This window comes from Hemiscyllium ocellatum, chromosome 17 (assembly GCF_020745735.1).
Source record: "Hemiscyllium ocellatum isolate sHemOce1 chromosome 17, sHemOce1.pat.X.cur, whole genome shotgun sequence".
NCBI classification, from domain to species: domain Eukaryota; kingdom Metazoa; phylum Chordata; class Chondrichthyes; order Orectolobiformes; family Hemiscylliidae; genus Hemiscyllium; species Hemiscyllium ocellatum.
The window spans coordinates 72,094,290-72,238,468 of record NC_083417.1 but is presented as its reverse complement, the minus strand read 5'-3'; the positions used below and the strand labels follow the sequence as shown (position 1 = coordinate 72,238,468).

The 144,179-nt window shown below is 41.2% G+C and overlaps 1 protein-coding gene across 1 annotated transcript; it reads left to right on the top strand.

Moving 5' to 3' along the window:
• Positions 1-22,851: 22,851 nt before the first annotated feature.
• Positions 22,852-129,203, top strand: LOC132823604 (uncharacterized). Its single transcript, XM_060837522.1, has 8 exons — positions 22,852-22,952; positions 72,044-72,251; positions 109,949-110,066; positions 121,475-121,795; positions 125,485-125,766; positions 127,388-127,501; positions 128,165-128,275; positions 128,930-129,203. Exons 1-8 carry the CDS (start codon positions 22,852-22,854, stop codon positions 129,010-129,012), a joined length of 1,338 nt encoding a protein of 445 aa, XP_060693505.1. The 3' UTR covers positions 129,013-129,203.
• Positions 129,204-144,179: the final 14,976 nt, after the last annotated feature.

Below are 144,179 nucleotides of genomic sequence, written 5' to 3'. Positions count from 1 at the left end.
TTATGGACTTCATCACCTCAGGGAAAAGACCTTGTTTATCCTACCCATGTGCCTCATGATTTTATAAACCTCTATAAGGTCATCGTTCAGCCTCCGACTCTCCAGGGAAAATAACCCCAATCTGTTCAGCCTCTACCTATCGTTCAGACCCTCCAGCCTTGTCACCATCCTTGTCAATCTTTTCTGAACCCTTTGAAGTTTCACAACATTCTTCAGATGGAGGGAGACCAGATTTGCGCACAATATTCCAAAATTCACCTAACTAATGTCCTGTTACAGCCGCAACATGACATCTCAACTCCCTATTCTTGATCCTCTAACCAATAAATAAAAGCATTCCCAAATGCCTTCTTCACTATCCTATCTATCTGTGAATCTATTTTCAAGGAATTATGAACCTGCGCTCTAAGGTCTCTTTGTTCAGCACCATTCCCCAGGACATTACCATTAAGTGCCTAAGTCCTGATTTGATCTGCTTTTCCAAAATGCAACAGCTCACACTGATCTAAATTAAATTCCATCTGCCAATCCTCAGCACATTGGCCCAACTGATCAAGATCCTGTTGTACTGTGAGGTAACCTTCTTCGCTGTCCACTACGCCTTCAATTTTGGTGTCATTGGCAAACTTACTGATGTTCACATCCAAATCATTTGTATAAATGAGAAAAGGTAGTGGACCCAACACTAATCCTTGTGGCGCATCACTGGTCACAGGATGTCATTATGTATTTTATCTTGACTTGTTCGAGCACCTAATTTATAGGTATGATTGTTCTCACTCCTGCAATGTTCTCTAGATCTATGAGTTGAACCAGAAGTTAGTGCTTGTCTGATGGTGTTGGTTAGAGATTAAACTATATGTCTGTCGAGCAGTTTGAGTTGTAATTTATAAATTGGTCTTGTTCTTACTTATTTTGCACAGCTCCTCCCAAAGGCTCAACTTTGACTTGCCAGTTCTTTTGTGCCTTTGTCCAATTAAGCAATATTTTGAGTATTCAAGCCACTGAGTTATTTGGTGTAATTAAACTACCCATTCTGCTTTTCTTTCTTCCTTTCACCTTTAGTTTGTCTTGGTCCATTGAGTCACCATGTTATTCCTGTGCAAGTATGGTGGAATGTCAAGGATGTCTGTGAAACCTGCACCACAAGGTCAAAACAAAAGAAGGCACCAACTAAAAACAAACAGTTACCAAGAAGGAAAGGGAAGTCAAATAATTCCACAGAGGTTAGTACCCCATCACAAAGTCGCCATTTGTTCACATGACAAGTTTAGGTGCAACTTTTCCTTCATTTACATGTTCCAGCAGTCCCAGTAGACATCACAATGATCCATTTCCCGAAGCTCTCCGTCATACACCAGCTCTTTAGGCCAAATGTTTAAGTGTAATATGTTCCTACTCCTAAACTCACTGGCACATGGCACAGGAAGGAATCTGAGATTGCAACTTTATGGAACCTGCTTTTCAGTTTCCAACCTAAAGTCCCATCTCCCTTTACAGGATCTCAACTCTCTTTCTGCTTACATCGTTCATCCCAAAATGGACCACAACCTCTGGCTACTCAGCTTCCCCTTTCAGAACATCCTGCACCCACTGATGAAGGGATGATTTGATCTCTAATTTCTTTCATAGACTCCCTACAGTGCAGAAACTGACCAATTGCTGCATCAAGTCCATACTGACCTTCCGAAGAGCATCCCATACAGACCAATTCCAATACGCTATCCCTGTAAACCTGAATTTCCCACGGCTAATCTAACTAACCTACACAACATTGTGTGAGGAATCCGGAGCACCCAGAGGAAACCCATGCAGACTCAAGGAGAATATGCAAACTCCACACAGGCAATCGTTTCATCAAAAGGTGAATTGAACACAGTACTCTGGTGTCATGAGGCAGCAATGCTAACCACTGAGCCACTGTGCTGCCCCAAGTTGAAGATATTTTCTGTACCTTCAACAGTCAGGCAACTAGAGGTTGAAAACCTACACAGACACCTGGAGCTGAGAAGCTGCACAACCACAGTGATGAAATAGCTGATGTAAAAAGAGGAATGAAGTCCTGGGAGCAAAATGTAGGGGATAGGATATAAATTTGAAAATTAGGTTATCAAATGAGGTGATAGCAGATTACTGCCAATGCCATGATTATTGAGATCAGAAATAGGAGAAATGACCAGGTGATTACTTGGCTGGAGGGATCATATAGGAGGTAAATGTTTTTGATTCCTGGGCATGATATAATTAAGATTGTGAACGTAAGTTTGCCAGGTGGTGAAGCCTATGAACTGATTACCCATGGTATTCAATCTTTAGGTAGGCCAGACAAAAAGGGCAATCTAACATGGAGATATCATCAGTTGAAATGCAATCTGCAAAGAACATTGGCACCAAATGAGTACAGCAAGGCTTCTACAATAATCGAATCTGAAAATAATCAACATAAATTCACTTCAGCATTGATACTGCGTATTTCTATAGAGTGTGCAAAAACATTTTTGTAACTAATGAATACTGAGAGGACGTTTGCCTTTACCGCAGAGACCAGAACTATTGGACACAGATTGAACATAAACAATCTTCAATCTATCATGATTAATTATTCTTTTTTTTCCCCTTTGTGCTGAATATGTGGAATGCTTTTGCCCAAAAGGATGCAGACGTAGAGACAATGAATATTTCTGAAATAAGAGGTAGATACATTATTTTAATAACAAGGTGTGAAAAGGGTAGTGAAGATAGGCTGGAAAGCCGAGTTCAGACCATAATCAGATTATGGCATAGAGGAATGTGCTCAAGTGACTGCATAGTCCAGATCTGCTGCTCACTGTGTGTATGTTAGTAATGAAACAAGGGCACATATTACTTTATCGTGAAAAGGATATATACAATTTTAACAAATAAAGACCTAAGCAAAGGTTTATGAATCTGCGCAGACTCTCACTAAGGTTATGGGTGAAGAGAAGAATTATTATTTACAGGAATAACATGGCATGGCATATGAGCTGCAGCAAAAAGCATTCAGTCTAATGCTCCATTGAAGCTCATGTATTATTTCTTCTTCTGAATCTGTCACCTAGTTTTTTTAAACTAATATCAATCTATCATGGTGAACTTCTACTTGACCCTCCTGAAATATGTTGAACTCGGGGAGGTGGTGTCATGATCAGGCCTACATATGGCTCCAATCCACTTTAATATAATTGGCTCCTAACTGCAATCTGGACAGTAGGTCCTGGCCTGACATTTGTATGATCTTCTCCATAAGTAGAAATATTCTGTTTGGGTTCACTCAATAAGGATTTCCATAATTTATAAACATCACTGACAGAGTACCCAAATGTCTTTTTATAAACGTTTGCTGTGTTAGGCAATGAGTCTATTGCTTTTAAGGAGATCAACATATTTCTGCCCTTGACCATGTACTTGTTCTCCATAAGCTGGTGTTTTTATTTGATGTATTCTAATGCTTATCTGCACCTATTAAAATTCCACAAATCTTATAAAATCAATGTTTACTGATACATGATACTGGGAAATAAAACAAGAATTATTGTGATTATCAAAAAATGTTAAACAGTTAACACACAAGCAGAGGTCATTTGGGGAAACCATTCTGCCAGGCTGAATATTTTGCATATATTCCCTCGAACATATGCTGTGCTTTTCACTGGAATCATAATTCGTTCCACCTCCATTGTGTCCTCTTCATAACTTTATGAAAATGTTTGCAATACCGGTTTAATTGGCACATGAATATTAGTTCAGCTTGAAGCCGCCTCCTTTTATATGAAAACAAATACTCTCCTTCTTCTGTCCTAAATGTCTATCTTGTTAGCTTGAATCCAGTGGCTACTTTCAGTTGCTTTGGTCTGTCCTTGAATAGAAGAAGTCCTCTGTCCAATTTTTGTTTGCCCTGCCAGTATGATTCAAAATCCTAAGCATATCAATCAAGTCAGCAATTAACCATCTCAATTCACAGATTACAATTGCATGTGTTATATTAAAACACAACACGTGAACATCATAACACAATATCATTCATTAAGGTCAGGATTTATCTAATTGTTGCTTTAATTCCACATTGCACTCTGAGCGCTGACTTTAATAGACAATATAATTATAAATGTCTAACTCAGCAGTAACTATTTTCAGTGACTAAGCATCCACTGCTCTGAGAGAACTCCAATTATCCACAATCATTGAAGAGAAACAAAAAGTATCTCCTCATCGCAACCTTCAATGGAGACAAGGTATCTTCACATTGTGCCTCCAATTGTAGATTGCACCATGAGCGAAAGTGTTCATCATCAACCGTATCAAAGATACTCAGAAACATTTGGTTCAATAAGAACATTACTTTTTTTTCCCCAAAATCTAATAAATAGATTAGATTAGATTACTTACAGTGTGGAAACAGGCCCTTCAGCCCAACAAGTCCACACCGACCCGCCACCCACCCATGCCCCTACATTTACCCCTTACCTAACACTACGGGCAATTTAGCATGGCCAATTCACCTGACCCGCACATCTTTGGACTGTGAGAGGAAACCCACGCAGACATGGGGAGAACGTGCAAACTCCACACAGTCAGTCGCCTGAGGTGGGAATTGAACCCAGATCTCAGGCGCTGTGAGGCAGCACTGCTAACCACTGTGCCACCGTGCCGCCCACCAAATAATAGGGCAACTTCTTCATCCAACTTATCAATTGAATCAACTGGCACACAAACCTTTCAAATCCAAGTAAGTCTCTTGTTCAAAAAGGATATTGAAATTGTATGCTGGATGATAGATGTGGTCTTACAATGGCCTTATACAATTGTGGCAAGCCTCCTATATTTATAGCTTCATCTTATCCAGTAGAAATCAGCATGTCACTTGCCTTTGTAATTAGCTGTTATTGCATGCTAACGTCTTGAAAGGGAAGGAATATAAACTTTTATGTGATTAATATGCAAAGATATTCAGAAGTATCTGTACCACTGGATTCGTCCTTTTACTTCAGTTTACAAATTCTGTTGACATTTCCTCACCACAGAAAATCATATTTTCATAACTTAAAAACTAAACATTAATTGGTAGCTAACTCTCTTAATTTATCTATTTCCCTCCGCAGACTGTTCTATTCCACTGACAATCTAACTACCTATATATTCTCAGAAAATTGGGTTATGATGCATTTGGTCACGACATATAGGTAAGTAATATGGGTGATAAATAGATAACAATCTATTTCTGATCTCTACTGACATTATTTGCTTTGAAGGACTTATATCTGCAGGGAATCCAACTAGTTTTATAACTTTGTGACTTTCCTGTAGTGGATTGTACAACTGATCGTCTGGCTTGAGTAATTTAAAGTGTACTTTAAATTCAATAACATTATGGGCCTAGAATTGAATGTAGGCAAGACAATGTAGGACTCTGATAGTTTCCACAAAGAGATTAAGGAATATCATGTTGCTTAATGCATGCAGAAGGCTGTCTGATCGAAGCCAGTGAAATGTGTCATAAACAAACCAGTACTCTGCTACTTACAGATTGTCAAATAAAAAATATTGTGATGAAATGTTGATGTGTGGAGTCCTGTAGATAAGCCAGTCAATTATGCACACTTACATTTAACCTCCAGTGCTATAAGCTCTTATCTTGTGCCTAAATCTTTTCTGTGATACTGCACAGATGCCATTTCAGACTTCCAGGCATCCCACATTTATTCATTGTTGTTGATCCACTTAATCATTACATGAAAAAAAAGCTCTCATAACTTTATCCAGTGCTCCTTTCCTTTCACAAACTCATGTTAACACTGCCTAATTATAAATTTATAAACACTGCCTAGTATAACTTTCTAAATGTCCGGCTCCAACCTTATTCCTACTCGATTTGGAAGTTCACCCATCTACCATTTCAGACAACCTGATTTATAAGTTTTTTCACTTGCTTCTCTCCTTCTCCAGAGCCATATTTTCTTGCATTTTGCTCATTCATTTGGCATATTCCACTGTCCATGTTGGAAGTTTCCAACCAATGCATCCATTATCTCTGCATCCAATCAATTGAACAAGGATGTTGGTAATTTGGCCTTTTAAAAAAAAGTTTCCCTAATAGTTATTATCTAATGATTGAGATTGCTTTAAATTCTTATTTTATTTGTTACCGTCCATTTGTGCATCATTCAGAGTAGCTTGCATAATTGAAATGCAGTCTCTTGAGTTGTTACTCGATAAGCTCCTTGGATGGCTGTAAACTATCTCTTGACAATTTTTTTTTCTAAGCAGTACAGCTATCTTCAGTGTCCTGGAAAATATGTGCACCTCAATGCATATAAAGGCAACATTCAGATATTATCTCAACTTGATTTGTTGGACTTGTTCAACAAAATACAATTCTTGTACGCCATCCACTACTAAATTGTTTATCCATCAAAATATTTCAATAACTGTCAATCTCATTTAAGTGTGCTGTTTTGCATAAAGGATTTTTTTTTCTAAGTAATGGTGCAAGAAAATATGATGAATATCATTACTAATTGGACAATAAATTAAAAGAGTTAATGAAAATAGGATTGTTATGTGTATTGCTGAGAAATATGAAACTTGCCACAGTCATATTTAATTTCATACGTAACTTGGAAAAGAGCTGTTTTGAACCAATGGAAGGACCAAGGGAAGGCACATTAATTACATTGGATTCAAAGGTTTTTGTTTCAGCACATTTGGACACAACAGCATGTTCAATACAAGTAGAAAGGAAAGGCTATTAAAGACAAGCAATAGCTTGAAAGGTTGTAACGCCTAAAAATATTCAGTTGCCTCACCAATAACTTTATTTCTATCATAAGCTCATAATTGGGAATATTTTCCAGTGATTTCACAATGTTCAGCACCATTCACAACTCCTCAGATGCTGAAGCAATTGTCCAAATGCAACAAGACCTGGACTATATTCATGCATTGACTGACAAATGTGATGAAGATGTGGGCGTACTGTACCATTCAGAGAATTAAAAGTTTGCAGAACTAACTGACAGCACCAAGTGTTCTGAATAAGATACATGTAACATGTGGTCCAGCAACCAGGGTAGCTGGTTGTCAGGAGACAAAAACAAATATGAATTTGGCCGATCAGCTTAAATTACATCCCCCCCCAAAAAAAAACTCCAATCATGTTTGAATTTTGTACGTTGACAATATTAAAAGCCAATTACACAATCCAATACTTTGGGGGCATAAGACTGAGAAATACTGAACAGTTGGGAGAGAACTAACCGGAAGACCAACTCGTCACAACTCTCTGAGAGGTAAATACCTAGAGAAAAAGTTTGCACAGAGAAAAACATCAACACCGACCTGGAGAGCAACTCTACAGAGGAAGATTCGACTGCTGGATGGTTTTGAAGTTTGAATTTTTCAGTAAACCTTAATCAGGGGTTTTATCGGACTCGTATTATAGAAGAGAAAGTTAAAGATTGGTTAGAGGAAGGAGTTGTAAATAATTGTTCGTTAATCATTCTCAGTTATACTTTAAGAAATAAAGTTGTTAATTTTTACTTTGAACAGTTCTTAATCTCTCGAATTTTCACAATTATTGCATGGGATAAATCTTTTCTGTGCTGCTGGTTTAAATTAAGCAGGAGGATTTAACCCGTGTTGTAACATTCCTACTGCACAAATGACAAGCTATGAATATCTTCAAGAAGCGACAATCTAAAAACTAGCTATTGAAATTCAGTGGCATTACCATCATTGACAGTCCCAATGTCAATGTCTTCAGAGTTACGACTGATCAGAAACTGAACTGGGCTAGCCATATAAATAGTGGTGACAAGTTCAGATCAGAGGCTAGGGATACTGCAGTGTGTAACTCAGGTCCTGATTCTCCAAAGCCTTTCCACCAATTACAAGGTACACACCAGGAGTGTGATGGAATATTCTCCATTTGCCTGAATCAGTGCAGCTCCAACAGCTTGACACCAACCAGGACAAAACAGCCTACTTGATTAACACTGTATCCACCCTGTCTACCACTAGCACTCAGTAACAAAAAAGTGTGTATCATGTACAAGATACAATGTTGAAATTCATCAAAGTTGTTTAGATAGCAACTTCAATATCCACCATCTTTCCATCTGGAAGGAAAAGGGCAGCAGATGCATGGGAAAACGCTACCCCTTCAAGCCATGAACTGTTCTGACTTGCAAAATATGCTACCGTTCCTTTGCTGTAACTGGGATTCCTTCCCAAACAGTATTGTTGGTCCACCTGCAGTAGTTCAAGCTCACTACCACACTCTCATAGTCAACCAGGGCCAGGTCATAAGCGGTGGTTCAGTGACGATGTCCATGCTCTAGGAGAGAATTAAAATAAAACATCATATAATGTGAATTGTCTTATTAGATTCAATTTAACAAAAATATTGTACCAATTTGGAAGTTATAAATTACATACCAAAGTGTTTACAATTATTTTTGGATGTGGCTTCCATGTTCAACTCTTCTGAGAACATTTTCACTGATCATACCAACTTGCGATGTATATGTTAAGACTGAACTTTGCAAAGTCATTCCTGTAACACGAGTAGTTTCCACACTATGACATTTCATAAAATAACACGTAAAATAACACCATTAGACTTCGTGTAAGGCTTGTTCTGCTGTCAGGATTCTTTCATTTCTTGAAAGTATGGTCTGCTGTGCAAAGATAATGTCACTGCTGAAGAGTCTTGAACCTTTCTATAACTTTCTTCTGTTACATTTAAGCACTGCTAAATGAAATAATTTCAATGTAACAATGCCCATTGCATAAGATTTCATTTAGTAACAAATGTTTTTTCAGGAAAAAAACTAAAGCAACCTTTCAAAAATGATGGTCAACGTCAACTGTATTTTCAATCATGTTTTTTTCATGTAATTACACCCATATTTTGTTTCCAATTCTCAAAATTGAATGACAAATGGATCGAAATATTTATTTCCCACACACACAAACAAAACCAAAAATTTCTAGAAGAACTCAGCATGTCTGGCAGCAACTGTGGAGAGAAATCAGAATTAATGGTTTGGATCAAATGACCTTTCCTTGGAACGTCAGAAATAATTATTTTTCAGCTCTGTTCATGAAAAAATAAAATGTTAACAGACTAAATATCATTGGTAGCATTAATATTAAATTACCCATTCTGTGAAACAGCTCGTGCCTACAACCCATCTGCAGAATATCTTTCAATATTTATCATATTGATGACGCACATTTTTCCCATTTTTTACAAGTGCCATATAACAGTATGAGTTTTTCATGAAAGTGAGTGCACTATTTTGAATTCTTCAGGCAAATATCTCACATTAGGCAACTTACACAACCAGAATCCCATTATGGATTGATGAGAACATTTTCACACAAGTTGATAGGTTACCTAGCATTGATAATTTCTATTAGTTTATGACATACGACTTGAATGTAAGAACAACACAGAACAGAAGCAATAAGTGAAATTACTTCGTGCTCAATAAAAAATGAGATCATTACATCATCTTTATTTCCTCTTTTCTCATGTTCCTTTCCGAACCAAATACCTATCGAATGTAAGTGAGGGTAAAATAGCTCCTTCACACCTCACTGTGAAACATCTGTGAGCCTTTTCGTTACTATGATATGAGTGAATTAAAATAAGGCTTGGTATTGTTAATTTCAATAGTATCAGATACTACCAGCTCACTTAACTCTAGCTGAAATGAAGGAAACCAAATTGAACATAGGAACTTAAAGGCCCATGATACCCAAAGATGTCAATATCACTCCAGTTTGGTGAAGGATGATTGCACAGGTGGTGAAGTGGTGTGAATAGAAGTCACTCAGAACATGAAACTCCCAAGGGCTGTCTTGGGTGCGTGGGCAGCCTGTGTGATCGTGCCAAAAATACACAGCCAACCAGAAAATGATGTGTTTTTAAAAATTGCTGTGCAGCTCCTCATCCAATCACAGCCTGCTTCCTCCTAACATTTTCTTCTGGTGGTACAGCATAGTGTGTATAAGCAGCCGGTCTGGAAAAGAAACGTGCTCTGGTTAGATTGGTAACAAACCTGTGCAAATGAATGACTTCTCTTTTGTTTCAATCCGGTACATTAAATAGGATGCAGCTCCTGAATCGATACAAGATACTGGTGTAGTCCGGGGATTTCATGAGTCACAGTCAGGCAGCAAGAGAGCATGCTGGGCTGCACCCAGATTCCTCAACATTCTACCACTCCAAGCATTGATTGGAGCCTGGAATGTGGAATCAAAGTGCAATAAAGTCTTGAAAACAAACCTTCAATTCTGGAGAGACTGCCAGACTGGAGTGAAGCAACGAGGAACAGAAAAGAGTGAGATTTAGTGCATATAAGGAACGAAACGAAGTGTCAGAAGGAGAGTGTCTGTGTGTGTGCGTGTACATGCATGCGCACATCTGGGTGTGTGTTTGCAAGAGGGACAGAAGCATGTTGAGGAGGATAATGTATGAAGGAGAGAGATGGATACAGAGATAATGGATTAATAATGTCACTCACCTAATAAATTTGACAATAAATTAAACAAGTAATTAAAGAGATTATGATTAGAATCATCAGCACAATTTGTCCATTCTAGGAATAGAATTGTATAAATATACCAATAAAAACAAAATATCTGCTTCATTGGCCATCATAATCATCATAATTATAAATATTTTGTGTAAAAGTCGAAAAAAAATATACACATGAATTCTGGATGAAAACCGAAATCTTAATACCAGAGCAAGAAACTGCCTTTTATTTCCAGAGAAGGGAGAGTTTTATTTTAGGAATAGCCTGAAGAGATTTTTATTATGATAGCATAAATGAATATAGACCTGTAACAGCGCATACAGCACAGGTGTTCCCACATCTTCCTCAAGAACCCAGATATCGTTAAACATCACCCCGACATTTACAATGGTTTTATCACGTATTTGAAAATTTGACCAAAGTCGAGTTAAAAAGGGATAGCTTCCCCGGAAAAACATAATTAGCTAATCTTCTTTGGAAATTCACTCTGGCCAGGAAATGAAATTCTAAATGTGCGAAAATCAAATTCCAAGAGACAAATCAAACCAATGATCAGAAATCAGTTTATTTAAATGAACCTTTCCTGGTAGATATTAGTAGAGAAAGTCCTTCAAAACGAAAAAAAATAAACATGCATAATAAAAAGGGCATAGATAACACTTTAAAATCACCAAAAATATCCAAAATGCAGACTTAAATCAAAACATTCCCAAATGACGAGTTCCAGGGAACAAAAAACAAAGATTACATAAGACCACATGCAAATGCCAATGAACAGAAAGTATGTTCATAACAAGCAACAAAGAGTTAATACTTCGCAGCCTCTCTCTCTCTCTCTCTCACTCTCTTTTGGTTTCCTTAGCCTAATCAAAGAATTCAAAATTCCTTCCAATTGTTTTATGTGATCATAATTAAAAGTGCCATCATGGAGAAGTGACTTCTCAGTTTATTCGGTCCGTCTCACCCATTTTTTTGGAAGAAGTCATAGTTTTGTACTCAGCTTCCCATCCAATTAAAGTTGTATCTGACACACACACAATCACAATCGTTCAATGATTCAAACAGGGCTTCTTTTAAAATGTAAAATAAAATTTAACAAGTTGCCCAATTCACACAAAAGATTTAACAAAATGTCCAATTTATCTGAGGGGCCTTCAAACACGACAAATCATTTTCCTGATCAGGTGTTAACATGCACATAGTCTTTAAGGGAGAACCCTTTCCAACTATATCGAGAGATTGTCCCATTGTACCTTATGACTCTGTGCTCTACAAAAAAAATCAGCCGACCCTGTCCTCCTTTGTCAATAATCTCATAATTTTCAACTGACCATATTAACGCAATGGTGTGCTTAATATCTCATTATTTCCACGGGCCTATTAAAATGACGGAGTGAGAAATTTACTGAACCTATCCTCTTTTTTCTAATATCTCATAATTTCCACAGGTCATATCTGAAGGAGTCAGCTCTCTACACCGAATACAGAAATGTCAACATCAACCGCAGCAAACAAAACAGAAAAAAAATTGCAATTTACATAGGCCATATACAGAGAAAAGAAGCTCAAATGTTCACAAGTCTTATTTAAAATAAGTAAAAAGAAATTGTCACGGACCAGATTAAAAATAAAAGTGAAAATGTCACGGACCAGATTTTAAAAAATAAAAACAGGATAAACATAAAGCTGAAGAAAACCCGACCTTAAATCTGAGTGGTAAAGTTCTATTCCTTCAAGGCACTAGTCCCACTAGGCCAGAGACAAATTATATGTAAGGACCCAAGGGGCAGTCAAATGGGTTAAAAATAACCTAAGGTACCCCAAACCGCAACATTGAGTGTGAATCAAACAATCTACTGACGAATCAGCCTAGAGACCTTGTCTATAATAGAAAGCGAGTCATGGCACCTTATGTAAAATTATAAATTCTCGGATCACTTGTAGGTTACAAAATAGCACTCTTTTATTATTATCAAAATGGCTGAGAGATCAATAGACAATGAATCTAGATTAACAATCAGAGATGACCTAGAATATGTTAGTAAATGATCTCTGAAACATAGTAAAACACAGCACCATTTTGCACACTTAGCATGTTCTATTATCTTATTTTTTTTCTTCTAATTTACACCATATAATGTTGCTTTAATAATTAGGTTCTCATTAGATAGTTAATAAACTTGGTATTGTCAAACAAAGCCGTTGACGTTTTCTGTTATTTACAGATATGTATGGGAATGATATAAGAAACAAAGCTATTAATTCTATCAGAGTTCTTTCACACATGTTAAACAAACTGACTATTCAAGTCTTTGCTCGTCAGAAGTTAGGGAACTGTCTGATCCTGGTTGTTGCATCATGGCTTCATAGCAACTTGTTATGGCAATTGTCTGGGAACAGAACAACTGAATCTTTGTCAGGATGCATTCATTCTCATAGTCACCTCTCATAGCCTTTTATAAAAGTAAATTTTATTGTTGAATTATTGTAAAAATGGAGGATCTTTTTAGCTGTTACTTCTTTCATACTGCATCACCATGACTCTAGGACTCTATAAGATCACCATCTTGAAGTTTACTGTTGACCAGAAAATTAATTGAACTAGCCAAATAATTACAACAGATTCAAGACCAGATTAAAAGCTTTGAATATTTCAATAAGAAACCCACAGAAACAAGAAATTGGAAACAGGAGTTGGCAATTTGGGCCATTGGGGCATACTTCGCCATTCAATATGATTATGGCTGATCATTATCTCAGTATCCTGTTTTCATTTTATACCTCATAACTTTTGATCCCTTCAGCTCAATGAAATATATCTAACTCCTTCTTGAAAATATTCAATGATTTAGCCTCTACCATTCTCTGTGGCAAAGAATTCCACAGGCTTACCATTCTCACGGTGAAGAAATTTCGCTTCATCTCAGTCCGAAATGGCCTACCCCCTTATCCTTACTCTGCGATCCTTGATTCTGGACACCTCAGTTATCAGGAACACTCATCCTGAGTTCATTCTGTCTTGGAGGAAGTGAAGACTGCAGATGCTGAAGATCAGAGCTGGAAAATGCGTTGCTGGAAAAGCGCAGCAGGTCAGACAGCATTCAAGGATCAGGAGAATTGATGTTTCGGGCATAAGCCCTTCTTCCTAAAGAAGGGCTTATGCCCAAAACATCGATTCTCCTGTTCCTTGGATGCAGCCTGACCTGCTTCGCTTTTCCAGCAACTCGTTTTTCAGCTTCATTCTGTCTTGTCCTGTCAAAATTTTATAAATTGCTGTGAAATTCCAACTCTACCAACCCCATTTTTCTAGCTACAGTGTTATTAGTCCTTACTGATTCAGTCTCACTTCGGACATCACTGCTGACAACCCAAGAATCAGTCTGGCCAACCTCAATTGCAGTCCCTTCATTGCCAGAACATTCTTCCTCAGACAAAGAAGCTAAAACCGTATACAATGCTCTAGGAGTGGTCTCACAAAGGCTCCATACATTTTTTTGTCACTCATGGGGCATGGGCATTGCTGGCTGGCCAGTTATTATTTGCTATCCCTACATTGCCTTAGGAAGATTTCTGTGAATTGCCTACTTGTACCACTACAATCCAGTAGTGTAGGTAGACCCATGACACCATTAAGTAGGGAATTCCAGGATTTTGATCCAGTGACACTGAAAGAATAGTGATATATTTCGAAGTCAGGATGCTGACATGCTTGATGGAAATCTTGCAGGCGCTGATGTTCCCATGCAGCTGCTGTTTTTGTCCTTCTCAATGGAAGTGGTCATGGATTTAGAATGTGCTGTCTAAAGGTCTTTGATAAATTTCTGCAGTGCATCTTGTGGATAGTATGCACTACAGTTTGTAGCCAGACATTCCTGCTCTTATACTTGAATCCTTTCACTATAAAGACCAACATACCATTTACCTTTCTCACTGTTTGCTGTATCTATGTGCTTATTTTCAGTGACTGGCGTACAAGGACACCTAGGAACCACTGTACGTTCTCTTTTCCCAAATTATTGGCATGCAGATAATAATCTGCATCCTGTTTTAACTAACAAAGTGATCAACGTCACATTTATCCACAATATGCTTCATCTGCTATGCATTTGCTCACTCACTCAAATTGACCAAATTACACTGAAGCATCTCTGTGTCCTATTCTCAATTCATCCCTCCACTGACCTTTGTGTTATTTGCAAACTCAAAGATGCTGCACTTGGTTCCTTCCTTTAAATTGTGAATATGTATTTTAAATAGCACAGCTAGCACTGCTTCCTGTGATACCTCAAAGTCTCTTTCTGCCATTTGGAAAGAGACCTGTTTAACACCCCTCTTTGTTTCCTCTCTGACTCACTTCCTATCGCACAGAATCTGTCCACTGTCTAAAAGTCATCAGTTTAATAGAATAGTTCCCACTTGCCTGGATGAGTGCATTTCCAACGACACTCAAGAAGCTTGACACGATCTAGGACAAAGCTGTCGACTTGAAAGACACAACATTTGTAAACATTTATTCCCTCCACCACAGTTGCTCAGCAGCAACAAGGTGCAATCTACAAGGTGCTGTGCAGAAATTCACCAATGCTCCTTCTACATTACCTTCCAAACTCAACTGCTGTCTAGAAGGTTGGGCAGCACATACATGGGAACACCACCACATGCAATGTTCCCTCCAAAGTATACACCATCCTGACTTGAATATATAAGGCTGTTTCTTCAGTGTCACTGACTCAAAATCTTGTCATTCACTCCCTAATGGCAATGTGGGATGGTAAATGTTCAAAACGGCTGCTGAGCACCTCATCAAATTTATATCCTCATGCAAGATTCCTGTTGCCTAAAAAGGAATCTTAAAATCTTTATCCCAAGTATTCTTCCTTGTGTGACAGACAAAAGGCAGGGAACTGACTCACGATTTAATTAAACAAACCCTTCTTTATTTAATCCATTAAGTGCAATACTCAATATAAAACATACATTCATTACAACATTTACTTTTCACTTCATCTAACATAACTTCAACCTTAATTCACTTCATTTAGCTTCACTTTATCTTACTTTACTTCATTTACATTTAACTTAACTCTAACCCTAACTGGATAAGTTTGGCTTGAATCAAATACTATCCCAATTTGAGTGAAGTGGGAAACTTTGCTGTCTGGGAATGTGTTGTATCATTGTGTTTTTGTCTTCTCTGCAGGACATTTCAGGGCCTATCCTTCTCAAATGGTGATCTTGAAGGCTACTCCTGAGAAAAATCCTTTGTTCTGCTCACCTATCTTAAAAATGTGCTCCTTATCCAGAAACCTGCCGAACACTCAGCCAGTGACTTGAACAAATCCTGGTCTCATTGTTCGATACCAACCAATGGACTTTACTGGCAAACAATTCCTAAACGTTTGCACCATGTCATAAACAGCCACATAGCATGGTCCGTATAGGATAATAGTGATGCTAGTATGTCTACAGACTCCATTTCACTTGGCTTATTTGGACAACACGAAAATAGTATCGCATAACATGTCCTGACTGCAATTTTAACTGAGGTCGGAACTTATACTATCTTAACCAAAAAATCTCAGGATGCTTCATTGTAGCTTTTAATTTCTGCTGCTGGCTATCTGACTACATTCTTCTCACACATTCTGTCACTTTCATTCTGTCCCTAATTCGCACTCTCCCTAGTTGTCACACTGCATCTCATCTTCACCTTCACGCATACTCCCGAACTCAGTTACCATCCCCATATGGCTCCTTTAGATTAGCATCTGGTCTGCTCAGTCTGTTGCATGCTCCATTTCGTAAGAAAAATGTCAGGAAAAAATGTTTTTATTCATTATGTAGAATGATTGGGATGATCAGATTTTATTTTAGTATGATTCATTGAACTGATTGATTCCTTTGTTTGGAACTTGCCCTCTGAAATTTACGTTTTGTTTTGTGCTCAGTTCAATCGTTTTGAAACTTGCTCACTAGGCCACCGACTGAGAGAAACATCGAAATGTGCCCCACATGTGAAATGGTTGAAAAACGCTCCTTGCAACACTTGCCTTGAGAACTGTAATTTTTGCTTTCTGTGGCCTATAAAGATAACACCAAAACAAATGCCCCATATGAAACTGATGATGCCGCTCTTTTAATAAGGTGATGGCGTCCTTGGCATTTTCTTTTCAGAGAGGTCATAAAAGACACAGACTCCGAAAAGTCTAAGTTTGAAAGCATTTAGGGTCAGTTTGCCTTTAGCTAACAGATGCTGCCTCAGCCAACAGGCTTTCAAGATTGAAAAAAGCACTTGTACAAAGACAGGAGTATGGCCAGTTCTCCAGGCTCAACGTTTCTCTGGTTTAGTCTGCTTATTCATTGTCAGGCAATTGTAAAGCTGCTGGACACAAAGAAGCAGGTCCATGCTCATCTTCACTCTCTGACTTCTCTTCTATAAGATCCTGTGTTTGATTTTACCTTTTGTGCCAAGGGGTGTTTATGTGATTGTTGCAAGTATTTGGAACAATATTATTAAGTTGGAATAATCTACTGGGCTTTCAGAAATGTGAAGTTATTCTCTATTCTGTTCTCTTTTGTTTGTGTTTCATTCAGTAATCTTGTAAATAAGTTCTCTTTTGTTTAAAACTAAATGGCTTTACGAGCTGCCTCCCTCCTGGAATATCCATGTCATACCTGCTTGAAACAACTGGCAAAGTTAGGTTCTGAACTACTTTCTTGAAATGTTTTGAGGGGGTCTGATCTGGTCCATAAAAGACTAGGGGCTCTTGGAATTTGTCCTGTAGTTCCAAAGTGGGATTTGGGTTGTTGGACTCGAAGGAAGCGAGTGGTTTGTGTCAGTGTGTCTGGTTCTAGATGTTGAATTCGGTTAGTTTTGAACAGTGCTTGGGAGAGCAATGGTTGTTTCAGTCGCCAAAAGTTTTCTGGACGTGGAAGAAGTGACAAGAGGAGTGTCTCAAAAGGTGATTAACGTCAAGCTGCTGGAATTAGCAGACAATCTGGAGCTGGAACTGCATCATTTCATGAGGAAAGAGATAATTACAGCAATAATTCAGCGTTTACATTCGCTGGAAATGTCTTCAGAATCTTTAGGGGTGGCTAAACTTCAATTGGAAATGAAATAGCTTGAGTTTAAGGCAAAAGACAAGTAAAGAGAAACTGAAATGACTCCGCGTAAATTATGATTAAAAACAGAAAAGAGAGAAAAGGAGGGCGAGGAAAAGAAGAAAAAGAGGGAATTTGAATTTCAAAAATTGGCACTTATACAGGAGTTCAAAACTTCACTTCCTGAAGTAGTGAGAACTCATGTGGAAGAGCAGAGAGACAAAATGGCAAGATTAGCAGCTGTAATGGCTAATGTCTTATGAGTTGGCCCATAAATCAAAGTTTGGTTTCCAGAACCAATTACAATACAAGAGGGATAGTAATTGGGGAAAAGAGAAATCCTCACGTGGAAAGGGAAAAGGAGATATCGCTGAAGGTCATAAGGATAATAATCTACCAAAGATTAAAAAGGAAACAGTTGAAGGGGAAGGAAATGTTAAAAAAAAATCTCTGGTGTTTTCACTGCAATAACGTAGCCACATTCAATCACTGGGAAGTTAGATGTAGGAAAAGCGGATAAGCCAGTGAATTTTGTTAGAGTGGCAATGGAAAGGACAGTAGAGGCTAGAAAGCTGCACTAGAATATACAACCTGATCAGAGGTTGGTTAAGGAGGAACTGCCAGATCTTCTTAAACCATATACCTGTGAAGGTAAAGCTTACTCGCATAGGCCATGAGCAACAGGTAGAGAGGTTACAATATGAAGAGGTACAGGATCCCCTCATCTGTAATGTTGAAAGATGAGGAGATATGTACCTCTAAAGGACTGTTGCCAGAAAAGGTACTAGTAATGGGGATTCATGGTGAGATGTAAAGTGTTCAGTGCAGAAGTCAAGGTAGGAGTACTGGAAAAGTTCTCAGCTCCAGAAATACAATTTGTTCTTGTTAATGATATAGCTGGTTTGCAGATGAAGTGCCGCCTACTGTGGTTGAAAAGCCGGTGAAAACTCAGACAACTGAATGAGTGCAGGATACGTATCCTGGGATTTTTCCTGACTGTGTGGTAATGAGGTCACAAAGTCACCATTTGAAATAGGAGCGATCAAAGAGTACAGAAAAAGAACGTTGAATTGGAATTAGCAGAGATCCTGTTTGATCAAATGATTAATACAAACCAGGAGAAAATAGATGACACTGCAGACATCTTTTCCTTGGATACATTAACTGAGTTACAGCAGAAAGATTAAAATTTAAAGCAATTATATCAGAAGGTATACATAGAAAAATAACTTGAATATATCCCTGAATGTTATTATCTTAAAAATGATGTCTTATGGAGGAAGTGGGAGCCATCACATATTCAGGCAGGTGACGAATGGGCAGATGTTCATCATGGTTCACTACTTCTCATAAATTATAAGAATGATTTGGATGTGAACATAAAAGGTATAATTAGCAAGTTTGCGGATGACACCAAAATTGGAGGTCTCGTGGACAGCGAAGAAGGTCACCTCAGATTGCAATGGGATCTTGATCAGATGGACCAATAGGCTAGTAAGTGGTAAATGGAGTTTAATTCAGATAAATGCGAGGTACTGCATTTTGAGAATGGGATATGGGCCTGGTGTGGGCAGGTGGGACTAGGTTGGGTTGGGATATCTGGTCAGCATGGACAAGTTCGACCGAAGGGTCTGTTTCTATGCTGTGCATCTCTATATGACTCCTTGGCTCTTAGTCAATTTGCCAGTGTGTTATAGAAAGGAGGTATTGCGAGTGGCACATGAGCTACCACTAGGGCTCATTCAGGAATGAGGGAAATTCAAGTTAAAAAATTTTACTGGTCTGAACTACACAAGCATGTCATTGAATTTTGCCAGATATGTCATTCCCTGATTGATGAAAGATCTGCCTATGTCAGCCTTGAACACACTTAATGACTCAAGTGACACACCCCTCTGGGAGAAAGATTTCCACAGTTTCCCTACCTCCATTGGACAAAAAGTTGCCATCTCATAATCTCTGTCCGAACTGGGAGTTCACTCTTACTGACATTATTCCCTCTGGTCTTCAACTATTGAAAAGGGGGAAAGCAACCTTTCTGCATTTATCCAGTCAAACCCGCTGAAAGTCTTATATATTTCAATAAGGTCTCAACTAATTCTGCTAAACTCTGATGAATACAATGCCAACCTACTCAGTATCTCCTCATATGAAAATCATGTCATATCAATCTAGTGACCTTCTCTGGACAGCTTCCACTGCCAGCACATATTTCCTTTGATAAGGGATCAAAACGGGTCACAGGATTGCTAACATAGTCTGACTAGTGCCTCATACAGTGTTAGTAAGACATCCCGACTTACTGTCTATTTTAATAATTCATTAAAAGACTAATATTCAATTTTTCTTCCCCATAAATTGTTGTATTTAGATGCTAGCTTTGTGTGATTCATGTACAGGGATCCCAACTCCTTCCATGCTTCTGCTTTCTGCATTTTTCGGTTTTTCAGTTTTCCTCCCTCTTATTAAAAAATTTATCATGAAATATTTAGTGCAGCATATGTTTTCCTTGGACTGTGTTTCAGTAATCACCGCTTGCTGATTTTTTTTTTCATTTCTAGTAATTTGATTAAACGCTGTATCTTTCTGAAAGTTTTGAACTGGGCATTTGTTTTCATTTACTGCTGTTTTTCCCCGTTTTGAGGTTTGCCGTTATTGTCCAAGGATTATTCATACAGCCTCTGCCTTCTGAAAACTCAGGTCATTACATTATTGCTCTACACTACCATATGTAGTCATAAAATACCTGAGTTCGCACACCACACTGATATCGATTTTGTCATCATTGTCTGTTATCCAGTTGGCAAGGAGAGTGTGTTCAACCAGCCCCATGTGTATAGGAGTACGGGAGGAGCGGTGATGTTTCTGTTGCTGGTTATAATCACTGAGAGCCACTGTCAGCGAAAGAAATGCAAAGATAAAATAAAAGTCGGGGTTTCAGTGTGTTACAGAGCAGAAGTCCGGTTGGTATGAAGAAATAGAACAATTGAGCAAAAGTAACACAGAGAGTTCCAATTTTGGGGAAATAATACATTTGCATTCTGCCCTTTCCTTCTTTTTGCTTCAGAGCGTTATTGCATTGGACTGCCTGCTTCGTTGTATTCAGCTTAAACTCCAATCGCTTTTACAGTTTGTTCAACGTGATTACCAATGACCCTGGACCCTAGACTTGAGCTAGTAGTTACTTTCTCCCCAAGGGGCTCCTTGGCCTCAAACTGGCGTTGTTCATTGGAAGCTATTTGTGAGAGTATTAAATGTATAGGCATACTGGAGAAGGTTTTGCTCCGCAGGTGATGTTCAGCATTTTTAGGGCTGCAGCATCTCTGATTCTCATCGACACAAACACGAACTTTAAGTGAATTGCTAGTTTTTTTTAAAAAATGACTTAATATGACATATGCAGAGGAACAATAAAACTATTCATTTCTAGGAATGAGGAGAAGTGTGGAAAATTCCGTGAACAGTAAAGAGATGGTAAGTTGGTGTCATTCACTTAAATAGGTTACATTTATAGGTATGTTCATCTCTCCTGTGCAGATAGTTTAAAACAAAATATCCGGGAAACCACATTCTTTCTTCAAAATGCCTGCAATTCCCTTGCGCCCGCAAGGATGACAGGTTGATACGATTATTTAGGGATTAACATGCAGTAGTGAAATATATGTAATCAAAGAGTAGCACACAAAACAGTACTTTTCTCTGTATCTCAGTACCTGTGACAACAATAAATCAAACCCAAATTTTTGAAACAGAGCGTCATGGTTGTAATAGGTTAAAAAAGTCAACACAGAAATTGCATAATTAAATCATTACTTTTTAACTTCACTTTGATTGCATATATTTCACTTCTGTATATTAATCCCTGAACAATCGTTTCGATCTGTCAGCCTTACGGGCACAAGGGAATTGCAGGCATTTTGAAGAAACAATGGGGTTTCATTTCTGTTTTTTTTTAAAACAAATCTGCACCGGAGAGATGAACGTACACGTGTCAGACTTCGGTTTTATCATCAGACGGTTATCCGGCTGATCCTGCTATCGATTTTGTGAATATGGACGGGCTTTTTATTGATGAGTATGTGTTCAGCCTCAATGGACGAGATTTTCCCGCGTGAAATGACATTTGCTGTGATCTCATATAAATAATAGCCACTCGTTGATGTATCAATGCAGTCCAAAAGTCACATCTCATTCATTTTATTGAACCCTGAATATCAGTCAAACTGAAAAGCACTGTGAAAGAATACGCTATTACTGGAGTCTGTAAAATAAAATTGCTCTTCTCTGACAAGTTACGACATGTTTTGTGTTAATCCGTCAAAGGTTTCCATGCAATTACTCATTCGGCTTTTATATAAACTCGAGAATGAAAAATTCATTGGTGTTTCAGTTCATGGATGATGACTGGGTGCGTTATGCTGCTTTAAACATGAAGGGTTTCCAAATATCTACAAGTTTTACAGATGGAAAAAAATTACAAAGTGATATAAATCTGACTAACATTCAGTGCTTGGCGTAAGAATTGCGTGAAGTTAGCTAATTGGAGACGAGTTAGCCTAATGTCGTCATTCAAAAAAAAGTGAGGCAATTCCTAATTTTCAGCAATATCGGTAGCAGTCACCATGGTTTCTAACGTCCACTTCAAAATCTCGAGCACTTTTTGCAAATCGGTTCGAATGTGTTTAGTGTTATACGGAGTTCTGCTAAGACCAGACTTTCATTGCAGTAAGCAAGTAAAACTTCGCAAGGTCATGTCCGACTGAGAACGTGGAATGCAGCAACTGAATAAACACCGAGAGAACTGTGAATGCTGTAAAGCAGAAATAAAGCCAGAATTTACTGGAAAAGTTCAGCATGTCAGGCAGCATCTGTGGAGAGAAATAGGAGTTAACATTTCGGGTCGAGTAACCCTTCCTCAGAATGCAGCAACTAAAATTAATTCGATATTTTTCTGGTAAAATAAAGAAGCAAATATGGCACCGTAGAGCGCAGGCAAAGGTACAGCGCACACCAATCATTAGTTCAACAGTGGAACAGGCTTGAGGGGCAAATGTTCTTGGTTCCTGTGCTCGTGGTTGGCATTTTAAATTAGTTATTTTTTCCTTTCTTTTTCAAAATAATGCGATATGGTACACGGACAAAAGCAATGAACTCACAGTATTCCCATTCCTTAACTTCATCGATGGAGCAATCGGACGCTGATGATGAATTAACGTCCGTCAGTCTTGATTTGAACGGCACCAGCAAAGTAAGAAACCCGAAAGTAAACACCGAGGACATAGAGTATGCCGAGCTAAAAGCAACAGCACCAAACAGAACTGAGAACGTCTGTAGAGAAACCAGCGTCTCAGAATGTTGCTCATCTTATAGGGAGCATTATAGCAATGTGCATTGATTTCATTTTTCTCCAGTGTAATGCGTCCAGGTCTTAAGAACCTCGAGTCTACTGTGATGTTCTTTTCCTGTTACTTCGCAAAGAGCTGCTAACCAATTGTTCATATTCAATCGCAAGTTAGGATGCCTGTCGGTTTGTGAAAATGTTTATTAATTCATAAACAATGCTTTTGCTCAATTCCATGGAATGCTAATTTCTGCTGCGTTTCTGTTTCAGGGCGATGATAATGATAATGGGAGAGTTGCATTTTAGTTCATTTTCCTTACCTAAACTAAAAAACGTTTTGTTCTTACCCATTGTAATTTCTCTGCTTCTTTATCCCAGGTGTCAATATCCCCTTGTTCTGGGATTTCAAATCGACGTATCTATTATGTTAAGACTTTTTTTCTTAATGAACTGCTGATGATAATGAAGTCATGATGAGGTACCAACCATTTGGAGCTGGTGAGTCTTTTACCTTAAATCATCTCTTGCAAAGAACTATATTGCACTTTTGTAAATTGAACTACCCCTTATTGAGGAATAGTTGTAGGAAAACTGTTAGCTCTGTCTGCATACTGTGTCAGAAAATTCTCCAGAACACAATCGACAATAACTGATCCATCTAAAGTACTTGAACTATCGGATTCCCAGTCAATATTTGGGAAGTTGACATCCCCAAAACAACTACCCTGTCATTCTCACTCCAACCGAGATTCATCTTTTATCTCCTTTCATTTAAATCACTGGATCTGCTCAGAGGCTTATAGAAAACATCCAACAGGGTGACCTCTCCTTTCCTGTTTCCTATCTCAGCCCATACTACCTTAGTTGATGAGTGTTCAAGCATCCTTTCTGCAGCTGTAATACTGTCCTTGACTAACAATGCCACCTGGCTGAGATAAAAGTTGGGTGGGGGGAGTTTGAGGGAGGGGCTCTGGGAATACTATAGGTGGAAGGAGGTGAAGATGAGGGTGATAGGCCGGAGAAGAGGTGGGGGCGGAGAAGTCGGGAAGAAGATTGCAGGTCAAGAGGGTGGTGCTGAATCCGGGGGTTGGGACTGAGATAAGGTAGGGGAAATGAAGAAGCTGGAGAAATCTACATTCTTGTGTGGTTGGAGGGTTACTAGGCGGAAGGTGTGGCACATTTCCTCCAGGTGGCGTGTGGCCAGGATCTGGCAATGGAGGAGGCCAAGGACCTGCACGTCCTTGGCAGAGTGGGAGTGTCACGATGGACATCCAGTCCCTATACACTTCCATCTGCCATCAAGAAAGTCTCTAAGCCCTCCGCTTCTGGCCCTCCCGCTGAGGCAACCAGTACCCTTCCACTGACACCCTCCTTCGACTGACTGAACTGGTCCTCACTCTTAACAACTTCTCCTTCTAATCCTCCCACTTCCTCCAAACCAAAGGAGTAGCCATGGACACCTACATGGGCCCCAGCTATGCCTGCCTCTTCGTCAGATATGTGGAACAGTCCATCTTCACAGCTACGCTGGCACCATCCCCCACCCTTTCCTCTACTACATTGATGATTGTATAGGTGCTACCTCGTGCTCCCATGAGGTGGCTGAACAGTTCATCCACTTTACTAACACCTTCCACCCCGACCTCAAATTTGCCTGGAACGTCTGAGACACCACCCTCCCCTTCCTAGACCTCTCTATTTTTATCTTGGTCCACCGACTCAACGCAGACATTTACTACAAACCGACCGACTCCCTCATATTACACCTCCTGTCACCATGGCCCCTGTAAAAACGCCATCCCATATTCTCAATTCCTTCCCCTTCACCACATCTGTTCCCAGAAGGACCAATTCCACTACTGAACAGCCCAAATGGCCGCCTTCTCCAAAGACTGCAATTTCCCCTCTGATGTGGTTGACAATGCTCTGCACCGCATCTCCTCCACTTCCCGCACCTCCGCCCTAGAACTCCGTCCCTCCAATCACCACCAGGACAGAACCTAACTGGTCCTCACCTACCACCCCATCTAACTCCAGATACATCGTATCATCCTCCATCATTTCCGTTACTTCCAAACAGACCCCACCACCAGGGATATATTTCCCTCCCCAGCCCAATCAGTGTTCCGCAGAGACCACTCCCTCCGTGACTCCCTCGTCAGGTCCACACCTCCACCAAGCCAACCTTCACTCCCAGCACTTCCCCTGCAACCTCCCCCGTCACCGCCCTCCAAACCCAATGAATCCCTCTATATCCGTCGCAAATTCACCTGCACCTCCACACACATCATTTACTGTATCCGCTGCACCTGATGTGGTCTCCTCTACACTGGACAGACAGGCCGCCTACTTGCGGAATGTTTCTGGGAACACCTCTGGGGCACCCGCACCAACCAACCCACCTCCCCCCCTCCCCCCCACCCCCGGGGCTGAACACTTTGACTCCCCCTCCCACTCCACCAAGGACATGCAGATCCTTGGCCTCTTCCATCGTCAGACCCTGGCCACATGACACCTGGAGGAAGAGAGCCTCATCTTCTGCTGAGGAACCCTCCAACCACACGGTATGAATGCAGATTTCTCCAGCTTCCTCATTTCCCTTCCCCCACCCTTATGTCAGTCCCAACCCCCGGATTCAGCACCGCCATCTTGACCTGCAATCTTCTTCCCGACCTCTCCGCCCCGACTCCCTCTCCGGCCTATCACCCTCACCATCACCTCCTTCCACCTATCGTATTCCCAGTGCCCCTCCACCAAGTTCCCCCTCCCATCACCACCTTTTATCTTAGCCCACTTGGCACACCAGCCTCATTCCTGAAGAAGGGCTTATGCCCGAAACATCGATTCTCCTCCTCCTCCTCGGATGCTGCCTGGCCTGCTGCGCTTTTTCAGCACCACACTTGTCAACTCTGGGCTCAAGCATCTGCAGTCTTCACTTTCTCCTAACGATGCCACACCCCCAGCCTTTGTTCTAACCATCTTCTCAGTTCTTAATGAACATCTAAATCCCAGAACCTGCAACAGTATTCCTGTCCCTGCTCTATCCATGTCTTTGAAATGGCCACGACATCAAAATGCCACGTACACACCCATGCTTCAAGATCAGATACCTTATTCTGTATGCCCCTGTTGTTGAAATGGACACACTTCAAACCAACATTTTACGTGTCGGTGCCCTCCTGCAACCCTGAAAACTTATTGTGCATCTCCCTACACTCAACCTCCTGTATACTCGAACTACAGTTTAGGTTCCAACCCCCTGCTGAATGAGTTTAAACACATCCAAAGAGCATTAGCAAATTCCCCCACCACCACCACCCCCCTCAAGTCCCAGGATATTGGTACTCCTCTGGTTCAGGTGAAGACCATATTGTTTGTAGAAGTCCCACCTACACCAGAAAGAGCCCCCATTATCCAGGAATCCAAAACCTCTCTCCTGCACCATCTCTGCAGCCATGTTTTCAACCTTCTCTCTCCCTCATCATTGCCTTGCTAGCATGTGGCACAGGCTACAAACCAATGATAATTTCATGAATGATAACATGTACCCTGTTCATTAATTTCATTACCAGTTCAGGCAAGTGTTTAGCTGGAAGTTCCAATCAGGTAAGGAGAGATTTGGAAAATGTCAACTATTTCCGAAATGTCTGGAATTTTAGACAGATAGATTTAGTTTTACCTTGCTTTGACTCTATATTCACAGAAAAATGCAGCATTTCTGCAGAAATGCTCTTTTGAGAATTCACATGGTTTATTTAGTTCCTCAAAAAAATCTTGTGATTTGGTTTTGTAAAGATAAAAGTTTTGCAAATATTTGTCCTTGCAATTTAGAACCATGGGGCAGACCTGCACTGATTATTTCATCATCAAGCTGAGGCATGTTACGAAATTGACAATGCTGTGATGCTTTTGCTTCAATGTAAGTTACAATAATCATAACTTTCTTTGATGTCTCACTGAAAACAGTAGATTTGGCACAGAGATTCATCTGATGCAAAAGACAATGAAAGGAAATCAAAATACATTCTTTTTGAAGTGACGCAATAAATTCGTCACATTTTCCTCTCATTGAAGGTGCACCATCTGGGCATTCACTTATTAAATTATAGAAATTCAGTTTCACGTCATGGCATTTTCCTTTGGAGACAGTGAAGGTATCAATTCCTTATATCATCACTGTAAGTGTACCCAAAGCCACAAACTGCTCGTGGCAATGAAAATCGCAGTTAAAACACGAATTAAGTATAACACCTACACTGAGTCAGTAATGTCAGTACGTTCATCCGAAGAACATCTTTTTCCCTTCCTACCCCATTAGTTCCAATGTGCACAACACTTCCTCTGCACATTGGTCCCTCTTCCCTTTGACAATATTCTACACTCCCTCCAGAATGTCCTTGATCCTGTCACCAGGGAGGCAACACTTTATTCTGATTTCTCGCTGCCGGCTGCAGACTCGTCTTGTCTGTGCCTCTAACCAGAGAATCCCCTGTCACAATCAATCGCTTGGAACCTGATGTGTCCCCCATTACATTAGACATAGTTTCGGTATCGAAACTTGGCTATTCATGCAACATTCCCCAGAGAGTCCATCAGCCCTTATGTTTTGCAAAAGAGCCCCTATGTTTTTTGAGATGGGGATGGCCACAGGAGACTCCTGCACTACCAGCCTCCCTCTCCTACCTTTCCTGGAGGTAACCCATCTACCTGACCATATCTGTGGTTTTTCTTCCTGCCAATAACTGTTGCTTATCCATATTAATCTTATTAAAATTGAAACATCGTACAAGTTCAACAATGCATTATTTTATGATTTCCACATCGCTAAGTGGATTACTCTTTCTTCCAAGTATATATGCTACTTTATAAGTTACTTCAGTGATGTCAGTCCCTTGCACAAACATAGTTTTAAATACTTGCTGCTGCTTCTTTGCCTTTCATTTTCTTAAGTGCAGCAAATATTGTCCATCCCCTAATTGCCCAGATGGCAGATAAGAGTCAACCACATTGCTCTGGGTCTGGAGTCACACATAGGCTCAGACCTGGTAACGATTGCTGTTTCCTTCCCTCATGCTCATATGTGAGGTAGATGAGCTTTTCCAACAATCAGCAACAGTTCATATTTAAAAATGAACTCATAATTCCAGATTTCTATGATCTTTTAATGGTGGCCAATCTATGTATCAGTTATTCCAAATATAGAGCATATAACAATACAGCACAGTCTAGGCACTTCTGACCTCGATGTTGCGTCAGCGTGTGGAACCGATCTGAAACTTATCTAGGTTTAGATTAGAGTGTTACTGGAAAATACAGAATGTCAGGCAGCATCTGAGGAGCTGGAAAATCGACGTTTCGGGCAAAAGCCCTTCATTAGGACTGAGGGACTTATCTATCCAACACAATTTCATTATCATCCATATGGATGTAGGCTTGCTTGCTGAGCTGAAAGCTTCATTTCTAGACGTTTCATTACCTTACGAGGTAACAACTTCAGTGGACCTCAGGCAAAGAAATGCTGAAATCTCCTGCTTTCTATTTATATGTTTGGGTTTCTTTGGGTTGGTGATGTCATTTCCTTTGGTGATGTTCCTTCCTGTGGTGAAATCACTTCCGGTTCCATTTCTCAGGGGGTGGTAGATGAAGTCTAACTCGATGTATTTGTTGATAGAGTCCTGATTGAAATGCCATGCTTCTAGGAATTCTCGTGCATGTCTTTGTTTGGCTTGTCCTAGGATGCATGTACTGTCCTAGACGAAGTGGTGTCCTTCCTCATCCATATGTGAGGATACTAGTGAGAGAGGGTCATATCTTTTTGTTACTAGTTGGTGTTCATGTATCCTGGTGGATGGTTTTCTGCCTGTTTGTCCAATGTATTCTTTGGCACAATCCTTGCACAGTATTTTGTAAATAACTTTAGTTTTGCTCATTGTCTGTGTGGGGTCTTTCAAGTTCATTAGCTCCTGCTTTATTGTGTTGGTGGGTTTGTGGACTACCATGATGCCAAGTGTTCTGAATAGTCTGGCAAACATTTCTGAGATGTATTCGATGTCAGGGAGAGTGGCTAGGGTTTCTGGACGTGTTTTCTATGCTTGTTAGGGTTTGTTGCTGGGAATTCGGCGGACTGTGTTCATTGGGAACCCATTCTTTTTCAACACACGGTATAGGTGATTTTTCTCTGCTTCGCGTAGTTCCCTTGTGCTGCAGTGTGTGTTGGCTCATTGAACTAATGTTCTCATGTAGCTTCGTTTGTGGGTGTTTGGATGATTGCTTCTGTAGTTCAATATTTGGTCTGTATGTGTTCTTTTTCACTAGACACTGGCTTGAAGTTCCGCAATGGCTGTTCGCTCCACTGTGGCATCTAGGAATGGCAGTTTATTGTTGTTTTCCTCCTTTTTAGTTAATTTTATGCCAGTAAGAGTATTATAGATGGTCTTGAAGGTTTATGCTAACTTGTTTTGTTTAGTGATGGCAAAGGAGTCACCATGTAGCAGACCCAGAGTTTCAGTTGGATGATTGGCAGAGCTGTTTGCTCAAGTATATACATTACTGGCTCTGTTAAGAACCCTAAGAACCATTGCACTCCAACCATAACACTATCAACAAACACATCCAGTTAGCCCCCATCTACCACCCCGTGAGAAAAGGAATAGGACGTGACTTCACCACAGGAAACACCATCACCAAAGGAAATGACATCACCAACCCAAAGAAACCCAAACATGTAAAGAGAAAGCAGGAAGTTTCAGCATTGCTTCACACGAGGTCCACTGAAGATGTCACCTAGTAAGGTAATGAAACGTCTGGAAATGAACCTTTCAGCTCAGCTGTCAAACCTCCATCCAAAACCTCAACCTGAGCTACAAATCTTCTCAAAACTTGCTATCATCCATATTAGTGTCCATGTACATAGATCCCTGAAAGTTATCACCCAAGTTTATATGGTTGTTAAGAAGACATATTGTGTATTAGCCTTTATCAGTAGTGGGATTGAGTTTCAGAGCCATGAGGTCATGCTGCAGCTGTACAAAACTCTGGTGTTGCTGCACTTGGAATATTGCACACAGTGCTGGTCACTGCATTATGGAAAAGATGTGGGAGCTTTGGAAAGGGTGCAGAGGAGATTTACTAGGATATTGCCTGGTATGAAGGGAAGATCTTATGAGGAAAGGCTGAGAGACGTGAGGTTGTTTGGTTCCAGAGAAGAAGTTTGATAGGTGACTTAATTGAGACATATAAGATAATCAGACGGTTAGATAGGGTGGCCAATGAGAGCCTTTTTCCTCAGATGATGATGGCTAGCATGAGGGAACATAGCATTACGTTGAAGGGTGATAGATCTGGGATAGATGTCAGAAGTACTTTTTTTTACTCAGAGAATAAGAGGAGCATTGAACCCACTGCCTGCAATAGTAGTAGACTCACCAAACTTAAAAGCATTTAAATGGTCATTGGATAAACACTTTAATCCCACCAGTTTCATTAACGACATTTATTTACAGATACTGAGTTCTTTAAATTCTCCTGCTACATTCCGCAAAATATTGGTATACACATTTGGCTTCATGCATCAGTTTGTCTTCACATGCTGAAGCTCATACAGTCAGCTTGAATGGTTATCATCAGCAGAATCTCATGCTTTCCCACCTTCTACTCAATTGGTTTGTCCTCCATTTGTTGAGATCTACACATTGAACAAGTGTTGCAGTTCATCCACACACATTTCATGACTGCCAACGCCAATTTATTGTTGTCCCTTGCGGTCGCATTCCCTGTTTATTGTATCAGCTCATACCTCAAACCATCATAGTTTCCTTCATTTCAATTCATGACCCTTGTCTCAGAATCAACTTCACACTCTCCATCTAGTGAACATTTCTATCATATAATATCAGATTATGACCATGTTTCCCAAAGTGGCCTTGTTAAATTGCAAAACAATTTATATTTCCCCCAAACTTTGAATAATTGTGTTGCATTGGAAATTTTCCAATGTTCCAGAATCCCGGCATTTTTGGCAGCTTACTACAGATGCATCTATTACCTTTTTATCGATTTGACGATGCAGCACATAGTATCCAGCAGCCTTATTGGTCAGTCACCAGCAATGGCAACACTAAGCTCCAGTGACAGGTTTCCCACATAGGCCTCACTCAGTAATGTGGAGTACCCAAGCATCACCCGTGGCAAGAATGCATCACTATTCGACAGCCCTCAGATTGACATGTCTCACTTCTCTGCTTTGGCACTGCGTAGTTACTGGAACATTCAAGCACCAGTAAATATATCAATCAATTACCAGAAATACAACCATCCAATGATCATGATCAGCACAATCTCTGGTCATTTATCAAGCGCCTGGCAGAAACAGGAGTGTTGCCGAACAAAGAAACCTTGAAGTTGAGGGTCATAGTTCCTTGAAAGCCGTTTTCAGGTAGATAGGGTGGTGAAGGAAGTGTTTATTATGCTTGCCTTTATGAGTCAGTGCCTTTACTAGTCAGTAGGGGTCGGGGGGTCATGTTACACCTGTACGTTTGGAATAATGAGTTCAGTTCTGGTCTCCATGCCATAATAAGGATGTTGTTAAACCTGTAAGCAGTCAGAAAAAGGTTCCATGGATGTTGGTAATGTTAGAGAATTTGAGCCCTTGGAACAATTTCAATGTCTCGTGGCTCTTTTTTCCTCGAGCGTCTGAAGATGGTGGGGTGATCTTATAGAGTTTTGTAAAATTATGAGGGGCATGGAGAGGGTAAATAGACCAGGTCTTTTCCACTGGGTCGGGGAGTTTAAAGCTAGAGCACATAGGTTTAAGGTGAGAAGAGAAAGATTTAAAAGGGACCGAAGGGGCAATAATTTCATGCAGAGGGTTGTCTGAGTATGTAAAAATGCCAGAGAAAATGCTGGAGGCATCTACAATTATGACATTTCAAAGCCAATTGGATGCATACATGAAAAGGAAGAGTTTTGAGGTTATTGGGCCAAATGCTGGCACCTGGGAAGAGATTAATTTAGACTATCTGGTCGGCATGGACGAGTTGGACTGGAGAATTTAGTTCCATATTGTACATCTCCATGATTCCATGAATCTACATCTACTGACCATCATTTCAAACAGTCACTATCACAGACATAATTTAGTTATCCTAAGACTTTGACATGAAAGAGATGAATCCACCCATTCATTGGAATTAGCATTATTCATTCACAAGCAATAACATTCTGTGATTATCTGTAGAAATCATCAATCTTTATTCTCCGTCGCAATTCCCAGTACCTTCTGAAAATGGTGGAGGAGTAGCATCTGCAAGAAGGAGAGATATCCATGAATGACCACCCGCAGTATCCAGCCTAAATAATCGGTCACTCGCAGATGAAACAGTCACAATAACATAACCGAAAAGCACATGACTATCAATAGTAATCACTGGTCAGTACCTCAATACCTAGTCTGCAATAATAACCAACTAATCACCAGCATCATGGCTTCAACAATATCCGAAGCTCATGCACATCAGAAAATATTTAATTAGCAGCCCAGCCATCCTCCAGAGATTGAAACAGTTTTCGGTCATCAGATATCACCAAGTAACACAATCACAGGGTCAGCAGCGCCATCTATCATCGCTACCAGACAATGCATTGCAGAATTAGGACACCATTTGAACAAACGAATCAGCACCAGTCATCCATTGGGCATCAATGAGAGATAATTCAACACCGGATTTAACAGATGGGGATTACCATTTGAATAGCAAATATTTTAAAAAGTGTTGATGTTCCATGATATAAATTCTACCAGTTTGATTGAAGACCCGAAGGCCTAACTAATTCAAAGCTCTCTGTCCAGTAGCTTTAACTTCAGCTCTTTAAATAAAGACACAAACAACTCAAAGTGTTTCTTTGAATGGTTGGAATAGTCTAGCTCAAGCAACACCGAGACAGGAGCCATAGGGTCTTCATTGTGCCCGCAAGAGCGTACCCATAAGCTTAAAATCTAATTTGCAAATATTTAAGAACTGCATTTATACGGAATCATGCAGCAGTAATGGCAGAAGTGCTTTTGAGCAACACTGAACTGGCTTTAACTTCCTTTCAACGTTCTCAAATCTAGGGCAAGGTTATAATCTTGATCATTTACCACTTCCGCTATAATGCATAGGGTCACATGGCAGTGTGCTAAATTTCCGGCGACTGTCAAATCTTTCCATTCTCGCAAGCATCAGTACCTTTCAGTAAGAAGTGTGACCTCATTCTTTGCACATAATATCCGCATTTGCTGTACTCTGGTACCTGTCAGCGGTGGGTATTATTTGCTCATGTAGGTATATATTTATAGAGATGTGTTTGTGCACCTGCCTGTTAAACAGGAACGGAAATGATGTAAATGTAACCTCCGTTCATTGCTTATTGTCACTTTCCGTGGTTTTGTTGTGTTTAATATGCATTGTTTCTTTCTTTCTAACATATCTTGTCATTATTAATTCTGCCCATAATCTCCATTTTGCTTTATTTCTGTCAGCTACTGTAGTGAACGGTCTGACAGTGCATCAGCTCCCGATCGTGTGACTGCACTGAAAGGTGCTAATATGTCCATGAATTGCTCGGTGACACTTTTCCTTCCCGGTGCAAAGGCAGACTTCTCTTGGGGGAGGAACGGTCAAGACACCAGTTTGGCGTCGGCCAAAGATAAAATGATAATGTCACACAGACAAGAAGTCTCCGAGTTTCACCTGTTACTCAGCGGGTTGTGAGTTCATGGAATGCCCTGCCAGTAGCAATGGTGGACTCTCCCTCTTTATGGTCATTTAAGCGGGCATTGGATAAGCATATGGAGGTTATTGGACTAGTGTAGGTTAAGTTGGCTTCTGTCGGTGCAACATCGACGGCCGAAGGGCCTGTACTGCGCTGTATTTTTCTATGTTCTAATGTGAGTTTTGAAGATTCCTGCATGTTTTACTGCAGAGTTACTGAAACGGGATGAAAGATTTCCAATGGTAGTGGGACTAAGCTTATTGTTCATGGTGGGTGACACTGTGGAAACAATGGCACACTTAATTCATATCAGCGAATAGCAGCTACTGAGAACCATAGAGTCATAGAGTCACAGAGTCATAGAATTGTGCAGCGTGAAACTTACGCTTCGATCCAACACATCCATGCCGTCTGGATATGTTAAACAAATCTAGTCCCATTTGCTAGAATTTGGTCCATATCCATGTAAACCCTATCTACTCATATACCCGTCCAGATGCCTTTTAAATGTCGTAATTATTCCAGCTTCCATCACTTCCCCTGGCAGCTCATTCCATACACGCACCATACTCTGAGTTAAAAAGATACCCCTTAGGTCTCTTTTGCTTCTTTCCCCTCTCAACTTAAACCTATGCAGTCTAGATTTGGACTCCCTTTCGATGGAAAAGACATTGGCTCTTTGCCCTATCCATGTTGCTCATGATGTTATAAGTACTATAAGGTCATCCCTCAGCTTCCGCACTCCACAGTCTATTTAGCCTGTCCCTACATCTCAAACCCTCTAATATTAGCATCATCCTCGTAATTTTTGTCTGAACATAGAACATAGAAAAATACAGTGCAGTACAGGCCCTTCGGCCCTCAATGTTGCGCCGACCGAATCCTACCTAACCTACACTAGCCCAATAACTTCCAAATGCCTATCCAATGCCCGCTTAAATGACCATAAAGAGGGAGAGTTCACCACTGCTACTGGCAGGGCATTCCATGAACTCACAACCCGCTGTGTAAAGAATCTACCCCTAACATCTGTCCTATACCTTCCACCCCTTAATTTAAAGCTGTGTCCCCTTGTAACAGCTGACTCCATTAGCGATAAAAGGTTCTCAGTGTCTACCCTATCTAAACCCCTAATCATCTTGTACACCTCTATCAAATCTCCCCTAAACCTTCTCTTCTCCAATGAGAACAGCCCCAAGTGCCTCAGTCTTTCCTCATACGATTTTCCTACCATACCAGGCAACATCCTGGTAAACCTCCTCTGCACTCGTTCCAATGCCTCCATATCCTTCCTATAGTATGGCGACCAAAACTGCACACAATACTCCAGATGAGGCCGCACCAGAGTCTTATACAACTGCAACATGACCTCAGGACTCCGGAACTCAATTCCTCTGCCAATAAAGCCCAGTACACCATATGCCTTCCTCACAGCACTATTTACCTGGGTGGCAACTTTCAGAGATCTGTGTACATGGACACCAAGATCCCTCTGCTCATCCACACTACCAAGTAGCCCACCATTAGCCCAGTCATCCATCTTCTTGTTACTCCTACCTAAAAATCCATGCCAATGGCTCTGCTATCTCCTCCTTAGCTTCCCAGAGGATCCTAGGATAAATGCCATCAGGCCCAGGAGACTTATCTATTTTCATCCTTTCCAGTATTCACAAAACCTCTTCCCTACATACTTTAATGCCATCCATTCTAATCACTTGTGACTCAATATTCACACCAGTAACAATGTCCTGTTCCTGAGTGAATACTGACGAAAAGTATTGATTTAGTGTCTCTCCAATCTCCTCCGCCTCGACGCACAACTTAACACTACTATCCTTGACTGGACCGATACCTACCCTAGTCATCCTTTTATTCCTGACTTACCTATAGAAAGCCTTTGGATTTTCCCTAATCCTACCAGCTAAGGACTTTTCATGTCCCCTTCTCGCTGCTCTTAGCTCTCTCTTTAGGTCTGAACCCCTACACGTTTCACAACATCCTTCCTACAGCAGGGAGATCAGAAATGAATGCAGTATTCCAAAAGTGGTCTATCCAATGCCCTGTTTAACCATCTCCTATACTCAATGCACTGACCATAAAGGCCGTCCAAACACCGTCCTCAGTATCCTGTCTTCCTGTGACTCCATTTTCAAGGAACGAACAACCTGCACTGCATGGTCTCTTTGTTCAGCAGCATTCTGCCCTGATTTGCCTTTCCAAAATGCAGCATTTCACATTTACCTAAGATTTACCGATAGGATGTTTTCTTCCAATTCTGCTTTGTGTGCTTATTTTCACATGATTTACAGCGTCTCTTGCCTACACAGAACCACTCCATTTACCACATTATTGACATCCAAACACTAGACATGAATCAATCATTGGTCTCCTATGGACTATCATTATGTTACATATCCATTTTTTTTACAAACAGTGCCATTCGCACCGAAAGCGTTAAGTGTTTATCTCTCCTTTTCTTTAAATTGATGTTTGCTCCAATCTCGCACCTTCTCGCCCTCCCACAGCTACCTAGATTATACCTCCTCCCACGCTGCCTCAGTAAAAACGCCAGCCCATATTCCCAATTCCTTAGTTTATGCCGTATCTGCTCCCAAGGGGACCAATTCCAATACCCAAACAACCCAGATGGTCTCCGTCTTCAAAGACCACAATTTCCCCTCAGACGCGATTGACGATGGTCCCCACTGCATCTCCTCCACTTCCCACTCCTCTGCCCTTGAACCCCGCCCTTCCAATCGTCACCAGGACAGAACCCAACTGGTCCTCACCGACCACACCCTTCGTCATTTCTGCCCCCTCCAAACAGACCATCGTTTATGGTCAGGCAGGATGGAGGAGTATAATTATTCTTTTCAAACAGGATCTCTACGAAATAATTTTAGTTGTGTATGTCAACAGTACTAAGTAATTATTTTATGTAAGAGTTTAAGCATGGTCAGACCACTCGGTCAGAGTGTGTAGGTAGATATAGACAGGAGGCTTGCGAAGTTGGTGACTGAGAGAATTTAAAGGGTTAATTTGGAAGGTCAATCTTGCCCTAAAATCGTGTGTATACTAAATTACGAAGTAGTCTTAAAGTTAAACATCACATACTGAAAGTATGCTCCACATGGGAGAAACTCGTTTTAATGCTTTCAGTTGTATTTTTCTTACCAACAGTTTTGATGGATCTCGATAGAATTTCAGCGAGAATGAACAGAACAAACGTTTCTGCTGAGCGAGTGAATTAAAGGAGCATAGGAATCGTGATTCGTCACTGGGTGTAGCTGGAGAGAAAGGGCGTCCATATCAAATTTGTAATGGAAACAACTGTGAGGGAAGTTGCGCAGTTCAATTAACTGCATACCTTATGTTGTACTTAAAATGAATTCAGAGCGTTTCAGTTGAGCTAACAGGTTCAGCCTATAGATGATCTGCATTCTGACAAAAGAAAAGCATGCCTTCGCAAGAAAGTAAACAGTGACGGGTTAGGGTGCATCTTGTCTATGTTCCAAAAGTAGAACAATTCGTTATTAATTGCAAATCTTTATTCAAACCATTAGTGATCTTGCTTTTGGATTACTTACGTTTAATAATTATGGGAAAATTATACTGAGTAATAAATTAGAGTGACACATAAAAGAAGGAGCAGAACAGAAAATGCAGTTTCACTGCAAAATATGGAATTCTGGGTATCTGCATATGCAAGGTAAACAAATCTGCACTAAATGTATGTGGCTTAATGAGTAACAACTCCGTCAATAACCTGAAGGGCACGCCATACACAGTGAGACTCATCAGGAAGAACGAAAGTACCAGGATGCCCTTTTTCAACATAGGGTAACACAGGATAGTGCAGGAGAGAGAGAGAGAGAGAGAGAGAGAGAACCTGCAGTTACTGCTTTTGTTGTTTGAATTCGTGTATCGCTGGACATTGGAGTGCATCTGGGAAAATTAACAAACAGTGAAATTCACAACTAATCTTGGAGGAACTGTTGGGCCAAGTTCACAGCACAGAATCAGATAAGTTAACTGTTGTTTTAAATCTGTCCAAGAGAAAGGCTGCAGTAATGGGTCCAGTGCATTCTTTTTGATTATATGTTTTGGAGATAGTATTTTTATTAAACTTAAAATATTAGCCATAGCTTTTAATTTAACCTGTGGCGGTGTTTGTAGAGAAATAAGACCGAGTTATTTTCTGGGTCTGTAGATTGTGAAGGAGCAAAAATGGTCTTCACAATGATATGGACTTCTTGTCAGATGTGGGAGTTTTAAGGGAGTTTAAGGGTTACTGCGGATTATATCTGACATAAGTGCTATTGGATGCGAATCTTATCAGATCAAGTGATCAGTTGGAGAGACAAATAGAAGCGATGAGGAATTTGCAAAAGCAACAGTATGTGATGGATGGCAGTTATACAAAGGGGGGAAGTCTCAGATACAGTTACACAGATGGGTTAACTCCAGGAAGGGTAAGAGAGGTAGGCAACTAGAGCAGGTGTCTTTTGTGGATATACCCATTTCAAACAGGTATGCTGTTTTGGAAAATGTAGGGGGTGATAGAATCTCAGGGGAACGTAGCACAAACAGCCAAGGTTCTGGTATTGAGACTGGCTCTCATGCAATGAGGGGTATGTCGGCTTCCAAGAGATCAATTGTGTTAGGGGATTCTGTAGTCAGATGCTCAGACGGACATTGCTGTGGCCAGCAGAGAAAAAGCAGAATAATGTGTTGTTTCCCTGGTGCCGGGATCAAGGATGTCTCAGAGAGGGTACAGAATGTTCTCACGGGGGAGAGGGACTAGCAGGAGGTCATTGTCCACATTTGAACCAACGACATTGGAAGGGAAAAGGTTAAATCTCTGAAGGGAGATTACCGAGGGTTAGGCAGAAATTTAAAAAGGAGGTCCTCAAGTGTAGTAATATCTGGATTACTCCAAGTGCTACGAGCTAGTGAGGGCAGGAATAGGAGGATAGAGCAGATGAAAGCATGGCTGAGGAGTTGGTGTACGGGAGAAGGATTCACATTTTTGGATCATTGGAATATCTTTTGGGGTGGAAGTGACCTGTACAAGAAGGACTGATTTCATCTAAATTGGAAGGGGACTAATATACTGACAGGGAAATTTGCCAGAACTGCTTGGGAGGATTTAATCTACTAAGGGGGGGGGGGGGGCATGGGGAAGGCGGGGGTGGGGGGGTGTTGGGACCCAAGGTGATAGTGAGGAAAGAGATTGATCTGAGACTGGTACAGCTGAGAACATATGTGAGTCAAACAGTCACGGCAGACAGGGACAAGGTACTACTAATAAAGTGAACTGCATTTATTTCAATGCAAGGGGCCTAACAGGGAAGGCAGATGAACTCAGGGCGTAGTTAGGAACATGGGACTGGGATATCATAGCAATTACGGAAACATGGCTCAGGGATGGGCAGGACTGGCAGCTGAACGTTCCAGGATACAAATGCTTCAGGAAGGATAGAAAGGGAGGCAAAAGAGGAGGGGGAGGGGCAGTTTTGACAAGGGATAGCAGTACAGCTGTGCTAAGGGAGGATATTCCTGGAAATACATCGAGGGAAGTTATTTGGGTGGAACTGAGAAATAAGAAAAGGAAGATCACGTTATTGGGATTGTATTATAGACCCCTCCCCCCCCTCGACAATAGTAAGAGGGAAATTGAGAAACAAACTTGCAAGGAGATCTCAGCTATCTGTAAGAATAATATGGTGGTTACAGTAGGGGATTTTAACTTTCCAAACATCGACTGGGACTGCCATAGTGTTAAAGGTTTAGATGGAGAGGAATTTCTTAAGTATGTACGAGACAGTTTTCTAATTCAGTATGTGGATGTACCTACTCGAAAAGGTGCAAAGCTTGACCTACTCTTGGGAAATAAGGCAGGGCAGGTGACTGAGGCGTCAGTGGGGGGGGGTCAGGTGAATTGGCCGTGCTAAATTGCCCATAGTGTTAGGTAAGGGGTAAATGTAGGGGTATGGGTGGGTTGCGCTTCGGCGGATCGGTGTGGACTTGTTGGGCCGAAGGGCCTGTTTCCACACTGTAAGTAATCTAATCTAATCTAATCTAATCTAATCTAATCACTTTGGGGCCAGAGACCATAATTCTATTCGTTGTAAAATAGTGATGGAAAAGGATAGACCAGATCTAAAAGTTGAAGTTCTAAATTGGAGAAAGGCCAATTTTGACGGTATTAGGCAAGGACTATCAAAAGCTGATTGGAGGCAGATGTTCACAGGTAAAGGGGCAGCTGGAAAATGGGAAGTCTTCAGAAATGAGACTGCAAGAATCCAGAGACAGTATATTCCTGTCAGGGTGAAAGGGGAGGCTGGTAGATATAGGGAATGCTGGATGACTAAAGAAATTGAGGGTTTGGTTAAGAAAAAGAAGGAAGCAAATGTCAGGTACAGACAGGATAGATCGAGTGAATCCTTAGAAGAGTATAAAGAAAGTAGGAGCATACTTAAAAGGGAAATCAGGAGGGCAAAACGGGGACATGCGATAGCTTTGGCAAATAGAATTAAGGAGAATCCAAAGTGTTTTTACAAATATATTAAGGACAAAAGGGTAACTATGGAGAGAATAGGACCCCTCAAAGATCAGCAAGGCGGCCTTTGTGTGGAGCCACAGAAAATGGGGGAGATACTAAATGAATATTTTGCATCAGTATTTGCTGTGGAAAAGAATATGGAAGATATAGACTGTAGGGAAATAGATGGTAACGTCTTGCAAAATGTCCAGATTACAGAGGAGGAAGTGCTGGATGTCTTGAAACGATTAAAGGTGGATCAACCCCCAGGACCTGATCAGGTGTACCCGAGAACTCTGTGAGAAGCTAGAGAAGTGATTGCTGGGCCTCTTGCTGAGATATTTGTATCACGTTAGTCACAGGTGAAGTTCCGGAAGACTGGAGGTTGGAAAACGTGGTGTCACTTTTTTAAGAAAGGTGGTAAGGACAAGCCAGGGAATTATAGACCAGTGAGCCTGACCTCGGTGGTGGGCAAGTTGTTGGAGGGAATCCTGAGGGGCAGGATGTACATGTATTTGGAAAGGCAAGGACTGATTCAGAACAGTCAGCATGGCTTTGAGCGTGGGAAAGCATGTCTCACAAACTTCACTGAGTTTTTTGAAGAAGTAATCAAGAAGATTGATGAGGGCAGAGCAGTAGATGTGATCTATATGGACTTCAGTAAGGCGTTCGACAAGGTTCTCCATGGGAGACTGATTAGCAAGGTTAGATCTCATGGAATACAGGGAGAACTAGCCATTTGGATACAGAACTGGCTCAAAGGTAGAAGACAGAGGGTGTTGATGGAGGGTTGTTTTTCAGACTGGAGGCCTGTGACCAGTGGAGTGCCACAAGGATTGGTGCTGGGCCCTCTACTTTTTGTCATTTATATCAATGATTTGGATGTGAGCATAAGAGGTACAGTTAGTAAGTTTGCAGATGACACCAAAATTGGAGGTGTAGTGGACAGTGAAGAGGGTTACCTCAGATTACAACAGGATCTGGACCAGATGGGCCAATTGGCTGAGAAGTGGCAGATGGAACTTAATTCAGATAAATATGAGGTGCTGCATTTTGGGAAAGCAAGTCTTAGCAGGACTTATACACTTAATGGTAAGATCCGAGGAGTGTTGCTGAACAAAGAGACCTTGGAGTGCAGGTTCAGAGCTCCTTGAAAGTGGAGTCGAAGGTAGATAGGATAGTGAAGAAGGCGTTTGGTATGCTTTCCTTTATTGGTCAGAGTATTGAGTACAGAGGTTGGGAGGTCATGTTGCGGCTGTACAGGACATTGGTTAGGCCACTGTTGGAATATTGTGTGCAATTCTGGTCACCTTCCTATCGGAAACTTGAAAGGGTCCAGAAAAGATTTACAAGAATGTTGCCTTGTAAAAGATTTACAAGGTTGGAGGATCTGAGCTACAGGGAGAGGCTGAACAGGCTGGGGCTATTTTCCATGGAGCATCGGAGGCTGAGGGGTGACCACTGGTCACAGGCCTCCATTAATGATCATCGTTGAAGCTGGGCATCAAATCCACTTTCCTCCTCACCTCCGAAAATTAGACTGAGGGCAAATATCTCTGTTTACAACAATGTTACAATCCGCACCCTGAGAGGGGAGATCCGGACTCGGGAGACCACCGGAAGGAATCTCGGCGTCGGGCTGTGCAGGGGCATGTGGAGGGTGGTGTTGAAGGGCATACTGACCCGGGACAGGTGGGTGTCGGCATTTGAATAAGTATTTGATTCTTCCCACCCATAAGTCTCTATCGCTGAATGCCATCCTTCCGCATCCCGACTCACTTCGTACGCTTCATAGTGCATGCATACTGACTCGTTCGCGTATGATATCACGTGGGCACTTGGCATGTGAAATAGTGAATGCAGATGTGCTCTTGCACCGGTAGGTTGCTGGGTGCACGCTCAGGCGTAGTTACGCAAATGATTGAAACAGGAAGTGTCTGATGAACTCGCAACGAGGGCCAATGATGCAATGCGCCAACCCGGAACGTAAACGTGCATGCTCACAATTCCAGCACTTCATTCAGGCGTAAAATGGACACAACGCCAGAGAAAAGTTTTGCATTGCCATGCGTGACCAATCGGCCATTGAAACTATGCTCAGTCAGTCAGGATATGCAAGTAGTGTATTGGGAATGAATCAGGCGGAGAGGAATGAAAAACCCGATCTCTATTCTCCCCTCCCTACTTCCCTGGAGGCATTGAGCTCCAGTATCTGCAATCCCCCTCACGGTTCCCAGCGCCACACCCCCACTTTCTGTCTCCCATTCACGCACCTCGGTATTCACCTTCTTCGCCCCAGCCGGGTTCGAATCCTCTTTCCTGGCTTTCGACCTCCTGCGTCACACTCTCAGAGATTCCGGTTCTTCCCTCTTTCACGTCTAGCCCATACAATACCCTCCGTCCCTGTATTTTAATTATGCCCACTAATATGGTATTTGGGACCTTCTATAAAGTCTTCTGGAAAATCCAAAAGCACTATATGCATTAGTTGTGCCACATTCCATGTACATTCTCAGACACTCTAGTAGATTAACAACTTTTGATAAGAATTTTAGCACAGGTTGATGATAAGTATGTAACTTAGCTCTCTGAGCTGGAAGGATTTTTTTTTCTGCCGTTTCACTACCATGATGAAGAAACATCATGAGAGTCTCTATTGTAAGGTCTTGGGTTCTTAAGACGGATGATGTTATTTCAGTTTTTTTAAAACGGAAGGTAGACGGGATATAAGTCAATGTGTTTATTGGTGGATGACATGCCTCTAAGAATTCTCATGTATGTCTTTGTTTTGCCGGTCTTTGGGGGGTGGGGGATGGGAGGGGGTTGCGGGGCGGGTGTGTTGTCCCAAAATCAACAGAAAAACAACAACACGGACCAAATACTTAACTTGAGAATCAATCATCCTAACCCACAAAAAAGACATTATTTCAACGAGCTACATCACACTCCAGCACCCAAGAGCTACAAACAGCAAAAGAAAAGTGTCTGTATAATGTTTTCAAGAAAACCAGGTACCCAATACACACAATCCTCTGATTCCTCAGAAATAAACACAAACAAGCAGACACAACCAATCAAAAGCTATAGCCACATTATCTTACATCAAAGGCATATTAAAACTGACTTCTAGACTACTCAGGCTCCTTTGCATCATGGTAGCCTACACACCAACCAGCACACTTAAACAATGACTAGTGAAGTTCAAGGATCCATTAGATTCTACGAGCTATACTAACATCATTTACAAAATACCGTGCAAGAACTATGAAAAAACACTGGGCAAACAAGCAGGAAACTTAACAACAGGTTACATAAACACCAATGAGCCATTTAATACATGACCCACTATCACTAATTTCATTCATACAGACAAAAAAAGACACCACTTTGACTGGGACGACACACTCATCCAAGGATAGGTGAAACAAAGACATGCACAGGAATTCTTAGAGGCATGGCATTCTAACAAAAACGCCATGAATAAACACATCGACTTAGATTCCATCTACCTTGAAAAAAAACCGCAAATGATGCCACCTACCTTAAGAATCCAAGACCTATAAATTGAGAGGCGCGACAATTCGCTAGATACTCTCACTGATGATGTTCCCTACTCATGGAGATGAAACATCCGAAAACAAACTTTCCAGCTCAGCCAATTAACCTACGTACTCTGGTATATTTGCCAGGCATATCTTGTCTTTCATAAACTAATGCTGGTTTTCTTGAATTCTGCTGATACTTTTTAATGTGTTCTGTTATGGTGTCTCTTTTTATATTCCAGCTAGCATTTTTCTGCCACTGATGTTAGACTAACTAGTTTGGAATTCACAGTTTTTCTTTAAATTTCCCCTTGTATAAATAGTGGGGGTTACATTTGCCACTCTCCAATCTACCGGAACTGCTTCACAGACAATGGAAATTTGGATGATGATAATCAATAATCCAATATGTTGCTGCCATTTACAATAATAGGTTAGGAAGTACATAATTAGGTTCGGTGATTGGTCAGTGTTTAACCCATTCATTCTCTTTGTACAGTGTTCTTAATGAGACTAACTTCCTCCAAGTTCATTCTTTCCTGCTTCCCTGACATGTGTGAGTGGTTATCTGTGCCCTTCTTTTATGAATGCAAAATAAACTTCTGTGTTCAATTCTGTATTTTGATGTTCCCCATTATAATTTCCGTGGCTTCTGAGGGACCTATTTTTCTCTTTACTAATCTTTTCTTTTTCTTCACTAAGCTTTTTTCTTTTTCATTCACTTATATTATCGTTCTGAACTTTCTGATTATATTTCTTGCAATTGTGTACTCGTAAGTAAGTTTCCAGATTTTTCATCAAATCCCTTGTCCTCTCTTGCTTAATTCTAAAATACTCTCCCTTCTCATGCTGGTGATTTATCTTTCTGGAGATTTGCACGTTTTCTATTTGGTCAAATAACATCTGTAATGGCTTTTGTAATTTAAGGATAAGCCATGAATATTCTTCTTTTTATTTAAACAAACCTGGATGAATAATTCATAACTGAAAGAAGTATGGATGCTGTAAATCAGAACAAAAATAGAAATTGTTAGAAAAGCTCAGTAGATCTGGCAGCATCTGTGGAGAAAAGGTTTGAGATCTGATTACCTTTCCTCATAACTACAGTGCAGGATGAATAATTGTTGCAATGCATGTTAGCTTTCTTTAAATGTTTAACATTTGCGATCCATTGTCCACTGTGTTTAGTAAGTTTGTTCAATCTACGTTTGCCAAATGTCACCTCAGACTCACCGAACTCCCTTCATTTAGATTCAGGGCCCAAGTTTAGGATTCAATCACTTAAAACTCTCCATCTTAATTATGGCTGCTTCTCCCAAAAAGGGTGTCAATTGACAAGGTTATTTTTTAATCCAAGAGTCGGAAAACTTTTTACATTGGAAGGCCACATTTTTATTTAATCGAGATTCTATTAGGCTGCGTTCTGAGAATTTGATATATACAACAAAATATTGTACGTTGTCGACATATTTACTAATTTTAATTAAAACCTGCTCTTGCATGAGGCTTTTAAACAAAATAAAATATCAGCAAAGTCATATTTGTTTGTCTGGCAAAGTTGACAATAAAACTAATAATAAATGAATAACTTAGCAAACAAGCCATGTAATGTTTTTATTGCGATTAATTATTCTGAGATAGGAATTGCATATTTGGTTCCAACATCTTCGCTTTAGTGGGCCCGCCAGGTGATCAACCGTCATCTGAGATCTCGAGCACATTTTAGTTTGTGTCACATAGGAAAATGCTGATTCACAACACGACACAGCATTCGATGATTATGTTGAGGTAGACGTGGGTATTCAAATATATTTTTCCATAGTTCAATTGGATCCTTCTTAGCATCAAATAGAGACTATCGTCTTCTGGGAGCTCAATCGATTCCATCTGTAAGTCATCAGGTGCTTTCGAGGCATCAACCAGGTGGGGTTTAAAAGCTATTTTCAGTATGAGAGCATGTTTCTCATAATCTGCACAGCTTTCATTTTATTCTTCAAACAGGGAGTCTAGAACAGCTGTATGTTCTTCCACGTTGCATTTCTTTAAGAATTACTTTTATCCTGTTCATTAATTACCTTTATCAATTCAGGAAAGGGTTCAGCTGAAAGTTCCAATCAGGTAAAGAGACTTTTAGAAAATGTCAGCTTGATCCGAAATGTCTTGATTTTTAGTTAGATATCATATACAGTTTTGGTTCTACCTTGCAAATAAGCAATCAAATCATTTTTGTTTTGGCATTATAATCACACAAAAATGCAGAATTCCTGCAGAAATCCCGTTTACCAATTCACGTGGTTCATTCAGTTCTCAAAAAATCTTAGTTTTTGCAAAGATAAAAGCTTTGCTAGAATTTGTCCTTGTGACAATCAGTACACTTTAGAATGATGTGGCAGATGTACACTGAATGTTTTCTCATTAAGCTGAAGCACGTTACGAAATTGATTATGCCATGATGCATTTGCTTGAATATAATTTACAATAATCATAACTTTCTTTGATGTGCCACTGTAAATAGTAGACTCAGAAATTCAGCTGATGCAAGACAATGAAAGGAAATCAAAATATGTGGATCTGGCTTTTTTTGCAGAAACACAACAAATCCTTCACGTTTTCTTCTCATGGAAGGTGTATCGTCTGGGCATTCACTTACTAAATTGCATAAATTCAGTTTTGCTTCACGACATTTTTCTTTGAAGATAGTGAAGATGTCAATTTCAAGTGTCCTCGCTGTAATGGTACCCAAAGCAGAAACTCTTCGTGGCAATGAAAATCTGCATTTATAAAAATATAGCACCTGCACTGAGTCAATAATGTCCATGAGTTCATCCAAGGCAATCAAATATTAAATGTCGTCACTTCAGCATATTGTAATAAGTTGCTCAGTTACATTGAGGGCTAATTCATGTTGCCAATAAATTATGGTCTTTCTTGAAAGAGGTAGTTTTACAGAGACATTGAGTCATAGAGATATACAGCTGGAAAACAGCCTATAGACCAACTCATGCTAGATATCCTAAATTAATGTAGTCCCTTTGCCAGAACCTGGCCCATATCTCTCTCAACCTTTCCTATTCATATACCCATCCAAAAGCCTTTCAAATGTTGCAATTCTACCAGCCTCCACCACTTCCTCTGGCAGTTCTTTCTTTACATGTAGTACTCTCTACGTGAAAAAGTTGCCTTTTAAATCATTCCCCTCTCATTTGAAACCTATGCCCTATAGTTCTTGACTCCCTCACCCCAAGAAAAATACGTTGTCTATTTCTCCTACCGATGCTCCCATGATGTAATAAACATGTATAAGGTCACCCTTCAGCCTCTGACGCTCCGGGTAAAATATGCCCAGCTTATTCAGCCTCTTGATATAGCTCAAATCCTCCAAACCTGACAAACATTGTTGTAAATCTTTACTGAACCCTTTCAAGGTTCACAAGATCGTTCTGAAATGAGGGAAACCATAAATGCACACAATAATCCAAAAGTGGCCTAACCAATGTCTTGTACAGCTGGAACATGACCTCTCAACCCCTCTCCTCGATGTTCTGACCAATAAAGGAAAGTATACCAAACGCCTTCTTTACTATCCTATCTAGCTGCGACACCACTTTCAAGGTACTGTGAACCTACATTCCAAGGTCTCTTTATTCAGTTCTCATGGCCTTATCATTAAGTGTATAAGTCCTGCCTTGATTTGCCTTTCCAAAATGCAACACGTTGCATTTACGTAAATTAAACTCCAACGAGTGCTCCTTAGCCCATTGGACTATCTGATCAAGATCTCACTGTACTCTGACATAACCTTCTTTGCTGTCCAGATCACCACCAATTTTAATGTCATCTGCAACATACCGACTTTACCTCCTATGTTCACATCCAAATCATACATATAAATGAGGAAATGCAGTGTACACAGTACTGATCCTCATGGCATACCACTGGTCATAATCCTCCAGACTGGAGTGCAACCCTGCACTATCACCCTGTCTGTTCTCCATTCAAGCCAGTTCTACATCCAGATGGCTAGTTCTCCGTGTATTCCATGTGATCTAACTGGACCCAACCAGTTGATGAGGAACCTTGTTGAACACCTTACTGAAGTCCATATAAATCACATCGCCCGCTCATCAACCTCTTTGTTACTTGTTCAAAAAACTCAACCTAGATAGTCAGACAGGACCTCCTACCCACAAAGACATGTTGAGTACCCCAATCTGTCCTTGCCTTTCCAAACACGTGTAAATCCTGTCCCTCAGGATTCACTTCAACAACGTGTCCATCACCAATATCAGGTTCACCAGTCTTTCATTCCCTGTCTTTTCCTGACTGCCTTTCTGAAATAGTGGCACCACATTAGCCAGGCTCATGTCTTCTGACACTTCACCTATGACTATCGATGATACAAATATCTCAGCAAGACGCCCAGCAATCACTTTCCTAGCTTCCCATAGAGTTCAAGAGTGCACCTGATCAAATCCTGGAGATTTATTCATGTTTATACATTTTAAGACATTTAGCACCCCTCCTTTGTAGTATGGATATTTTTCAAGATATCACCATCTACTTCTCCATATTCTATATCTTCCATGTCCTTCTCCATTGGAAACACTGATGCAAAATAATCATTTGGTATCTCCTCCATCACCTAAGGTTCCAAACATTGGTTATCTTGATGATCTTTGAAGGGACCTATTCTCTCCTCAGTTACTCCATCGTCCTTAATGCATTTATAAATCCGTTTGGACTCTCCTTAAGCCTATTTATGTCACCTTTTCTCTCCTGATTTCCCTCTTAAATATATTTTAATGCGTTCACACTCTTGTAAGGATTCACTAGATGTCTGCTTCCTTCTTTTTCTTTACAAAAATCTCAATTTCTCTAGTCATCCAGCATTACGCAAACCTATCAGCCTTGCTTTTCACTGTAACATCAACATACTGTCTCTGGACTCTCGTTGTCTCATTTTTAAAGGCTTCCCATTTTTCAGCTGCCCCTTTCCTTGTGAACATCCATCCACAATCAACTTTTGAACTTTTTTGCCTAACACTGGTCGTCTTACAATACAGAATTATAACTGTTAGATCTGTTCTATCTTTTTCCATCACTATTTTAAAATAATTATGGTTGCTGGCAAAAAGACTCCCTCTCTGACACCTCAGTCACTTATCTTTCCTTACTTCTCAAGAGTAGGTCAAAATTTGCACCTTCTCCAGTAATTATATCCACATTCTGAATCAGAAAATGTTCATTTACGCAACTAGCAAATTGCTCTCCATATAAACTCTTGTGGGCGGCACGGTGGCACAGTGGTTAGCACTGCTGCCTCACAGCGCCTGTAGACCCGGGTTCAATTCCCGACTCAGGCGACTGACTGTGTGGAGTTTGCACGTTCTCCCCGTGTCTGCGTGGGTTTCCTCCGGGTGCTCCGGTTTCCTCCCACAGTCACAAAGATGTGCGGGTCAGGTGAATTGGCCAAGCTAAATTGCCCATAGTGTTAGGTAAGGGGTAAATGTAGGGGTATGGGTGGGTTGCGCTTCGGCGGGTCGGTGTGGACTTGTTGGGCCGAAGGGCCTGTTTCCACACTGTAAGTCTAATCTAATCTAATCTAAACCTAAACACTAGATCAGAACCAGTCTATGTTTGGAAAGTTAAAATCGCTTCCCGTAACCACCCTGTTCTTCTTACAGATAACTGAGATTTCCGAACAAATTGACTTTGCAACTTTCCGTTGACTACTGGGGGTGGGGGGGTAGTTACCAATCGCAGTAAGGTTGCATCCCTTTCATATTTTTCAGTTCCACCCAATTGACATCCCTGGACATGTTCCAAGAACCATCCTCCCTAAGTACAGCTGTTATGATATCTCTTATCAAAAACGCCACTCCACCTCCTCTCTTGCTCTCCTTTCTATCCTTCTTGTAGCATTTGTATTCTGGAATATTCGGCTGCCAGTCCTGTCTATACTGAGCCATATGTCTGTAACTGCAATGATTACCCAGTCCAATGTTGCTCACCACGCACGGAGTTCATCTACCTTCCTTGTTAGATCTCGTGCATTAAAATAAATGCAGTTTAATTCATCAATCCTAACTTTGTTCTCTGCATTGTTTCTGCCCACCCTGGCTGTCTGACTTGCTCCTTTTACCAACATTACCAGTCTCAGACTGATCTTTTTCCTCTATAACTCCTTTGATCCCAACCACCACCTTACTTGTTTAAATCCTCCTGAACCACTCTAGTAAACCTTCTGGCCAGAATATTAGTTGCATTTCCAATTCAAGTGCAACCTGTCCTTATGCAGTTATTTCTCCCCTAGAAGATATTGCAATGATCCAAAATTGTGAACCCTTCTCCCCTGCACCACTAACTCAGCCAAACATTCATCTGCTCTATCCTTTCATTTCCACCTTCACTAGCTGATAGCACCAGCAGTAATCCAAGTAGGGCTCCTTCGAGGATCTCCTTTTTAAATTCCATCCTAACTTCCTATATTCTCCGTTCAGAAATTTATCTCTTTTCTTTCGTATGTTGTTAGTTCCAATATGCACAACAACCTGCGCTAGTCCTCACTCCTTTGAGAATATTCTGTTCTCTCTCAGAGATATCTTCGATCCTGGCACCAAGGAATCAACGCATCATTCTTATTTTTCACTGCCAACCTCAGAAACGTCTGGTCTGTATCTCACATTAGAGAATCCCTCATGACAATCAGTTGCTTGGAACCGGCCTATCTCTTGTTACATTAGAGACAGGTTTGCAAGCAGAAACTCAATTATCATGCTACAATTGCCTGAGAATCCATCAATCACTATATTTTCCAAAGCAGAATATTTATTTTAGAGATGGAGATAGCCACAGGAGACACGACCTGTTTTCCTCTTTTAACTTCCTTGGAGGTAACCCATCTACCTGACTGTATCTCTGTTTTTTTTCTCCCCTCCTATAATTGCAATTTCTACATATTAACCTTACCTGAATCCAAACATTCTATGACATTAAAAATGAATTTTTTATGATTTGCATCTCGCTAAATGGCTTAATCTCTTCTTCCAAGCTTATATGCTACTTTATAAGTTGCTTCAGTGATGTCAGTCCCTTGGCCTGACATCAGTTTATATACTTGCTGTTGCTTCTGTTGACTGTTCATTTTTTAAGTGTAGACTTCCAGGGCTTTCCTTCCAGGCTAGCATATTTGTGGTCTTCATGAGTTGTAAACTGTTGATATGCATTGCATTTTTTCATTCGTGTAATTATGGTGTTGCAGAGCGAACATTTTGTCTTTCACAGCAACTGGGAAATGCTACCATTCCCATTCTTCATTGAATACTCTGTTCTCATCCTTCAATGAAAGTGGAGTCGCAGGTAGATAGGATAGTGAAGAAGGCGTTTGGTTTGTTTTCCTTTATTGGTCAGAGTATTGACTACAGGAGTTGGGAGGTCATGTTGCGACAGTACAGGACATTGGTAGGCCACTGTTGGAATATTGCGTGCACTTCTGGTCTCCTTCCTATCGGAAAGATGTTGTGAAACTTGAAAGGGTCCAGAAAAGATTCACAAGGATGTTGCCAGGGTTGGAGGATCTGAGATATAGGGAGAGGCTGAACAGGCTGTGGCTGTTTTCCCTGGAGCATCAGAGGCTGAGGGGTGACCTTATAGAGGTTTACAAAATTATGAGGGGCATAGATAGGATAAATAGACAAAGTCTTTTCCCTGGGGTCTGGGAGTCTAGAACTAGACGGCACAGGTTTAGGGTGAGAGGGGAAAGATATAAAAGAGACATGAGGGACAACTTTTTCATGCAGAGGGTGGTGCGTGTATGGAATGAGCTGCGAGAGGCTGTGGTGGAGGCTGGTACAATTGCAACATTTAAGAGGCATTTGGATGGGTATATGAATAGGAAGGTTTGGAGGGATATGGCCCGGGTGCAGGCAGTTGGGACTAGATTGGGTTAGAATATCTGGTTGGCATGAATGGGTTGGACCGAAGGGTCTGATTGTATGCTGTACATCTCTATGACTCTGTGACTTGGTTACCAATAAAAATGTTTAAAATGGTACACAGATTTAAAAAGGCTGATTTGATTTTTTTATGGACAAATAGCCAATAAGATAACTACTCGTATCACAAGAGGCTATATGTGGCCTTAAGGCCAAAGGTTCCCTACCCTGTGCTCAGTTCTTCGATTATCACTTTCAATTTTGTTTATCACTTGACAAACGAATTGTTTCCAACCTCTTGCAATTTTTCCATTACATATATTGGCGTATTTGCACAGTCCACAGTTTCCTGGCTGGTTTTCTGGTTATTCTGCTGCTTGTGATATTTTGTTGCCATTTCCAGTCTTCTTTCAAGTGATAGTGTGTGTCCCTAGCTATACTAGCAAGTATTGCCCATCACCTAATTGCCCAGATGGCAGTTAAGAGACAATCACATTACTGCTGATCTGGAGTCACATGTAGTTCCTGACCAAAGATTGCTGTTTCCTTCCGTAAAGGCCATTGATTCCTCAGATAATTCTGCAGCCTTCATTTCTAGTTACTTGTTTAGAGGTCCACAAACACATTGAAGACATGAATTTAGGCTGCAGAGATTTAATCTGGATGTTAGTTGGGTAATCATGCGGATTCCATTGTTTGTGTGCAGTCTTTCACTGCAGTTTCATTAGAATGGTGCCTCACTTTACCCGTGGCGCTGCTTCTGGCATTCAATCCTGCAATGTGCAATAATGTTGGCCTGGTGTCCCAGCCTAATGTTAATATTAGAATGAAATACACAACAGACGGTGAATTACAAACAAGGAATATGTTTGTATTGTTATTAATGGCTCACATTACATCAAGTACATCCAAACGACTTCTGTTCTAAATATTTAGGAGGCTCCATTGGCATTTAGCACATCAGCGAGAATTCTCAGTGCCCATATTCTCTCTTTAAAGACTGTGTAATGACTAATATAACAAATGTTTGTTTTGGAACGTACATTGATGACAATTAGTTGGTGATAGCGAGGTAAACAACATATTTTCGTGTTTGATGTTTTCCACCACTAACCATGTGCAGATACATCCTTCAGGACTACTACTGTTTGCTACATTTCTGTGCTATCATGTCACTCCGGAGGTTGGCATGATTAATGGACACCCAGATTGGTTTCTTTACCATTGATACCTTCAGTGCTACTTCCAGATAATGATCAATATAGCAAAACACTGACTCATCAACTGATGGAGTGGGCTTAATGATAATAAACAAGAAATATTATATTGACCAATCACAATTATAGTGCATGAGCCTCAAAAGGTATGTAGACCATGCAAACATAAATGTAGGAAAAGAGGTAGGTCTTTCACCATCGAGTCTACTCTGCTATTCAATGAAATCATGTCTGATTGGATAACTCTCAACTCAACTTTCTTGCCTTTTCCCTATAACCCTTAATTCCATAATCATTCCTATTCTGTCGGTCTCAGTGTGGAAACATATGATAAACTATCATCGATGGTCCTCAGTGCTAAAGACTCCCACAGATTCACTAACCTGTGAAAGAGAATAGAAACATCCTCTACATCCCTATCTTAAATGGGCCTTCGCTTACTCAGATATGCATAATCCTCGACTCTCCACAAGAACAAACAACTTCAATGCATCTACCCTTTTAGGCCCCATAAGATTCTTTCAAATTACAATAGGATCTCTTCTTATTCTTCAAAATTTCAGTGTAGAGAAGGACAACCGAGTCCCATTCCCCTCAAAATAAAACAGTCCATACTAGGGACTAAAGCCATGAACGCTGAAGCCATATGTCAATTCGAAGACACATCCTCCTGCCGCCCCCTCGACCATGACCCCACCCCCCATCACCAAACCGTCATCTCCCAGATCATACAAAACCTCATCACCTCAGGAGATCTCCCACCTCCAGCTTCCAACCTCATAGTCCGGAAACCCCGCTCTGCCGGACTCTTCCACCTTCTCAAGATCTGCAAGCCTGACCACTCTGGCTGACCTATTGTCTCAGCCTGCTCCTGCCTCATCGAACTCATCTCCACCTACCTTGACACTGTCCTATCCCCCCCCAGTCCAGGAAATCCCCACATAAGTTCAAGACACTACCCACACCCTCTACGTCCTCCAAGACTTCCATGTCCCTGACCCCCAAAGCCTCATCTTCACCATTGATATCCAATTCCCCTACACCTCCAACCGCCATAACGAGGGCATCCAAGCCCTCCATTTTTTCCTCTCCTGAAGTCCCCAACATTACCCTTCCATGGACACTCTCATTCGTTTGGCAGAACTCGTCCTCACCCTCAACAATTTCTCCTTCGAAACGTCTCACTTCCTCCAGACCAAAGGGGTAGCCTTGGGCACCCGTATGTGGCCCAACTATGCCTGTCTCTTCATTGGCTATGGAGAGCAGTTCATCTTCCGTAGTTATACTGGCACCATTCCCCACCACTTCCTCCACTGCATTGATGACCACATTGGGGCCATCTCATGCTCCCGCGAGGAGCTTGAGCAATTCGTCAACTTCACCAACACATTCCAACCCTACTTTAAATTCATCTGGAACATTTTAGACACCTCCCTCCCCTTCCTGGACCTCTCCATCTCCATTAATGACAACCAACCTGACATTGACTTTTTCTACTAACCCGCCGACTCCCACAGCTACCTGGATTATACCTCTTCCTACCCTACCTCCTGAAAAAATGCCACCACACATTCCCAATTCCTCCACCACTGCCGTATCTGCTCCCAGGAGGACCAGTTTCACCACAGAACACACCAGACAGCCTCTTTCTTCAGAGACCACAACTTCCCTTCCCACATGGTTAAAGTTGCCCTCCAATGCACCTCATCCACATCATGCCCATGCCCCCTCAAACCCCATCCCTCCAACCTTAACAAGGACAGAACCCCCCCCCCCACCTTGTGCTCACCTTTCACCCTACCAACCTTCGCATAAACCACATCATCCAACGACATTTCTGCCACCTCCAAATGGAGCCCACCACTAGGGATATATTTCCCTCCCCACTCATTTCCGCTTTCTGCAAAGAACATTACCTCCATGACTACCTGGTCAGGTCCACTCCCCCCAACAACACACCCTCCCTTCCTGGCACCCTCCCCTGCCACAGCAGAAATTGCAAATTCTGCGCCCACATCTCCTCCCTCACCGCCATCCAAGGCCCCAAAGGAGCCTTCCAAAACCATCAAACATTTACTTGCACATCCACCAATATAATTTATTGTATCCGTTGCTCCCGATGTGGTCTTCTCTACATTGGGGAGACTGGACACCTCCTAGCAGATCTCTTTATGGAACATCGCTGGGACACCCGCAACAATCAACCCACTGCCATGCGACCCAACATTTCAACTCCCCCTCCTACTCTGCCAAGGACATGCCAGTCCTAGGCCTCCTCTACTGCCTCTCCCTCACCACCCACCACCTGGATGAAGAACGCCTCATCTTCCATCTTGGAACACTTAAACCCCATGGCATTAATGTGGAAAACACCAGTTTCTACATTTCCCCTTCCCCCACCTCACCCCAGCTCCAACCTTCCAGCTCAGCACCACCGTCATGACCTGTCCTACCTGCCTAACGTCCTTTCCACCTATCCACTCCACCTTCCTCTCTGACCTATCACCTTCATCCCCACCCATCACCCAATGTACTCTTTGCTACCTTACCCCACCCTCCTCTCTGGTCTATCAGGTCCATCCCACCCCCATTCACCTATTGAACTATATGCTACTTTCTCCCCATTCCCACCCCTCTCTCATTTTTCTCTCCACTCTGCAGGCATCCTGCCTCTTTTCCTGATGAAAGGCTTTTGCCCAATATGTCAATTGTCCTGCTCCTTGGAAGCTGCTTGGCCTGCTGTGCTTCTCCAGCACCAGTCTAATCTAGACTCTGCTTTCCAGCATCTGCAGTCGTTGTTTTTACCTGCTTTCAGCACCAGTGTATTCCCCTTTGATGAGAGACTAAGACTGTCTACAGCTTTCCAGGTGTGGCCTTAATTATGCAGCCAGGACCTCCACATTTACACTCAGTTTCCTTTGCAGTGCAGGCAGAAGGGCAAGTCCGTCCCATTGCCTGCTGATATTTGATGCCACCATTTGTGATTCATGTCAGAGGACAACAAAATTCCTCTGTGTTGCAGCTTTCTATATTTTCCCCCATTTTTATGATATTCACCTTTTTGATACCTCCTGCCAAAGTGCATTGCCTCACGCTTTCCAAAATTATGCTCCATTTACAAATATATTGTCCACTTGTTTAACCTGTCCTCATCCCATTGTAGATTCACTGTGTCATCCTCATTCTTTGCTATCCCATTTGTTTTGTGTTAATCACAAACGTGGTGACAGTGCAATCACTTCCTGCAGCCAATGTATTTGTTGTTCCTGTACTAATCCGTTTTGACAATTCAATAGGTTATGCTTCTACCAAGCAAATCCTCCATTACCCCAACTCTCTGTTTTCTATCAGTTAGCCATTCCTCCATAACTGCAAATTCAACATCATTGCCTCTTATCTTTATGGAGTCATCCTATGTGTAGTAACTCTTCAAAAAACAATTTTTGGAAATCTAAATATGGTTCATCCACTTCTTCCCATTAATTGATCCTAATTGTTATCTACTGAAGGCACAGTGGCCCAGTTGTTAATACTGCTGCCTCACATTGCCAGGGTCCCAGGTACGATTCCACTCTCAGGTGACCGTCTGTGTTTAGATTAGATTACTTACAGTGCTGAAACAGGCCCTTCAGCCCAACACAGTCCACACCAACCGGAACCCACCCATTCCACTACATTTTCCCCTTTAACTAACACTGCGGGCAATTTAACATGGCCAATTCACCTGACCTGCACATCTTTGGACTGTGAGAGGAAACCAGAGCACCCGGAAGAAACCCACACAGACACAGGGAGAATGTGCAAACTCCACACAGTCAGCCACCTGAGTCGGGAATTGAACCCGGGTCTCTGGCGCTGTGAGGCAGCAGTGTTAACCACTGTGCCACCGTGCTCTGGTTTCTGCCTTTAGTACAAAGATGTGGTTGTTAGCTGGATTGGCCTTGCTTAGTTGTCCCGTAGTGTCCAGATTAGGTGGAGTACCCTGGAGATATGCAGAGTTACAGGGATAGGGTAAGGGGCTGGGATGCTGTTTGAATGTCAGTACTGACTTGATGGGCCATATGGCCTGCTGCCACACTGGAAGGGTTTTATGAGAGTGACTCCAATAAGATTTTCACGTAGCCATGGTGAATCTACTTGATTATATTATACATTACTAAAGGTTCTGCTATTCTATTATAATGCATTCTAATATTGTCCTAAGAAAAAATGTTCAGTTAACTCCAATTAAGTCTTCATTTATTCGTTATATTATTTCTCAGCAACAAAGGAAACAGAAGTAGGTCTATGTTATGTGGCTCTTTGTTTCGCCATTCAATAAAGTTAAAAATCACGCAACACCAGATTATAGCCCAACATTTCTTTTTAGAATCACTAGCTTTTGAGGCGCTGCTTATTTATCAGGTGGTTAAAAGCGAGTGATTCCAAATAAACCTTGTATTATGTGATTTTTAATTTTGTGCACCCAGTCCAATACTGGCACCTCCAAATCATGACCACCATTCAATATCATCATAAAGATGATCATCCAACTCTATAACATGTTCCCAATTTCTCCCCAGACAATTTGATCCCTACATCTAACACCTCTTTGAAAACAATAAATGTTTTTACCTCAATTATTTTCAATGGCTAAGAATTCAAAGGATCTACCACTGTCTGATTGAAACCATTTCTCGTCATCTCAGTTGCATATGCCCAAGACCAATCCTAAGAATTCGAGCACTGGACTCCCTGGTCATCTGGAAAATCCTTCCTCTGTTTAAACAGTATAGCTATAAGTTTTTATGAGAAACCCCTTCGTTCTTCTAAACTCCAGTACAAACTATACCAAACCAATCCAGTCTTTCTTCACACAACCGTCTTGTTGTACTAGGAATCGGATGGTAATTCTTTGTTGCACTCCCTTCATAGTAGGCAATCATTCATCTGTTCAGAAGAAAAAACTCTACATATATCACTCGCGGTATCGTCACAGTATGACCCTGTACAATTGCAGCAAGACATATTTCTACCTCTGGTTGGATCATTTCGCCATGAATGCCAACAAGGTCATTCACTGCTTGTTGCATCAGCATGCTTGATTTCAATGACTGGTGTATTAGGACGCACTGGTATTATTGCAGTTTGCATTTTCTATCAGATCTATCAGATAACAATTTGACATCCTTTTTCTTTATTTTTGTATCAAAGCAGATAAAATCACATTATACCTAATCTACTACATCCTTTTCGATTCACTGAATTTATCCAAATCGCATTGAGTATCTCCTGAATCTTCTCACAGGTCAGCCACTAATCCCACTTTGCAAAATTGGTAATATTACTTTCAGTCACCTCATCAAATCATTAATGCATATTGTGAATAGCTTACGGACTAAACACTGAGACCTGTGGCACACAACTGTCACTTAGAAATCAACATGCTTATTGTTACTTTTTTAAGACCATAAGATCAAAAGGCATAAGAGTGGAAGTAAGGCCATTCAGCCCATCGAGTCCACTCCGCCATTCAATTATGGCTGATAGGCATTTCAACTCCACTTTCCCACTCTTTCCTCATAGCCCTTACTTCCTTGCAAGATCTAGAATTTATCAATCCCTGCCTTGAAGACATTTAACATCCCGGACTCCACTGTGCTCTGTGGCAATGAATTCTACAGGCCCAACACTCTCTGGCTGAAGAAATGTCTCCTCGTTTCCATTCTAACTTGACCCTCTCTAATTCTCAGGCTGTGCCCACGGATCCTACTCTCTCTACCTAACGAAAACAACTTGCCAGCATCCACTTTTTCTAAGCCATGCATTATCTTGTAAGTTTCTATTAGATCTCTCATCAACTTCTAAATTCTAATGAATACAATCTCAGGATCCTCAGCCATTCGTAGTACGTTAGGCCTACCATTCCAGGAATTATCTGTGTGAATCTCTGCTAGATACCCTCCAGTGCCAGCATGCCTTTCCTGAGTTGTGGGGTCCAAAACTGGACACAGTATTCTAAATGGGCATGACTAGAGCTTTATAAAGTCTTAGAAGCACATTATTGCTTTTATATTCCAACCCTCTTCAGAAAATGACAACATTACATTCACTTTCTTAATCACAGACTCACCCTGCAAGTTAACCTTTAGAGAATCCTACACTAGCACTCCCAGATCCCTTTGTACTTTGGCGTTATGAATTTTCTCACCATTCAGAACATGTCTGTATTCTTTGTTTCCAAAGTGAATGACCTCGAACTTGTTCACATTGAATTTCATCTGCAATTTCCTGGACCACTCTGCTAAACTGTCTAGATCTTCCTGCAGCCTCTACACTCCTCAGTACTACCTGCTTGTCGTAAAACTTCATATAATCGGCAAATTCACCAGAAAGCCCCCAGTCTCTTCATCTAGCTCATTAATATATAAAGTGAACAGCTGCAGCCCCGACACTGAGCCCTGCGGAACACCACTTGTCTCCATCTGCCACTCCGAAAAATGAACCTTTTATCCCAACTCTTGCCTTCAATCAGACAGCCAATTGTCAATCCATGCCAATAGTTCACATTTGAACACCATGGGCACTCACCTTAATTAGCAACCTCCCATGAGGCACCTTATCAAAGGCCATGTTGTGGAAGTCTAGATAGATAATAACAACTGGGTTTCCATGGTCTAACCTACTTGCCACATCTGCAATGAATTCTAACAGGCTTATCAGGCATGAGTTCCCTTACTAAATCCATGCTGACTTTCAAGGATTTAGAAATTCATCCTTAATGATGGATTCTGGAATTATACCAACAACTGAGGTTAGGCTAATCAGCCTATAATTTCCCTCTTTTGTCTTGATCCTTTCTTGAACAAGAGAGTTACAACAGGATTTTCCAATCATCTGGGACTTTCCCTGACTTCAGTGGTTTTTGAAAGATCACAGCTAATGCCTCCACTATTTCCTCAGCCACTTCCCTCAGATCTCTAGGATGTAGCCCATCTGGGCTAGGAGATTTATTAATTTTAGACCCTTCAGCTGCAAGTTTTGTGAAGGTTTGTAGCTCAGGTTGAGATTTAGGGTGTAGGTTTGCTCACTGAACTGTAGGTTTGACATCCAGTCAGTCGTTACTTGGCTAGGTAACATCATCAGTGGCGACCTTCAAGTGAAGCCTTTGATGATTTTTAGGAATTCCTGGGTGGAGTGGATGGAGTGCTGTGACTCTTCCACTACGTATTTCAGTCTTGCGTGTAGTTCTTTGGCCAGTCTGTAAGTTGGTGTTCCAGACAGTGTGACTATAGGTCTGAGGGGGGTTCCTGGTTTATGGATTTTTGGTAGTCCATAGAATCGTGGGGTGTTGGTCCCGTTGGGTTTCATTTTCTGGAATTCTGTCTGTTTAATTGTCCAGAATTGTGTAATTTTCTTAGAAAATATGTAATTTTGTTTCCTAGTTGTGGGGTCTGGTTGGTGTTGGTGTCTGCGAGTAGTGCATTGGCTTTCTTGATGTAGTCCCTTCTGTTCAGGATGAAAGTGAGCTGACCTTTACTGCAGGTAATATAACGATGTTTTTGTCTTTTTTGAGGTTTTCTAGGGCTTTGTTTTCTTGTGTGTTCAGTTTGTTTCCTTCCCGCTTTCTGCTCAGAGAAGGTGCAACTGTCTGTCTGATGGTTTGTTGTGTTTCTTACGTGAGATTGTTGTCCTTCAATGTGGTTTCTAATGCCGCTAGGAAATCCTTCTTGTCAGCGTCTCGGTAATTGAAATTTAATCCTTTGACTAGTACCGCTTTTTTTCTGTCTGATAGGGTCCAGTCTGATAAGTTCTTTATCCATGCCCCTGCGTTATCGGTTTTGTCTTCTTTTGTGAGTTTGTCAAGTTTTTTTTTCTTCAGGTCCCGATTTTTCTTTATCTGTGTTTGTCGTTGTTTGGTGTTTATGGCTTGTTCTATCACGTCTGTCCATTCTTGAATTGTTGCTTGTTTGAATCACGGTTTTTGGAGCACAATTTCCCGTTTGTATTTTCGGAGTCTGTGGTGGGCGTCATTGATTAGTTCTCGGAGCATTCTGCGGCCGTTTTGTTCTGTTAAACTCGAGGTGTTTTTTTTATCGGCAGTTTATATTGGAGATATTTTGGCAGTACCTGTTTTCTTGTACATTCATGCAGGAAGTACAGTTGTTCGTGGGTGGAACTCTCACGGATGGCATTCCTTTCCCATCTTCGGTCAAGTTGTAGCATGTTGCGCCCAAAGGCTGTTGCAAGGTTTGTGAAGGTTTGTAGCTCAGGTTGAGATTTAGGGTGTAGGTTTGCTTGCTGAGCTGTAGGTTTGATATCCAGACGTTTCGTTACCTGGCTGGGTAACAGCATCAGTGGCGACCTCCAAGTGAAGACTTCACTTGGAGGTCGCCGCTGATTTTGTTACCTAGCCAGGTAACAAAACGTCTAGATATCAAACCTACAGCTCAGCAAGCAAACCTACACCCTAGACCCTTCAGCTTTTCTGACACTTCCTCTCTTGTAATGGCTACCATACTCAACTCTCCCCGACTCTCCATAATTCTTGGATATTACTCCTGTCTTCCACTGTGAAAACTGACGCAAAGTACTTATTAAGTTCTTCAGATATTTCGTTATCTCCCAGCACTAGCCTTCCTGCACCAATGTCTACTTTTGCCTCGCATTTGTTTTTTTATATACGGAATCTTTAGTATCATTTCTAATATTACTGTCTAGCCTATCTTCATATTCGATCCTCTCCTTCCTTATTTCTCTCTTTATTATCCTCTGTTTGCTTTGTATTCTTCCCAATTTTCTGATTTCCCAGTGCTCTTGGCCACGTTATAATCTCTCTCTTTATCTTTGGTACATTTCGTGACTTCCTCTGCAAGCCATGGCTGTCTAATCCCCCTCCCCCACTGTGGATAAGCTTTCTTTTCTTTGGGATGAACCTCTGTACTGTATCCACAATTACACCCAGAATCTCCTGCTGTTGTTGTTCTACTGTCTTGCCCATTCGGCTCCGCATCCAGTCGATTTTCACCAGTTCGTCTCTTGTGTCCCTGTAATTACCTTTATTTGACTGTAACATCATTACATCTGATTTTACCTTCACTCTTTCAAACTTCAGAATGAATTCAATCATATTATGATCACTTCCTCCTAAGTGTTCCCATATGTAAAGACCTTTTATACAGTCATAGAGTCACAGAGATGTAGAGCATGGAAACAGATCATTTGGTCCAACCCATCCATGCCGACCAGATATCCCAACCCAATCTAGTACCACCTGCCAGCACCCGGCCCATATCCCTCCAAACCCTTCCTATTCATATATCCATCCAAGAGCCTCTGGAATGTTACAATTGTACCAGCCTCCACCACTTCCCCTGGAAGCTCGTTCCATACACATAGCACTTGCTGTGCGAAAACGTTGCCCCTTAGGTCTCTATTTTTTTTTATTTTCCCCTCTCACCTTAAATCTATGCCCTCTAATTCTGGAGTCCCCAGCCCCAGGGAAAAGACTTTGTCTATTTACCCTATCCATGCCCCTCGTAATTTTGTAAACGTTCATAAGGCTACCCCTCAGCCTCTGACGCTGCAGGGAAAACAGCCTCAAACTGTTTAGCCTCTCCCTATATTTCAAATCCCCCAACCCTGGCAACATCTTTGTAAATCTTTTCTGAACCCTTTCAAGTTTCACAACATGTTTCCTATCGGAAGGGGACCAGAATTTCACACCTTGCTTTTCTGAAATGCCCTATTTCCCAATACATCTTTGGCTCGTTTTCCCTTTCCCTTCTCCCTGACTCACAGATTTAAAAGTTCTAGCGACAACCCCATTTGTCTTTTTTGCTAGAACACTGGTTCCAGATCAATTCAGGCGGAGGACTTCCCAGTGATACAGATAACCCCGGTTACAAAACTGATGCCAATGCCCCATGAAATGGTATCCCACTTTCCCAAACCAATCTCTTAGCCACGTGGTTACTTCCTTGATTTTCTTATCCCTATGTCAATTACCATGTGGCTCAGGTAGTAATCCAGAGATTATGACCCTCGAGGGCCTGTTCTTCAATTTCCTTCCTAGTGCTTGATAATCCCCAAACAATTCCTCCTTCCCAGCTTTGCAGATGTTGTTACTGCCAATGTGGACGACAACAACTGGATCTTCTCCCTCCCGCTCCAATATCCTTTCAAGCCAGTCGGAGATGACCTGCATCCTGGCACCAGGCAGACAACACCTCATGCGGGACTCATGATCCGGCTCACAAAGGATACTATCTGTCCCCCTAATTATAGAATCCCCTATAACCACTACTTGTCTTTTTGCTCCCCCATCTTGAATGGCCTTCTGCACAATGGTGCCATGGTCAGCTGAGTGATCCTGTCCACAGCCATTTTCCTCATCCATACAGGGAACAAAAATTTCATACCTGTCAGAGAAGGTCAAGGGCCGAGCTTCCTCCAATCCTGAACTCAGAATCCCCCTACCTGCCTCACTTACAGTCACACCCTGCTATTCCTGATCACTAACTGAATTTGAATTACTCAATCTACCGGGTGTGACTGTCTCCTGAAACAAAGTGTCCAGGTAACACTCTCCCTGTGCCACAATATTTGAAGCTCAGACTCCAGATCATCGATTCTGATCAGGAGTTCATCGAACAACCAACACTCGCTGCAGATGTAATCACTGCCGTTCACAATGGGATCAGAAAACTTCCACATCATACAGCTACAATACATCAACTATCCAGCCATCTTTTTGTTAGCTTTCTGCTTACCAAAGCTCTCCAAAATCAACACACAACTCCCAATCGCTTGTGCTTAATTTTACATGCTCATACCGCATTTCCCTCCAACCACTTTTTTTTTATTTTGATATTCGAGAATTAAATTAGCTAACCCCAATCCATTGTAACCATTGTACAGTCTATAGAATCTTGAAGAATGACCAGCAATGCATCCACTCTGTCAAGATCCACTGCTTAGATTATGTGGTGCTTTGTATCTTTCAACCTTTAAGCTAATCAGTTTCCCTAATGCCATTTCGTTGAGATCTACACAATAAACAAGTGTCGCAGTTCATTCATGCAAATTTCATTGTTGCCATTGCCAGTTAGATTTCACCCCTTGAAGTCGCATTCTCCTTTTATTGTATCCACCTCATGCCTCAAACATCATAGTTTCCTTCATTTAGATTCAGTACCCTCATCTCAAAATAAACTTCACCACTCTCTATCTAGTGAGAAATTCTCTCATATTATATCGTATTTTGACCACTTTTCCCAAAGAGGATTCACTAAAACACAAAATAATTTATATTTCCTCTGCACTTTGAATAATGTTGGTACATTGGAAATTTTCTGATGCTTCAGAATCTCGAGATTTTTGGCAGATTACTACAGATGCTACTACTTAAATCTTTTTATCAATTTGTGGATGCAGAACGTGGTCTCCAGCAGCCATATTGTTCAGTCAAAAGCAATGGCAACACTCTGATGCAGTGCCAGCGTTCCCACAAAGACCATCACTCAGTCATGTGGAATAAGAGTACCCAGGCATCACCAGTGCTATGACTGTATCACTATTTTACAATGAACCAACCCTCAAATTTACGTCTCACTCACCAGCTTTGCAATTACCCAGTTACTCAAACGTCTAAGCACCAGTGAATGTATCGCTCAAATACCAGAAATGCAACCATCCAATGATGAGCACAATCGCTGGTCAATTTTCAAGTAACTGGCAGAAACAGGCGTGTTGAACAAAGAAACATTGGAGTGCAGGTTCACAGGTCCTTGAAGGAGGTGTCACAGGTGTGCAGGGTGGTGAACAAGGCATTTGCTAGCTTGCATTTATTGGTCAGTGCATTAAGCATAGGTGTGGAGAGGTCATGTTGGGACTATACAGGACACGGTTGGGCGACTTTTGGATTAATGAGTTCAGTTCCTGTCTCAGTACTTTTGGGCTAATGAGTTCAGCTCTGGTCTCAGTGCCACCAGAAGATGTTGCAAAACTTGAAAATGTTCCGAAAAGATTTACAAGGATATTGCCAGGATTGGAGGAATTTAGCTTTGGGGAGAACCTGAATGGGCTGAAGTTATTTTCTCTGGAGTGTTGGAGGTTGGGAGGTGATCTTAATGAGGTTCATAAAATCTTGAGGGACATGGATAGAGTAAACAGACAAAGTCTTTTCCACAGGGTTGGGGAATCCAGAACTAGAGAATATAAGTTTACGGTGAGAGGGTAGAGAGTTTAAAGAAATTGAAGGGGCAAGGTTTTCATGCAGCGAATGGTGCGTGTATGGAATGAGCTACCAGACGAAGTTCAATATTTCCACTCTCTCTCCCACTCTGCCGAGATCATGCAGGTCCTGTGCCTCTTTCACTGCCACTCCCTCACCACTCGATGCCTGGAGGAAAAACGCCTCATCTTTCACCTCAGAATACTTAAACCCCAGGGCATCAATGTGGACTTCACCAGTTTCCTCATTTCCCCTCCTCCCACCTTACCCCAGTTCCAACCTGCCAGCTCAATACCATTCTCATGACCTGCCCAACCTGTCAATCTTCCTTCCCACCTATCCGCTCCACCCTCCTCTCCAACCTATCACTTTCATGACCACCTCCATCCAACTATTGCAGTCCCTGCAACCTTCTCCCCAGACGCACCGCCGCCTCCCATTTATCTCTCCACCCTGGAGTCTCAAAGCCTCATTCCTGATGAAGGGGTCCTGCCCAAAAGGTCAATTTTCCTGCTCCACTGATGCTACCTGACCTGCTACGCTTTTAAAGCACCACTCTGATCTTGCCAGCGGGATGTGGGGGAGGCTGGTACAATTACGACATTGAAAAGGCATCTGGAAGGGTCTATGAACCAGAAGGGTTTAGAGAGATTATGGCTAGATGCTGGCACATTGGACTAGATTAATTTAGGATATCTGGTAGGCATGGGCGAGTTGGACCAAAGGATCTGATTTCATGCTGTACATCTCTATGATTCCATGAACCTAAAACTACTGACCATCACTTTAACGAGTCACCAGCACAGACATTGACTTTGACAGTAAAGAGATGAATCCAAGCAGTCATTAGAATTAGCATCATCCAGTCACAAAGAATCATATTTTGTGATTACCAGGAGAAGCCATCAGCCTTAACACTCATTCAGAATTCTTAGTAACTTCAGGAAATTATCGAGGAGTAACATCAGCAGCAAGGAGAGGTATCTGTGAATGATGATCCGCAGGATCCCATCTGAAGGGTAAATAATCAGGCACTCGCAGATTAAACATCATAATAACATAGCCGAAATGTACATGATTATCAATAGTAATCACTTGCCAGTAGTTCAATACTCAGTCTGCAATAACAACCAACTATTCACCAGCATCATCCCTTCATCAATGTCCGAAGCACATGCACATCAGAAAATATTTAATTACCAGCCACAGCCATTTTCTCGAGATGAAACAGCATTCGATCGTCAGTCACACTATCACAGGATCAACACCAACATCAGCTAGTTACCAGCAGGATCATGAATCATCACTACCGGACAATGCACCACAGAATTAGGCCACCAACTAAACAAACCAGTCAGCATCAGTCACCCATTCGGCATCAGTGCGAGATAGTTCCACAGCGGAATTAGCAAATGGGGATTACCATTTGAAAACCACATATTTTAAGAAGTTGTTGTGGTTCTGTTAGCCGAGCTGGGAATTTGTGTTGCATTCTTGTCCTATAATAGTAGTATTGTCCCAGTCAAATTCTATGGTCCAGGTCCATTCCTGATTGGTGGTCTTTGAAATTAACGATTTTTGGCGCGCAATGTTTTGTCTGTATTTGTGTAGTCTGTTGTGTGCATCTGTAATCATTACCTGGATCATCCAGAATTCGTTCTGTCTGGCTGTGTCTCTGGCTTGTGGGTTGTTGACTGGTGGTCTGTATCTGACACATGCTGGAAGGATTCAATTATTTCAGCATTTGTGCAGGAATCGGAGTAGTTTATATATGGGGCTTAGGCGATTGGCACAGGATTCCCATTTCCTGGCTTGTCTTAGCATCTCTTGCCCGTAGGAGTTCAAAGTTTGTGCGAAGATATGTAGCTCGGGGGCTCGTTGTTATGGTTCTGTTCGCCGAGCTGGGAATTTGTGTTGCAACCAGAACAGAACCACAACAATGAGCACCCGAACTACAAATCTTCGCACAAACTTTGAATTTTTCAAAGTGCTGAAGATTCACGATATGAATTCCATCGGTTTGATTGAAAATCTTTTCCCTCTCACCTTGAACCTATGCTCTCTCGTTTTGGACTCCCCTACCTGTTGACGCTATCCGTGCCCTTCATGATGTTATAACTATAATAATATCACCTCTCAGCCTCTACTCTCCAGGGCAAATAGCCTCAGCCTATCTAGCCTCTCGCTGTACCTCAAATCGTCCAACGTTGGCACATTCCTCGTAATTCTTTTCTGAATCCTTTCAAGTTTTACTACATCCTTCTTATAGCAGAGATCAGAATTGATCGCAGTACTCTAAAAGTACGCTAACCAGTGTTCCATCCAGCCGCAACATAACCGGCCACGTCCTATGCTCAATGCACTGATCAATAAAAGCAAGCAAACCAAACGCCTTCTTCACTATCCTGTCTTCCTGTGACTCCACTTTCAAGGAACTAACAACCTGCACTCCCAAGTCACTTTGTTCAGCAACATACCCCAGGAGCTTAATAATAACTGCATAAATCCTGCCCTATTTGCCTTCCAAAATGCAGCACCTCACATTTACCAAAGATTAACCGATAGGATGTTTTTTTCCAGTTCTGTTTTGTGTGCTCATTTTCACATTCTTTACAGTGTCTCATGTCTACACAGAGCTGATTCATTTATCACAAAATAGACCAAACGGTTGACATTATTATTATTATTATTATTATTATTATTATTATTATTATTACATGATTATTGCTTTCCACGGACTGTCGTTATGTTACATATCCTTTATTTTTCACAACTAATTATCTGCCTAATAAGTCATTGACGTGGCAAGCATTATGTGTTTATCCTTATTTTTCTTGAAAAAGATGTTTGCTCCAATTTCGCACCCTCTCGTCCTCCCTGTTCCCATAACTTTGAGCCGCGGGTCTGGAAGTTGCGAACATCAACCGGTCAGGTTTGAAACTCCAGGGTTATGATCTGGTAGGAATTAAAGGGCGCTGATATATTTGCGAGTCAGGATGATAACTCGGTTTCAAGCGATGGGACTGCTGCACTTCACAGCTGACGGATTTCACATCTGTTGTATGCGAAACCGTGGGGACTGATTTTGAGTTTTGACCGCGGAGTGGTCTGCAATTGTTTGCATATACCTGGAGACACCGGTGTTGGATAGGGGTGGATAAAGTCAGAAGTCACACGACACCAGTCCAACTGGTTTATTTAAAACCACAAGTTTTCAGAGCTCTGCTCCTTCAGTTGACTTGACTTGGTGAAGGATATCACTCTGAAAGCTTATGATTTTAAAGGGAACTGTTGGACTATAACCTAGTGTCACGCGATGTAGGACTTTGAGCTCCAATACTGGAGGGAGTGGGCATTCTCTTAAGCGATTTTTTGTTTGCTTTGCAATCATGTTAGGAGTTGAGGCAAGTTTGGCCATTTAGACAACTGCAGAGTGATCCATAAAATTCTTGGATTTATAGGGAGAGATCTACTGCAAAACAGCTTCATCACTTGCTGTGGAGTATCACGCCTCTGTTCCGCTTGAGTAAACATCTATCTAATCATTTATAACCCATGATTACAAATAGAAAGTTTCTGAATAGTTGATCTTACAACAGCACGGTGGCTCAGTGGCTCACTGCTGCCTCATCGCACCAGGGACCCGGATTCGATTCCAGACTCTGGCGATTATCTGTGTGGAGTTTGCACATTCTCCCTGCATCTGCGTGGGTTTCCTGCGCTGCTCCCGTTTCCTCTTGCAGTATACTTGATTTGGCCATGTTAAATTGCCCACAGTATTAGGTGCATTAGTCAGGGATAAATACAGGGTGGAGGAATGGGATTGGGTGGGTTACTCTTCAGAGGGCTGGTGTGGAACTGTTGGGCGAACGAGCCTGTTTCCATACTGTAGGGAATCTAATATGAATTTGTAAAGAATATATCCATTACTTTCTGAGTAGAATGTTGGTAGTATTGCTTCATCATATCGGCGAACCTGAGCTGCTCCCACATTCAGGAGATCAATATAATACTTCCCCAATATCTCGCTCAATCAAACCTAGGAAACAATACTGACATCGTCAGTTATTGACAGAAAATCAAAACAGAAATTGCACACAAGTGGCAAATGGAGAAAAAATGAAAGCTGATAACTCCAGTGATAATAAAGTGATAACAGGATCAATATTGGATAATATGTTGCAGCACTATTAATGCCATGAAATGATCAGCGTGTTAACTTATAATAGATTTCATTGATACTTGCTGACATTAATTTTACCGTGATAATCGATTTGTTTACATTATCTATGGTGCTTTTGCAATTTGAGTTTGTTTACCAGGCTGCGTTTGTCATATATATTTCGGGATGTGCAGACATCAATTCTAATGGGCATTTACTGAAATTGCAATTGATGGATTCATTTTTGGTGGTAAAACTGACGTCCGCTTTCAGATTCATTTCTGTGTACTCTCCTGGTCTTCTTCCTTCTTGAAGACGGGTTTTTCAAACACTAGATGTGGAGTCCTTTCAATCCAGCAGAACCCAGTCTTAGACTATTATATCTGCTGTTTCAATTCAGTCTGAGACTTGTGCAGAATTGCACAGAAGCAGCCTAATTCCACTTTATAAGAGCCGGAATCAGACAACAAGACATTAGGAACAGGGCGGATGGCATGCAAAATAGGGAAGCAAGGCCATGAGGAGAACACAAACGAACATAATCACCCCTGAGACCGTGAGGATAGTATGCTCATTGGGCGGTGGTGATTTTGTTTTTGAATCTAATGCTGTAATGAGTTAATGACTAACTAACAAACGAGGTTGACATGGGGGTGGGGGTGGGGAAAACAGTGCTTCATCATTGACATGACCTTGAGAAATAAATTACACGTTGATCTCGGAAATAACATATTTGATAAAGCAACAATTAATGATCTTGTAATTTTGGCAGAACATCATGAGGAATGATCTGCAGTTATTACAGTTGTGGGTAGATTCTGAAAATGAGTTCAGGCAGCATTTCTGATGACGGGCGTATGCCCTTAACGTCGATTCTCCTGCTCCTGGGATATGCCTGAAATTATTTTCGGAGTCTAATCTCAACTGTAATAAAAGTGGTTCATTCCTCATGCTGTTTTGCCAAAACTACAAGAGCACTACTTGTTGCATTATCAGAATATTTTATTTCTGAGATCAACGTGTGACTTATTTCCCAAGGTCATGTCAGTGATGATGCACTGCGCTCCAGTTGTTCCTCACCCCCTCTACCCGAAAGCTCCATCTGTTAGTTAGTCATTGACTCATTTCTTCTTCTGGGATTTATCAGTGAGGAAATTAAAGAGAATTTAATTTGAAATATTAACAAAACCTTTGTCCTAATATCCATTTTTGCGATCGGTTAAGAATAGCTAAATGCGGGGCTTTTTTTTGGCTTGGTGGTAGTATTCCCGATCTTTGGACAAATAGGTCCCGGCACAAGTACAGCAAACATGTAAGAACATTTCAGAATAGGCTGATTAGAAAAAAGATCAAAGATAAATGAATAGATAAGATGGGACTCTTGTGTCAGAATTTTTTTTAGATTAGACTTACAGTGTGGAAACAGGTCCTTCGACCCAACAAGTCCACACCGACCCGCCAAAGCGCAACCCACCCATACCCCTACATTTACCCGTTACCGAACACTACGGCCAATTTAGCCTGGCCAATTCACCTGACCTGCACATCTTTGGACTGTGGGAGGAAACCGGAGCACCCGGAGGAAACCCACGCAGACACGGGAGAGCATGCAAACTCCACACAGTCAGTCGCCTGAGTTGGGAATTGAACCCGAGTCTCAGGCGCTGTGAGGCAGCAGTGTGCCACTGTGCCGCACTGAACCAGGAGACCTGGTTTCAAGTTACTCATGATTCAGTAGTGTGTCATTGTGCCTCCGCACAATTTGATGAGTTTCTTTTTGTGAGTAATTGTATAACAAATAAAATAGTAGCAAATAGGAAGTGCTAAGATGAAATGAAGCCTATGTTATGAGGACCAAAGCAGTGAACAGTGGAAAATATTTGAAAGATATGTACAGTATATGATTTAAAGATTACCAACAGAAATACAAGGTGCCTGTCGGATAAGTACATTCATTCCATGATTGTGTTGTGAAAGCCTGTCGAACATGGTCATGGGTATGTTTAAAGAATATAGATCACAGATTTCATGAATAGAGATTATATCGCTTACAGTATGGAAACAGGCCCTTCGGCCCAACAAGTCCACACCAAACCGCCAAAGCACAAGCCACCCAGACCCATTCCCCTACACCAAACACGATGGACAATTTTGCAAGGCCAATTCACCTAATCTGCACTTTTGTTTTTGGATTGTGGGAAACTCATTGGAGATTGTACAAACCCCACGCTATCGGTCACCTGAAGCGGGAATTGAACCCAGGTCTCTGGTGCATGTGAGGCGGCAGTACTAACCACTGTGCTATTGTGCCGCCCAATTATCTAAACTATCAAAAAAAATGTTTAACTGAGACTTCAGTGTGTTTCACTTTAGAAGTGATGTTCCCCTGGATAAAATTAGTTCAAGCCACGAATACATAAAAATTTCATTTCCGTTTCAAGTAAATAAAGCTGATTGTGATAGGCATAATGTACTCATATATACTCAAATACTCATGTATTTACCAGAGAAGAAGGGTATGTTTGTTTTCATGTATGTATGGAATGCATACATAATAAATAACGTATTGATAACGACTTATTTCCATTAACTAATTCTTAGTGTCTCCGACTCCAGTGACAATTACTCGGCTATCCTCTCTGACCCTCGTTTTTTCTCTGCAAAACAGCTGGCTTCTTCCTGAAGACTTCAAACTCACTGGGTATGAAAATGACACAGAGATTACATCTGGAATGTACGTTATGAAAAGACGAAAGAGGAAGAGTTTATATGAAGTTGCCAGCTTCAAATGGATAGCTGGTCAACTTATACATGCCAAGTTTCTCATGTATCACTTGAGGCCTCAGCCAGCGATAATTGCACAGTTCTGCTTCAAGGTAAGTATCTCAAATCTCAGCAAGCTATTGAACTGTATCATGCTTATTTTTGTCTATTTATGAGTCTTTTTTAAACTTCAATAGCATGCAAGTGAAATGTCTTAACACATATGTCAGAAAAGCGTAACAGTACCCATTGCTGTGCCAAGAGTTCTTTTATGAATTGCATGGATAGATACATTGAATATTCTGATAAGTGTTAATCATAGTCAGAATGCCAGATTACTCCTATGATTTACATGAAGAAAGTGCTTCGCACTTCTGGTAGGAGATTTTGATTGGAATCCTGCAGAAATAGGGAGTGTAAGTTCAATCGCGCCTCATAATCAAGAAAATTGTTGGGAAGAAAAACTATATACCCTGTTTCATGGCAGTTGTTATATTTTCATATATAACAACTGGATACAATAACCGATGCAATAAGTGCAAGGTGAGAATATAAGGTGGGAAGGGGGCCAAGTGCATAAGAAGTCAAGTGCGTTCACATGCCAGATTGCTAATTGGATAGGATGTCTATGTGTCAGATAGGACAGTTGCAAGATAAGTGGGGTGGAAGGTAATTAGAGTGCCCTGCAAATAGGGTAAAGAGAGTACTATGTGTTAAGTGTGCCAATTAAGTGATGAATTTTTTTGGACAAACTCCTATGGGCAGAGAGTCGGGTCCAGTTCCTGTCTGGCAAGGAGGATCCTGGGGGCCAATCGGACAGCAGTGGGACAGAATATGTCAGTTCCTATTAAGAATGGGTTGTCAGGTCCAGCAGTTTGGGAAAGGTATTTGGGGCCAGAAGTGGGGAGGAAAAGTGTCAGTGTCAGGAATATGGAGGCGCCTGGTACCGAGGTTGAGGGTATGCTGACTCTCAAGAGGAGAGAAGGACTCTTGTGTGGTGAAGTTGTATGGTGCAGTAGCCAATGAGGATGGAGCTGTGCTTTCAGGGAGAAAGGAAATGTCAGGACCTGGGAGGACAAGGGTTTATTAGTTCCAAACTTGGAGATGAGGAAGGAGTCGAGTATAGGACAGATGGGGCATTTGTATCCTTCGGCCTTAGAATGGATGTGGCTGGTGGTCCTATGGGTTGTTTTTTGATGAAGACCGTGGAGTTAAGTCGGTGGTCTGGTCAATACTAATTCTTCAGTCAGGATAACCAAAACATAAACCTGATTGACGCTGAATTGCAGCTTGTGGGAATTTATTTGAAAAGCACTTCTCAAGATTATGCAACTAACTGCACTTCACCCGTATTTCATTGTTTCCTAATGTCCTTGTTTGAGATCACTTGTGGGCCAGAAAAGTGCTATAGGGTTATAGTCACTGTAATTTGAACAATGAAGAGGGAATCTCATAAAAACGTATGGAATTCAAATACCAATGGACAGGAAGCGAGTTCCAGATAAGTAGGTAGTCCACATTTAAGTGTCCCAGTTTAAGGATGCGGTATTATTCACTCAACAATGAGGACAAATGTCATCACTCAGCGCATAGTGAGCCTGCAAAGGTCTTTGCCAAAGGAAGTGGTTCCAGCCAAAACGTTGAAGGTTTTCAAAAAAAATCATTTCAATATAGTTCTTATGGCTGAAGGGATCAAAGAGTAAGTGGCGAAAGTGAGATCAGAGTGCTGAATTGACTGATCAACCGTGACCATACTAAATGTAGAGTAGTCTTGAATGATCGAATATCCTATTCCTGGTCCTATTTTCTTCGTTTCCGTAAGTATATTTATATAATATCAATTTCTCTGTGCAACACTGCACATTAGATTAGCAATCATGACGTGTGTCATTTTTCTATGCCTGTTGGATAAAAACATTAAAAACACTAAAGTCAATGGAACATTCATAAAACAACTGAAGACATGTTGTGTGTCGTTATAATTGTATGCAAAAGAAGCAAAACATATCGACACGCCAAACCAACATAAATGGATTTTTTCCCAGATGGAAACTAAACAATGCCTGTGTGTGTTAGGTGTGCACCCTTCTGTAATGCATTATGCATTTCCCCCCACCTTTATCAGACTTCTAAATGGACCTCTTTCATATTAGAGTTAATCTTTCTCTTACACTTTCTATACAGCTGTAAATCTATATACTGCTAAATTCTATTACCCTGATGCACTTACGCAAAGTTTGACTTGACTGGATGGCATGCAAAACAACACCTTCACTGTATCATGTGACAATAATATATCAAAATCAAAAATCACTATTTGCCTGTCAGATAGGGCCCTCCATCACTGGTTACATTTGCTAAGACATTCCAAAATCAAGTGACCACATGTAGGCTGTGGATGATGGTAGACAATTAATCAACTCACTTGAGGAAGAAATATCTATATCATCAACTGCAATTGAGTCAAGCACATCACGTTTTTGAATTCCCAGACTAAATTGGCTGCAACTGCTTGTTAAAACAGTTTGCCACAATTTCTCGAATGATAACTAGTGATAGGAAATAGCCCAGACAGGAGAGCCCACATGCCATGAACGAATGACAAAAAATGTCAGGAAGTACTGGCAACAGTTCCACACAGAACTTGGAACTACTGAAAAGATGGAGAGACATCATTTTCAAAGAAATATTGGACACGGTAAAACACAAGGCATCAGTTTGCTGCCAAGCTAATATAATTAGGTAAGGTATCATTTACTAATAACAGATAAGTTTAATTTAGTGATGGCAAACCGTCGTTGATAATGTGTCTTATTCAGTTAATAATTGCATTTGTTTAGTGGATTTTCCCTACAATCCAAACAGGTTGTATTTGTATTCATAGACCTTTCTTGAAGCAGACACATTAGAATGCTAATGATTGTACTGAAGGTCACAATACATTCGAATAAGAAAATGATGAGGAGGAACTATTTCTCTCAGAGCTAGTGTGTATGTGGAATATTTTTACTACAGAGGAATATGGAGATTGTGTCATAACATGTATTCAAGGCAGAGATCGTTTTTTAATCATGAAGAATTCAAGTGTTATTGGGGTTGGAGGGAAAGTAGGAAAGCACAGTTGAGGATTATCACACGATGCAAATACACGATGCACTGAATAGTCTACTTAGGCTCTTTGTTATCATGGTCTTAACAGTTGTTCATGCTAAAGAATCATCAACATGGCGCTATGAGTGCAGATCATGCTTTACAAGCCTTACTGAACTCTTTAAGGATGTGACAAAACACGTTGATATGAACGTAGAGCAGCAGATGTGGTGTATATGGATTTTAACAAGGCGTTTGACAAGGTTCCCCATGATAAGCTCATTCAGAAAGTAAGGAAGCATGGGATACAATGACATTTGGCTATCTGGATACAGAACTGGCTCTCTCATAGAAGACAGACAGTGGTAGTGAATGGAAAGTATTCAGCTTGGAGCTTGATGACCAGTGGTGTTTCATAAGGATCTGCTCTGGGAACTCTGCTCTTTCTAATTTTTATAAATGACTTGGGTGAGAAACTGGACAGGGGTGTGTGAGTAAATTTGCCGATGACAGGAAGTTTGGTGGATTTGTGGATAGTGTGGAGGGCTGTTGGAAGTTGCAATAGGACATTGACAAGATGCAGAGTTGAGTGGAGAAGTGGCAGATGGAGTTCAACCTGGAAAAGTCTAAAGTGATTCATTTTGGAAGGTCAACTTTGAATGCAGGGTTAAAGGCAAGATTCTTGGCAGTGTGGAGGAACAGAGGGATTTTGTGATTCATGTCCATAAATCCTTCAAAGTTGCGAACCAAGTTGATAAGGTTGATAGGAAGGTGTATGGTCTATTGGCTTTCATTAGCAGGGGGATTGCGTTTGAGAGCCACGAGGTTATGCTGCAGCTCTATAAAGTCCTGGCTAGACCCTGGTTGGAATATTGTGTTCTGTTCTTGCATTTGGAAGCTTTAAAAAAGGTGCAGAGGAGATTTCCCACAATGCTGCCTGGATTGGAGGGCATGTCTTATGAGGAAAGTTTAAGGGAGCTCATTGGAGCGAAGAAAGATGAGGGGGAACTTGATGATAAAGGTCTACAAGATGATGAAAGGCATTGATGGAGCGGAAAGCCAGAGACTTTTTATCTAGGGCAGAAATGGCTATCACAAGGAAGCATAATTTTACGATGATTTGAGGAAGATTTATTGAAGGTGGGTTCTTTACACTGACAGTGGTTGATGGGTAGAATGCACTGCCAGCAGTGATAGTCGAGTCAGATTCATTAGGGATATTTAAGCGACTCTTGGATAGGCACATGGATGACAGTAAAATGAAGAATGTGCAGGCTAGTTTAAACTTAGAGTAGGATAAAAGGTCGGCACAACATGGAGTGCTGAAGAACTGTGTTGTCATGTTCTATGTTCTGTGTAAATCGATTTCTCTGAAAAATTTCATATTGCTTCCGCAAAGCTTTCAGTAAGAAACAAACCTGAGGATTTTAAATCATTCTTCTGAAATCATGGTCACCCATCCTCCAAAAGGCAAACTGACAGGATTATGGATTGATTGAAATTTATTTGTTTTGTCTGACTTTACATTTGCGATATGTGAACTCTGATGGAAGGCCTCTTGAATGGTTTAACAAGCCGCACAACTAAAGTCAGTGCATAGGACATTGCGCCTTCCCTACTGAGCACTGAGTGAAAGAAATACAGTATGTGTTGCTTTGAGTAAATCGATGTTATTATGGTGATAATGTCGTTCTACCTTAGGATTGCAGCAATTAAGCAGTTTTGTCCCAGTCATTTTTTTTGTTAAAAACCACACATCACCAGGTTGTAGACCAGCAGGTTTATTTGGAATCACTAGCTTTTGGACCGCTGCTTCTTCATCAGGGGGTTGTGGAGCAGAACCATAAGTCACAGAATTTATAGCAACAGGAGTGCAGTGTCATGGAATGCAATTTTAAACAACCTTGGCTTATTTTCTGTTCAAATCTGACACACGAATAATAATTCAGTTCCTTTGAATTATACATAGTGCTGCCAATTTAGTGAGGATTACTCCCTACCATCTCCATCCCTCACAATCCTCTGTACAACGGTTGTTCTCTTCCCAGAAGACATCAGCCTCATTTGGTGTTAAAAAAAAGCTGTCAGCAAAATTACATCTGCAAATAACACTACGGAGAGACGAACAGAAGGGAGACTATGTAAAGTTGCCAGCTCACTTAACCCTCTGAAGATCTTGTCCGTTTAAAGCTGCCAGGTTTCTCATATTTTCCTATTGGTCCCAGCAACAGCAAACACCTGGTTGCTCCTGAGGGTAAGGGTCTCAAATTCGCTATACTCGTCTGTGATGTCGTGTCTTGGATGCCTGCTTTTTATCTCCCAAAAGCTGAAATTGTCCTTTCAGAAAGGCCATTGCTTGAGAATGCAGATTACATATCGTGGTATCTAAACCGTGATATATCAGTTGAGGATATATCAATGTCAAAGTAGTTAAATGTTACCATTCCCGTCCACAGAGGGTTATTGTTTTGGCAGCAATTCCATGGACACATTAGCACTTAATTGAATGCATATTCGATTTATCTAACGGCCGTAATATAAAGATTGGTATTAGTATTCTGCACAAAGGCATCCATGAACTCATTGATAGTACGTCTCTGTGTTTGTGTCGACAATGCTGAGCGGGAAAAGCAAAATGAATTGTTGTCTGATCTGGGTGCACCGAGAAATGTGCTTCTTACTCATGGATTATATTTGACGTGCATATCAAGAGTGTTATGTTAATAAAAGGCAGATGCCTAAACATGATTCATCTGTTCGCCTGTCAAATAACTTATTCATGAAAAATAGCTAGATACAATGATGAGCAGCAGGCAAAGCCATTTTAAGGCTGCCGAGGGGCTAAACATCGTTTCCTACTTGCGAGAGATTCGACGACCAGAGGTGACAATCAGATAATGAGGGGTGGCAATTTAAGACAGCGCAGGAGAAATTTCTTCTCTTGGACGATTGCGAATCTGTGGAATTCTTATATCGCTGCGGATAGTAGAGGCTGGTGGTGAGGTCATTTTGAAAGATAAGATTGACAGAGCCTTAATCAATAAAGGAGTCCAAGATTATGGGGAAAAAGAACAAGAAGGTATACTTGAGGATCATCAAGTTAGCTATGACCTAATTGAATGGCAGAGCAGACTGAATGGCCTACTTCTATCACAAGGCCTATAGACGTACATGGATAAAATAGAAATATTAGGATGCGGTGCAGAAAACAAAATACCGTAATGTTTGAAAGAACGTGCCCTTTGTCCACTATCATCAACAATGGCGTGTACAATCCAAGTTAGCTTACGTGATGAGAGGTAAAGCAGGAAGTGGGAAAAAAAGTGAAAAAAGTCTGTCGATTGATAATCTGCTCAAGAAATGATTTGTAATCATGGTTTGTAATTTAGGAAGGATAGATTTTATGGTGTTTTAATTAAAACTGAATCGACCCTTTATATGTTGGACGTTTGAGTTGGACATATTTGGGAGAAGGATGGTGCAGGAAGACAGCATAAAAGTGCAGAACTCTTTGAACTGTTCAGTGATGTGTCTGACATCTCAGCTCAGGGCCCTAATATTTTCTCAGGAAGTTTAAACAAATCTGCATACCTGAAATATAAAATATGATAAATAATGCGAAAAATGCTATCAAAATTGAGAGGTAATTTATGGCGTAATTCAGTTTATGTTTAATTGGTCAATGCAGCCACAATAGAGCTTCGTGTCTGGATTAAAAAATAGAGTGCTCATTCATGGCATATGTTTACCATGCACTGTAAAGAATTTTGCAAAGGATCATATCATGCAACATGAACAGACATATATATTTAATAGCCCATCAACGTAGTGCTTCCTTAGACGACTGCCTTTATTCTTTATCGTTCTTCAGTTACTTGTCTAGTGTCTTCTGAATGTTTCCACAAAATCAGGTTCTACCCTCTTTTAATTTAATGATCCCACATAATAATATAAATCACTTTGTAATGTGACGGTACTGTACCTTCAACAGAGATTTGCTCTGTACTGTTTTGCTTGTGGAGAGGTGTTGCCACAGTAGTGCCAGAATGTATGTGTCGCTGGAAAAAGGCTCATACAGACCCAGGGTTTGGGTTTGTTTTCAGTTAGGGTTTGAAGTTGGCAGTCGAAGCTGATATATATAGCTTTCTCTATGCTGCAGCAACAGCTTGAGTTCTCTCCCTGCTGCGAGATTGTTTCTTTCGATATTCTGTTCTCCTGCACAGGAAAGGAGATAGCATGTGACAAAAGTCTGTTTTGCTGAATTTGTTTTGCCAATGGTGTGTTTATGGGATCATAAACAGAAATTGTTGGAAAAAGCTCAGCAGGTCTGGCTGCATCTGTAGAGAGAAATCAGTTAACGTTTGGCCCAGTGATCGTTTCTCAGAACTGCATCCGATAAAACATAAGCAGTTTTCTCTCTTCTATTGTTTCTTATTCACGGCATCCACAGCTCTCCCCGTTCTGAGGAAGGGTCACTTGACCCTGATGGTTAACTCTGACTTCTCTCTACGGATGCTCTTAGTTTTTATTGTGGGTTTATGGGATGCTGCAATATTGGAACACGGGATGATTAATAGTTAAATACTACATTCGTTCATTAAGCATGTCAATAGAGTTAAAGTTATGCTTTTTTATTTATATTTTGACTGTGTTCTAAGAGTAAAGAGTGATATGCTCATGGTGGATCCATTGAATCACGTGTGGAAACATAGCACCAGTTACTTGCCTTTAAATAACATAAAACGTTGGTGTCTATGCTACCTCCTTGATATATTTGATGAACTTTGGTCTGGTCCATAACACAAAAGATTTCTCCACCTCCCAACCACTACATCCCACACCCTATTTGATGTCTTCCTTTCCTCAGACATGAATGTTGTTTCTTAATTTCCATGTTCATTCCTTTCCTGTTTCTCACTGCAGAGGGTCCTGCCACTGAGTCATTCTCAGTACAACCATATACCTCTCATGAACCCATGAACAACCTAGCACCAGGAAATTGGTTTCAGTTCTGCCAGATTGAACTCTTTGTGTTTGTAATGGCCACACCTTCCCCAAATCAGGTAGCAAATTCCATGTAATGTGAACGTCCAGAGACCAATTCTCAATTAAACTGACAGATTCCTTATTTCTAAACTTGCAAGATGTGGTGGCATTAATCGTAGGATTACTACCTTTGAGCTCCTACTTCTTAATTTACACCTGAACTCCTTATGCTGAGCTTTAAAGCCCTTACCTTTTTTTAAAACTCATTTGAACCCCATATACCTCTGAGAGAGGAAAACGATCATAAGAGAACCTTATTCTACTTGCTTTCTTCTAGTCTGCCTGGTGTTCAACCATCTTCTTTCGCCCTTTTCAGAATTTACCTACAATGTGGCCATCTGACTGAAAGTGCAGTCCACGATAATCTGTTGATTAGGGCAATTGTTCATAGGCATAAGCATGTTGATTGCATAAGAGCATGAACTGAAGAACTAACTGAAGAACGTGCTTGATAAGTTACCAGAAGAAAGCAACCACACGAAAGCAGAGCACAGAGCACGTAAGCTACGATGAGACATACCTAACACATACACACACACTCTTTTTCCGTTTGTTTGGTGTGATCTCTATAGTAAAAGACGGAAAACAAACAGGACCATGTCGTTCATTCCTCCAGCCGAAGTTCATCAGAATGGTTCGGACCGTCTGACTCCGGAAAGAGACGAGACAGACTGTGTCACAACTGCACCGATATATTGTAACCAATTGTTCCAACGCAATTACTGAAGATTAAAGCAAGTCGAAATACTCAGGTGACGATGGAAGTTCCATTTTGTCTTGAAAGGTAAAAAGACGCACCTGTCCTCAATTTCCATTTCGTGTCCTCAACTCTTATGTAAAGTTGTAATTGGCATAATGAAGTTGTGATTTATGCTGTTACATGGTGCGTCATATTTGAGCACGCCAACTTCATGGTTATTGTCAAATTTTTCCATCATCTCACCTTTCAGTGTCTCCCAATGACCTGCAGCAACAGTGACTGGGTGCATCGGCTTAGTGAGAATGTCTGTACTCGCCGTTCTATGGTATCTCCCAACTGTCAGCGTTATTTATACAGGTGTATGTAGATCCGTCTGCTGGATAGAAAATTATAAGTAGATAGTGGTTTTTCTTCAATAGTTAACATCGTTTTCAATTATTTCATATCGTGTTAAATAAGTATTATTTGGTACCAGTAAGGCACTATCTCTACCCGTTTTTTTCATATTTCCAAAAGCTGCTGTCTCAATGAGACAGATCCCCGTCGCTGCAACTCGGCTGAAAGGCTCAAATGCATCGATTAGTTGCTCTGCATAATTTTCCCTTCCCAATATAATGGTGAATACTTATGGGTGGTGTGACCTCACACTTGCAACCCCGGATCTAATATCAGGCAAAAGGAATTCAAAGGAGCGTTTCAAACAGGGATCTTTCCAGTTATGTCTGCTCAAAGTGAGTTTCCAAGATTCCAGATTTGTTTACTGCGGCGTTAATCAAGAGACAGGAAGGTTTTCTAATGACAGTGGAACTGAGCTCACAGTACACGGTGAGTTATATTGAAGGGGGATTAAGCTCCCTGAAATTAATCAGGTACATTACCTTTGGTTCAGTATTCTCTCTGTTCAATCAGAGAGCGGGAATACTGACTGGAACATTGAAACTGTACTGCTTTACCTCAGAAAATCTTGTTTGAAGAAGAATCAAAGTGGACTCAAGTCATTAACGTGGCCTCTGTTTATGTTTTAATTCAGGTTTTGGGCATACATAGCATTTTGCTTTCTTACCTGAGTCAGTCATTGTTCTATATTTCCGCATGATCTCCTTTAATTAACTAGTTTCACTGACTCGCATTGCTCATGAGGCTCATATTGATGGTGTCTCCCTATTGTACCACTAGAAGCTGATGATGCTTTTATGTCAGTTAGGTCTTTGCAATCGGTATATTGAGTACATTAATATTGCATTCGTATGTCTGAACTTTGAGGGCCCCAGGGAGTGTTGCTTAACAAAGACCCTTGGGGTGCAGCCGCATAGTGTGTTGAAATTGGAGTCACAGGTCGACCGGGCAGTGCAGAAGGTGTTTGGCATGCTTGCTTTCATTGCTTAGAACATTGAGTAAAGGAATTGATACATCATATTACGGTTGACCGGGACTTGCTGATGTCACCTATAGAAGACTGCGTACTTCTATAGGAAGAATGTTGTTAAACTTGCGAGGGTGCAGAAAAATATTTACGAGGATGTTGCTGGACTGGGGGTTTAAGGCAAAGGGCGAAAGGCTGAATATGGTTTTATTCCCTGCACTGTCAGAGATTGAGGTATGACCTTATAGAGGCTTACAAATTCAAGAAGGATATTGATAGAGAAAATACCGAAGGATTGTTTTACTATGTTGGGTGAGTTCAAATTAGAGGACAAAAGTTTAGGCTAAGAGGGGATAGATTTAAAAACGGAGGAATCTGCCTGCCCCAGAAAATCACCTGGGCCCCAGCGGTTGAGGGTGAATTCACTTAAAAATGGTTAATAGATATATATTCTGGCAAGTGACCGTTGTGTGGTTTGCACGTATTCTTCGGAAAGTGAGGAATCTCTTGTGTTACATCAGATAGCATTATACCTACGACAACGTCAGCCTCTGTCTCACTTCCTAGCATGACCACGAGGCCAGAGGCTAAGAAACAGCTTCCAGAGCAACATGTGAAAGAAACTGCGAATAACCCAATTTTTGTCTGAGTGAAATGGGGCAGCATGGCTTAGTGGTTAGCACTGCTACCTCACAGTGCCAATGACCTGGGTTTGATTCCAGCCTCAGGTGACTGTCAGTTTGGAGTTCCACACTCTCTCCATGTATGATTGGGTTTCTTCTGGGTGTTCCAGTTTTCTCCCATCAATCCATAACTGTGCAGGTCAGTTAAATTACACATAGTGTTAGGTGGATTAGTCTCGGGTAAATATAAGGGAGGGGCTCTGGGCGGTGAGTCTTTGGCGGGCCGGTGTTGACTTGTTGGGCCAAATGGCCTGTTTCCATGCTGTAGGGAATCTAATGTAAAAAGAGAATTTTTAAAAAATAATTGTAAATACTTGCATTTTACTTTTTTTTTAATTGCACTTGCTCATTCTGCAAGATGGCCTGCATTGAAGGCAGGCCTCCATGGCCAAAAGAAACATCAGATTTGTCATTTGTATCAACAATTTAATAAAAAGTCCTTCAGTTGATACTCTTGAGGTTTTCTAATTCAAAAAATGCAGATCTTACTGTTGAAGCTGGACTTAACATTCAGGGACATGATACAATACATGTTTTTAAAAATACCAAATGGTTCAATTTGTTGTGTTCAAGATTGATTAGATTTAAATGATTACAAACGTAGAATCAGAGAGTTTAACTTCTGTAAGTACTCGGAAAGAGACAGTTCTGTCATTTTAATTTTGGTTGAACTAGTCCAATTCGACTTATTTAAGTGTCAATGGGCTTAATATTTTGAATATGAAAAATATAAGATTTTTTGTATGTGGTAGTGTAGTGTTGCTATATATGCTAAGTGTTTTTGGCACATGGACACTGCCCATCTGCAAGTGGCATGATATGACTGGTTCATTATTAGAGTTACATAGACCATAATGGACAAGGGTAGTTGTTTTTATTCCCCAGTGGACAATAATAAATCAGTTCGGCTTTTATGGTCATTCATGGTCACTTTGTTAACAACAACTTGCAAATTACTGGGGTGAGATTCGAATTGTGTCTTCGAAAATTATCCAGTCTTCTGGATTGCTCATGTGACAATATAACCATTACATTAGTACACAACAAAGAAGTTACCCACATGCGCTGAGAAAATATATGAATGGAAGTATTTCAAACCTGATCTGTATTTTGTTTGCTGTGAAACGCATTTTGATTGGGGCCTAAAATTTCATTTCCCTTCTAGTCAGATGGTTAATACTTAGATGCACATGTTAGAGATGGAGAATTGATTGCCCTTCTGAAATTTTGAAAAAAAAGTTTAATTATTGGTGCGATTTAAGACCATTTGGAAAAGAAAGTCTAGCAAAGGAAGGCGCCATTAGACTTAAATGTTCTCACTGAAATGATGCAAAATGGCAATGAATGTCTGAGACTTAAAAGCTCACTATTTGGAAGGGTATGTGCACAACATAATGAATTTGAAAAGGGTAAGTTGATTGAAAGTCTTGGACAGTGTTGAACTATATCCTAAGAGATAGTGGGAACGATTGTCATTGACATTCGGATTCCATTTTACCGGCTGTGGAATCCAAGCAAACCTATAGTGAAGAATAAACAGTGGGAAATGCTTCACTGATTGCAGCTCTATCCAGCAGAAATGAGGATGTTTGAGGTTGCTGAAGTCAGTCAACTCAGCTTCGTGACATCTTTGCAGGACTTCCTCGATGACTTCTACTTGATCTTCTTCAGTTGCTCACCAATAGCCATCATAAAGTCAAAAGTGTGGTATCGACTGATTATTGTGCCATTTGCAAATCATTAGATCCGGAAGTGATCCATATTGAAATGTTGCAAGGCTTGGATAATATACCAGTCTGCACAATTGCGAAGTGACATTTGTGATCATATAGGTGCCAAACAATAAACATCAGCAACTAGAAAGGTGCTAACCACTGACTCTTGATAGTCAAAGGTATTGCCACTGCTTATCCACTACTGCTAACCTTCTAGGAGTGACAGTTGACCAGGACTGAACTGGAAAAAAATCATATAAATGTGTCTACAAGCACACATATCTTCAGCGAGCAACTCACCCATTGACAACAAAATCCTGTCCACCATCAACAGATCAAATCAGATCTGTGATGTAATATTTCCCACGTGCCTGGATAAATGTAGCTCCAAAAATAATCAAAAAGCTTGACAACTTGCCGATATAAAGGAGACCATATATATATTCCATCCACCACAGGTGCCTAGTATCAGCTATGTATGTCATCTACGACATGCAGTGCAGAAATTCACCAAGACTTATTGAAAAGCAGCTTCGAAGCACAAGACCACTTATATCTTGAAGGACAATGGCTGTGGATAAAAGGGAGCATAACCATTCTCAAACTTTCTTCCAAGCCGCTCACCATGATAAATTTAAAAGACAACACTCTGTCTTAAATACAGCTGAGTCAGAATCTTGCAAGTCTCGCCATAACAATATTTTAAATATGCCCACACCAAATGGACTGAAAGAGTTTGTCAAGCCAACTCAACACCATATTCACAATAGAAACTTGGGATGGAAGATAAACAAAGGTAAGAAAATACCTGCAGAAAATAGACACTGAAATTGGTGGTAGTCAGGGAGAAGTGATGTTAAACGTGGATTTCGAAGAAAGGGCGGTCACTAAGAAGCTCTGAGCATTTGCTTGCTGCAAAATTAACATAATTAGATAAAATCTTTACAGATAATAACGTGCATTTTAAATCAGCGATGTTTGGTTACCAATGTCAATGTAATTTCCTCTGTTATCAATTGCATTTAGTAAATTAAAAATTCTTTACACTCACAATATTGTGTTTTATTCATTGATTTTTCTTGAAGCAGTTAGGCCAGGCAAACGTATGGTCACAGATCATTAAAATTAGAAAGGTGACGAGAAATTTTTTATTCAGTTCAAAGAAAGTAGCGAATCTGTGGAAACCTTTGCCACAGAGTGTTGTACAGGTTACATCATTAAACATATTTAAGGGTTAGATAGACTTTTTATCAATGAGGCAATCAGCAACGATCTCACTGGCACATCAGACTCGATAGATTTAATAGCATTCTTCGGTTCTTAATATGACACTGTGCTCATTCAGCCTAAAGGATCATCACAAATCAAGCCATCAGAAAAAAATCATATTGCAAGAAGCAAGGCTATTGTTGAGAAAAAAAAAAGTCTGAGGATTTTAAACTGTTCTTCACACATGGTCACACATTCTCCTCGTGGCAAACTGTCGGGATGATGTTTTTTATAGATACTTGTTTTCGTTCCTCTGTTTTTATATCTGTATTCTTTGAATTCTGATAATCCTACTGCTGGATAAGTTAAGATGCCACACAATCGATGTCAATGCAGCGACACTGCACCTCCTACTGGAAATTTACTGAGTCAAGGAAATTGATAAAATGATTCCACCTAAAGAACATTGGAACTGATCGTTTTTCCCACTGACAGTTTTCTATTTTGCTGGTGTTATTGTGTAACGCATGAATAACAAATGATATTCTTTAAATTATTCACAGTGCCGTCAATTCCAGTGAGGTTTTCTCGTCTGGTCTCTCAATCCCTCACAGTCCTCTGGACAACAGTTGGTTTCTTCCCAGAAGACTTTCAGCTCACTTGGTATAAAAATGCCGGTGAGATCACATCTGGAATTATCACTACCAGAACACGAGTAGTAGAGGGACGAGATAAAGCTTCCATCTCCCTTCGCCCTGTGGAAACCTGGTTTGTTTATACTTGTCAAGCATCTCCTGTTTCTCCAGCGGTCCTAGAAAACATGGTTGCTGCTGAGGGTAAGGGCACAACGTTTTAACACACGTTTGACATAGGCATTGAAATGTATCGGGGTTATAAATTGGTAATATTTCTACAATTGACTGTAATCGAACCTCCTTAGATAAATTCTGAGAATGGCGTTATTGTATTGGATGCTGGATCAAATTGGATTTAATGAGTTCTTCAGATTGTACAGCAGGATTGAATGCAAGGCGATAGGTTAGTCAAAAATAGATCAGTTGGGTGACTACCAGATTTGACTGAATACTCTTTGAACTAAAGAGGATTGATAATTCGTCAACACATTTCAGCTTGCTTTATTCTACCACGTGGGATATTTCTCTCTCGAATCTTATGTTCCTGATGTCCAATATGGAAATTGTACAGGTCCCATAGATTTCAATTTAGTATCTGATTAATGTAGCTTTTAAACTTGATGCTAAAGTGATTTATAATCTCGCTGACCAGTGAACAAACCCCACAGTTAGCCTTCATTGCAAAAAAAACTGTTGTTGAAGTGGACGGTTGGAACAGATAACAACTTTCATTGTAACATACGAAGAATGCTGGCTAACATTGCTGATTATTACTGGTCGCGTATTAGGAGTACCATTCTCACTGAGTCCCCGTGAATTCCATGGTCTTCATCTTGAATCCTGTCGTCACTGCATTAATTGGCCTCACAATTCCCCCTATGTCAGAAGGTTGTGAGTTTAAAATGTAATCGGGACTGGGTACCATTGTAAAGGTCGACTCTTCATTGCAGTAATGAGTGTGCGTACATTTGGTGGTGTAATGTTAGAATGTGCCTTAGTGATGCCATTCAGTTGGCTGCCACTTAGTTAGATGCAGGATATTTCAGCAACATTTTTAATGAAAATAGGGACATTACACGGCTATCCTGGTCAAAATTCATCTGTCAATTAGCATCAACCAACATATGTTATAGCATTTTGTATATCACAGATCGTTGACTTTGTCCTGTGAAAGCAAACCCTGACGTTTCCTAGATTTCACCAATAGCTTCATTCTGAAAGTATTTCATTGCAAACAAGCACTTAATATCACACAGAAAAGTGCGACATGAATGAACTAGTTTTTGATGTTTTTGCCTATTTCAGCAGGAATCACTTATCAGCCAAAGTATATTTGCCAACCATGGCTGCATTACATGATCACCACATATTATTCAGCACAATGTGGCTCATAATGGCGTAAGAGGTCTAACTTTTGTTGGCTACTTGGGGTTTGTTTAATGGAGACTACACAAAATAACTAAAGATAAACCTTGAGCAAGAATGGAAACATGCTGAAGCAATGTAGCAAATCCAACAGATGATGTACATTGATCCCCAGATAATGAGTGAGATTCTGGTGTTTGTTAGAAGCCTTCCCTACAATAGTACTGTACACGATGGAGAAGTCTGTAGAACTTGCCATCTATACAATGACATTTTAAATCAGTTTCACATCACAGCTGAGCAGTTGCAAGAAAACATCGATGTAAGTTCTAAGAGAAAAACTCACATTTGAAACCTCCTTATCGCCAACATTTTTAATAATCAGGGTGAACAATGCACAGGAGAATAACACATAAGTATAGAATAAAAGAGCTGAAATGATAAGGAAGGTTACTTGCTTGAAGTATTGGTCATTGAACGATTGGTTGTTGTCAGCTCATTAGCTTCTGTTTATCTTTGGGATACAATACCTGATGGATGTTAATAAGAAAAACGAAGCAACAAATATGATAGTACTTCCTGAAAAATACAATAAGCTAAATGCATAGATATTTGACAATAAGGGCCTTTGCCCAAACGTCGAGTGTCCTGCTCCTCTGATGCGGCTTGAACTGCTGTGCTTTTCCAGCACAATCTAATCCAGAATCTGGTTTCCAGTATCTGCAGTCATTGTCTTTGCCTAATGGGTTAACCATTAGCCCTCTTGCTTAAGAGGATGAATACCTTACACCTGTTACAGTCTGTTTGCTCCTGAAGCACGAACTACTTGGTTTCAGACCCTGAGAGAAATCATGGGGGGTATTTGCTTCCACAGTTCAATACCAAGTCGAACAAGATGGCTCATAAAATAGGGAACGGACAGTAGCTAAGCTAAGAAAACTATCTATAATGTGATGCAGCTGAAAGGATTTACTGGGCCCGGAGTCAGACAACACAATCTCCACAGCTACTCAGGTGTCAATGTGCTGAGAACATTACAACAGCTTATATGCAAGTCATGTTTTCCGTCTGTCTCTGCAATAATTTAATATAAATGGACACCAAGCAATATAACCTATCCAACAACAGAAATCTGCATCCATACATTACTGTATTTGCTCTTCTGTGTGTCTTCTCTCACCACTACCACCTTCCTCACCCCACCCCCAGTCAATCTTTTTCACTTCCATTTTTTCTCGGTCTTCCGGTGTCAACTTCCCTGAGCGTCCTTATCTCTGCAGATATTTCTATTTCTATACTTTTGCTTTTTCAACACATTTATCCATTGTTTCCGCTCCATTTCTGAGTATTTTTTCTCAACCTGCTTGTTTCCCTTCATATGTTTTTGCCCTCTCTGTCAATCTACCTCTCAGATAATGCACCCTTCTCGACATCAAGAATCGCCGCACGCGTTATTACACTCAGTTTACATTTCCTTGTTGTTTGTCCATTTTCTCCTTCAATCTTACAGTTTGTTGTTTCACACCAGGCTCTACTAACAGATTTGAAAGAATCAATCTGTTCCGTTTGCTACTGGGGTCATTCGTGATTTTGGTGGGATCGTCATCGTGATCTTTTGAAAACAGCCCTCCTTTAAACGTAATAAATATAAAATTTGCCTTAGAACATTAAAGAGGATATGAGTAAAGCAAGTTTGTACAACTCTTTTGTAGCAATCTTACAGTTCTGCATGTCTTTTTTCGGGCATTGACAAAGTCTCATTCACTGTTCACCTTGTACTTCCGGGTATTCGCAGCAAGGGAAGTAAATAATCATATGGCAAAGAAAAAGCTGCGCACATGTCTCACTGACGTCTCACAATAATCATACATATTTGTTTGTCGGCCTCTCTGATTCACAGACATAGAACTCACTTCCAATGTGCAAATCTCTGATTCATTATTATTTCACACAGACATGAATTATAACCAAATTTTGATGAAAAAGTGCGCATTCTCTGCTCAGTTCTTCACAGACTCAGCACTATGATCCTGGTGAAAAGAGGCCTTTAAACTAGTTGTGACAAAAATTGTATCGTTATTCAATCTTGTGGAATATTCTCGTTCATTTTTAATGTAATCACGTTAGCAGAGTATCCATGCATTGAACTCCATAATGAACACGAAAATATCGGTTTCTCAACGATGTGGAAGCTTGTGATAGTTAACTTTCGAACTTGTGTCATTTTACAGGGCAATCCATATAGCCACAACTTGTTTTTTCACGTAATTGAGCATGTAGAGACAGTTTCTATTTGCTTTCTCACTGGAAATTCATTACGCATTTCCGTGCGTTATTTGCATTACTTGATACTGAACACATTTGCAGAAATACATGCTTGGTATCCCAATATCATGTCACATATTGCGTATGTTGCAAGTTATTCCTGAGCTTTATGGTGAGCTATGAGAAGATCAGGGGATTCATGGAGATTTTGTTCAGCTCCCGGGACGATGTCAATGGCCTAAGTGGTGTTCAGGTTATTAATTATAGTTGTTACCTAATCTATAACTAAGTACACCTCCAGAAGAGGTCTGGGAATTTGTTATTCCCACTGAATACTTAAAGATACGAGCTGGAATGAGTATTAATAGAGGGTACAGTTTTGTTTTGAAGAATTGGGCTGGAATTATTTATTGCATTTCACTAAAGTGAGAGATGTAGGCGAAAATAGATTACGTTGCAATGTATCATTTTCTGATTTATCATCTAACATTCATTAATCTCAGACTTCAACTTTGAACAGTGATTGCTATTTCATCGCCTTATGTATGTTTACTCCTCCTTACTAAGTTACCACAACAGATTTAAAATGAAAGCCAAAGGTGGTTATAAACCAGTAGACATTTTTTGTTCTTACACTTTGTATAACCAGACTTATTTTTATGCATTTAATTCCAAAATAACGCATCATAGTTTTCCAAGTTTGAGTACTGATCAAATTACTCAATGCTTGCTTCTGCAAACATTTCCCCGTGATAAATAAGAAACATTTTGACTCCACTCTCGTTTTTATTTCATTACAAAATCGGTGTATCATCTTTAATTTCTGGTGATATTCTGTTCTTCAGAACGTGAAGAAATAACTCGTTTTTAAATTCAGCCTAGTTGTGGGTGGCACGGTGTCACAGTGGTTAGCACTGCTGCCTTACAGCGTCAGAGACCCGGGTTCAATTCCCGATTCATGCAGATTGGCTGTGTGGAGCTTGCATGTTCTCCCCGTGTCTGCGTGGGTTTCCTCCCACTGTCCAAAGCTGTGCAGGTCAGGTGAATTGGCCATGCTAAATTGCCCATAGTGTTAGGTAAAGGGGGAAATGGGTAGGTTGTGCTTTGCCAGGTAGGTGTGGACTTGTTGATTACTGTAAATAATCTAGTCCTTTTCAGTTGCAGACGATAGACGTGAGATTTACTGGTCCGTAATTGCCGGGGATTTCCCTATTTCCTTTCTTGAAGAGAGGAATTACATTTGCCTTTCTCCAGTCCTCAGGTACGACTCCAGTGGAGAGCAAGGATGCAAAGACCTTCACAAGTGGCGAAGCAATCGCATTTCTCGTTTCCCAAAGCAGCCGAGGACAAATCTGATCCAGGCCTGGCGACTTGTTAATCTTAATGTTTGACAAACTTTTCAGCACATCAGCTTCCTCTATCTCTATCCATTCCAACATGCACACCTGCTCTTCAAAGATTTCATTCACTACAAAGTTCGTTTCTTTCGTAAAGACAGAAGCAAAAAACTCATTTAGGGCTTTCCCTACCTCCTCAGACTCCACACACAAGTTCCCTATCCTATCTCTGATCGGCCCTACTCTTTCTTTGACCATTCTCTTATCCCTAACATAAGTGCAAAATGTATTTGTGTTCTCCCTAATCCGTTTTGCCAAGCCTTTCTCGTGCCCCCTCCTGGCTATCCTCAGACCATTTTCAAGCGCCTTCCTTGCCTGCCTGTAATCCTCTCGAGCTGAGCTTGACCCTAGCTTCCTCCACCTTATGTAAGCTACTTTCTTCTTTTTGATGAGAAGCTCCACCTCTCTCGTCATCCAAGGTTCCTTTATCTTACCCTTTCTTGCCTATCTCAGAGGGACATATTTATTCATCACTCGCAACAACTGTTCCTTAAACAGTCTCCACATGTCTACAGTGCCTTTACCAAGGAGCAATTCTCCCAGTCCATGCTTCCTAACTCATATCTAATCGCATCATAGTTTGCTCTTCCCCAATTCAATATCCTCCCATTTTGCCTAATCCTCTCCTTCTCCATAGCTATGTAGAATGTGAGGCAGTTGTGGTCACTATCACCAAAATGCTCTCCCACCACAATATCTGATACCTGCCCCGGCTCGTTTCCGAGCACCAAGTCTAGAATGGCCTCTCCCCTCGTCGGCCTGTCAACATACTAAGTTAGGTAACCCTCCTGAACACACCTTATAAAAACAGCTCCATTCAAATCTGCTGGAAGGAGGTTCCAAACAATATTAGGAAAGTTAAATTCACCCATTACAACAACCCTACTCCGTCCACATATTTCCAAAATCTGCTGACCTATGCTTTCTTCAATCTCCCTGCTGCTATTGGGGGGTCTGTAGTAAGCCCCTAACGAGGTGACTGCTCCCTTGCTGTTCCTAGTTTCCACGCATACTGACTCAGTAGGCAGATCTTCCTCGACAATGGCAGCTGCTGTAGCTGTAATATCCTCTCTGATTAGTAGTGCTACCCCCCTCATCTTTTCCCCACCTCCCTATTCTTTTTAAATGCTCTAAACCCTGGAACATCCAGCAACCATTCCTGCCCCTGAGAAACCCATGTGTCTGTTATGGCCAGAACATCATAGCACCAGGTATGAATCCATGCTCGAAGTTCCTCAGTTTTATTCCTGATACTCCTTGTGTTAAAGCAAACACATTTTAACTAATCCCTTGGTTCCTTCCCAGGAAAATCCTTCCCACTATCTGGTCTACCTCTTGCTATTGCCTCATCTGCATAATTTGCCTTTCCTCCAATTAAGTTATTTTCAAACAAAGTAATTTAAGTTGTTGATTGTAAATTGTTGATTGTAAAAGAGATCGTCTGATCCAAGAATATCAATTCACACAAGATTGAACAATGCCCGCATTACAAAAGTAGTAAATCAGTTATAACAATCCTTTTAGCATTTTTACACAGGGTGGGAAAGAAGATCAGCTCGGCTGTAATACGACATGTTCACGCAAACATTTTAACGGGAAGATTAACATAATTATTGTGAGCATTGACAGTGGAAACAGAATATGGTAGGCAACTGCAAAAAATACGGAGGTATGGCATTGAGGGGGAGTTGGAGGTTTGGATTAGGAATTGGCTGGCTGGAAGAAGACAGAGGGTAGTAGTTGATGGTTAAGTTTCATCTTGGAGTGCAGTTACTAGTGGTGTTCCGCAAGGATCTGTTTTAGGACCATTGCTGTTTGTCGTTTTTATAAATGACCTGGAGGAGGGGCTAGAAGGTTGGGTGAGCAAGTTTGCGGATGATACGAAAGTCGGTGGAGTTGTTGACAGTGAGGAAGGATGTGGCAGGTTACAGCAGGATATAGATTATCTGCAGAGCTGGGCAGAAAGGTGGCAAATGGAGTTCAATGTCGCTAAGTGTGAAGTAATTCACTTTGGAAAGAGTATCAAGAAGATTGAGTACTGGGCTAATGGTCGGATACTTGGTAGTGTGGATGAGCAGAGGGATCTTGGTGTCCATGTACACTGATCTCTGAAAGTTGCCACCCAGGTAAATGGTGCTGTGCAGAAGGCATATGGTGTACTGGCTTTTATTGGTAGAGGAATTGAGTTCCGGAGTCCTGAGGTCATGTTGCAGTTGTGTAAGACTCTGGTGCGGCCGCATCTGGAGTATTGTGTGCAGTTTTGGTCGCCATACTATAGGAAGGATGTGGAGGCACTGGAACGGGTGCAGAGACAGTTTATCAGGATGTTGCCTGATATGGTAGGAAGATCGTATGAGGAAAGGCTGAGGCAGTTGGGGCTGTTTTCATTGGAGAAAAGAAGGTTTGGGGTGACTTGATAGAGGTGTACAAGATGATTAGGGGTTCAGATAGGGTTGACCATGAGAGCCTTTTTCCAAGTATGGAGTCAGATATTACGAGGGGGCATAGCTTTAAATTAAGGGGTGGTAGGTATAGGACAGATGTTAGGGGTAGATTCTTTACTCAGCGAGTCGTGAGTTCATGGAATGCCCTGCCAGTGACAGGTGGTGGACTCTCCCTCTTTATGGGCATTTAAACGGGCATTGGATAGGCATATGGAGGAAAGTGGGCTAGTGTAGGCTTGGATCTGCGCAACATCGAGGGCCAAAGGGCTTGTACTGCACTGCATTTTTCGATGTTCTGTGTTCTAACATTTCGTCAGTACATTGATATTGGGATACAACATGGACAGATTGGGTGGTGAATGTTGGTCCTGTATCTACGGAGTACAAGTGGAGAAACTAGGAATAATGCCATTGAACATTTGATCCAAGAAATGCCACCTCAGCTGGAGTGCTCACGCCATCTTGAACTGTAGAGTGTTGGTTTCCATCAGAAGTGTGCATTAATAAAATGTACTTGAGTTATAAACGCAATAATACTTGTTATTTCTGTTTACTTCTGTTCCAAGAGAATTACGCTTGTCTTCCAGGTGTCTGGAACACTCTAAAATTTAATTTTCAGATTATGTATTCTTGCATTCTCGCTAAGCCTTGTGACTATTTCACAACCTGCTCCACTTTCTCTACATACAGTTTCTACTGAAACTGCTCCACTGATGGCAAATGTAAAATCACCTCATTCCAAATCTTACGTAATTACCAACAGAATTCCAGGTCACTATCTTGCATAATCACATGAATTGATGCCTTGTGTTCGGGCTGGCAAGATGACTCAATGATTAGTACTGCTCACTCACAGTACCAAGGTCCCGGGTTCAATTCCGTCCTCGTCCGACTGTGTGGGTTTCATCCCACAGTCACAATGATGGTCAAGTTAGGTGAACTGGCTGCGGCAAATTGCCCATTGTGTTTAGGGATATGTTGGTTCGGGCATTAGTCAAGGGGCATGTAGAGTAATAGGGTAGGGGAACGGTCTATGGGTTACTCTGCGGAGATTGTGTGTGGACGCGTTAGGCCGTGTTCGCTGCTCATGAAGAAAATGATAGCGTTTTGTTTGAATAACATTCTCCTCCCACGTCTCATAGTCAACGCCGACTTTCATGCGCTTTCGTCCGTTAACAGGGACGAGCGGCACCCTGACCTCATTTATGTAAGAGGGAAAGTGCGTATTCGAGAGCAGCAGAACTAAACCTCTTGGCTGGTATTGACCTGGAATTCGTTTACAGTTGTTAATTGTAACAGACTGATACCTGATGACAATTTTTTTTAATAAACTGTAAACTCCGGAAAAGCAGTGAAGCAAGGTGAATGTCTCAGGGCAGGGCCGTCGTGGAACGGAATCCAAAGCAGCAAATCGATGAAAAGAGCATCAGTGTTTCCTCCACAATACTCGGAGTCAATCTATTTTAATTTGATGAAGAGGCAGCGCCTCGAAAGCTACCGCTTCCAAACAAACCTGTTGGACTATAACCTGGTGTTCTGAAATGTTTAACGTTGTGCTCCCCAGTCTGAACCAGCCCCTCCAAGTCATTGATTTGATTCATACAAATAGCCCATCATCTATTTCCAATATCTATAAGAAACTTCATGGCTTTGGTTTATGAGCGAGATACTGTCAACTTTATACCGCTCCTAAAACCCTTTGGGAATAATGATCAAACCTAATGCTCTCCTTCTGAACACCATTGCAGATTGTGTGGCGCGCTGGCGAATGCTTGTGTCCTGCAATATTAATTTCGTTTGTTTCCCCCATAGACGTTGCTTCGTTTGCTTCGGATGATGAGAATTTTCTTTTTTTTAACGGAATCCTAAATGGCACTGTCCCTGCTTCTCAAAATGAATTTATTATTCTGAATTTGCATTGTATTTCTGAGCTAGTCGCTGGTTTCTATAACTGTGGGATAATGCAGTTGTTTAAATAAATGCAGCATGTTACATGTTCTCACGAATTAGCGACTGATTTAGCAGCTCACATCTAAAGGGAACCACAGGAGCAGTAGTAATCATTAATTGGACGAGAAAACGAAATTAGGAAAGGGATGCAAGTACCTCATGGCCCATCACTGCATATATACTTTCTTTTCATGTCCTGTGGCAGTTCATTGTTATTCCACAAAGCAAGAAATGGGCCGTTGTAATGTAAACTGTGCATCTCTTTTGGATCTAAAGACTTCTACAAAGTAGCAAGACAGAGTCAGGGGAGAAATCGGGAAGAATATACGATGACAAAGATGAACAAGGCGAGCAATGTGAAGTGATACCACATTTGCAAAGAGCAGGGGGTGGGGTGAGCCGTTGCCATTGATTGGTTAGTATAATGAACTCCATGTAGTGGACTGACTGTAAAAGTCATGGTAAATAGTTGATGATGAAAGAAAGTGCAGGGGATGGTGTTTCAAGGCGCTGCCATTTGTTTAACATATTCAATGTCAACAAGAACTTCAGAATTTAAGCGTTATTGTAGAATGCCTCAAATGAAGGGAGTTGCAATCCTTTGTCTATTCAGATTGTAGTCGATTATTTTCAGAATAAAGGAACAGCAATTTAAGACTGAGATGTGGAGAAATGCCTTCTCTCAATGGGTTACGTTTTTCAGAACTCCTTGCCACAGAGAGTATGATTGCAGGGTCCTTGTGCATATTAAAGCTCACATAGAAAGATTTCTGATCAATAGGGGAATCAAGAATAACAAACAAAACCCAGGAAAGTGCATGCAAGGAACGCTGGTTTAGCCATAATCCAATTGAATGGTAGAGCAGGGTCGAGGAAACAAAAGGCCTGTTCCATTTTGGTATATTCCCATTGGCCTCGTTACAACTGTAATATCAGATCTTGTAACATAATAATTTAATGTTGTATTTGCAACACATAAACCAGAAACATTCCTCAACATGCCCGTCCAAGTGCTTCTGCACCAAAAAAGCCACAGAATTTTCTTTCTTTATCCAATAACCACAGGAAATATCATTTAATCCATTTCTGCCACAATGTGTACGTCCCATTCCACCCCAAAAACAACACATCACCGTATTCATGTACTGTATGAGTCGGCAAAGTGCACATCCTGAGCATGTCCTCTGAAAATACGTTACTCATAAATATGTTTATTTTAGGATTAGCAGTGACTTTATATTTCTAACCTCCAATTGATAAACATGTACAAGTCTCTGTGCCTGCTATGTATTTGCTCTGCTCACCCCTTTCGTACAAACTTCCAAGAGAAGCCTCCCATCACCCCAACTCTCTTAAAATTTTATGGGGTATTAAAATGAATTAGAATATTAAATCCAGTCTACGATAAGAATTTATGTATTCAACGTTTCCACGTTCTCCCTACATCACATTGCTTCCTTAACATCTAGAAAATTTACATTTCTTGTTTATTAGAATGAAAATCGCCATTAGCAGATGTGGCAAAGGTTGTTTCACGCAATTAAATATTGCTGAAAGTGCAGTCAATCATGAAGGGACATAGGAAAAGAAAAGTCCTGCAGCCCATCAAGAGTGTCCAGCCATTCTCGATCATGGTTGATCATGACTCTAACGCAATTTGCACATTTTGTTTTCGTTTCCACAATCATTAGTCTCCATAAACGTGCGAATTGAGCCTGTTCAACGAATGATCTCCATTGTTCTCCATTCCTTAAAATCTTTAAAGGTTCACCAACCATCGAGTCACAAATTTCCTCCCCTTCTCTGCTTGAAAAACTTGCCCTTGGTTCTGAAATTGTCCCCAGTCTTTTGATCTCCAGAGGGAATATATACTTTGATTTAGATAGTCACTACCTGTGTGAATGATTTAAGGGTCAAAGATATCTTGCCCCATTCCTTGAAATAACTATTGTTTCAGCACCATTTGCGACTCCTCAAATACTGAAGCAGAAGATGAGCAAATGAAAACAGAACTTAGAAAACCTTAAAAATGTGAGCTGACAAGTAACAAGTTATATTTATGCCACACGAATGCCAACCAATGACTATTTTCAACAGGAGATGATCTAACCACCTTCCCCACCCCCACCCCACCCCCACCCACCGCCCCCAGCAGTCAACTGTTTCATGTTCACTGAATTTCACACTATCTGCATCCAGAAACTCAGTTGGACTCATCGTACGAATACATGGCTACAAGGGCAGGTCAGAAGCTAGAAATACTGCGGTGAGTAACTCATTTCTTTACTCCCGAAAGCCTATCCACCATGGCCCCCTTTGAGGTAACAGCCCTGTTCACCTCCGTCAACATCAACCTGGCCAAAGAAACACTGACTACACTACTAGAAGAACCAAAGGCACAAGCACCAGACACTGCCAACTTCTTTAAGAAAGACAGCATCGTCAAACTAATAGACCTATGCTTCACCACCCACTTCACTTTCAATAAAAAAGACCTACAAGCAAATCAACAGAACACCCATAGGTTCACCAATACCAGGGTTCTGAGCAGAAGCAGCAATGCAGACTTGAACATACAGCTCTCCCAACCATCCAACCCAAATTTTGGGTCAGCTACATGGATGACACCTTCGTCATCACTAAACGAAACAAGTTAAAGGAAACCTTCAAGACCATCAATAATATTCTTACTGGCATAAAATTCACAAAAGAGAAAGAACAACAAACCGCCATTCCTAGATGTCACAGAAGAGTGAACACTCAGTGGGGAACTTCAAAGCAGCGTCTACAGGAAAACAACACATACAGACCAAACAGTCAAATTCAGAAGCAAACATCTTAATAACCACAGATGAAGCTGCATTAGGACATTATTTCAACGAGCTACCACACACACTGCAGCACCGAGGAACTACGAAGAACAGAAGAAAACCACCCATACAGCGTTTTGAAGAAGCATGGTGACCCAATAAAAATAGTCTGCTGATTTCTCAGAAGCAACCCCAAAAAAAGCAGACAAAACGTGCCCAGAACCCTCAGGTACTTTACCCTACAACAAAAGATCTCTGAAATGTCTGCCAGATTACTCATACATCTTGGCATCATGGTAGCCCACAAACTCACCAATGCACTTAAATGGCAGCTAACGAATTTAAAATATCCTACACAGACAACAATTAAAATGAACGTCATTGACAAAATACCTTGCAAGGACTGTAATAAACACTACTTTGGACAGACATGCAGGCAACGAGCCAACAGGATACATGACCATCAACCAGTCACAAAAATGCATGACCACTATCCCTTATAAACAGTTGAAGAAGGACATCACTTTGACTGGAACAATATATCCATCCGACAACAAACCAAACAAAGAGAATTCCTGGAAGCATGGCATTCCAACCGGAACTCTATCAACAAACACATCGATCTAGACTCCATCTAGCGTCCTCTGACAAAAAGAACTGGAAAAAAGAAATCTAAGCACATAAATAGAAAGTCGGGCATAACATCAGCATTTCACCTGAGGCTCGGATAATGTTGCCTAGTTTGATGACAAGACATCTGAAACTGAACCTTCCATCTCATCGAGCAAAATCACATCCAAAACATCAACCTTAGCTCCAAATGTTTCAAAACTCACAAATATTCAACAATTTTGACACCATCCGAGTAAAAGTATCACGCTTGATTGACACCACATACACAATCGGCCATTCCCTCCATCACTGACGTATTGTCGCTGAGTCAAGATGTAATTTATTTTCCTAAGAGGAATATGGGTCGATCTGCAGCACAAATACTGTAGTGATTCAGAAAGTCTGCTCACCAACAGTTTTTAAAGGTCAACTAGCGATGTGCAATAAATATTAGCCAGAAAACAACGTTCATGTCCAACGAGCGATTTTTTAAACAATCTTCAAATTGTCTCAGTGCTTTCTTTCAGACGTTGTGTCCATTGTTGCACAGGTAATTAAATTCCTCGTCAATAACTCTACATAATATTTTACCTGAGCAGAAAATCATTACAATATTATGCAATTTACTGGTGAACTCATTTTCCCTTTTGCTTGCATTCGTTTTCGAGCAGTTTGTTGATTTAGAGTATTTTAACTCTGGTGTTTATTTCTGCTGATTGTCAAAAATAAAACTGAGTACTAAATATAAATTTATTTTTCTTGAATCCAGACTTTCTCTCAATTAAACTGTCATTCCTTTAGTTTAAATCAGTGCATGGAAATCATTGAAGGATCAAACTCTTTAAATGTTTTATTCAATCTAGTCATAGAGTCATAGAGATGTACAATACAGAAAAAGACCTTGCAGCCCAACTTGTCCATGCCGACTAGATATCCCAACTCAATCTAGTCCCACCTTCCAGCACCCTCCAAGCCCTTCCTATTCATATACTCATCCAGATGACCCTTAAATATAGCAATTGCACAGCCCACGCTACTTCCTCAAGCAGCTCATTCAGCACACATGCCACCCTCTGTGTGAAAACGTTGCCCCTTACGTCTCTTTTATATCTTTCCCCTCTCACTCTCAACCTATGCCCTCTAATTCCGAACTAACCAATCCGAGGGAAATTACTTTGTCTATTTATCCTATCCATGCCCCTCATGATTTTATAAATCTTGATAAGATCACCCTTCAGACTCTGACGCCCCAGTGAAAACAGCCCAGCCTTTTCAGCGTCTCCCTAAAGCTCAAATCCTCCAACCCTGGCAACATCCTTGTAAATCTTTTCTGAACCCTTTTAAGTTTCACAACATCTTTCCGATAGGAAGGAGACTAGAATTGCACGCAACATTCCAACAGTGCCTAACCAATGTCCTGTATAGCCCAACATGACCTCCCAACTCCTATACTCAATACCCTGACCAATAAAGGAAAGCATACCAAACGCCTTCTTTACTATCCTATCTACCTGCGACTCTACTTTCAAGGATTTATGAACCTGCACTCCAAGGTCTCTTTGTTCAGCAAAGCTCTCTAAGATCTGACCATGAAGTGCATAAATCCTGCTAATATTTGCTTTCCCAAAATGCAGCACCACACATTTGTCTAAATTAAACTCCATCTGCCACTTCTCAGCGCATTGGCCCATCTGATCAAGATCCTGTTGTAATCTGAGGTAACCTTCTTCGCTGTCCACTAGACCTCCAATTTTGGTGTCATCTGCAAACTTACTGACTATACCTCTTATAATCACATCCAAATAATTTGTATAAATGATGAAAAGTAGTGGACCCAACCCCGATCCTTGTGGCACTCCACTGGTCACAGACTTCCAGTCTGAAAAACAACTGTCCACCACCACCCTCTGTCTTCTACCTTTGAGCCAGTTCTGTATCCAAATGGCTAGTTCTCCCTGTATTCCATGAGATCTAACCTTGATCACTTCCCTCCATGGAGAACATTGTTGAATGCCTTACTGAAGTCAATATAGATCACAGCTATCGTTTTGCCCTCATCAATCTTCTTTGTTACTAAGAACATTGTACATAGAAAAGTACAGCACAGAACAGACCCTTCAGCCCATGATATTGTGCTGAGGATTATTTCTAATCTAAAACAAAATAACCTAACTGATGCACCTCTCAATTCACTGCTGCTCATGTTCATGTCCAGCAGTCATTTAAATATCCCTAATGAATCTGCTTCCATCAACACCGCTGGCAAGACATTCCACGCATTCACAACTCTCCGCATAAAGACCCTATCTCTGACGTCTCCTCCATACCTTCCTCCTGATGTCTTAAAACTATAACCCTCGTGCCAGTCAACCCTGCCCTGGGGAAACGTCTCTGGTTATTGACTCTATCCATGTGTCTCATTACCTTGTATACCTCAAACAGGTCACTTCTCTTCCTCCTTCTCTCCAGAGAGAAAAGTCCGTGTTTAGTCAACCTTTCTTCGTAAGACAAGCCCTCCAGTCCACGCAGCATCCTGATAAACCTTCTTTGCTTCCTCTCCAAAGCCTCTGTACCTTTTCTACAATAGGGCGACCAGAACTTGGCATAATATTCCAAGCGTGGTCTCACCAGGGACTTGTTGAGCTACAGCAAAATCTAACAGCTCTTAAACTTGACCTCCCTGTTAATGAAATCCGAAACACCATATGATTGTTTCACAACCCAAATGGGTGGCAACTTGGAGGGATCTATGTACTTGAACACCAAGATCCCTCCAAGTTCCTCCACACTGCCAAGAATACTATCTTTAATCGTATATTCAGCACACAAGTTCAACGTTCCAAAATGCATTGCTTTGCATTTATCCAGGTTGAACTCCATCTGCCATTTCTCAGCCCAGCTCTGCATCCTGTCTATGTTGTGCTGCAACCTATAATAGCCCTCGATGCTATCAACCGCACCTCCAAAGTTTGTTTCATCGGCAAATTTACTAACCCACCCCTTAACCTCCTCATCCAAGTAATTTATAAAAACTACAAATAGCAGAGGCGCAAGAACGGAGCCCTGCGGGACACCACTCACCACTGACCTCCATGCAGAATACTTTCCATCTACAACCACCTTCTGCCTTCTGTTAGCCAACCAATTCCAAATCCAGACAGCCAAGTCTCCCTGTATCCTGTATCTCCTGACTTGTTGAATGAGCCTTCTCAAATGAGGAACCTTGTAAAATGCCTTATTGAAATCCATATACATCACATGTCCTGTTTGACCTTCGTCGACCTGTCTTCTCACCTCCTTCAAGAAATAAATAAGATTTGTGAGGTATGACCTGCCCTTCACAAAGCTGTGCTGACTGCCTTTAATCACACTATGCTTCGCCGAATAGTCATAAATCCTATCCCTCAGAATTCTTTCCAAAACCTTGCTGACCACAGACGTAAGACTGACTGGTCTGTAATTGCGAGGGATTTCCCGATTTTCCTTTTTAAAAGAGGAACAACATTCGCCTCCCTTCAATCCTCCGGTACAACTCTCGTGGAGAGTGAGGAAGCAGAGATCTTCGCCAGCAGCTTCAAACATCTTTCTCTCTTCCTGGAGCAACCTGGGATAAATCTGGTCTGGCCCTGGGAACTTATCAATCTTAATATTTGCCAAAGTTTTCAACACATCAACTTAATCAATCCTGATCTGTTCAAGCCTGTTTCATAGCTCCTCAAAGTTCTCATTCACAACAAGGTCCCTTTCCTTAAGGAAAACCAAAGCAAAAAACTCATTTGGTGCTTCCCCTATCTGCTCAGACTCTGCGCATAAATTGCCTATGCGATATCTCACTGGCCATGCCTTCTCCCTGATCATTCTCTTATTTCGCATGGATGTGTAAAATAGCTTTGGGTTCTCCCTGATCTTTGCTGCCAAGCCTTTTTCGTGCCTCATCCTGGCTCTCCTCAGTCCAGTCCTGAGCCACTTTCTGGTAAGCCTGTGATCCTCTAACGCTGCGCTAGATCTTGCTTCCTCCATCTTATGTAAGCTGCCTTCTTACTTTTGATGAGAAGCTCCTCTGTTCTCATCATCCAAGGCTTCTTAATATTACCCCTTCTTACCTGTCTCAGAGGAACAAATTTGTGCATAACTCGTAACAATTGCTCCTTAAAAAGTCTCCCCATGTCTGTTGTGTCCTTTCTGTGGACCAATTACTCCCAGTCTGTACTTCCCAAATCCTGTCTGATAGCGTCATAATTTCCTTTTCCCCAATTAAATATATTACCTTGGTAAATGTTCCTTTCCCTCTCCAAGACTATGGTAAATGTAAGGCAATTGTGATCACAGTCACCAAAGTGTTCTCCCACCGCGAGGTCTGAAACCTGTCCTGGCTCATTGCTGAGCACCAAATCCAAAATGGCTTCTCCCCTCGTTGGCCTATCCACACGCTGAGTAACGAACTCTCCTGAATACACCTGACAAAAATGGCTCCATCCAAACCATCTGCACTAAGGAAGTTCCAGTCAGTATTGGGAAAGTTGAAGTCACCCGTAACAACAACCCTACTACATCTGCATTTTTCCAGAATGTGCTAGCCTACAAGTTCTTCAATCTCCCTATTCCTATTATGGGGTGTGTAGAAAACGCACAATGCAGTGGCTGCTCGTTTGCTGTTCCTAGCTTCCACCCATAATTCTGTGGACAAACCTTCCTCATTAACCATTGTTTCTGTAACTACGATGCACTCTCTGCTTAGCAATGCTACACCCCCTCCTCTTTTCCACCTTCCATGTTGTTTTTATACGTTCTAAACTCTAGAACATCTCGTGGTCATTCCTGGCCCTGTGAAACCCACGTCTCCATGATGGGCATAACATCATTGTCCCAAGCACTGATCCATGCTCTAACTTCATCACTCTTTTTTGACACTCCTTCCGTTAAAGCAGACACACTTTAACCAAACCCTTTGTTCCATCAAAGAATTCTTCAAAAAACTCAATCATGTTTGTGAGGCATGATTTCCCATGCACAAAGCCATGTTGACTATCCCTAATCAGTCCTTGGCTTTCCAAATACAAGTACATCCTGCCCCTCAAAGGATTCCCTCCAATAACTTGCCCACCACTGACGTCAGGCTCACTGGTCTATAGTCCCCTGCTTGTTCTTACTACCTTTCTTAAACAGTGGCACCACGTTAGCCAACCTCCGGTCTTCCAGTACCTCACCCATGACTATCGATTATACAAATATCTCAGTAAGAGCTCCAGCAATCACTCCCCTAGCTTCTCACAGATTTCTAGGGTATACCTGATCGGGTCCTGGGGATTTATCTAATGTTATGCATTTCAAGACATCCAACACTTCCTCCTCTGTAATATGGACATTTTTTAACATTCGTTAAAACGAGTGCAGTTTGATTCACTGCGTAATTGAGTTACGTTTGATTCATTGAATCAATGATTGAAGGCTGATTCAAAGATTCAATGAATGCAGTTTGTTTTGTTGAATGAAAGCGTTAAGCACGACACATTGAATGAATGAGAGAAGCTGTACTCATTGAATTAAGACGTGCAGTCTGTTTCATTGAATGAATGCGTGCAGTTTGTTTCATTGAAAGAATGTCTTTTGCTCGTGGCACTGAATGAATGGCAGGCACTCGATTCTTTGAATTCAGACGTGCAGTGTATATCATTGAATGAATGAAGTAAAGGAGTTATGTTTGTAAGATTGAATCGATTAAAACTGTTTGATTCATTGATCAATACTTGCAGTTTGATTCAATGACTGAATGAATGCAGTTGGTTTCTTTGAATGAAAGCGTTAATTTTGAGACATTGAAAAAAACGAGAAAAAGCTCGACTCATGTGCAGTCTGTTTCACAGAATGAATGCATGCAGTTTGTTTCATTGAATAAACTCGTGCGGCTTCTTTCATTGAATGAATGGCAAAAGTTCGATTAGCACTTGCAGTGTTTCTAATCGAACGAATGTTTGCACTTTGATTCGTTGAACGAATTCGTTAAGCACAAGACATTGAACTTACGAGAAAAGCTCTACTCATTGAATTAATACGTGCACTCTGCTTCATTGAATGAATGCACGTTGTTTGTTTGATTGCACGAACACGTTCAGTTTCTTTCATTGAATGAATGGCAAAAGCTCGATTCATTGGATTAGCAGTTGCAGTGTTTCTCATTGAATGAATGAATGCTGTCGGATTCTCTCCATAAATAAGTGAGCTTGTTTCATTAAACCACTCAATTATATTTGATTCTTTGAATTAATGATTGAAGTCTGTTTCATTGAATGCGTGTGTGCAGTTTGTTTCATGAATCAATTCGTTAAACTCGTGGCATTGAATGAATGAGAGGTGCTCCTCATTGAATTAAGATGTGCTGTCTGTTTCATTGAATGAATGCGTACAGTTTGTTTCATTGAAAGAATATGTTTTGTCGTTGCATTGAATGAATGGCAGAAGCTCTACTCATTGAAATTAACACATGCAATCTGATTCATTGAATGAGTGTGTGCAATTTGTTTCATTGAATCAATGCGTTAAATTCGTGACATTGAATGAACGAATGAGTCAAGCGTGACTCATTCAATGTTTGAATTCACACGTGCAGTCTGTATCATTGATTGAATGTGTGTTGTTTTTTTTCATTGAATGAATACGTTTTCCTCGTGGCATTGAATGAATGACAGGCGCTCTACTCTTTGAACTAACATGTGCAATGTATTGCATTGAATGAATGAATTAATGTAGTTTGATTCACTGAATAAATGAGTTAAGTTTGTTTCATTGAATCATTGGATACGGTACGATTCCTTGATTGAATGATTGCAGTTTGATTCAATGAAAGCATTTAGCACGAGACATTGAATGAATGAGAGAAGCTGTACACATTGAATTAGCAAGTGCAGATTGTTTCATGGAAGAAATGTGTGCAGTTTGTTTTGAGAGAATCAATGCGTTAGTCTTGTGGCATTGACTGAATGGGAGATACACTATGCATTGAATTATCATGGGCAGTCTGTTTCATTGAATCTAACAAACTAAGTGAGTTTAGTTTGTTAGATTGAATCAAATAACACTGTTTGATTGATTGACTCAATAATTGCTGTTTGATTCAATGATTGAATGAATGCAGTTGGTTTCTTTTAATGACAGCATTAATTTCGAGACATTAAAGGCTCGTTGAGGGGCCTTATTCTCTCCCTAATTACCTTTTTATTCCTAATGTATTTGTAAAAACTCTTTGGGTTCTCCTTAGTTCTATTTACCAAAGCTATCTCATGTTCCCTTTTGGCCCTCCTGATTTCCCTCTTAAGTATACTCCTACTGCCTTTATACTCTTCTAAGGATTCACTCAATCTATTTTGTCTGTACATGACACATGATTCCTTCTTTTTCTTAGCCAAACCCTTAATTTCTTTAGACATCCAGCATTCTCTATACCTACCAGCCTTTCCTTTCACGCTAACAGGAATATACTTTCTCTGGACTCTCGTTATTTTATTTGTGAAGGCTTTCCATTTTCCAGCCAACCCTTAAATGTGAACATCTGCCCCCAGTCAGCTTTTGAAAGTTCTTGCCTAATACTGTCAATATTGGTCTTTCTCAAATTTAGAACTTCAACTTTTAGATCTGGACTATCCTTTTCCTTGGCTGTTTTAAAACTAATAGAATTATGGTCACTGGCCCCAAAGTAATCCCCCACTGATATCTCAGTCATCTGTCCTGCCTTAATTCCCAAGTGTAGGTCAGGTTTTGCAAATTCTTTGGTAGGTACATCCACGCACTGAATGAGAAAACTTTCTTATACATACTTAACAAATTCCTCTCGATCTAAACTCTTAATACTATGGCAGTCCCAGTCTATGTTTGGCAAGTTAAAATCCCCTATCATAACCACATTATTATTATTACAGATAACTAAGATCTTTGACAAATTTGTTTCTCAATTTCCCTCTGACTATTAGGGGGCCTATAATACAATCCCAATAAGGTGATGATCCCTTTCTTATTTCTCAGTTCCAACCAAATGACTTCCCTGGATGCATTTCTGGAAATATTCTCTTCAGTGCACCTGTAATGCTGTCCTTTATCAAAATTGCCACACCCCTCCTCTCTTGCCTCCCTTTCTGCCCTTCCTGTATCATTTGTCTCCTGGACTATTAAGTTGCATTAAAATGCCCAGTCCTGAGCAAATAGTATTGTTCCAAACCAAAAGTTATCCCTCTGGTCACTTTCAAATTTTTCCTGCTCACCTTAAACCTATGTGCTGCAGTTTTGGCCTCCCCCATCCGAGAAAAAAAGGCCTTCGCTATTCACCCTACCCATGCATCTCATGACTTTGTAAGCCTCGACAATGTCACCCCTCAGACTTCTACGCTCCAGGTTAAAAAGCCTTGGCTTATTTAGCTCTCCCTATATCTCAAACCCTCTGTCCCAGAAGCATCATTACCAATCTTTTCTGAACACTTTCAAGCTGTCCAACAGTCGTCCTACAACAGGGCGACCAGAATTGTGCACAGTATTCCAGAATGGTGTCACCAATCTCCTGTACAGCCATAATCTTGATATGTTAACTGAGGACATGAGCGGACAATCCGAGGAACAGGACTGTTTCCAATTCTTATAATAAGAACTAAACTTTGAGCGGTATTTTGTGGGCACACAGGTAATTTACAGTAACTTCAGACGTGCTCCTTATCTCTGAATACAGTGTAGACATGTTGAGCTCATGGTATTCTCAGTGAGCTCTAGACAGTGATCTATTGGGGGAATAATATCTGGGTCCAAATAAGCTTGCAGTTCTCTTTCTCACGGAATCCCTATAGTGTGGAAACAGGCCATTTGGCCTAACAAGCCACAGCTCTCCTTTAAAGTGTATACCATTACCTTACTCGGCATTTCCCCTGATGCATGTACCCAGCCTACACATCCCTGTAAATAACGGGCAATTTATCATGGCTAATTCACCCAATCTTTGGACGTGGGGAGGAAACCCACACAGATACAGGGAGAACGTACAAACTTCACACAGACTATCGCCTGAGGCTGCAATCGAACCGGGGTCCCTGGCGCTGTAAGGCAGCAGTGCTAACCACTGAGCTGCTGTGCAGCCACCAGGGCAATGATAGAGAACATTCCGAAAGGCAGTCAAGTCGTGTGCAAACATTGTGAACATGATTAACAAAACAGGGAATAATTTCAGGCTGCGGTGGAAGTTGTATGTAGGTCACTAGATACTGTGAAGTGATGCTTTCTCTGCAACAACCAACAGTGCGACAAGATCATCATCCCAGCTATTGTACATAGATCAGACCAGTGGTTTTCACGGGAAGTTTAATGTTCGCATAGTTTAGGATAAGCAGACAGATGTATTAGCAGAAGGTAACGAGCAGTATCAGTTGTTAGTTTTGATAAAGCTGGTGAATTTAAATTCAATGTTTTGCTTGTATTCCTTTAGCCTTTGCACTGAGCGTTATCGCTGGGCAGAAGTGTCATCATAGTATGTCATGGTGCTAGTAACTATGTTGCTGCATTTGTGTTGGCATGAAACAGGTTCAATTTACATCAGGACTGATTGTGAAACTGAAGTTAAATATGCATTTGAAATACAAGTGCTGCTGTAGTGACAATATTCTAATCACTGTTGATTGTCTTAGGTAAAATTAAAAAAAATGTTTTCACTGTTATACTCTGAGAAAGTAATTCTGCAATCCTGTTTTTTGTCTTTTCAATCCCAATCTGCAATCTGGGTTTGTCAATGGTTTCCCTCCTATCTTTTCCTCATTGGCAGCAGAGATAACCACTGAGCCACTGTGCCGCCCTCTGGGGCGCAATTTTGGGTGTTTGTGTGTTGTCAATGTTAGATGGGCTGCTCTTGAACCACAAGCACAGGCGCATCTCTATTCTGTGCTTCTGTAATATTCTTATCCTCAAATCTCCGAGCGAATCTCTGAGTGTTGGCTGGCACAACACTCCTCATGCCACACTGTCAGTAGAAAGTGCGTCATCTGAAACAAAGAAACGCAGAACTTGCCTTAACTAGCGCATGCGCCTGTTCGAGGTCCATTGGCCCAGGATAATTTTGGTAAACTTGGATTGTAAATGAATGTTTCTGTGAACGGATCAGAATAAGAGCTGCTGTGCTTGGCACCGGTGATCACACAGCCCTGATATGCAGAAACTGATCACCCCCAACATGTAATACTATTGTGTTTATAGTACTTTCTTTTTCAAAATTCACATGTGGCGAAAGGTTCTGCAAACTTCTCCCCAGATCAAACGTGACAGAGAGGCAGTGAATCCGATTTATGCTGTTCTCAACTTCAGCGAGGCAAGAAAAATCAGGAGACCGCTAACGGAGGAAGAGAGAGTTGTCTATGCGTAGGTATTGTATTGAACATTAACAGTTGGTTCCAACCCAAATCGCTCTAACACAAATACGATCTCAGTAATGTACACTGACAATCTGAATGGTTTTCCTAAACAGAGTAAGAAGACTTCCTCATATTTCACTGTTTACCACGCAGACTAAGCACCGGACAGTTGGTGAACTGATGTATGCGTCTTTGAATCTCACCACTTTCGAGAAAATGGCAAGACGAAAACAAAGGAATGAACAGGCGGAGTATGCAGAAGTCAAGATGAGCAAGGGAAGCGGAAACCCCTGGATTCCATGAACTCCAATAATGTTCAATGATATTACAGTTACACAGGGAAATTGTTTTAGTTGAATACTAAGGGTAACTTTGTGCGGTCGGTTGCTCATGGACGGCACTGTCGTTGAATGGAAGTGGAAGAAGGAGTGGGAGTTGTAAGGAAAGCTAGATCCTGACAAATAAACGTTTGCTTTATTTTGTGCAAATCTCACAAATCCTGCAAAAGCAAGAATATCAATGTATTTCTGTCATGGTTTTTAAATGGGAACGAAAAGCAGTGAAGACCGCTGTCCAGTCACGTGTTATTTACTTGTTATTCACTATTCACATTATTTAGCGGTTTGTCTTGTTGTTTACAGCACTGGAACTGGACAGACTTAAGTCACAGTTTATGTTCTACACAAACATCCTCCCACCCTGCGTCACAAATCACATTGCGATAACCTTCTGTTAATATCTGTGCAGGTGATGGGTTCTTTGTGAATTGTATTGTGATTGATGGAGTTGGTGGAAGGTGCAGGTTATGTAATCGTTGCTAGCCCCTGGCAAATGAAACAAACGCATTACTGGCATACATTTTAAATGGGAATGAAGAATATTGAAGACCGTTGTCCAGTTAGATTTTATTTGATCAGACGGTTTACTTGGTCAGTCATGTCGCATAGCATCGCTTAGCGGACGGTCTTAATCTTTACAGCACGGGAGCTCAACAGGACTAAGCCATTTTGTATGCTCCACACCATCATCCTCCCAACTCACTTTACTTCACAAACTGCAATGCAATAGTGTTCTATTAAGGGATAACTCGTGAACTGGTCTGGATTTACCTTAAATCCATCCTCACGTCTATCCGTTCCTTGTGAGGACGAATTGCACATCTTAAACGTTCTCTAGGTGTTGTGCTTTCGCCTGAACGTATTTATTATTTTTATTAGACTCTCTCTTTTGTTTATGAGCTCTAACTTCACTGTTTTCCATATATGCAAATATCTACTGCGTGCCCAGTCCGTTAATGTTTTGTTTACATTTAATACAATATATCAAAAGGGATAAGAATGAGACTACCCTATTTGTTCGGATGTTTGATGATAATCACCTCCATTCCATCTTTCTACATTTTCTGCACATTCCATGATTCACATAGGATACCCAAACATGTGTCCTTATCTGTCTTGAATAGTTCAATTTGTGGGGTATTTTCACAATAATTAGATGTGTCAGATGCTTTTGAAACAATCAAATAATGTTGCAGGACGGTCCACCATGCCATTTAGAAGTGTCTTCTATGCTGAGAAAATCATATGCCTCTGAGGTGGAAGCTTCTATGGACCTTACAACACTGTGGGGAGAAGGAACAGCTCTGGGTCCAAAATGAGCAGCTCTTTTAGAGGTCAATTTCCATTCTTACCCAAAAGCACAAATTTGCAACATGAATTAAGCTGATGAAGACATTCTTGTTTACACTTCAATAATTTCGCCTTGGATTATACTAATTTCCGGGGAATATAGATTTATGAATCAAATCTTGCGCAATAGAATAGTATTCTGATATCACGAGTGAATCTAAAGAGCATGCAGTGAATGGTCTTGAAACCAGGAATTTCGTTAGTAAAAAAATCAAAATTGAACACAATACACTGAGTGTTGTCTTACTGGGGCAGTGCACAAATGTATAAAATCTTCAATTATTTCCAATTATTTCTGTCCAATAAAATTTAATGCAATCCGATTCTCTGTTTACTTACTATGTTGGAATTTTTATTTATTGTAGTTTGTCTACAGGCCTCCCAGGTTACAGGAAAACGCTATATTCCCATTACATAACAACTTAAGAAAGCTTTATTATTCATTCTTAATAATTTCAAAAGGGTGTAGCTTCACATTTCACAAAATGTACCCCACCGACACCGTTCTTCCCCAATAATTCAACCTCTCCACTGATTGAAAATATGGATTTATTATTAGAGGTCACTTCATATCAATCACTGATAGAGCTTATGGTGTAAATAGCTGTGTCTCTAGCACAAACCCCTGTGGTGATGCATTGGTAAATCCCAATGACGAATGAAAATACTTCCATTTTCTGATTTCCATCTGTTGAGCAATATTCAATTCATGCTGATAAATAAACTCAAATCTCATTAATCAAATGATCTACCATATAATAATTTATTATTGTGTGTATTTATGGAAATAGAATAAAATATTGCCACAATTAATCCCGCATCATTGTAGTCAAATGAATTATAAAATAAGTACTAATGCATACAAAGTAAAGACAAATTTCATTTTTTTTTGTTCCAACCATGACTTCTTGATTTCATAAAAAGGCTACGGGAATGCTCCTTACTGCACAGCTATTTCCATGCACTTGGCCCAGATCCTTCTAAGACTGTCCTAACCATGTATTTGTCCAAATGCTTCTTAAATGTTATTAATGTACCTGCCTCAAACACTTCTGCTGTCAGCTCATTCCATATGAGTACCATACTCAGTGTAAAAACATTGCCCCTCAGGTTCACTTTTATTCTTTCCCCTCTAAGCATTAAGTGATGCCCACGAGTCTGGGATTCGCCAACCCTGGGAAAAAGGTTGAGCTCATTCACCCTACCCATGTCTCTTTAGATCTTGTACACTTAAAAAAAACCCTCAGTCTCCTTTGTTATAAAGTAAAAAGTCCTAGCTTGGCCAACCTCTCCCTACAATTCAGACAGTTGAGTCTTGGAAACTTCCTTGCAAATTTCTTCTGCACCCTTTCTAGTTTAAGAAACATCCTTCCTATAACAACGTGACCAAAACTGAACACGATATGCCAAGTACAACTGGAACATAATTCCCAACTTTTAGACTCAAAGCACTGACTAATGAAGGCCAGTGTGCCCAAAGCCTTTTTCACTGCCCTGTCTTCCTGTCTACTTGCAGAGAACCATGCCCCTGATCTCCAAGGCTGCACTGTTCCAGTACAATCCTTAAGGTCTTATCATTCAACATGAAACTCCTACCTTGATTTGACTTCCCAAAATGCAAGACCTCACACTTATCTATATTAAATCCCATTTGCCATTTCTTGGCCAATTTCCCAACTGATTAAGGTCCTGCTGTAATTTCTGATAGCCTTCCTCACTGTGCACGATACTGCCTATGTTAGTGTCATCCACAAACTTACTAATGATATCTTGTACATTCTTGTCCAAATCGTTGATATCCATAACAAATGGTAATGGACTCAGCACCAAACCCTGAGGGACTCCACTAGTCACAGGCCTCCAGTCCGACAAGCATCCTTCCACTTCTACACTCAGCTTCCTACCATCAAGCTAATTGTGTATCCAATTTGACAGCTACCCCTGGCTTCCATGTCATGTGATCTTCTAGAGCAGCTTACCACTTGAAACCTCATCAAAGGCCTTATGGAAATGCATATAGACTATGTCATCCACCCTGCCCGCGTTACTTGCTAATCACTTCATCAAAAAAGCTCTATACTTGCAAGGCAAGGTCTCCCATGCGCAAATTTATGTCAATGATCCCTAATCAAACCCTGTCATAGAGTCGTTGTGATGTACAGCATGGAAACAGGCCCTTTGGTCCAACTAGTCCATGCCGACCAGATATCTCAACCCAGTCTAGTCCCATCTGCCAGCACCCCACCCCAATCCCTCCAAACACTTCCTATTCATATACCCATCCAGATGCCTTTTAAATGTTGCAATTGTACTAGCTTCCACCACTTCCACTGGCAGCTCATTCCATGCATGTACCACCTTCTGTGCAAAAAAGTTGCCCCTTAGGTCTTTTTTATATCTTTCCCCCTCACCCTAAACATATGTCCCCTAGTCCTCGAAGCCCCAGCCCAGCGAAGAGATTTTGTCTATTTATCCTATCCATGCCTTTCGTGATTTTCTAAACCTTGATAAGGTCACCCCTCAGCCTCCAATGCTCCAGGGAAAACAGCTCCAGCCTATTCAGCTTCTCCCTATAGCTCAAATTCTCCAAGTCTGGCAACATCCTTGCAAATCTTTTCTGAATCTTTCCAGGTTTCACAACATCTTTCTGATAGGAAGAAGACCAGAACTGCATGCAATATTACAAAAGTGACCTAACCCATGTCCAGTACAACCGCAACATGACCTACAAATGCATGCATATCCTATCCCTCAGAATCGTTTAAAGAAACGTACCCATCACAGATGTTAGGCTTACTGGTCTATAGTTCCCAGGTTTTACTTTGCGGCCCTTTTTGAATAAGGGCATAACATTCACAACCCTCTAGTCTTTCAGACGTCACCTGTGACTACAGAAGATGCAAACATATCAGCCAGAGATGTAAAAAAAAACATTCTGGCTATTTTTTGTAGACAGTGCCTTGTGGTTGATCAGAAGCCATGCAGCTCAACAAGCTTAATAATCTCTGCGATTTAGTTACACTGATTCAAGATTTATTTTTTTACAATGCTTGGAGAATTACTAACGCATCCACTACCAGTCTTTGCCTTTCCAAATATATGTAATTCCTGTCCCTCAGGATTTCCTCCAATAACATGCCACCACTGATGGCAGGCTGACTGCTGTCTAGTTTCCTGGCTTTTCGTTACCACCTTTCTTAAATAGTTAGCTTTCCTCCCGTTTTCTGGCACCTCACCAGTGACTATTGATGATCCAAATATCTTAGTACTTTATCTAACAATCACTTCCCCAGCTTCCCACAGACCTCTATGTATACCTGATCAGATCCTGGGGATTTTTCGACTTTTATTCATTTCCAGACATCCAACACCTGCTCCTCTACAATATGGACATTTTTTTAAAGATGCCACCATCTATTTGTCCGCATTCTATATCTTCCACAATAAACACTGATGCAATACATTTGTTTAGTATCTCCTCATCTCCTGCGGTTCCACACATAGGCTGCCTTGCTGATCTTTGAGAGGCCCTATTCTCTCCCCAGTTACCCTTTTGTCCTTAATAAAAACCTTTGGATTCTCCTTCATCCTATTTGCCAAAGCTATCTCATGTCCCCTTTTTGCACTACCTCTTAAGTATGCACCTAATGCCTTGAAACTCTTCTAAGAAATCTCTCGATCGCTCCTATTGGAATATAGGAATATTGCATGCAATTCTGCAATATCGGGCAAATATTGTGAAACTTGAAAGGATTCAGAAAAGAATTGCAATGATGTTGCCAGGAATGAAGGGATTTGAGCGATACAGAAAGGTTGAATAGACTGGGGCTGTTCTTCCTCGAGCGTCAGTGGTGAAGGGGGTGGCCTTATAGAGATTTATATAATCATGATAGACATAGATAGGATAAATAGACAAAGCATTTCCCTGTTGTGGCATAGTCCAGAAATTGAGGGCAAAGGTTTATGGTGAGAGGGGAAAGATATAGAAGAGACTTACAGGGCAAAATTTTCATGCAGAGGGTGGTACATGTATGGAATGAGCTGCCAGATCAAGTGGGGGAGGCTGGTACTCTTGGACCATTTAAAAGGCATCTGGATGGGTAGATGAATAGGAAGGGTTCAGATGGTGAGCAAATAGGACAGGCTTAGATTATGATAATTGGTCGACACAGACAAGTTGGATCGAAAGGTCTGTTTCCGTGCTTTACATATCTATGACTCTATGATCCTGTATCCCTCTCTTCTTTCCTAATAGTGGCATTGGCAAGAAAGGCAGTGGCTTTATCAATATGGTTTTTCACATATAGGTCTTCGTTTAACCTGCCTCATTATCCTGTAGCTTTCCAAACGTCTAGTGAAGCAGTCTCAAAAACCAGTTTAGCAATTTCCTAACATGACCACCAAGCTACCTGGTTCGTGGTTCCTTGTTTTCTCAACTCTTTCCTGAACAACATACGCTTCCACTTCCCATTCATCCCCCTCATAAGTCGAGCAACGATGAATCATTTTCATGAAGAGCGGGGTTTTGTTTGACACATTGAAAGCCAATCAAACATTAAGGTTCGAAAATAAAGTTTTCATGTTGCTGCAACTAACTCGTTCGACCTCAACGGATACAAGGGGGGGGGGGGGTTGTGTTGACTTTTGTTTCCATAGTGAAGACCTCAGTGACTCAGTTTGCTGTTCCAGAAATTATTTCAGTGTGAACGTGCTCAATCCAACCACAGTCAGGCTTTCACCTTCACTAATTTTGATTAGATTGTTTATTTGCTGCCACCTTCCTCTCTTGGTGACTTTATTTTTGTTCACTTTTGGCTTCCAATGCCACCAATGGGCAATTTCGAGCTCCATCCAATAGAATACGATTATTAACTGATTACCATTCTGCCAAAGGAGCAGTACTGAATGGTAATTACTGACAATTGAAGAAAGTTGAAAACAAAGATCAATAGTATATCATTTGGTGTTGAGGGTGGGGGAATAAACTCAGGAATCTGAGTATGGTGACAATTTAAAATAAAATTAGAAATTGCTGGATAAATTCAGAAGATGTCTGTGGACTGGATTTCCCAAAAAAGACTCATGCCGGACAGGAAACATTAACTCTGTTTCTCTCTCCAACAGAGATGGCAAGCCTCTTGTGTTTCTCGAGCATTTCCATCTTTAGATCTTGATAGTCTTTGTTCTGTTCTGGGATGTTAGTGTGGAGCCGACAAAAGGACAAGGTTTCTCCGGGCATCTCGTAGCAGCTCAATTGAACACAGTAAGGGATCAATACATGAGGGTGCCCTCGTAGACAGGAAAACACTTATTACAGTGCGCTAACTACCCTTCATTATTCAGCATTATCAAGCAGACGCAAGAATTTGATCAGCCACATGAGTAGACGAAGCTGAAATATCATAAACAAATGTTACAAAAGTCCCAATGTTGTTGATGATGCCTCATGATTGATCAGAAGCAATGAGACTAAACAAGATTGACAATTTAATATCACTGATACTGAACCAGGTGAAAATTTAATGTCAGACTAGATGCTGCGATAACAGTGACGTCATGCAAGCCGGTAAAGATTAGTCAAGAAGAATCTCTGTTGACGAGCACTTGGAGAAAGAAGTGACTGGGTCAAGAGTGCTGGGTGTACCTTGAGCGAGCAATTTCAATGTCTATTATCATGAGGGTTCGGTAGACCATTTACTATCCAGATTGGCCAAGTACAAAAGGTGGTTAAGTGGTTTATTGGCATTTGGGAAGGAAGTGGGCCAAAAAGAGGGGACAAAACTGTCCTCAGCTTCAACAACTGGGCGGTCGCAGATACATTTGACCATAACTGTATCCATACGAGAGACCACTGACTGTTCTTGAGAGTATGAAGTCACATCTTTGAGTGAGCATCCACACTGTCGTGTTGTGTGGCACCACAATCGTGCTAAATGAGGTAGATTTGGAACAGGTATATTAACTGAAAACACGGTATCCATGAGGTGTTGTGGGCCATCGACAAAGCATGGCAAAGCATACTCACCACTCTATCAACACGATCAAGCCAGGGAAGCAAATGCAGTTTCCAAGAATGTGCAGGAATGAATGCCAAGAGCAGCACCAGGAATAATTAAATATGGGATAAAGACATGACAAAGCTACAAAACAGGGCAAATTGCTTGACAGGCAACATAAACATCAATTCGAAGAGAGGACTCCACATCAGATCAAAGCTCTGCAATCCTATCACATCCAGTTATAAATAATGATTGACATCAAACAAGTAATTGGAGAGGGAAGCTCCACAAACACCCCAAACCCATCGAATAGGAAGCACAGCAAATCAATGAAAAAGAAAAGGCTTAGAAATATATGACAATCTTCATCAAAATGAGCAAGTGGATGAACCATCTTGGTCTCCTCAAGTACTTCCCAGCATCATAAAGGCCAATCACAAATATCACTCGACGTGATGTCAAGAAACGTTTCAAGCGACTAGGTACTACAAAGACTGTGGGACCTGACACATTTCTGGCAATAGTATTGTGTTCTAGAACTTGTCACAACCCGAGCCAAACTGATTCAAGATGACTGCAACACTGGTATCTATGTGGGAAAGCATCTGCAGTATGCCCATGTGCGCAAAAGGTATTATAACCCCACTCATTTGAAATACCATTCCATCAGTCACCAGTCCTTCATCAATAAGGTGTCGGAAGATATCATCAACAGTGCTATGAAGTAGCACTTGCTCAGTGATAACCTGCTTAGTGATGCCCACTTTAGTTTCCTCCATGGCCACACACATCCTGCCCTCATTACAACCGTCCTTTCAAACACAGAAAGAACTAAACTCCGCAGAGGAGGTGAAATTAACTGCTCTTGGGAGAAGGTCAGCAATGAGCCATTGCAAGGAGTCCAAGCAAAATAACCCTAAAGGGAAGTGAGGTGAAAGCTCCCTGCTCATTGAAGTCTCAGCTCGCACAATGAAAGATCGTGAAGCTGATCAGGAGTCAGTCATCTCGGCTTTCCCTCATCCTAATGAATGTCAGAATAACTGCTGATGTTTGTGCAAAGTTCAGCTCCACCGACCACTTCTCAGATACTGAATCAGTTTACGTCCAAATGTAACAAAATATTGATGGCATCCAGTCTTGGACTGAAACTGGCAAGTAACAAATCCGCCACACAACTACTGGAAAATGACCATCTCCAATAAGACAGAATCTAACAACTGGCCTTTGACGTTCAATGCATTACTATCGCTGAGTCTCCCCTGCATGGTTTGATGAAGGTAATTGTTGAACTCCATGTGAAATGGACAAATAAAATCATTCATGTAGCACATGTCACGGGAGTCAGTTGCAGAGAGCATCATATCGCCTTGCCTTCATGAAATTTATTCCAGCATCCTCGAGTGCTGATATGGATCCGGCATCACTGCTCATGGCAAAGAATAGACTCATCACTCTATATTTCTGCCCTGGTCGCCTCCAGACTGTGCTCATCCTGAAATGGACGTCATCGCCCTGCATGCTAGTCACAGAATTGTGGCATCAAAAAAGGGGGACTATTTCGATATAACACAACTGGACATAAAATTTTGGTAATGGATTCCCACCACATTAAATTCATCATTTTGAGTGTTGTACTGTGCATTCATCCGCGTAGGCCACCATCTCAACGTACAGGAAAAAAAAATCAACGTCATTACCCTGAATGTGCAGCATCGGATCTCATCACCTTACATTCAGGCATGGGTCACCCAGAGCCATACATTCCTAACATGACTACATCTGATGATGTAATCCCATCACAAGAGGTTCCAGAATGAGTATCAATCGTTCTTCATGGGCAGTATTGTTCGCCATTCTTTAAGCTACAACAGATCAAGAATGATTTAATAAATAACTGAGGCAACTTGAGTTGGAGTATATAACATTGCTGAGACAGAACAATCAAACAGCACTGGTAACCAATGCTACCGTGTTAAAAGATTTCAAGAAAGTTAGGGTAAATATTAATGGAAGAGTGCCCTTAATTATTAATACTGAAAGCGCCTCTGTGGCGATAGTGAACATACCAAGGTGTAGTCAAGTCGCAGATTTGTGAACATGATTTTAAAAAAGGAAAGAATTTGGGGCTGTACTGGAGTTTGAACGTAAATCCCTAGCTCCTGTAAAGTAATGTTGCTTTTTCTTTAACAACAATCACCGTGTTACAAGAACATCATGCCGGTCATTCCATTCTAACTTTTTTTGCATTCATTAGTAAAGTGGCTTTCACGTGGCTTTTACCGTTGACATAGCTTGGTTAAATTAAACAGGTGTCGAACAGAAGGAGATGAACAGTATCAGTTATGAGTTTGAATAAATCTGCTGCAGTTAATTTAACGTTTTGCTTGTAAGATCTGGTGCAAGTGCCATAATGGTTTATCATAGGGTTTGCAATCACGCATGTTGCTTTACTATTGGTCCGACGTGGGTTCACCTACACGTCAGATGGTGAAATTGAAGTTTAATCTGAAAAAAGAATTGGAGAAGAAAGGCTGGTATAGTGATGACCTTTTAATCATTGTTGTCAAAAATACACAAAATCTTGTACACTTGTGTCCTCTGAGACAGAAATTAAAACATACTGCAGCGTCCTCAATGTTTCTCCAATTTGGATTTGTCACTGGATTCTTTCCTGCCTTTACCTCTCCCACCTCACATGGTCTTTCCAAAATCATTCCACCCATTTTTTTTCCTGCTCTTTCAACCCTAATAATGACAAGTAACTCATTATTTAACTGTCATTCCTATAACCATTTTGATTCACATTATATCATCCTCATTGACCTCTGCATCCCAAACACAACTCCATTGTCAAACGTTCAAAACTTATCTCAAATCCTGTCCATTGACTCCTCCTTACTTGGAAATATCTGTAAATGCGGTATTCTTGTCACTTTCCAAAACTGAGAGCATGTTTGCAACAATTTTATCCTGAAACTTCATTAATCAGAAACGAGTTTGAATAAATCAAGAATAAACCTTGAATTTTGAATGAAACAAAATAAAGAAATTCACAATGTGCTGCTGATCATTGAATTCCTCCCATCTAGGCTCCCATCACCTCTTTGGGATTTTAACAGAGAAAACGACCACACCTCCATCTCCACCTGTCTTCCACTATGCAGTTGAAATCGATCGGCCCTACTCATTTTCATCCACCTTATCTAGTCATTGTATCAAATTCCCCCCGACTGGGCGGCTTTACTGCACCCATATGTCTCCACTGGGATAAACTCCCGAACAATTGACCATTGACCACTCTTTTCTCTCTGTTTTACCTCAACAAAGTCATTCAAGGACATGGCATCCGCTCCAACTAAAAGATCAGGGTATGCATTTCTATTTGATCACCCCCTCTGTCAAATTTCGTCCTGTCGCTGGGCCACATCCCCACCATGCTCTGAGCTCCCGTAACTGCCACAGGTCGGACAACACTGAACTCAGTCAAGGGTTGTCTCAACTAGAAACCTTCCACGTCATGGAAAAATATTTGAAATTCCCTTGGTCACCAATCAGACCTGAGCCATCCTCATCTTGCAACACCTACTTCCGTCCATTCGCCTTAAACAGAACCAATTCATTGAGGTTGTCTCACACACAGATTAGAATGCCTGAATGCACCAGGGAGTCCCAGAAGATTATAATTTTTCCACCGATTTTCGCTGGCTGTTGCCGTCTTCCTGCTCGAGATCTTCCCTGCCCAACATGCATGTGTTCCACGTGCTGTGCTATCTCTCAGCCTTTGGAATAATTTATACAGGTTTTTAAATGTTGACTGTCATCTAGCGGATAGGAATATGAATGGAAATACCGGGAACTCAAAACTGGCAGCTTCGTTTTCATGATTAGAAATTTGATTTTCTTTCATTAGGTTTCATGCCCATTACTTTACCTCTTTTCCTTTTTCAGGACATGAAACATGAACAACTAATATTTGTGTATATTTCTGGCAGATACTGACGAAACCCCTTTCAATGTGACACAAATCCCCGCGTGCCTGACTGCAGTGGAAGGTATAAATGTGACCATATATTGCTCCATCCCGCTTTTTGATCGCAAAATATCGGTGGATGTCTCTTGGTGGAAAGACGGGCAGACCAAAACTTTGGATCCAACAGCAGAGGAAAGGAAAATAATGTTACCGTTCAAGCAAGCATCTGCTGAGTTCCATCTGCTGAATGTGAGCTTCTGGGACTCCGGAATCTATTACTGTAGCATCAGCGTCTTCGGCAGGAAGGCTTCCAATGGGAATGGGACTAAGCTTATTGTCCACGGTGAGTGTCACTAAGGAGGAACGGACAACGTTAAATTAGGCAGGTATACATCGATAATAGATAACAAGAGCAGCAAGGAGTCTGCTTTCAGTTTGGCGACGAAAGGAAGGCTTGTCTTTATTTCAGTTCAAGGAGACTAAGACAGAACTTGTGCTGGTGTACATCAGATTTGCCGTCCGCGGTCAATTAAAGCTAGCCAGGCCATAATGTATTTAATTTTGTTTTATATCGATTATTTAAAATCAGATAATGGATCCTAAATAATGCTCCACTTGATTTAGATAGCGTTCGGAAATGAAATGCATTGGATTTGTCATGGAGTACAACGTGGAAAGATGCGTTTTTCTTCTAAAGAGATAAATGTCAGCTTTTCAAAATCGATTATCAAATAGGTGTAAGTGATCATTAACGGATACAGCTACGGCACGGTGTGAGTAATGCAAAACGAGAGCAAATAATTATCCTCCAGAAGAGGAACAGGTATTAGGAAAACATTCCAATGCTAACTAAGGCAGAACGAATTTTTAAATGCTATCTCAGAAATGACGTGCTTCCTCACACTGTCAGATTGGAATCTTAAACACTTAGAAGTGCTCACTCAAAACTTCCCTGAGAAGCAGAGAGCATGATTTGGATTGCTTCTATCGTAAACTAGAAACTAAAAATGTACTTAACGCTGCTTCCAAGTATAATTTTGAGGAGATGTGTACGTTTACTTCGAGATTAAATTCACAGGGATATATTTATTTTGGTTAATCCCCAATTTTGTTTGCAACTGTTGATAAATATATGCATTCCTCTTAGTTTGAGTCTCATCTAAAGTCCTGATTTTAAGAAGCGAGTAAAGTTTACTGAACACTTTACCTTGTTATGTTGATGCAACCATTCTACCTACATGAAGTTGCAGTATGGAAATATTTATGAACAGTGATTTTTTTTCTGAATATTAGATAGGTCCTCGAGGCACTTGCTCAAGTCTGTGCACCAGCTTCAAATGTAACTGGCCTGTTTTGTAAAGCAACTCTGCCTTTGAAATGGGTAGTGGCATCATCCATACCAGATGTTGGCCTGGGATTGCAACAGGATTTTGTGAATTGAAAATGAGGTTTGGAGGCACGAAGCAAATGATCAATCAGGAAATGACGAAATGCAATCCTGAGAAGTACATGCAAAGATCGCATGTTGTTCAAATTCACATTGTGTGAAGAATGTGTGCTCCACTGGCAAACCAACATATTTCCCAAGGGATCTACTTGAACTGGGTTGGACAAGGTTCCTCATGGTAGAGTGGCTTGCAAGTTTAGATCACACGGAATACAGGGAGAATTAGCCATTTGGATACAGAACTGGCTCAAAGGTAGAAAACAGAGGGTCGCCTTTCTGACTGGAGGCCTGTGACCATTGGTGTGCCACAAGGATCGGGATGCTGGGTTCACTGCTTTTCATCATTTACATAAATGACTTGGATGTGAATATATGAGGTAAACTATGTAAGTTAGAGATTAGAGATTACTTACAGTGTGGAAACAGGCCCTTCGACCCAACAAGTCCACACCGACCCGCCGAAGCACAACCAACCCACACCCCACATTTACCCGTTACCTAACACTACGGGCAATTTAGCATGGCCAATTCACCTGACCCGCACATCTTTGGACTGTGGAAGGAAACCGGAGCACCCGGAGGAAACCCACGCAGACACGGGGAGAACGTGCAAACTCCACACAGTCAGTCACCTGAGTCGGGAATTGAATCCGGGTCTCAGGCGCTGTGAGACAACAGTGCTAACCACTGTGCCACCGTACCGCCCACTAGTTAGTGGATGATATCAAAATTGTAGGTGCCGTGGACAGCGAAGAAGGTTACCTCAGAGAACAACAAGAACTTGATCAGATGGGACACCGGGCAGAAGAGTGGCAGATGGAGTTTAATTAGACAAATGAGAGGTACTGCATTTTGGAAAAGCTAATCAGGGTAGAACTTATACACATAATAGGAACGTCCTGGTAAATGTTGCTGAACAGAGACTTTGGAGTGCAGGTTGATTGGTGAGGCCACATTTGGAATACGGTGTGCAATTCTGATCTCCTTCCTATCGGAAGGATGTTGTGAAAGTTGAAAGGGTTCAGAAAAGCTTTACAAAGATGTAGCCAGGCTTGGACGATTTGAGCTATCGGGAGAGGCTGAATAGGCTGGAGTTGGTTTCGCTGGAGGGTCAGCGGCTTGACAGAGATTTATAAAATCATGATGGGCGTGATAAATTAAATAGACAAGGTCTTTTCCCTGGAATGGGGGAGTTCATAACAAGAGTGGAAAGTTTTAGGGTGAGAGGGGAATAATTTGAAATGGACCTAAGGGGCAACTTTCCACGAGGAGTGTGGTGAGTGTATGGAATAAGCTGTGAGAAGGCTAGTACGAGGCTAGAATGCTCGTGGATGCTTGTACAAGTACAACATTGAAAAGCATCTGGGTGGGTGTATGAATAGGAAACGTTTAAGAGGGATATGCAATGTCGAAATTCACTCTATATTCGTCAACAGCACCTACAAAGCCCACAGCAGCAGATAATGGCAATATGACCACCTACAACTTCCCTTCCAAACCTTTCACCATCCCGACTTTGAAATGTATCACCATTCCCATAATAGTGTCGCTGGGTCAAAATTCTGAAACTCCTTTCTTTGCAACATTATGGGTGCAGACATATCTCCGTGGGTTGCCGTGGTTCAAGAAGACAGCTTACTCCCATCTTCGCAAGGGCAATTGGAAATAGGAAATAGAATATGAAATCGATAGAAACACCAACATTGCATGTATACCTTTCCTTGAAAAGGGTTAGCTATTTGTCATCTGTTGAGGGGCGGGGCCAAGCAAACAAAGGAATTCTTGAATTTAGGATGCTATGCTTTTATTGCATTTTTTAACAGATGCGGGTGGAGGTTGGATTGATCTCAAATGGAAACGTACCTTCGGACAGACGGGTAGAGGGTTAAATTCCAAGCTCAATAATCGAAACAAGAAAGAAAAAAGAAAGGGAGTGAAAAGTAAATTGGATTAAGCTTGTATTTGCGATAGTGTCACGCTAGTGATAGAAACTGAACGCCCCGTTTTTATCCTTCTTCAATCGTCGTTCATTGCAACCTAAATACAAAGACACGACCAGTCCTGGACTTGAGATTGAGGCTTATGATGGGACCAGTTATAATTAAATGCAAACTGTGGATTGAGAATGTCTGGTGGATCCATTGAGCAGACTCTGAATTTCTGGTATCCAATTGAACCAGTGATTTTACAATGGACAATAAACAGAGGTTGTCTGGTGGAACTAGCGATTATTTAGTATGGACTCTGACTAACTGTGACCACTGTTATTTCAATACAGATTCAGAGCTGCGTGTGCAGAGTATGTGCCTCGTCCAACATTTGGTCTGTTTTGTGCATGGTTTTGTACACTACATTTATCTCCACTTTGTATCTGAATAAAAAAGAAGGAGCGGTTTAACAAGCATACATCGATTTTAAGTTTCAGAATTGGAACTTTATTTGTTAACATTATTAGGGTGATTAAAAAAAATTCCCTCCAAAATTCAAAAAACGTCTATGCATTTTGACAGGCTGTTCTGTTCTGTCTGCTGTCCAACCCACACACAACTTCCGATGTTGATTTGTTGAATCTTATTGTGTTCCAGTGCCGCCAACCCCGCTGAAGATAACCCGCCAGTACTCGCCCTTCCTCGCTCTCCTCTGCACAACAGCTGGCTTCTTCCCGGGGCAGTTTGAACTCGTGTGGTATAAAAATTTCTCCGAAATCACGTCTGGCATCAACATCAGGAAAATCCTGAACGGAGAGGGTTTATTTCACGTTTCCAGCGAGCTCAGTCTTCCGGAGAAGGGGTCAGTCTACACCTGCCAGATTTCTCACATCGCACTCAGCGCCCCGGCAAACATCAGTGACAAAATTCCGAATCACGGTAAGGGTCACAGGTTTTCCCTTTTTGATATACAGAGGAACCAAATATCTGTCATCAATATTAAAAATACAAGGGTCCAATCCGTTCCCGGATGCTTGGCTCTTCAGCCAAAGTTAAAAACAGATTTGAAGTGTTACAAAGCCGTCAGTTCAAAATTTACCACAAACAGAAACCGGCCTGCACTGCATCTGCACTGTGTCCGGGAACCAGCATATCTGTGGCCAGTTTCATCGTCTGACGCGAGGTTTCATTCACAAAACTGATGAGAAACACTTTCTTGCTCTCGCTCTCAGTCTGTCTTTCTCTCTCTCTTTCTCTCCCTCTCCAATTCACTCTTGGTCTTATTGGAAAAATCAAAGTTACTTTTCTCTCTATATTCACCTCCCACTTTCTTGTCCTCCTTATCTCCATCACCGTAATGCGTCCAACATCAGACGCCACTCGCTCTCCATTCACTTCCTGGGCACTCCGTGGTTACTGCCTTGGTATGCACCTCAATTGGTCTGATCGCTCATTTCTGTTTTTGAAGGCCGTAGGGTCAATTCCTCTTCCGATCCGGAGCACAATGATTTGGCAGAGCCCCGCAGTGCAGAGGCAGTATTGCTCAGTTGAAGGTGCGGTCTTTCTGCGGCTAAAGTGGGTACTGTAGATGGTGGAGATTAGTCAAGATTAAGGTGGTGCTGGAAATGCACAGCAGGTCAGGCAGCATCCGAGGAGGAGGAAAATCTGCTTGAACCGATTGTCCCTTCACGTAGGAGCAAAACATCCAGCACGCCATTTTGCAGAACACCAAGTAAGCCCTGCGTGAATACTTATCCCCCGAAATCCACATCACAGAATCAGATGGTCTGATCACTTTCACATTGGCCTTTCAAAAACAGTGTCCATAATAGATGCTACAATACATATGTTACAACAGGGACTCTACAACAAAGAAATGGGCAACAAATGCTGCCTCAGCCCCCGATACCCACATCCCAAGAGCCAATAGTAAAATCTGATGCATTCATCCAGCCTTTTGGTACATGTTCCTTCGGCAAGATTACGCTTGGCAGACTTGTTAGTAAAATTAGATCACGTGGAATTCAGGGAGAGCTGGACAATTGGATACAAAATTGGTTTGACGGGAGGAGACAGGGTGGTGGTAGAAAATTGCTTTTCGGACTCGAGTCTTGTGATCAGTGGTGTTCCGCATGGATCAGGGCTGGGTTCAGTGCTTGTTATTTTCTAAATGATTGGGAAAAGAATATAGGAAGCATGTTTCATAAATGATGGGCACAGGGTCAATTCTTTCGCCTGCTTGAATGACGTGTGGAACGAGGTAGAGATCTTTACACCTGGTAAATACGCGCTAATTCGCGGAGGAATTATAAACAATGTTGTATATTCATTAAATCAAATACGGTCATTATTCTGAACACATGCTGGTGCTTTCGAAATGGATAGGCGCTTTGTGGTTCAATTAGTTGGTCGATAAAGGGACAACGGAGCCTTGTGTTCGGGGATAAGCAGCAGGAATGTGGCAGAGACGGTTTTAGTGTGAATGTACCTGGAGTTGTCGAATACGTTGTATCGTCTGCTTTTAAAAATGCTAACATTACACTTTCTCTTTCCCCTATAGGTAACCAAGACCGTACTTTCAACTACGCCTTAGTCTTTGGTTGTGCAGCAGGCGGGATTATGATTTTAGTTCTGGGAATTGTCATCAAGGGGTGCAAATTAGACAAAACAACTGGTGAGACGTGATTTTTTTTCCTGATTCTGTACTGGGCTTTCATCTCTTGTTCCATTTCACTGCTGCAGTAGGACAGAAAGGGGACAGGCAGTCTGGAATGAAATTTTCAAGTGCAGTGCGCATAATGTGCAGCTCATCTCATCCAGATATATAGCAGAATGTTAGCGCTCGGCGAGCCTGCTCACTTTGCTTCAATGGTGTTTAGCTTCTTGCGGACATGTGATACATTGTGAAAATGATCATGTGTGTAATTCCATTCGGTTCTCTGACAGGCGACGCGATTTCTGAGGACATGAACAGCCAATTTGAGGAACAGGTCAGTTTCTACTTATGACAACGAGAACGAAACTGTGAGTGGGATGTTGTCTACATACGGGTAATTTCTATCCATTCTCCAGGAATCTCAGACGTACTCCTTTGACAGCACGCATATCGAGTTCACGGTGTCCCCAGTGCATCGCTGTCATAAGAACACGAAACAGTGATCCATTGGGACAACGACGTCGAGTCCATACGAGCCCGCAGCTCGCTAAGACATTTTAAATATTTGCGTTTTGTTAGGATCAGTTGGCCTGCTCTTCAGTCAGGAGCAGAGGCACAGCTCGATTTGTGATTACATTTTTTTACACTTGGTGGTTAATCTTTCTGCAAAACCTTCCTCAGGTCAATCGGGACAGAGAGGCAGTGAGTCCGATTTATGCTGCTCTCCACTTCAGCGGAGAGAGGAAACCTGCAAAACTACTAACGGAGAAAGAGAGCTTTGTGTATGCGCAGGTACTGTCATGAAAATTAACCATTGGTTTTCCAATGGGGACCGCTCTAACACACGTCTGACTTTAGTCATGAATGATTTGGAGATGCCAGTGTTGGACTGATATGTACAAAGTTAAAAATCGCACGACACCAGGTTCAAGTCAAGCAGGTTGAATTGGAAGCACAATCTTTCAGAGCGCCGCTCCTTCCTCAAGTGGTTCTGGAGTACACAATTTTAAGACAAAGAATTTATAGCAAAAGTTTACAGTTGGTGTAACTGAAATTACACATTGCAAAACACCTTGCATTGTTTGTTAAGTCTCTCGTCTTTTAGAATGACAGTGTTAGTTTTGCTTCTTTCATAGGTAAATCACAAAACTTTGTTTTAAAGTTACATTCTCAGGTTAACCTTAACAATTCGTGTCTGCACAGATTGTTGTTTCAGTTACATCACACTGTAAACTTTTACTATAAATTCTGTGTCTTACAATTGTGTACTCTACAAACATCTGATGAAGGAGAGTTGCTCCGAAAGGTTCTTGCTTGCTATTAAACTTGTTGGACTACAACCTGGTGTTGTGTGGTTTTCAGCTTGGTAATGTACACCGACAGCCTGAATAATTTTATTAAAGTGAGTCGCAGAAACTATTTATATTCCATTGTTTTATTACACAGACAAAGCACCGGACAGATGGCGAACTGACCTACGCGTCTTTGAATCTTTCCGCTTCCGAGAAAACGGCAAAAAAAGCGAATAAAAAGGAGGCGGAGTATGCAGAGGTCAAAATAAACCAGGGAAGCGGAAACACCTGGATTCCATGAACTCCAACAATATTCAGTGATAGTATAGTTACAGAAGAGTTGCTTTTGTTTTGTTGATTTGAAAATGACAACAAGCTAGATGTGATGGGTTGATTGTGAACGATACCTTAATCGATGGTGGATTCTAATTGCCGAACCTCTGTTTATCCTTCAAATCCTTCGATTCCTGTAAAAGCAATGCAATAAATCCATTATTGTCATTGTGTTAAGTGGGAATGAGGAAAAATTTGAATCATTGAATCGCTTCTGTGTGAAAGCAGGCCGTTGGGCCCATAGAGTCCACGCTAATCCTCCGAAATGCATCCCACCCAATCCCTGTAAATCTGCTTTTCCCATTGCCAATCCACCTCGCATGCACAGGAGGAAACCGGAGAACGGGACGGAAACCCACGCAGACCCGGGGAGAATGTGCAAACTTCACACAAATAATAACTGAGGGTGAAATCCAGCACTGGTTCCTGGCGGTGTGAGCCCGCAGTGTTCCCCCTCTTTCAGTCAAATTGCAGTCAAAGTTGAAACACACAGGACACATGGTTATAGTCCAAAATGATTATTTGAAAGTAAAAGCCTTAGGAACACTTTTCCTTGTTGGATTCTAATCTAGTATCGTGTGATCTTCGGTTTTGTCTATCTCTGCCCAACATCGGCATCTTCACATCCAAATATTGTGCATCAGACTATTTGATTATGAGATAGTATTGCTGAGCAATCTGTATTAATAACGACATAGGAACTGAACAGGTCGAGGCCGCACTTGATGTTCTGGACGAATTTCCACGATCCTGCCCTACTTCACAAAACCGAATGCAATCGCCTTCTATTAATGTCTCCCCCATGAACTTGTCCAGGTTCCTCCTAAATCCATTCTCAAGTCCATTCATTCTTTGTAATGGCGAATAACACATTCTAAACCTTTCTCGGGTGTTTTATTTTCTCCAAACCTTTTTTCTAATTCGAGACTTTTTTTGTTTCCAACTCCTATTTCCTGCACCGCCCATAAATGTAAATATCTCCTTTAAGCCAACTCAATTAATATGTTGTACAAACGTAATGACATCTAATATAAGGACTAAGAACAGAGTAGGTTCTTTGACGATAATTGCCTCAGACACTCTCCGTAAAAGTCATGATTACCTGAAAGTCCATAAAAGAATGCATGTCTGTCTTGAATGACAAAATAACGCTTCTTTCACTTTTGACGATAGCCAGACGTCTTAGATAATTTATAAACAATCAAAGATACTTCTCAGGATGGTCGATATAGCAATATAGGAGCAATTCCCTGCTGAACTAGACATATTCCTGTTAGGTCGAGGAGTCGAAAGATCTACAACACCTTGAGAGAAGGAACTTCTCCTCATCTGATCAGTCCCTTTTTGAGAAGAAGTTATTTTGACCATACCTCATAGCAATGATTTCCTACATTAACTCTGCCAAGATTATGATTTGATTATTCTTACATCTTCCAATGAGATGGCGTCTGGTTAAAGTTAGTTAATGCTGTTATGAAGTAAACCTTGCTACAGAGAAGAATTCTCTGAAACCATGCGTGAATCTAAAAAAAAACATTTGGTGTATGGTTTTCAAAACAAGGGCATGCTTTCTTTCGTAAAGAAATCAAAATTGAAACCAATACAATGAATGCCATCTGATTGAAGTACTGCACAATTGTGTAAAATCTCTTTAAGTTGTATATTATAATTCATGTCTAATCCGAACTGACACGTGATCAGATTCCCTGATTGCTTACTGTATTGGAATGATTATTTGTTCTGGTTCCTCCTTAAGTCTCCTAAACGACCGTGAAACAAATTTCCCCAGGCCTTCGGCATTATATACATTTTCGTTATTCACTTTAATCACTTCAAAAGATCTAACGTCACACTTCACAAACTGTGCTCTAGCTCTTGCGTGGTTCCTCGATCAAGAGACAGTCTTGACTGAAAACACGGATTGAAAATGAGTACGCTCAGAGTCACAAAGTAATAATAGAGAGCTCAGAGTCACTCAGAGTCACTAAGTACACCACGGAAACGGTCCAATTTGTCCAAGCCGTACAGGAATTCTACATTAATCAAGTCCCATCAGCCAGTATTTTACCCATATCACTATAAACCCTACCGACCCATTAACCCACCCAGGTGCCTTTTAAATGTTGTCATTGTACCAATCTCCACCACTTCCTCTGGAAGCACATTCCATACACGCACCACTCTCTGCGTGAATAGGTTCCACCTTAGGTCCTTTTAAAATATTTCCTTTCTCACCGTAATGCAACGCCCTCGAGTTTTAGACTCCCCAACTCTGGGGAAAGCCACCCGCTTTCGAAACCTGCTTTGGCTGACTTTGTGGAGTTTGCACATTCTATGCGCAAGTTTCTTACGGTCATTCCGTTTTCCCCCAAAAATTCAAAGACAGGCATGTTAGATGAATTGGTCATGTCAAAGTGTGCTGAGCGTGCAAGTTAAGTGAACTAGTCTGGGGAATGGGTCTGGGTTTGTTGGGCCGAATAGCCTCTTCCTACACTCTAGGGATTCTACATAATATAATTTTAATGGTTATTGGGCAATGTTAGCAGCTTTTCACGGTGCATGGGGGCTCTGTGTTTGGCACTGCTGCCTCACTGTGTTATGATCCTGCGTTCGATTCCTGCCCCGACAACTGTCTGTGTGGAGTTTGCATAATTCTCCCCGTGTCTGCATGGGTTTCCTCCGGGTGGTCCGGTTTCCTCCAACAATCCAAAGATATGCAGGTCAGGTGAATTGTCCATGCTAAATTGCCCATAATGTTAGGTGCATTAGTCAGGGTTGATTTTTGGGTAGGGGAATAGGTTTGGGTGAGTTACACTTCGGAGGGTGTGTGTGGACTTGTTGGGCTGAAGGGCCTGTTTCCATACTATAGGGCATCTGAACTAATTACATTTGCCAAACCTCATATCGGTCACTGAAACAGATTATATATTGCTAAGTCTCAAGCACAAATCCTCGTGACCCTGCATTGGAAAATGCTTTACCTTCCCATCACACAAAATAAAAATCTTTGACCTTTCCAATTTCTACCTGATCGCCAATGTTCAATCTATAGTAATATATTATCTCAAATCTCATGAGTCAAATTATTTCTAATAACCTTTCCTGTCAAACCTGAGCGCATTCTTTGTTCTCTAAATGTAACCAGTACTTCCCTCTCATCTGTCCTAACAATTGTATCGTCAAGAAATGTTGTGGTACTACCCACTAAAATTGTTCACGCAATACTCCCCTTTGACTCTGTCTAATCATATCATGCTTTTCCAAAACGTCTGATTAAAACAAACCAGAGTGCTGCAAATGATGGAAATCTACAATAAAACCAGAAGCTCCTGGAAAATTGCAAAGAATCCTGTAAAGTCTGTAACGAAATCTGGTGCTGAGTGGAAAAAGCAGACAACAGGTCTTAGATTGTTGGGACAGTATTTGGTTTATCATACTATTCGCATACATGGACACACATCAATTCCTTTCTGCATTTTTGCACAGATGCCTGGGTTGTGGTTATACAGAACAGCTTGTTTTGGGTTGCGGCAAATTCTGGAGCAGAAGTCTGCTGTCACAGTGTATTTGCAGCCTCCAGTCTCTCCAACTGTTTAATGATTGCACATGAAGTGTATTGGATTGCCTGAAGACGGCCATTTGTAATACTGTGGAGCACAGTAGGACATCAAGATAGATCATACACTTGGCTCTTCTGGCTGAAATATTTTTGCAAATATATAAGTCTTTTGTTTTCACTGATTTGCTGGGCCCCCGTTTATTAAGGATGACTTTGAGGACAAGGGTGCAGAATATGCTCTAGGTGAGGAACTTGAATGATTATTTCTGTGAACGGGTCGGAATAAGAGCTGCTGTGCTTGGCACCGGTGATCACACAGCCTGATATGCAGCAACTGATCACCCTCAGCATGTAATACTATTGCGTTTACAGTACCTTTTCTTTCAAAATTCACATGTGGCGAAAGTTTCCGCAAACTTCTCCTCAGATCAAACGCGACAGAGAGACAATGAGATTTATGCTGTTCTCAACTTCAGCGAACCAAGGAAAACGGCGAAACCATTAATGAAGGAAGAGTTGTCAATGCGCAGGTACTGTGTTGAAAATTAAAAATTCCAACCGGGATCACTCTAATATAAATCCGATATCAGTAATGTACACCGACAACCTGAATGATTTTATTAGAAGACGTCCTCATAATTCATTCGTTCTCACGCAGGCTAAGCACCGCACAGTTGGTGAACTGATGAATGCGTCTTTGAATCTCACCAGTTTCGAGAAAATATCAAGACGTAAACAGAGGAACGAGCCGGCGGAGTTTGCAGGGTCGAGATGTGCAAGTGTAGCGGGAAGCCCTGGATTCCATGAACTCCAACAATGTTCAATGATATTACAGTTACACAGGGAAGTTGTATTAGTTGAACACGAAGGGTAACTTTATGCGTTAAGTTGCTCATGAACTACACCGTCACTGAATGGAAGTGGAAGAAGGAGTGGGAATTGTAATGAAAGCTGGATCCTGACAAATAAACTTTTTTTGTTTTTATTTTGTGCAAATCTCACGAAACCTGCAAAAGCACGAGAATCAATGCATTTCTGTCACGGTTCTTAAATGGGAAGGAAACGCAATGAAGATCACTGCCAGTCACGTGTTGTTCACTTTTCATGTCGTATTGCATTACTTCGCGGTTTAGCTTCTTGTTTACAGCACTGGAACTGAACAGGCCTCAGCCACAGTTTATGTTCTACACAAACATCCTCCCACCCTGCGTCGCAAACCACAATGCGATTATATCTGTGCAGGTGGTAGGTTCTTTGTGAACTACATTGTGATTGATGGAGTTGGTGGAAGGTGCAGGCGATGTAACCGTTGATCGCCTCTCGCAATTGAAAGTTAGTTTAGTCTTCAATCTCTAGATTCCTGCAAAAGCAATGGAATAAATTCATTACTGGCATACATTTTAAATGGGAATGCAGAATATTGAAGATCGTTGTCCAGTTATATTTTATTTTATCAGACGATTTACTTGGTCAGTCATATCGCATGGCGTTGCTAAGCAGATTATCTTAATCTTTACAGCACGGGAACTCAACAGGACGAAGCCATTTAGTATGCTCCACACCATCATCTTCCCAACTCTCTTTAAGTCACAAACTACAATGCAATAGTGTTCTATTAAGGGATACCTCGTGAACTGGTCTGGATTTATCTTAAATCCATCCTCACGTCTATCCATTCCTTGTGACGACGAATTAGACATCCTATACATTCTCTTAGTGTTCTGCTTTCGCCAGAAGGTATCTATTATTTTTGTTAGACTCTCTGTGTTGTTTATGAGCTCTAACTTCACTATTGTCCATATATGCAAATAACTACTGCGTGCCCAGTCCATTAACGTTTTGTTTAAATTTAATACAATATATCAACAGGAATAAGAATGGGACTACGCTATTTGTTCGGGTTTTTGCTGATAATCACCTCCATTCCATCTTTTTACATTTCCTGCACATTCCTTGATTCCCATAGTAAAACCAAAAATGTATCCTTATCTGTCCTGAATAGTTGAATTTGTGGGGTATTTTCACAATAATTTGATGTGTCAGATGCTTTTCAAACAAGAAATAAAACTTAACAGGGTGGTCCATGTTGCCATTTAGAAGTGTCCTCTAAGCTGAGAAAATCATATTCAACTAACGTAGAAGCTTATATAGACCTTACAACACTGAGGGGAGAAGGAACAGCTGCTCATCCGGTTCCAGAATGAGCAGGTCTTTTGGAGAACAAGTTCCGATCTGATCCAAGAGCAAAAGCTTGAAACATGAATTAAGCTGATGAAGCCATTCTTGTTTATACCTTCAATAATTTCGCCTTGGATTATGCTAAATGCCGGGGAATATGGATTTATGAATTAAATTTTGCTCAATAGAATAGTATTCTGATATCGCGAGTGAATCTAAAGAGCATGCAGTGCACGTCTTCAAACCAACAATTTCGTAAGAAGAAATCAAAATTGAGTGCAATACACTGAGTATTGTCTTACTGCGGCAGTGCGCAAATGTATAAAATCTATTCAATTATTTACAATTATTTCAGTCTAAAAATTGAATGCAATCCGATTCTCTGCTTATTTATGATGTTGGAATTTTAATTTGTTGTAGTTTGCCTACAGACCTCCCAGGTTACAGTAAAACGCGATCTTCCCATTGCATAACAAGTTAAGAAAGCTTTGATATTCATTCTTAAGCATTTCAAATGGTTTAACTTCACGTTTCACAAAATGTACTCCAGCGATGTACCGTTCTTCCCCAATAATTCAACCTTTCCACTGATTGAAAATATGGACTTATTATTCGAGGTCACTTCATGTCAGTCACTCATAAAGCTGATACTGGAAATAGCTGTGTCTCTAGCACAAACCCCTGTGATGATGCATTGGTCAAAGCCCAACCACGAATAAGAATACTTCCGTTTTCTGATTTCCATCTGTTGAGCAATATTCAATTCGTGGTGAAAATAATCTCAAATCTCATGAGTCAAATGATTTCCCATATAATAATTTATTACTGGATGTATTTAAGAAAATAGAATAAAATATCGCCACAATTAATCCGGCACCGTTGTAATCACGTGAATTATAAACTAAGTACTAATGCATACAAAGTTAAGACGAATTTCATTTTCTTTGTTCCAACCATGACTTATTGATTTCTAAAAGTCTACGGGAACGCTCTTTACTCCACAGCGGTCAGAGCTGGCCCCGAGGCAAGGAGGAAGCACACAGAAGCACTCCTCGCATTCCCTCCCCACAACTGACCTGACCCAGAATGTTGCCTCTGCCAAAAGCCGTTAGCGAGGCTACAATACAGAGGAGGAAGCACACTGAAACAGCCCCGCATCTCCACACCAACACCCCACCCGACTTAATAACAGGACCCACAACGCTGCCTCTGCCAAAGCAGCCTCGTCGCTGCCAACACTCCAGCCGCCCCCATATTCGAGAGATTATTCCTGCCTCAATGACTGGAGCTCATTCTCAATTTCCGAAATCGATTAACTTCATCGCAGTTGCAGACGCCGTCGAAACATCAGAGGAAAAGATCCAGCCCCAACGCGGAATTGTTGCTCAAGCCATGGTCGCCATCGCCACCAGGAGTGAACGGGATCCGCCGTTCAACAGCTCCCGGCAACTTCTCTCCACCACAGCGCAGCAACAGAAAGAAGAAAAATTGAATTTGATTGCAAAATTAAATGGAGAAAAATAAAAATTACAAAAAGGATGTGGCCAGTGTTGCCAGAACCTGAACACATCCTAACTACGGCCCCTGACATTTTGATCATTGAAAAAAAATCGACTCATAGAGTCATAGAGTCATACACTCCCACAGCATGGAGGCGGCTACTTTGCCCCAAACTAGCGCATGCCGACCACAATATCAATCAACTGTAACCCACTTCAATGCACTTGGCCCAGATCCTTCTAAGAATGTTCTAACCACGTATTTGTCCAAATGCCTCTTAAATGATATTAATGTACCTGCCTCAACCACTTCTACTGTCACCTCATTCCATATGAGTATCACACTCAGTGTGAAAAAAGTTGCACTCAGGTTCACTTTTATTCTTTCCCCTCTAAGCGTTAAGTGATACCCTCTACTCTGCAATTCGCCAACCCGGTGGAAAAGACTGAGCTTATTCACCCTATCCATGCTCCTTTTGATTTTGTACATTTCATAAAACCCCTCCCTCTCCTTTGTTATAAAGTAAAAAGTCCGAGTTTGGCCAACCTCTCCCATTAATTCAGTCAGTTGAGTCCTGGAAACTCCCTTGCAAATTTCTTCTGCACTCTTTCTAATTTAATGACATCCTCCCTATAACGACGTGACCAAAACTGAACGCAATAGGCCAAGTTAACCTCAACAACATCCTGTATAACTGCAACATAATTTCACAACTTTTATACTCAGTGCACTGACTAATGAAGGCCAGTGTGCCAAAAGCCTTCTTCACTGCCCTGTCTACCTGTCTACTTGCAGAGAACCATGCCCCTGATCTCCAAGGCCCTTCTGTTGCAGTACAATCCTTAAGGTCTTATCGTTCGACGTGGAACTCTGACCTTGATTTGACTTCCCAAAATGCAAGGCCTCACACTTTTCTACACTGAACCGCATTCGCCATTTCTTGGCCCAATATCCCAGCTGATCAAGGTCCTGCTAAAATTTCTAATAACTTTCCTCACTGTGCACGATACCGCCTATGTTAGTGTCATCCACAAAGTTACTAATCATGTCTGTACATTCCTGTCCAAATCGTTGATATCAAAAACAAACGGTAACAGATCCAGCACCGAACCCTGAGGCACTCATCTCGTCACAGGCCTATGTCCGACAAACATCCTTCCACTATTCCACTCAGCTTCCTACAATCGAGCCTACTGTGTATCCAATTTGCCTGCTCCCCCTGGATTCCATGCCATGTGACCTTCTAAAGCAAATTACCACGTGAAACCTCATCAAAAGGCTGACAGAAAACCATACAGACTATGTTTACCACCCTGCCGTCGTCACTTGCTGGGCACTTCATCAAAAAAAAAACTCTTTATTTGCGAGGCAGTATCTCCCACGCACAAAGATATGTCGATTATCCCTAATCAAAACCGTCAGAGAGTCATTGAGATGTACAGCATGGAAACAACTAGCCCATGCCGATCAGATATCCCAAACAAATCTACTCCCACCTGCCAGCACCCTGCCTCTATCCCTCCAAAACCTTCCTATTCATATACCTATCCAGATGCCTTTTAAATGTTGCAATTGTACGAGCTTCCACCACTTCCACTCTTAGCTCATTCCATACATGTGCCACCCTCACTGTGAAAAAGTTGTCCCTTCGGTCTCTTTTATATTTTTCCCCTCTCACCCTAAACCTATGTCCTCTAGTCCTCGACGCCCCACCCCAGTGAAGAAACGTTGTCTATTTATCCTATTCATGCCTCTCATGATGTTATAAACGTATATTGTACGCAACATTACAAAACTGGCCTAACCAATGTCCTGTACAACAGTAACATGACATACAAATGCATACAAATGCATGCATATCTTACCCTCAGAATCTTTTCAACTAACGTACCCACCACAGATGTTCGGCTTACTGGTCTCTTGTTCCCAGGTTTTTTTGGGGGGCCCTTCTTGAAAAAGGGCACAACTTTCACAACCATCTAGTCTAACAGACCTCACCTGTGACTATAGAAGAGGCAAAAGTATCAGCCAGAGATGTAAAAAAACGCATTCTGGTTATTTTTTGTTGACAGTGCCTTCCAATGCCACCAGTGGGCAATTTCGAGCTCCAACCAAAACAATACGATTATTAAATGATTACCATTCTGCCAAAGCAGCAGTACTGAATCGTCATTACTGACAATTGAAAAACGTTGAAAACAAAGATCAATAGTATTCCATTTGGTTTTGGGGGTGGGGAAATAAACTCAGAGCATGGTGACAATTTAAAATAAAATGAGACATTGCTGGATAAATTCTGAAAAAGTCTGTGGATTGGATTTCCCCGAACAGTCACATGCCGGACAGGAAACATTAACTCTGTTTCTCTCTCCAACGGAAATGGCAAATCTCTTGCGTTTCTCGAGCATTTCCATCTTTAGATCTCGAAAGAGTTTGTTCTCTTCTTGGTCGTTAGTTAAACATAGTAAGGGATCAATGACATTTGGGTGTCCTCCTAGACAAGAAATCACCTGTTACAGTGCGCTAACTACCCTTCATTATTCAGCATTATCAAGCAGACGAAAGAATTTGGTCAGCCACATGAGTAGACGAGGCTGAAATATCATAAACAAATGTTGGAAAAGCACTCTGTCCCAATGCTGTTGACGATGCCTCACGATTGATCAGAAGCAATGAGACTAAACAAGATTAACAATTTAATTTCACTGATTCTGAAGCAGGTGAAAATTTAATGTCAGACCAGATGCTGCGACAACAGTGACGTCATGCAAGCCGGGAAAGATTAGTCAACAAGAATCCCTGTTGATGAGCACTTGGAGAAAGCAGTGACTGGGTCAAGAGTGCTGGGTGTACCTTGAGCAAGAAACTGCAATGTCTATTATCATGAGGGTTCGGCAGTCCAAGTACTATCCAGGTTGGCCAAGTACAAAAGGTGCTTAACTGGGTTGGCAGCATTTGGGGAGGAAGTGTGCCAGAAAGAGGGGACAAAACTGTCCTCAGCTTCAACAACCCGACTGTTGCAGATGCATCTAACCATAATTGGATCCATACGAGAGACCACTGACTGTTCTTGAGAATATGAAGTCACATCTTTGAGTAAGCATCGAAACTTTCGTGTTGTGTGCACCACAATCGTGCTCAATGAGGTAGATTTGGAACAGGTATAATAACTGAAAGCACGGTATCCATGAGGTGTTGTGGCCATCGGCAACAATCGAATTATATTCACACCAATCTGCAAAGTATGGCACAGCAGATTCGCCACTCTGTCAACGCTATCAAGCCAGGGAATCAAACGCAATTGCAAAGAATGTGCAGGGAGAAATGCCAAGAGCAGCACCAGGAATACCTAAATATGGGATAAAAATATGACAAAGCTACAAAACAGGACAAATTGCATGCCAGGCAGCATAAACATCAATTCGAAGAGAGAACCCCACAACAAAAGTATCGGATCAAAGCTCTGCAATCCTGACACATCCAGTGATAAATATTGGTTGACAATAAACAAGTAATTGGAGGTGGAAGCTGCACAAACATCCCAAACTCAATGAATACGAAGCACAGCAAATCAATCAAAAAGAAAAGGCTTTGCAATATATTACAATCTTCCGGAACAGGTCGATGAACCACCTGAGCCTCCTCAAGTATTTCCCAGCATCATAAATGCCAATCACAAGTATTGCTCGACGTGATGTCAAGAAACGTTTCAAGTAAATAGGTACTACAAAGACTATGGGACCTGACACCATTCCGGCAAACATATTGAAGAGTTGTGTTCGAGAACTTGTCACAACCCGAGCCAAACCAATCCAAGACGGCTGCAATACTGACATCTCCGTCAAAATGTGGGAAAGCATCTGCAGTATGCCAATGCGCGCAAAAAGTATTAGAAGGTCACTCAATTGAAATAACTTTCCATGTCACCAATCTTTCGCCAATAAAGTATTGGAAGATATCATCAACAGTGCTATGAAGTAGCGCTTGCTCACTGATAAGCTGCTCCGTGACGCCCACTTCAGGTTCCGCCAGGGCCACAGAAACCCTGACTGTATTACAGCCTTCCTTTCAAACACAGAAAGAACTAAAGTCCGCAGCGGAGGTGAAAGTAACTGCTCTTGGTGGAAGGTCAGCACTGAGCCATTCTAAGGAGTTCCAGAAAAATAAAACCAAATGGAAATCAGGTGAAAACTCTCTGCTCATTGAAGTCTTAGCTCGCACAATGAAAGATCGTGAAGCTGATCAGGAGTCAGTCATCTCGGCTTTCCCTCATCCTGATGTCACAATACTGAATAACTGGCGATGTTTGTGCAAAGTTCATTCCACCGACCACTTCTCAGACACTGAATCAGTCCACGTCCAAATGTAACAAAATATTGATAGCATCCAGTCCTGGCCGGACAACTGGCAAGTAACAAATCCGCCACTCGACTGCCGGAAAATGACCATCTCCAATAAGACAGAATCTAAAAACTGGCCTTTGAAATTCAATGAATTACCATTGCTGAGTCTCCCCTCCATGATTTGCTGAAGGTAATTTTTGAACTCAATTTGAAATAGACAACATCGCCAAATAAAATCATCCATGTAACACAAATCACGGGAGTCAGTTACAGAGAGCAGCATGTCGCCTTGCTTTCATGAAATTTACTCCAGCAACCTCGAGTGCTGATATGGACCCAGCATCACTGCTCATGGCAAAGAACTCAATATCCCTGCCCTGGTCGCCGCCAGACTGCGCTCATCGTAAATTGGACCTCATCGTCCTTCCGGCCAGTTGCAGAATTGTGGCAACAAAAAAGAGGGATCGTTTAGATATAACACATCTGAACATGAAATTTTGGAAATGGCTTCCCACCACACTACCATCCTCATTTTGAGTTTTGTACTGTACTTTCATCCACGTAGGCCACTATTTCTACAAACAGAAAAACAATCAACGTCATCACCCTGGATGTGCAAAATCAGATCTCATCACCTTACATTGTGGCAGGGGTCACCCAGAGCCACACATTCCTAACATGGCCACCTCTGAACTGATGATGTAAACCCATCACCAGAGGTTCCAGAATGATTATCAATCGTTCTTCATGGGCAGTATTGTTCGTCATTCTTTAAACTACAACAGATAACGAATGATTAAATAAATATCTGAGACAACTTGAGTTGGAGTATATGACATTGCTGAGACATAACAACTAAACAGCGCTGATAATCATTGCTACCGTGTTTAAAGGTTTTCAAGAAAGATAGGGTAAATATTAGTAGAGGAGCGTCCTTAATAATGAATACTGAAATCGCCTCTGGAGCGATAGAGAACATAACAAGATGTAATCAAGTCGTGCTGATTTGCGAACATGATGAACAAAACAGCAAAGAATTTGGGGCTGTAATGGAGGTTGAACGTAAATCCCTAGCTCCTTTGAAGAAATGCTTTGTTTTGACAATCATCAATGTGTTACAAGAACATCATGTCAGCCTTTCAAGTCCAACATTTTTTGCATTCATTAGTAAAGTGGTTTTCACGCGGCTTTTACCGTTGACATAGCTTGGTTAAATCAAACAGGTGTCGAACAGAAGGTAGAGAACAGTAGCATTTACGACTTTGAATAAATCTGCTGCAGTTAAATCAAATGTTTTGCATATACGATCGGCCGCCAGTGCCATATGGTGTGTCATGGGGTTAGTAACTACGCATGTTGATTCACTATTTGTTCGACACGGGTTCACCTACACCACGACCGATTGTGAAACTGAAGTTTAATTTGCAACAAAATGGAGAAGAAAGGCTGGTATAGCGATGACCTTTTTTTAATCACTGTTGTCAAAAATAGACAAAATCTTGTTCACTGGTATCCTTTGGGAATGAAATTCAAACATGCTGCAGTGTCCTCAATGTCTCTCCAATTTGGATATGTCACTGGATTCTTTCCTGCCTTTAACTCACCCAGCTCGCATGGTCTTTACAAAATCATTCGTTCCATTATTTCCTGCTCTTTCATTCCTAATAATCATAAATAACTCATTACTTAACTTTCATTCCTCCAACCATTTTGATTTATATTATATCATCCTCACTGACCCATGCACCCCAAACACAACTCCATCCTCTAATGTTCAAAACTGTCTCAAAACCTGTTGGTTGACTCCTCCGTACTTGGAAATATCTCTGAACACTGTATTCTTACCAATTTTTAAAAGTGAGCATGTTTGCAACAATTTTATGCTTAAATCTCATTAATCAGAAATGAATTTGAATAAATTTTGAGTTTTGAACAAACCAAAATAAAGAAATTCACAAATGTTCTGCTGACCACTGAATCCCTTCCATGTAGGCTCCCGTCACCTCTTTGGATTATAACAGAGAAGACCACCACACTTTTCATCACCACCTATACTCCAATGTGCAGTTGAAATTGATAGGCCCCATTCATTTCCATCCACATTATCCAGTCATTCTATCAGATTCTCCCGGAATGGGTGGGTTTACTGTACTCACATGGCTCTACTATGCCAATAACAACCCCAGCAATTACCATTGACCACTCCTTTCTCCCCGTTGTACCTCAGCAAAGTAATGCAAGGGTATAGCATCCGCTCCAACTGTAAGATCGGAGCACGCATATCTATTTCATCACCACCTCTGTCAAACTTCGTACTGCTGCTGGGCCAGATCCCCGCCGCAGTCCCAAATCCGCAACTGCCATAGGTCAGACAACACTGACCTTTGTCAAGGGTTGTCTCAACTAGAAATCTTTCACGTCATGCAAAAAATAATTGATCGTCTCTTGGTCACCAATCAGACCTGAGCCATCCTCATCTTGCAACACCTACTACCTCGATCCGCCTTAAATAGAACCAACCCATTGAGGTTGTCTCAGACATGAATGCATCAGGGAGTCCCAGATGGTAATAATGTTTCCATCGGGCTTCGTTGGATCTTCCTGCTCCAAGACATCTTCCCTGCCCAGAATGCCTGTGTTTCATGTGCTCTGCTGTCTCTCAGTCCTGGGAGTAATTTATGCAGGTCTATAAATATTTGCATTCATCTAGCGGATCGGATTATGAATGGAAATACTGAGAACTCAAAACTGGATTTTGTTTCGCTGAGTTTCTAAACCATTATTTGACCACTTTTCATTTTTCGGTTCATGAAACAGGAGCAACTAACGCTTGTATATATTTCTGGCAGGTACTGGCGAAACCCCTTTGTCTGTGACTCAACACCCCGCGTGCCTGACTGCAGTGGAAGGTACAAATGTGTCAATGTATTGCTCCATCCCGTTTTTCTATCCCAAACTATCGGTTGGCGTGTCCTGGCGGAAAGATGGAGAGATCAAACCTTTGGATCCAACAGCAGACAAAAGGAAAATAATATTACCGTTCAAGAAAGCATTTTCTGTGTTCCATCTGCTGAATGTGAGCTTCCGGGACTCCGGAATCTATTATTGTCGCATCAGCGTCTTCGGCAGGAAGACTTCCAATGGGAATGGGACTAAGCTTATCGTACACGGTGAGTGTCACTGACGAGTAATGAACAACGTTAAATTAGGCAGGTCTACATCGATAATAAATAACAAGAGCAGCAAGCAGTCTGCTTTCAGTTTGGCGACGAAAGGAAGGCTTGTCTTTTTTTTCAGTTCAAGGAGACTTAGACCGAACTTGTGCTGGTGTACATCAGACCTGCCGTCCGCGGTCAATCAAAGCTAGCCAGGCCATAATGTATTTAATCTTGTTTTATACCGACTATTTATAATCAGATAATGTATCCTAAATAGTGCTCCACTTGATTTTGATAGCTATCGGAAATGAAATGCATTAGATTTGTCTTGGA

Coding starts and splice junctions, on each gene's coding strand:
- LOC132823604 (XM_060837522.1), top strand. CDS start 22,852: ATGGAGCAATCGGACGCTGATGATGAATTAACGTCCGTCAGTCTTGAT. Junction 22,953..72,043: donor GTAAACACCGAGGACATAGA/GTATGCCGAGCT, acceptor TCTGCAAAACAG/CTGGCTTCTTCCTGAAGACT. Junction 127,502..128,164: donor CAAATTAGACAAAACAACTG/GTGAGACGTGAT, acceptor AACCTTCCTCAG/GTCAATCGGGACAGAGAGGC.